The sequence below is a fragment of the Asterias amurensis genome, chromosome 12, assembly GCF_032118995.1.
Source record: "Asterias amurensis chromosome 12, ASM3211899v1".
NCBI classification, from domain to species: domain Eukaryota; kingdom Metazoa; phylum Echinodermata; class Asteroidea; order Forcipulatida; family Asteriidae; genus Asterias; species Asterias amurensis.
The window spans coordinates 496,561-602,792 of record NC_092659.1 but is presented as its reverse complement, the minus strand read 5'-3'; the positions used below and the strand labels follow the sequence as shown (position 1 = coordinate 602,792).

Sequence of the window (106,232 nt, the reverse complement as noted above, 5' to 3'; positions counted from 1 at the left end):
GCGTTCTGTGACAAACCCATACCCCCAGGTCATGCAATAACAGACCAACAAATTTAGCCAACTGATAAATGTTTCTATTGTCATCCTGTGCCAACGAAACCCCCACTAAAATTGCACATGGGAAATGCTACACCTTGCGGTCTTTCAGAGTGGCTCATTATCATGGATGGGAGGGGAAAGTGTTCAATGATACCCAAGTTTTATTGCGGCTGAGCAGGTGCCGGAAAAATCTCTACGGCTACGCTAGATCAATGGCTACCCGCTTAGGCGGACCAACAAAAGCCTCCTCCGGTACACTCTCCCTGCGGCTATGGGCCTCCACCGACCAACCGAACCCCGTTAATATTGTCCCATGCCTATTCTCTAGCTGATCGGCTGAAACATCAAAAACTTGATCAATCTCTTGGCGTTTAATTTTGGTGAAATCCAATCCGACTACAATTATTACATTTTCTCTGATTGAGTTGTGTGGGTTAGAGGGAGGTCAGTACGGAAATTATTGTTTTGTGAGACATATTAAGGGTTTAAGCTTTTTAGTTAATGGGCTTGCACGGGCAATATACGCTCCAGGAGACGTCTTGTAAGCAACGAAAGATGAGACGAAAACGGGTCCTCCGGATTCTTAGAAGAAAAAGATAAGAAACAAGGAGATTGTTTATGAGGAAAACTATCTTTATTGTGGTGCATCATGTCGATAAACCCTTATTGCAACAGTGAGTGGACAGTTGAGGCTTATTTGAGCCAACTATTCACTGCTCGTGAAGTTTTCATCGATGGCTCATCCTATCGATGCATCTTTTCTTCAAGTGAGTATTTCAAGTGACAAGGTGGATTAGAGAAATACTACAAGAATTCAATCAAGGCAGAGACGTCCTAGACTAGTAACGATTGAAGATAATTGAAGATAATAAATTTGATGGAGCTCGTTACCCCCTCTTCTCTTTTCAATCATCTAAGTTTTGGGAATGTTTTGATATCTTAAAGCCATTGGACCCTTTCGGTAAACAGTATTGTCCAAGGCCCATACTTTGTGTACCACAACTTCTATATCAAATAACAAACCTGTGAAAATTTAGGATCAATCGGTCATCGGAGTCGGGAGAAAACAACGGAAAAACCCACCCTTGTTTCCGCGCGTTTCGCCGTGTCATGACATGTGTTTAAAATAAATCCGTAAATTCTCGTTAACGAAAATTTATATTGTTTTGCTGTTTTCTCAAAAAGTAAAGCATTTCATGGAATAATATTTCAAGAGAAGTCTTTCACCATTGCCTTCTGTAAACCCTGTAAGTTATTTGTAAATCTGTGAATTTTTTTTTTTTCTGAACCGAAAGGGTCCAATGGCTTTAACAAGTTGTTTCTTTATATTGCGGTACACCATGTGTGTGTCAACTTGCAAGGTAGATGTTGCCGTCTTGCTTTATATTTGAATACCGCAGAGTATATTTTCGGACGGAATTAAAGTTGTTTCAATCTTGAATTGAAATCATAATGGGGGTGATAAGACAACATGAGTAGGTAGAGTTTGGAGATTTGCATGGTGTGAAAAATAAGAATTAACTATAAGCAATAAAAGTACACTTGTGGGTACAACTATGTAGCAATTCTCTTTTGTTTGAGTGTTGAGTCTTTTCAGAACAAACACTCCACATAAGATAGTTCATACGTGGTTTTACCGGTCCGTAAGTTTACTATTAATCTATATTTTATACTTTTGCTTTTAGTAATTACTTTCAAACTTGGACCGTCACGAATACTGTGCTTTACGATGAAACCAATGTTAACACGTGTTAAGTCTTTAAACACATAATTTATCTGTGGCAAAGGTAAAATCATTGATTGGTAAAAACTTCAGTAATTACAAAACTTACTCGGTGAGAAGCGCGGCAGCTGTTGATAGTAAACTACTATGAGAAAGGATTCCCTTCCAAGTATTGGATAATTTTGTTCATCCATAAACATTTGAATCTGATTTATGCATGAGTCGTTTCTCGGATGTGTTTGGGTTTGTGTTTGTTGCTAATGCTGCAACCAGAGATGCAGTTGATATTCCCTCGGTCACCTCCTCGACAATCTTGATTCAAATACCGTGAGTATTTTGCTGTTTTCTCAGCAAGATATTCACAGTTATCAGCTGAAACTTTCTAGACTTTTATTGTATCTTTCAATAAGGGAATCAATATGTGGTGAAGAGGTTTTCAACTAGTGGTTTAATCCCAACGAGGCCTGGTTCTTCGTCAAGGTAAATTATCAAGAACCAGGCCTCGGCGGGTTTAAACCACTAGCTGAAAATCTGTTCAACACACTTTGATTCCCATTCATAAATACCTTTTCGGTCAAAAAACATCAACACTTTTTGTCAAAAGGTAAATAAATGCAAAAAATATATTTATTGTTCAATGATTTCTTTCAACACAAAACCTCTCCAGCTATGAAATGGTAAGGCCCTCGGGTAAAAAACTCCTTATAAGGAGATTGCTGTGCGCGTCGCGCGTATCGCGTGATATTGCACAACTGCTCCAGGCGTTGCTCTCGACCAATAGGAATGAAGAAACTGTCTTATAAGAACAGGTGCAAGCTCGCGTGCCACGCCCATGTTTCAACACTTTTTACTGGTGTTATATCATCCGTTAAAACAACCGCTCGTGATGCCTTTTCAACCAATCAGAATGGTTAAAATGTCTTAGGTATTTATGAATGTTATTTTACCCATGAGTAAGTATAACGTTAAAAAAACAAAAACAATCTATGGCCCAACCTTTCTATACCGTATAACTTTGGTAATGCTTGGGGGAAAACTAAACGAGTTATGCCCTTCCTGTTTAGTTTTGATTCAGTTTTAGTCAGGGTTGGGGCAAATACCTTGTCGCGGATGGCATGCGTTTCATTATTACACTGTCCTAAGACAATCAAACAGATGAAAGTAATTATCGTGGCGTGTCGTGGTTGAGCGGTCATCGAGCACCGGACTCAAGCTCTGATGCTGATCAGCAGAGTGTGGGTTCGAATCCCGGTCATGGCACATGTATCCATGAGCAAGACACTTTACCATCACAATTTCTTTGTTATTCGGATTGGACTCCATTCCGTAGGTATCTTGTACTATATGGGTGGTAGTGTTTGTAAAAGAACCCAAAACACTTATTGTGAAATAGTAGTGTTTCTGGTTCCACATAGCAAGCACCCTTGTTCACAGGTTTCCTCAGGCTTGCGAGCTACAGTGAATAAGTTCACTTATGAGACATCCATTGTTTATTACCAGAAATAGGTATATAGCATGATAATGCAAAATAAATTGACGATACGCCAGTCCATGCTGATACCAAGCTGAACTTGTTAGGTAGACTTTCTTTACACACGCTACCGTGGATCGCTATCGTGTTCTTGTGATGACGTCATTCCAACTCTCTGAGTGTCCGTAAAACATAGGAAACTGAATCCACTCTAACTTCTGCTTCAGAGACAAACTAAAACAGCTTTCTACAAATGAAACAATATCCGAAAGCATTTGTCATAAAGCCTGATGAATCATCATTGCTCAATGCATTAAGCTGAATCTAACGCATTGTTTTCATTATTAAGTGCACACACGCCTTAAGAGCAAAAAATGTCGATTTTGTTGGTTCCCGCCAAAAAGTAGAAACGATTGCTTGAAGTGATGCTGACTAAACGTAGTTGTGTCCGCGTGTTGTAGATTCGTCACTGGTGTAAGGCGGGAAAATGCATCAACGGCCGGCTCCACAAACTAAATAATTATTGAATCCTGCATTCGATACCTCTATTTCCTCCGGGCCTTTTCCATTCCAACTTTGAATGAAAAGTAATTAAATTTTGGAACAATAATGACAACTGTTTTGCCTGCGGTCATGGCGTTTTTCTTTCTCCGTACCCGAGAGCGAAGTCGCCCGTGTTTAAGCAACTTTTTCCATATTTTGTTTTCGGCTGAGATGGGTGGGAGAGACAAATGTATTTCTGACACTGGGGTTTAATGATTATTTGCTGAAGGGAAGATGGTTTTTAAGACGGATTGGGAATTCGTTCGTGGAATATTGGTTTTAAGTAGCTTAATGATGACCTACATTGCATGATATCACGACTGGTTTACATTGACATGAAGAAGTGCTTCTGGGATCTCTTGTAGTTTATTTATTCCGTTTCTGGGCTCTGTATTCTTATAATGTCCGCCTTTCTTGAGGTACCAATGACAGTAGTACAAGTTAGTTTGATGTTGTCATTGGACATTCATATAAGTTTGTACATCGAATAGCAATGTTATTTTCGATGTTGGATATTGGACAATGACATATGTTACAAACCTATTTTAATGTTCAATTTACAAGATCAAACAAACTAATACTGGCAGGGGGTACCCAGTGTCGTTTTGTCTGCATAGACTTATTCAATACGGTTGGGATTCTACGAAATTAAAGTTGAGTTTTGCATGAAAATAGCAAACAAATGTAACTGACATTGGTACGATGGTTCATTGCTCTTTTAAATAAAAAGGCATTCGAGCAGAAAATGACGGTTAAAACTCCTCTTGTTGACAAACCCGTATATGTCTTATTTATTGATGAATTTTACCGTCTATAAAATTATTTTGTACGTTTGACCCTGTTTGGGCGGGATTTATTTGTTGTCTTATCTTCAAGTTTTGCCCGAATTTTTTTGACAGACTGTTACGGAACGTTTGGATTGTTGTCGTTGTTACGCGCCCTGTCCAAGCACACCAGGGGATAGCCAGACACGCTACCGTGATTGAGTAATAATGAACGGCGTAGCATCTTTACGATGCTCGGCACTCACTGACCGGGGCTTGTCGGTGTAATTCACCCGTTGGGGATTGGGGTGCTGATGTCATTGTGCCATCTTCGCTCCTACAAAAGGGCATGGACGAATTATTACTGTACTGCTATTTTAAACGTTTTTGTCTCTAAGTGAAACGTGAGACAAAAACTCATTTGGCTGAAGGTTCTTACGGAGATCGCACATTCTTATGGAAGAGCACATTTAGTGTATGTATCCAACGTAAAATTTCATCATGAAAAAAAAGAATCTTTAACCTTTTTTCAATCGTTGAGACCACCAACATCTCAGTTGGTAAAGCGCCGGTGTTGATTTGGAGGTCTTTGGTTCAAGTCTTTTATTGTTCAAACCCAAATGAGTTTTACTTTAGTTTCCCTTGTGGTTTGTTACCTGGTTTTCTCAAAACAGAATTTTAGAGGGAGTTATTTCCCAGAAAAAAAGTTATACATTGAACTTCACTCTGTCCCTTAATTGTTTTCTTCACTTTTTTAATAGTGACACAATTTCAGGAAAAAAATGCAGATGAAATTAATTATACCAGAGTCTGATGTTCCCTTCACCTTGGCTTTGGTCATTTCTTACTCAGGGGACTCGAGTCTACTTCTCGAACAAAACAAACTGGTTCAGTAACACAGTAAACTCTAGGGCTGTCCGTCTCTTCTATTACAAAACAGCCTTACTTGAAAATGAAATGTTGAGAAAAACAAGTGCAGAGATAAGCTGTTTTGCTATGACACGGGATGAACGTGTGAAAGAGAACGTGTGAAAGCGTACATAGTATGCCTCCGAAACTTTGAAGTTGAATGAACCCAGAAGTGATCTTATATATTTTTTTAAAATAAGAAACCAACATTTCCGAGTTGCACACTATTGCCATAGAAGGGCCGTGTTATCCCTTCATCTAACCCTCAGCCACTTTCTCGTTTCGTTTGAATACATCGAGATGAAAAAGATGTTGATGATGCCAGCCTATTGATGGGTCTATCGGGTTATCATCCCAGGTAGCTATTGACCCAGTGCATGGTGGAGATGGGTATCACTAGTCAATATACCTTCGGGCATAAGATCTCGTAATCATCTTCTTGGAAATGAAGGAGTGGTTACTCTGATGGAGCTCTATGGTAGCTTCATTCTCACCGTTCCGATCACTTTGCTTTGGTTTCAAGTGTCACGGGAGGAGGAACTTATTTTTGTTTATTTGAAAGTTTTGTTAACGGCCTGACGTTTCGACCTATAATATAAGCTGAATCTGTCTCGAAGAACACGAGACAACACGTCTTAGCCTTCGAGAAAGACTCCGCTTTAATTACAGGGTCGAAACGTCAGACTATTTTATTTTGTTTATGTAAACCATTCGTCATTTGGGTTGGTTAGCAGTTAGCAAAAATCATATTTTCTGAATTATTTTTTTCATGGAAGTTCAATTCACATTAATTTTGTAAAGATCAAGTAAGATGGCTCAGTTGGTAGAGCGTTGGCACGTTCATTTAGAGGTCACAGGTGCAAGTCCCGCTTTAGTTAAATTGTGGTTGTTCAAAACCCAAAATTTATTTGAAATGTACACATCATTTTGTTTTCAAATTCAATTGTTTCATATTAGTTCAAGTAATAAATCACATGGAAACAAAGATGTTGACAAAATAGGGAGACCGACAACTTTGGCTGTAGCTTAGCTGAACAGTGAACGGGCATGCTGAGTTTGTAAGTTGAAGTCCCACTCTATTCTGTAAAATGTTTGCCTTGCTCAAACCAAAATCATCAATATTTGGTTCATCCACTGCGGAGCAACTATTCTGAGAATTCTTGTAACATCCAGCAGTTCTCATACTTTTAAATAAATGTAGCCCACTTGAGATTACAGTCGGTAGAAGTTGAAATCATGAATTTTATAATCTATCAACAATACTAGTCTTACATCGTCATGTTTCAGGAGGATTTCTTTAAACAATGTAATATGACCAACATGGAGATGGAGTATTGACAGGGACAGACACGCAAAGTTCGTGGGGAAGATTTCGCTTGGCGCCCGGTCACTCAGTCAGTCTGTCACGCCTACATCAACAGGCTGCTCTCGGAGTATTGTATTATTCCGTTTTAGTATTTTGATTAATTTTGCTGATTTTAAGTCTTGTCTTTCACAAGTGGACAGAGAAAATTGTGTCAAAGATTCTGGTGACACATTGTAGTCAAAAGTATGTCTTTGCCGTAATTAATAATGTTTAGTGAAACAACAAAACGATGTCTACCATTGGGAAAACAACCGGTTAAAATGTCACCCAATCGTTCAAATCGAAACTTTATTACACGAAGAAATAATATGAAATCAACGATAATGTTATACTACTTAGAGGGGTTAGCAAAAGTTTACGAAATGTTTAGACTATGTCGACACTGACACAACGAACAATGGGCCTCTAGGCCTACTATAAACCACTCTTCTTAAAAAAAAAAAAATAGATTTTAACATGTTTTGTCAAGGCAAACAAATTCTTGGATTTTCAAAGCTTGAAGAGCTTTACTTTATTGATATTAGTACGACAATTCTTTGTTAAAGGGAAGGTACACGTTTGGTAATTACTCAAAACAAATATTAACTTAAAAACTGACTTGGTAACGAGCAATGGAGAGCTGTTGATAAGTATAAACCATTATGGGAAACGACTCCCTCTGAAGTAACATAGTTTTTGAGAAAGAGAAGTCTTTTATTTTTATCTGAAAGCACACAAATTCGTCCAACAAGGGTGTTTTGTTCTTTCATAATTTTTTCTTGCAACTTCGATGACCGATTGAGCCCACATTTTCATAGGCTTGTTATTTCATATGCTAATGATGGGATACACCAAGTGAGAACACTGGTCTTTGACAATAATTACGCAACGGAAACTTTGCACGGAAGTGACAAATTATTTTCGTTTTCACGAACTGACACAAAATGTACCATTTACTATCATTGTTTTGCACGGCGCTCACCAAACCCAATGACAAAAACGTTTTGTGTGTGGTGCGAGCACTAAAAAACGTGTAAAAAAGGCAGAGTTAGAATGTTTATCCCGTTGTAAATTTCCTTCAAAATTTAATTGGAAACATAAAGTTAATCATAAATCGTGTTATTTCTGGTAGGTTTTGTGTTATAAATAAAATCTGGGAGGAGGTTAGTTGGAAGAATGTCCTTTAAAACGTTCGCTGTTTCTGCAACCATGATGAATAAATTAATACACAAGTGTGATGGAACTATTTGTGTTGTACTACTGTTTATATTACAGGAATCCTATCTCGTAACAAAATGTATCTTGCTGAATTGTGCTGCCTTGGTACATCCCAAAGCCAAAACTATGTTCTTAAAACGGCTTAAGCACTGACAGAGTTTATATGAAAAATATTGATATTCGGTGTTCATGTTTATTGAATAGCGCCCTCTTGTGCTTGCCACGTACAAAAGCTTTATTTTACATACCGTAGAGTTGTTCAGTGGAAATCCTACCTACCTTATAAAGTCAGTTTATGGCTGAGCGTACTGTGTATTATTGGCCGGTTGATAAAGCGGCTACGGCTAGGCAGACTACGTCTCAAAGCATGGTTGATAAAGTGGCTATGGCTAGGTAGACTATGTCTCAAAGCATGGTTGATGAAGATGCTATAATGACTTGGCTTGATCACTGAATCCAGTCTGATATCTCCAGTTGGTTGCAGTTATACCCCAAAACACACAAATCAGTTATTATTATGCTTTATGCCTCAAGCGACCGTTATTCTTCAATCTTCTTCAAAATCCTCAAAGAAACTAAACCAAATCAGGTGTTGCATTTTATTTTCTTTGTGTGTGCATTTAAGCCATAAAAACTTAGCCTAAATCACAAACATTCAAAGTGATATTTGGAGCATTTTATTTCTGAATTATGTGTTCAAATGATTAGTTTCTTTTACAGAAGTATTAATTTAACAAAATCAGTTTAATTGCCAATATCGCTGAAAAATAATAATCATTATTATTTCTGAATTAAGAAAGCCAAGGACGTCTGATGAGTAAACTTAATCACTGTGGCTTGCAAGTCTGAGGAAACCTGTAAACAAGGGTGCTTGCTATGTGAACCAGAAACATTTGGGTTCAACCCTACCCACAATAAGTGTTTTTACGTGCACTGCCAATCCAAGTACATGGTTTAATGTCCCATCAGAAGAGCACATAAATAATGGTCATAGTGTCATGCCATGGACTTGAACCCACACCCTGCTAATCAGAAACACCATAGCTTGAGTCCGGTGCTCTAAAACTTAAAGTTGTTCCCTTGTAAGACATTCATAATATAGAGAAGATCCCCATCCAGGCAAGCTTCAATAAAGTTGTGGCTGCATGTTGTTTGGAATCCTAGTATGGGAAGACACCTGAATAACATCTATATGGGCGGCAAAACTCATACATGAAAACAACTCAGAACAATTATTTTGATTTTCTTCTCTCTTTTAATGTTTCATTTAATTTAATTAATATCAATCTCTAAAAACTTTCGATTCGTTCATATGTACATGAAATAAGCATGATACCGTTAGCTCAAATAACATTTATACATTGATAACTCTGAAAAGATTTACGTAAGGAATTAGTTCTTGCATCACATGAGGGAATAACCTCGCTAATGAGCTTAAACTTATTTTTTAAATAAATATTTACACATTATGTTTAGCGAGTTATTGGTGCATCCTGCGACAGTCATCTTGATGATGTCATTCACGAGGCCAGTTTATGTAACATAAAGAGTATGATCTAAAACTTTGAGAATAATCAGCTGAGGTTTGCGGTCTCACCATTATGTCAATCTTTGTTGAGTAGTGTTGGTTTTGAGAAGAAACTGATTGACAACTCAACGTTTAGATGAGTATGCTCTGATTATTTCTACTAAAGAAACTAAGAGCATACTGATCTAGTTAAGTGTTTGACCATCGGTTCTTCTCAGGACAACACTCTTTAAAGGGAAGGTACACTATTGGTAATTGTCAAATTAGTCTTCTTACTTGGTGTATCTCAACATATGCATAAAATAACAAACCTGTGAAAATTTGAGCTCAATTGGTCGTCGAAGTAGCGAGATCATAAAAAAAAAAAAAAAAAAAAAAAACTTGTCACACGAAGTTGTGTGCTTTTAGATGCTTGGTTTCGAGACCTCAATTTATAAATCTGAGGTCTAGAAATCAAGTTCGTGGAAATTACTTCTTTCTCGAACACTACGTTACTTCAGAGTGAGCCGTTTCTCACAATGTTTTATACTACCAACCTCTCCCCAGAAACCAGGTGTTTATATTATGGCAGTCACAGATTTGATAAATGTGGCAAACCAATTCGGTTCGTTACAGACTTTTTGCCTAACGTTAATATAAACTGTACTAATACTTTTTACTATTATACAAGATTGGCAAGAATACATTGTTGATTTGAGTCTGATAGCTTACTGATAATGAAGTTCATCTGTGAAATAATTCCCTCTGAAATTAAATCTTATTTTGTGAGTGAACTTTTAAAAATGTAACAGCCGATGTTGGTTGTCCAAAAAGGACAATTTTGTTTATTTGCTGAAAATTGTGCTTGGTTTAAAAAAAAACCACTACTTTCTCCAGATTCACACAACTGATTAAGCCCAACCAAATATGCACAGTTTGTTTTTCTCATTTTAATAAGGGAATAAATATGTGCTTGTACCAATCATGTACAAAACCTTTGACCATAAAATAAATAACTTAGTTTCCAACAATAAAATAAGAAATAAACATGTCCTTTGCACTTTTTCCCTTATTGCACCGCCACAGTTTAAAATAAAAAGGTTTTATAAAACTAGAAATGTTGTCGACAATATGCAAAACAATATTTACATAATCGTCTGGGTCGTGTTGACTTAAATTATACATTACACTTAATAACGTTTTATAACTTTATAACGTTTTATATACATGTGTAATGGAATTTAATATTGATAATTTCGGCAGATTGCATCTTGTCTATATATATTTATCATGAAATTTAAAATTGTTGATATCTCTTTGTTTTTTTATCAGGGGGTGATATTGCACGAAACATTAATCCTAATACTTTAACTTACCCTATATTGGTTCATTAGAAGATTGCACTCCTTAAACAAGCTTATAATTATATGAATAAGTTAACTGGGTACAAGATGATGTCAACTTGTATACCTTCTGATTCGTGATTAGGTATCTTGCTAAACAAGTTGCACAGTGCTTTTCAAAATTCGTAGAAATTTAGAGGAGCATATTGTGCCTCTATTTAATGTTATCTCTTGAAGAATTATTTAATAATAATTTTAACTAGGAATTTTACAATAATACAAAAACTTGCTCGTTCTCAAAAAAACAACAACAGTTAGTCTTCCGGTGTGTCACTAATCCTTAATCATGAAACCTGCTAAGCAGGCGTTTTCTGCTTAAGAAACAAACCTTAGCACTGTTTCTTCGTCATAATCCCTGCTTGCATAGTGAGCTAAGCGAAAGTTATGCCATACTTCAGTGACGCAACAATATTCGAATTTATTGTGAACGTGAACGCTGTCAAGCTTTCTTGGTGTGGTAATATTTTTTCCTGCTACAGATCACATAGATGTGCTTTACCGCTAAACAACTTTCTGACATAGGCCTTCTGATAAAAGTGATACAATTTGTCAATTTTCGCTCCTGTTTTCAGTTAATTTGACCCATACACGAATCGTTCAAATTATGTTACCAGGTCGCCGTTTGTCAAGTTCGTTCAAAATAGACCCATTGCGATGATCGTCATTTTTATTGAAACATGCACGTGTGAAAGGCTCTACCATTGGCTGACAGTTGTGCGCAACGTGTACACGCGTGCAGTTTTCCATTGTTTCTCATCCAAGATGGCGGTCAGTGACGTCATGAGCAATCCATCTATACTCTATCAAGAATCTTTTCGATCTGAACATTCCCAAGAGTCCGTCTGAAGAATAGTTCCTCTAGATCTTCCCCGCTGATTCGTTTAAGAGACGGCATGGTGAGGAGGAGTTTGCCGAAGCGTGCAGGACTCTCTGGGTGGACTACGTTCTCGTACTGAGCTAAGACGACTTGAGCTTGGTCTCGGAAGAACTCCACTTTGCTCTTCTCTCGAAGTGTCTTGGTGGTATCTGGAATGAGCAATGGATGAAGTAATTATTGAGACAAGTCTTAAAAGACTATTAATGGTATCTGAAACTATGGATCAAAATCACAATGATTAAGTTAAACGTAAGTCATAATGTGTTGAACGGTATCAGAAATTGCCAATAATTTGCCGTTAATTTGGATGAAGTAGTAGTTGCAACGAAACCTTATGCGCAATGCAAAAACTGGGTGTAAAAATTGACACCATGGGTGATGTCGCATATAAATACCCAGGAGAAAATACCTTTTGTTAAACTCCCTTTGATGTAAATATTTATTCTGTAATTATGTGTAGTCGTCACAGTAATTCGACCCCTTCGAAAGTTATCTGACTAACACAGCCACCCATTAGTTATTTTAAAACATTGAATTTAAGATCCATTGTGAGAAATTAGTCATTAATATATTAATAAGTTATTTCAGTCTTGCACATGTTACAATAAAAAAAGTGTCGACGTGAGGAAACAATTAATTGCCATTCATTCATTTTTATTTTTAAGAATATTTTCAAAGATGATTAGTCACTCGAATTTTTGTCAACAAGGCAACTATCGGAAATTGCTCATTCTTCAAATTAGAGGCTCAATATTCTCACAAGATAAGAAAACAAGGGACAGTAAAGTCATTTTAATTGAAGACGCAAAGACAGGGTCTGGAAAATCACAAAGTCAGCTACACAAACAGCGCCAAAAACAGCAAATCATAAAATAAAAAAATATAACAACAAATCTTTGTTTACTTAATTGGTGCCGGTGCTGTTTACAATAATCTTATAATTTCACAAATAATTGATAATTTCCAAAATTTAAAAAACGCAACTGTTTTGATCATTACTCGCTTTTCTTTGACGTCAATTCATTCGTAAAAATTACACTACGTTCACAGTGGGTGATGTCTAGCTGCATAGTAGACTGGCGGCAGTCTTCAAGCTTATACTTTTCTATTTTTACCGAACGGTTGACTGACCAGTTGATCCGTAAATCATTAAAACTGTTCGAAGCTAACCACAACCTGTTTGTGTAGAGATAGCTTGCGTATCTCAGCTGCGTACCTCGTACTGGGCCATGTCTCAAGTCTGTGGTTCTGCCCTTCACCAAGAAGGAAGAAAAAAGCATGGATGTCTCTTCCCCAAAAGTTGCTACAGTTTCATTTAGGTACCGCCCAACCGCAGAGCGCCCATAGGCTTTCAGTAATTCAATTAAACAAGCCCGATTAACCGCATTTTTATTGCTTGAATATTTCTCCCATTTTTTCTTACAAAATCTGGAACGCTGGAAGCCTAAGGCGTGTTTAAACGCCAAGGAACTCAAATGAACTGCCACGCCTTGATAAACTGCCCCTTTGGTTCCTTCGGACAACCCACAGGGGTTCCGGCAGTGGAGAAAGATTTGCGGTGGGGTATGAAAAGAGTTAGAAAGTGACCGCAGGGTTCGGGTGTACCGTACGGCCTGGTGACCGCTTTATGTCCAGAGAGAGACTATTATTATTATTGAAACTATATTCAATAATATACACAAAGGGCTAGACTCTTTTCAAGAATTCTTAAAGGATGATAATATAAGAGATATACAGCAGTATCTTGTTTCGATTATTTCTTTGTATCAAGAGTTCATTTAAAGTCCTCCGAAAGATGAGTGTTGCCAATGGGAGTATTTTCTTTAAAGGCAGTGGACACTATGGAAATTACTAAAAATAAGTGTAAGCATGAAAAACTTACTTGGTTAAGAGCAATGGAGAGCTTTTGATAGTATAAAACATTGTAAGAAACGACTTTCTCTGAGTGTAAAGTAAAGTAGTTTTTGAGAAAGATATAATTTCTCACTCAATTAATAAAATACTTTAGGTCTGAAGCCTTTCTCGGGGATCTGAAGGGCGCACAAATTGTTCCAACAATGGTGTTTTTTCTTCCATTTTTCTCTAGCGACTTCAATGACCAATCGAGTCAACATTTTCACATATTTGTTATTTTATACATAATGTTGGGCTACACCAAGTGAGAATACTGGTCTTTGGCAATTACTAATAAAGTGTCCAGTACCTTTAAGGGGAACCAAGTGCCCTAATATTCTCAGTCTACCGATAGCCGTTTTTTTTAAACTAGACTTTGAGGCTTATTTGTAAAATCGGGGACTCTTGCTAAAATTTGTTATTACAACGCTTGTGGATGGAACACAAATTCGTCGACAAAGTCATTCAAAGTTTGTTGATCGTCAATTCAGTTTTGGTACATTAATTCGGAGGTCGTTGGTTCAAGTCCCTAACTTGTCTGCGGTAAATCCTAAAGTGTTGTTGAACTCAACATCTAAACCAACGCAAAGTCCTCAGTTAACCAAAGAAGTTAATCATATCAGAGTTTGTATCTCTCTCTTATAAGATGTCAAACTTTGGCGCAAGAATAACTTATGGATTTCACATGACCTTAAACATGCCTTGTTTGGTTTATGCGATGTGTGTATTACACCCCCACGGCGAGGTCCACGCCCCCTTTTACCAATCCTTCCCCTTGATGCTGATGTCCTTAAGGTAGTGTCTTATCATGCATATTTCAATCAAGGAATGTAGATATCATGAATATATTTGGGTTTTTTTTCTCAGGGTTTCTCTTTTCCCCAGCGGAGATCACTGCGATCACTTTGGTTGTAAGATTGGAAGAGACTAAAGAGCCTACAGGTGATGAGAATCTATCGACTTGTAGCTTTTTAAGTTGCATCCGGATGATGGGAAATGATGATGGAGTCTGTGTTCCACAGGGCACCGTTACGGGTCCTCTTATATTATTACGCGTCAACCGCATCACCTTCTCCCTGGGGTTGTCTCGGGAAGGCGTGTAATTACGAAACATCGAATACATGGCTTGGGTAGGGGGTAGAGCAATGTACGTCAACATTTAGGTTTTGGCAATGCGTGGACTTCTTGTGGTCGCTTTTAAGGCTATCTGTTGTGAAACAGAAACTACTCTTATGGTCGTACTTGGAACGTCATGAATTTCCACGAAGTCATTCTGAAGTTATATTTGGTTGGCAGTATTATGTTCTTTTGGAAACTCGTCTTGCTACTGCCGCGGAGTATATATAGGTCCACACTCTAAAGTTGTTTTGAAAAGGCACGTTCGAAAGAGAGAGCTAACACTTAAATTGTAACGTATATGGGTTTTTAAACAACTGTGGTTGGTTTTGTAGATGAAGGATTATTACGAGTTTTGGGCTTACGTTATTGAAAGATGTGCTCAATCTCATGGATTGACCTCAAAGTAATTGAAGTAAGGTTTAATTTTGATATTACACATTGGACATTCACATAGGTTTGTACAGCGAATGTCCTTTTAGCTGGAGATTTGACACTGCTATACAAACGTGAATGTCAAAATGTCATTTCGAAATAGAGAACATACGCTGTGAATGTCCAATGTCCAACGTCCAATATCCAAGCATCTTAACAGTCATTCCAAGGTATATCATTATAAAATTGGGTAATGGCTTTATTTTTAATTTAGTTCTACTGTAGATAATGGCTTTTGCCAGTGGGTTCCGATCGCGTACGACTAACGATTTCTTGTTTTAGGGTAGGGCCTAAGCTTGCTTATGTTGCTTCGCGAATCCAATGATAGGGTATAAGTTCTCGGAGCTATAAGGGTTTTATCGATGAGGGTTGGGGAAGGATTCCTTGAGATTATTTTAAGGGAATCGATTTGGTTTACTCTAAGGGAAGCGGAGAGTGATTTCATTTGTGGCGTCATTGTGTCTGCTATAATATAAGTCACTTTGGCTGCTGGCTTCTCACAGACTAGAAAGCTTGGTCGTTTACATAACACTGGTGCGATTACAGGAACTAGACTTACTCCCGTCATAACCTTAGTTAGGTTAGTAGGCCTACTATAACACAAAATATTTACGAAGCGCATTAAACAATGTACTGTACAAATTGATTAGGGAAAACAGAAACAAGACAAAGCGCACCAAAATTTTCCAATAATCCAGCCAATGGCAAAGAAAACACATTATCAAGTTGACGGCGAGTAAAAGCAGTAAACAATTTAAAAAACAAAAAACAAAAAACAACAACAACAATAAATAACTAGAATAAACAGATACGAAACTTTAAAGGCAGTGGATACTATTGGCAATTACTCCAAATAATAATTATTAGCTTAAACCCTTACTTGTTAGCTAGTAATGGGGAGCTGTTGATAGTATTAAACATTGTGAGAAACGGCTCCCTCTGAAGTAACGTAGTTTTCGAGAAAGAAGTAATTTTCCACGAAATTGATTTCGAGACCTTTTGAGGTCTCAAAATCAACAATCTGAAAGCAGACAACATCGTGTGACAAGAGTGTTTTTTCTTTCATTATTATGTCGCAACTTCAATGACCGATTGAGCTCAATTAATTTTCACAGGTTCGTTATTTTATGCATATGTTGAGATACACCAACTGTGAAGGCTAGTCTTTGACAATTACCAATAGTGTCCACGGTCTTTAAGCTAACTCTTTCTGAAGAGAATGTGTTAAACAATCTGAATGGATGTGTTATATTCACCTGGTTTGAAGAGTACGATGGCCTCCAGTGATGCAAACTCATAAGAGCTGAGATTGAGACTTCTTAATCTGACAGTGATTTCTTGGATGTCGTCAATGATTTCATTCCTTTGTCTTATTGAAACCTGGAAATGAGAGGGGGAAAAAATTTCATAAAATATCTGGCAAATGTGCAAATAGAAACAAAATACCTATTCGATTGTCTTGTTCCTCTTTGTCTTTTCTTCAAAGCTTCGTAGCAAAACAAAAAAACTATGTGAACCCTCTAAAAAAAGTAATTTGCTTTGTGCCGTAGTGATGTTTCTACTCTACACTCTTAAGACGTCTGGGTCGGAATTTACTAGGCTCTGGGTCCCGTTTGGGCCTGAACCAGCAGAAAGATCCAGATTATTTGTCAAAATTACCTAGTATTGGGTAAAATTGGTGCATAATCTGAGTTAAATCCCTGGTTTAAGTTTCCGGGTCAGACTGACTCCAAATGGGTCAGGTCTCCTGGGGTCCCGGAATCCAGATCATTTCTGACTGTAGAGTTTTTAGAGTGTAAGGATTTTAAGGTCATTCTTGCACACACATTCTTATAATATCGAGGATTGAAATACTAACCGAGGACTCGCTTGATGAACTTGACGAACCAGCTCCTGAACTCTCTGCCCTTAGATTCGAATGACTCAACAAAGCGCAGAAATCAACTCCAGGCCAGTACGCAGCATGAAGGAGAAACAGTTCATTCCAACACTCCTGTAAGACAGAGATCTGATCCCAAGTATCTAATGACTGAAATGGTTGAACTGAGCGAGAGGTTCGTACGGCATGGACGAGGATATGGGTGGCGATTTCTTCAATGGAGGTACTAGGTGAGGGCGTCGCTGGCAGGGCGAGGACAGTTGCAGCTCCTGGTGGACGGCTGGCCCACGGGAATGGGGGTCTCTCGGTGGAACGTTTGGCAAGCAAAGCTAAAAAGAAGGATAACATAGAAATAAAGGTGAAATAATAGAATACGAGCAGAGTATACTGTTCGAAACGTCGAGACCATACCTGCTCTTTTGAGCCAACACTCTCACAAAAGAGAAGTGTACATGGTTGTGCCCGCAACTTTATTCATTTATAGTTTCCTCCCATTTGTATCTACACCATGCAAAGATGCAAACGATACTTAATTTGAAAGATGTTGGTAGTTTTGGTTTGATGTTTAAGATGTTCGTTGATGAGATGTCTGCAGTTTTGGTTTGGAGGCTATACTTTTCGTTGTTTGGATGAAAATCATTCATTTTGATATTTCCCCAAGGGTTTGACACCTCTTGTTTATTATAATTGTTAATTATTCACTTACACCGATGTGTATTAGCGCTACATACTCAATACTTTACCGAGCTCTGTGATCACAGACATTATTACTCGGTGAGATTCGAACCAACGACCGAGCTCAGATTCAGTGACAAGCTTGTCTCTGACATGAAAACTGATAATTATGTTTTCAGACTCTCTAAGATTTTAAAATAATGAGATTGAACACCTACCTGCTCGGTCCTCCATTCTAAACCCTGCAAACTGTGACGGTAGTGTCGGTACGAGAAGCCGGTCTGCAGCCGCGTCAAACGGTAGAGTCGGCGAGAGATGAGGCGGCACACCGCCCGGAAACAACCCACTCCGGACCGCGACGACACGGAAAGCACTCCCCGGTCCACCGGCGTGTGCTGCGGCAGCAGCCACGGCGTGTTGCTCCCTCCATCCCGATGTCTTGCTAGTCCACGGCTGGAAGGGTCGGAATGAGGGTTTGGACTTTGCTGCTGCTGCTGCTAGAGCTCGGGCGTGGCTACTGCTGCCGGCACCCTGGCAGCAGAGATCACCATTCGCACCCGATACACCTGTCTTGTGCTGCTGTTGAGGTTTCTTCTTTCTTGGTCCACGTTCTTCCTGTACTGCTGTGGGAGAATTGTAAACAAATTACAATATTAAATACTATATCAACGAATATTATTATTACTGTGTTTACATCGGAATTTGTATCAATTTACAAATTTGAACAATGCGAGTAAAGTCCCTGAGGTATTGTGTGAAATTGATCAAACTGCACATGCGTGTAGCAATAAGTTAAACATTAAACCAGTTCGCGCTTTTTTATATAATTGTTCAGTTGAACCTTTTTAAAGTACGCATAGTGGACGTTTAATGAATACGAATTTACGTCAAGGAGAGTTGATGTTTCACATAAAAACTCTTTGTAGTTTTATTTAATTATATTTTGTACTGAAAAACACATGACATTATTTTGCAAACACTTGACTTTAATTTGAAGAAAGAAAAAAATCCCAAGTTTTTTAACTAATGTCAATGTTCAGACTTATTAAAATTAACATGAGGTAAGAAGGGTTAAACCAATAAAGACATCGCAATACGATTATTATACAATAATTAGAACATTAATCTACTAAATTTCAGACAATATAAACTCCCTTTTTGATTTAGTGTTTTTTCTCACTTCTATCTAAAATGTCCCTATACATGAGTCCCCATTTTTGATCTCACCCCTTGTTAGACGACCCCTTGCCAATTTCCGTTTATAAACACTGCTTTTTAATCTATTTCCGACTTCACTTGGGACGTGTTGACTTTAAACTTTGTTCTAATGTATTTTTCTGTTTGACTACAACTTGTTCAGGGTGAATTTCTGTTTGCTCGCGCGTGGATGATGATTTCGAAAGAGGGTTTTATCGGGTGTCTTGCAAACAGAGTGGTATTGATAGAACAATGCTGTCACACTCCGTGTATAGGTGTGCCATTACAAGGAAAACACAGCCGCCTTGCGAGCCATTACGTATCGTAATGAACTTTTCAATTTACTCCCGCGATTCGGCAAATAAAAAAGAGGGTGTGAGTGAATAAAAAAAAAGTGCCGAGCTGGCGATTGTCAACAGCTGCACAAAATCAACTTGTCTCTGTGGCACAGTGGCTTAAAGAGAATAGTTAACACACTGTACTTTATCAATGACTAGAGTCAGTTAAAATCCCTGATCGTGACAACGGCACGTTTCGTGGTCCAGCGGCGTGCACGGGTCGATCAGCGGTTGCTTGTCTCATTAGATGAAAACAGTAAGGTAAAACAAAAAATGAAGTGTGGAGGCGGGGGGTGGGGGGGGGGGCAGGATACCGTATGTGACGAACAGACAAAACACACATGGTAAATCTGTAATAGTTGACACACTGGCACCCTGTGTGCCTCGGTCCGCGTTGGCCCAGGCCGGTCTGACACAAGTATGCTAACAACCAGTGATCTTTGATCTTCTCATACTGTGTCGCCCTGGCCGTGGCACGCGCTCTGCAAACCCCAGTGCCCAGGCCTCAACACTACAGCGTTAGAACCCACAGAAACACTACACCAGTAATGCGCAAGCTGAATCAATCTCCACTGTGCGGCACGCGACAACGTTTAGATTCGCTTTCTGCTCGGGTAGCTGTTCATAATGCCGGCACTTGTGTGCGCGTGCCATGATTTTCCGGCACTAATCAGCGTGGTGAATAGACCCCTCGCGTGGCTAGTCGTTTACTCATAGCGCCAAGAGGAGAAAAAAAAACCGTAGTGTTCAAACCAACAAAGCATTTCCTTGACTGAAACGACTACTGGTTCCTAGACTATGTCTCAGTGTAAAAAGAGACACCCCTGGTTTTTCTCGTCTTACGGCGGTGTTTTATATAATACATCCAATTGTTGATTCCCTGTAAAGCTGGCACTTTTCCCCCGTGAGCGAGTGGGTCGCTACGGAAACATCTGACTGCTGACGCTGTTCGATTTAATTGGGTCTCTCTCAAGTTTCCTATTGATGCTGTTTTTACGTTAGAAGGGGTTTTTAGACTTAAGGTTTTAACCTGGTGACGTGTTTTAATCACAATAGAGCTCTGGTGATTGTATTGGCGCTTAGTGCAATTTAAAACACAGCGTTCAAGTGGGTCAAGTATTTTGCCACAAGAAGCATGTTTTCTGATTTTTTTTCTTTAAATGATTAGTTTGTGTTAAATGCTTTTTCGTTAAAAGAAAAACACATCTCAGATCGGAAACTAGAAAGTTATCCGTATAGGGTAAATTTGTTCTTTTGGCACACAAACTTGTAATGTAAAATTATCTCATAAGTATGAAACCAACGATAAAACAAACTAACATTCATACGAACAGCTTTTAAATATTGGGTTTTTTTTTTCGTTTTCGCCACAAGAAACCTGGTGTCAGATTTTGTTTCTCCAAATGAATAGTCTATCTTAAATGCTATCTAGTTTGAATTTTCAAATCAACCTAAATCTCAGATAGGAAGATGGACAAGTAATGTAAAGTTGTTTTTCAACATATAAACATTTACATCTAAAATATCAACGTGAAACAAATGTTGTAAGAACTATACATTCGTACAAACAGCTTCGCAATATTTTTGTTTTGATATGAATCCAAATTAAACAACAAGCTATGTCTCCATATGCTTCTGTTGTTACCATGTACCTAGTGCCAATTGTGTTCTTCCCATCTTGCCTTTCACCGGAACTAGCAAGTGTAGATTGGCTTAAAAATTGTGAAGGAAAGGAAAACCCATCGGTTCTAGGGTAAATCTGTTTTAAGGCGAGCCCACTCTACGAGCTCGGAGCATAACAGGTGCGATGTATCAATGTTAAGATTGGGTTTCCTAAGTGATAAACTGTGAAAGTTATCTAGAGCTTTGGTCGAGCAAAACAAACTAGACTCAGAAGGTTTTTTAATTACTCCTAAAGATTTTCAATTTTAAATTTGCTTGTTTATATTTCGTTTGATGTAATTATACCTGATTTATATTAACATTAGAAGTTAGAAGTTTTTTATACACAAATCAAATATGTTTAAGTATATTAACACAAAATCGTGCCACAGTATAATTTTGACTGAAACATTTTGTCATATGAGAAAATGTTTCTTCTTTGGTTAGGCCTATAACTCTAAACAGAGCAGAATAATTTGTTCAATTTTGAGCACTTTTGAGCACACAAGCAAATAAGGCACAGTGAACTGTTCAATCGAGCTCGTTGTTTTAACAAAAGTCAGACAAGTGATTATCAATTCACTTTTTGTTCTACAACAGTCTAAACATTTGTGACATTCCTCAAGGAAATGTGACTGTATTTGTAAACATAATCACATAAATATGTTGAGCAAAACATCAAATTGTTGTTGATGTTGTTGTTGTGTATTCTGACTTAAAGTATTAGAATATTCATGAACAAAGTCAACGACGATGAATCTGTTTGATTGCTTATAATTTGATAATTAATATTTGATTATTTTTAAAGAAAATTTGAAACACAGTCAAAGAAGTATCGTCGCAATTGCTGACGAAAACAAAAAGCACAACATTATTAAATGCCCTCTCACAACTATGAATGGCACTTTTCATTTGTGTTGGAATGATAGAGGTAGTATAAAATATTGATAGAGCTGACAAATAATTCACCGAGTCCACTTTTCATGTTTTGTTTCATCAACCATATTGACAAGTTGGGCTTAATCCAATATTTGAGTCGGGTGAAAATAGTGAAAACAACGTTTCAGCATGTAAACACATTGTCCTTTGGGTTGTGACAATCGAAATCAGCTGTTGCGTTTTTTTCGTTGTAACTATTTGTTTTCATATAATGTTCTTTTTTTCTTCATCCCTTTTTTTTTGAAGGGTGTTGTTTTTCTCTTCTTTATTTAAAAGATGGTCTCTATAAACAATGTTTCAAGAGTTTTCGATACAGTTCTCTCAAACATGACTTCAATTCACAAGGAATATGTCACACACAAAAGTTGTTCAAAAGCATGAACTTCACAATCAGACTTAAACTAAAAAATGTCGTTTTTATCATCATACCAAACGTTTTCAACGCTGCTTAACTCAAGCCCAATTTGTTTATAAAAATGTAAATTCTTACCATTTTTGTTCATGTTGACTCCGAAGCATTTCTTGAGCCTGCAGTATGGACACCAATTTCTCCGTGCTTTATCAACGAGACAGTTGCCTTTCCCAATACAGGTATACCGCATATTGCGTCGAATGCTCCGCTTAAAAAAACAGCTACAGCCGTCGCAACAGTAAACCCCGTAGTGTTTCCCGTAACTCTTATCGCCACATACTTTACACGGAACTGGGTTGGGTAAAGTACGACCTGTCAAGTTCAAGGAAAAAAAAACTGTCAGTGAAAAACAAAATTGGATAAGACACTGAAGCCTGAACTTATAGTTTAAGCAAAACACTATTCAAAGAGGTAAAAGAGATCACATGGTGTTACCGCAAACCTCTCTTACTTAAACCAAGCAGAGAACGGTTTGGGTGTGTTTTCCCAAAGAAACGTTAAACGAAATAAGGTATACACAATTGAAAGTGGAATGCGCTTTCACTTTTAGAAATTTGATGGTTGATTTTTGATTCATTTTGAATGTTGATGACTTTTGTTTGAGTTTTTATACTTGCGAAAAGCAACTTAGGTCTTTGCTATTTCAACTCCGGTACCTAAAACTACTGAACATAAGTTGGTGACAATATCGAATACGTGGTACCAACCTGCCTCCAATATAAAATATGATTTAGTGCCATTGTGTTTGCTTTTGTGATGTCACTTTTTTAGTTTTAAATGCTTTACGATGTAACTGTTTGTTCGTGTTTTTTTTTTGTTTTTTTTAACAAGTAAATTTCATGGACAAACAAAAATGGGGATGGTTTATAAATGGATTGATTGTGCTGAGGCAAATCAAGAGGCCTACTCATGTTGGTGTCTTGGCATCAATTATTGATGAAGTCAAGGATGAGATGAAACAACATCTATTTAACAGTATTGACTTTTACAAATAATTGTATCAGACGGTCCGAAGTTTTCAAATTTAATCAAGGTACTTTTATGTAAAATTCAGATTATTTCGTTGACAAAAAATAAAAAAAGGTTCAGCACTTCTCAAAACATACAAATCGCAATTTTTCCTGGAAAAAACTCAAATAATGTTGGTCGTAAAGTGAAGACAAGATGAGAGACAATGAAACGTTGGTGTTGCTATTAATTAAACGTCTGCGTTTCTATGAATAGATGAAGACACCATGGACTTATACTTTTGATTCCTTAAAGATCACACTTACCCATGACGGTTGACTCTCAAAGCGTCAGCAACAAACACAAACCAAGTGACTACGACGAATAGAATAGTGATGAGCGATGAATAGAGAGGTGAGACTACCGGGTAAGAGCGAGAAAGTATCCCCCTGAGATTAGCTAAGAATCCCTGCGCAATGTCGACGGCTCAGCTACGGTGCATCCCACTAGTTCGCCAAATGACTCCGGACATCAAATCACGCTAGCTTTCAAGACCGGTGTGACGCCGTGGAACCGTGGTGTGACGGGACCGTGGTGTGACTGGACCGGTATATGACGGGACCAGTATGACGGGTAGTGACTGACTGAAAGCCAAGATAACTGAAAGAATGAGCTGATTCATCGAAAAGAATGGGGGAGAGTAAAGCTGTCTGAAGCCAAACTTTCTCACTCCAGGGCTTTTTTGGGTGAGATGGTTGGATGCATCAGCCACCTGCACGCCATCCGGGACACAGTGGCTAGTGAGTAGGGCCCCGAGGGGAGGGTCGGTGGTTGATGGAACGGCTGCGCGGCCAGCGAAAATCGCAGCACTGTTTCGACCCACTGCTTGCTCTCTGATCTATCGCCTCGCGTAGCTTCAATAACGGGATAATTTTGTTTAATCAGTTGCCGATCGATGCCAAGTGCTTGCCAGAAACGTCGCTCAACTCGAGTCGTTTGAAGGGGGAGACAATTTTTCTTCCCCACACCGAAAAAAAGATCCCCCAATAATGAAAATGCAAAAATGCATAATTTTGTTGGATTATTGAATCAGTATTGTTGGGAAATGTAACCTGTCAAAATGTCACTGTTCTGTGACGAACGACTAAGGAATCGCTACGGAAGATGTTTAAAAGTCTGCTTTCCAAGCTAGTTTGTATATCAAGGCTACATTCAATGCAAAAGGCGTGGTATCAATCTAAGCTTAAGAGAAAAAAGTATAACCTTTTAGACTCAGCAAATTTCTGCCGCCTAAGACATTTTGGCGCGTTGTCCCCCGATTATGAACTTGGCGAGAGCACAACAAAATATCAGCATGGTAGTTTGACAGAACACGTATGGCTACTAATCGTCTACTTTATTGATTTCTACTTTCTAGATTTGTTTTTGATCATAAGAAGAGTGAGAGGGGGAAAACCTGAATGGATAGGTAGGCTAGCCTTACATTGTAACTGGTTTTTCTTTTGGGGGGTTCCCTGTGAGGGTCTCTCTTTATTGATGGAAGGAAGAAGGTATCCTCAGGCCGACAGATGATACTGCTGCGGTGGGAACATGCTCGTACCCTTAGGCTCCTCAGCTTTGCTTCTACCTCAGTCTACTCTTTGGACCATGCTCGTTCCAGCTCGCTATGGTTGGATAGAAAACTAGAAAAAGGTAGAGACAGAGGAAGGGGGTATAAGAAAGGAAAGTACCAGCTTACCTCGTCTCTCCGCCGGGCGTTCCAGAGCCTGGCCACATTTTTTTCCTTCACTTTTTTTTTCTTTTTACGTGCGGGTGACGCCACGGCTAGATCGACCCATTTGCACTTCAGCGGTGAGAGTATCAATTTCCAGCTCGTGCGATTAGGCGAAATTTACTTCAAACAATCGAGCAGACGACGATGTGCTACGGGGGAGGAGTAGGAGCTAGAGTTCTAGTCCTTCTATTTTTTCTCTTTTCTGTCTCTGTCTTTCTCTTTCTTGTTTTTTTCTCCTTCTGGTTGTTGAAGTGGTTAACCTCTCTCTGGTGGCAATAGATGCGTGTTTTTGGAGTGTGGACGTGTTGACTATGATCATCCTGATTCTCCGGCACTAGTCATATTATCACTTTATTCAAATACCACTGAATATCTATTTTAGTTGTTTATCACTTTATTTAAACACCACAAATTTTATATCCTTTTGATTATTTTGATTATAATTTTATTCAAATACCACTGAATATCTATTTTAGTTATCACTTTATTCAAATACCACAAATTTTATATCGTTTTGATTTGATTATCTTTTTTTTTAAATACCACAGAATATTCTTTTGAGTTGTTTATCATTTTATTCAAAAAGCACATTATATCCTGTTGATTTATACTTTGTTTAAATACCACATATCCTTTTGAGTTGTTTAAATACCACATAATAATATCCTATTTATTTGTTCGTCACTTTATTTGAAACCCCCATATTATACTTTTTTATTTGTTTGTCAATTTGTGTTATATTGATTGATACTGTCACAAGTTAGATTACTCTAGTTTCTTCTTTACCTGTGTGTCTTTCCCTTTGGTGGACAAGTTCTACTCTATCTGAGGTGTGAGAATGAAATGCATGATAATCCAAAGATTACAAAATGTTATCGTACGGTATGTACGATATGTGTTTATTCTTTGGTAATTACTCACACAATTAATGGGCTAAAAATTGACTTGGTAAGAACAGGTGTTTATAATATACATGTTGAGACACAATTTCTTCAAAATAATGAGATTTTGAGAGAGGGATTCAAAATCATTTTAATCTGAGAAATGTTTCTGTGTGAAGCGTTTCTTAGATTGTGTAGCCCAGTTATGGATTATTTCTTCATATGTGAACATATAAACTGCTCCCCATTTTTCGTGATATCTCAACCACCTTTCGAATAGAAATTTTCACAGGTTTTTTTGTAGGTTTACGTTTCCTAAAAGTAATAAACCAATCGATCGGATCCAAAAACCAAAAGTGTACTTTGCCTTTATGAGCTAACGGTTGAGCTAAGTCAAAGAAGTACCTATAATGTCTCTTAAAAATGAAACTGGAATACCGTTTATAGACCATGTTTACAAAATGAGTGACCTTTGTACATTCCATGTATTTACCCGGTAGGCAAGATGCTACACTGTTCATACGGGAAGCTTAGCATAATTATGACATAATTTCCACAAACATTCAACAGTATTAAAAACTAACAGCTGAACAATTGTTTGAATGCTCCTCTGTTTTTATAAAAACAGTAGCTGAACCAGACAATGCAGTCTCCATAGAATGTAAGATTTTAAGTTGTTTACAAGTCATGCCTGCAGGAAGTCAGGTCTCTTTGGATTTTTTGCAACACAAATTCGAACATGTGATGTCAACAGTTATGTACATGGAGTAGTAGTTAAATTATGTTGAAGGAATCAAACCTCATCTTGAGTATGATAAAACATTGACACACAAGAAATTGTCACCAATGTGACAAACTACTTCAGGTATAAATTTTAAACTATGGTCGTGTCAGAACTAGCGGCTACCAGCTACGACTACGGCTAGATTTCCACGTCATTGTGTGTCGATGTATAAGACGTCCTTAGCAACACACTTAGCAACAGCCGTAGCCATAGCCCTAGCCGCCAATTCGGATACGGCCTACCACAGGCAGCTCTTTAAAAAAATAAAATACGGAGCTCTGGAAGTGCCATGTCATGTTGAGATTCTGAGATAATTGAGTGCAGAATGATATGGATGACGACATCATAATGTAAGATGGCGTCTTTCCGTTTTTTATCTTAAGGATCTCGACAGATTTCGACATCAAGTAAGTTAGATGTCGACTTCCACATCTTACCGTATGGTTATCTCGAGATAAACTACTTCATGTTGCCTTGTTCATGGTGTCATCATCCGACAGTAAACTATCTCATCAGGAGCTCAACAAGTTGGATAGCACTTCCAGAGATCTGTAATTTTGATCATTTGGTAATTGTCAAAGACAAAAATCAACAGTGACCAAGCAAGTATAATCTGTTAATGTAGATCATAAATTCTCCTTTATTTAGCAAAGCAGTAATTATCTCTTCATGTATAGTTAATACAATCTCCTGCAATCTCTCTAACAAAGCAAGGATTATCTTTCTATGTAGCTCAGAAAACCTCCTTTAACAAAGCAAGGATTATCTTTCTATGTAGATCATAAAACCTCCTTTCACAAAGCAATGATTTTATCTCTACGTTTCTCATACAATCCCCTTTATTTAACCAAGTAAGGATATTCTTCATCTTATAAAAACCCCTTTTTATTTCAGTTAATAGTTTCCTCACGAATTAGCTCTAAAAACCTCCTATATTTAACAAACTAAGGATGATCCCTTTATAGATCATAACATCTCTTTATGTAGCTCATAAAACATCCTTTGTTTTAACAAAGCAAGGATCATCTTTCTATTTAGCTCTTAAAACTTTATGTTATTCAACAAGTCAATGTTTATCTCTCAAAGTCAATCATAAAATGTCCTGTATTTAACAAAGCAAATGATTATTCTTGATAAATTTAGTATCAACGCGATCAAGGCATGAATCAGTCACAGGGAAGAGGTCAAACCATGGCTACTTTTTGGTTTTCTTGTTGTGTTTTCCCCGCTCTCCTCGATTCAATCACGTCCATGTATTGTCTGTCTTGTCTCCTAGCAATTAAGATGGGGGTATCGACCAGTGGCCCAAGGATACAAAGGTGTGTTGGTGAGGTCTGGGGGAAGTAGAATCACAAAGAACCTCATCTCAATTATCAAGAAAGAAAGAAAAAACTCAAAAACCTCAAAGATTTATCATATTTAGTGCCATAATAAAATGTTCAAATAAAGACTTATTGTGGGAGATTGTACAAATTTGATGAGAATTTTTCGATGTTGTTTGTTTGTTTCTTTGTTTGTTTGTTTCTTTCTTTCTTTCTTAATTATTTCTTTCTGGTGAGTGATACCACGAATTGTTTTCCATTGCCAGCGTTTGTTTCACTGTCTTGTCTTACAGCTCCAACTATATTGTGTTTTCAACATAATAACCCTCCTATTTTGTATAGAATATAAGAGACTTCACCGGTTTTGAAATAAAGATTTAATTGAAAGAAAGGCGTTGATTCTGTCTTTGTTTTTCCTTGGTGTCTAGTTTCTATGTTTGCTTATGTTGTTAAGGGTGTTTTGTTCGACCTAAATGTTATCTTGAACATCAGAGTTAAAGAACAAATTGAACACTCGAGTGAAACAAATAAAAATTGGCTGAACTTGTCAACAACAGCTAAATAATAAGTCCCGTTGAGAAAGCCCCGCAAGAAGCTCATTGTATGATGTCAATTATCCGCGATCTCGCCCAGCCTCAGCAGTGATTTTTCAGGCCCTCTGGCACCCTGACGTTCGCTTGCTTGTCTGATGCGCCAGTCATGCTCTATGCAAGATCACTCGTCAAAAAACACTTCTCGCTAAACCGTCAAATTGTTCTCAACGACGGTAGTTTTAGCGCATCCGAATGATGTCTTCACTTATATTTAATGACGTTTTGATTTTTGCTTTCGACAGTCAGGGACGGGTCACGTGGTACCATGGATCGATAGTGGTTTAGGTTTTAAATGGCAAATGAAATAAACACACTTTTTATGAAGCAGTCCTGTAGAGAAAACAAATTATTAATTTTGTGCAAAGTTATAATTTAGGCAGTAGTGTTGTAATCTAGTTAACGTCAATGTTTCTAGATATTTGGTCATTCGGCTCTAGAAATTATTGAATTTTGTTCCTAGATCGTCAGTCATTTGGTTTTAGTAGGTTGGACAGTTATTGGCCATCTGATTTCAGATCATGTTTAAATCAAGTAATTAAAGTTCGAAAATACCAGTTGGTACAAATTGTTTGAAAATATCTGAACAAAAATAAAGGCAAGATAAAAATATGTGATAAGCAGTTTGAGTTACAGACTGCGATAAGGATTTTATGTTGTTGCAAATAAAAGTGAATAATTTCAACAAATCTAGTTTAAGATCAACGTTTGAAGCTTTGCATGGTGGTGAATATTTATTTATAGTTTATTCTAAGATCAATTAGTTGCAGTAACGGAATTAAATGATGTCTGCAGAATAATTATAAGACAACAACTTCATAATATTGGACAACAAAATTGGGGCGGGGTGTGTTGCATTTTTTTTCAATTATAACTTTGGATTGTTAATGTTGGTACAAAAACTGCCAGCATATTAAGGGAGTGCAGTAGCTGCGTAACAATTTAAACAATTCAGTCAAGATCGGTATTTAATTTAGCGCCTAGGAGCATCAAGTCCTTCATTTACTTCAGAATTTTGTTTCTGAATCACACAATATTGGCTTGACCTCCGTACAGTAAAACCTTAGATTTCATCGACTCACTTCGAGTCACGTAAAGAGAGAAAGAAAGACCGAGAGATGGCGAGTTCACTCGCCGTCATGCTGTGGGGCAAAGGGTCTAAGATTTCCCCTCACCCCGTTTCCTTTCACAGCGATTTGTTCCTTCAGATTGAAACTTCTATTTCCGTAAGATCAGGTGCGCCCTCAGGGGACACACGTATCAAGATGTTGTCACGCTGGATAGCTTCATCCACGCATGCCCCCAACTTGAAAAAGAGGCTCCTGTGATTTGCTGCATTTTTAAAACGTGTAGATCGATCCATCTGAATTGTTTCTCCCCGGAATTGTTTTTTTTTCTTCTTCTTTCTTGATTTGGTTTCCACAGCTAACAGCTAATGGATTGGGCATCATTGATATACATCTTGTGTTTTGCAAGTCGCAAGACGCCGGCACTGCTTTTCCTTAAGTGGATTCGGGGTATTCATGAAATCAGCCAGGTTGACATGACGGATGACAAGTCTGAGACTCGAGCAATTCTGAAGGAGGTTCGGTAATATGCAGAGAATGACAGCCTACCGTCACGTGACATCTCCATCAATGTCAAGCCAGTTAAGAAGGCCTTTGATTATATTAAATCGCTTTCATTTCGGATACAGGGGCACAGTTTGTTAGAAATAGGGAGATGTGGAGAGAGTTAGAGAGAGAGAGGGAGGGAGGGCTGTGGTCCAGAATGAAAACTGCTTGAGATTTTAGTTTCACGATGAAGGGAAAGTTTAAGAGATGAAAACTAGCATGGATTATGATTAACTAGGTGTACGTTCAGCTGCTCTTGCTTCCATTGAAAGGAGCCCGTTCCACAGCGACCATTCTCGGCTCGCGAGCTATCGTCATTTATTTCCTGGCGCTTGTTTGTGACTCCTGACACGGTAGAGAGGCTAAGCTGTATAAACAACCCCTCGGCTTGAAGCTTCTTCCCGTCTTTTCCCCCCTCTCTTTCTCACCGAAAACACAGAGCCCCTGCGCCGTGATGCACTGCCTCCTTTTCTCCATACACCTTATACCCTACCCACTTGAGGATAGAGGATGGCTTCGTCTTGTGGGCCACTTCAGTGGAAATTCAAGCGGGGAATAGGCTCAAAAGCACAGCTATATAGAGACGGAATATTAACTCGCACGCGCGGAGACTTGGAGGGAAATGGTTAGCCTGTGTTACTCTCACACACCATTACCAGTATCCAATGCTGTATTTATAGGGGGTTTCACAAGCTAGGACGGGTGAACTTAAGAAGTCGCGAGCTTCTGAATCTGTCATCTGCCCGTGTCCTGACAAAATAAAACAAAATCGAGTGATTGCTGAGCTAGGAAGTGAATGGGCCAAAACAAGGCTGGGGTTTTTCTTAAATGGATTGTGGTTTTTGTTATGCATTCCGTGTAAAATGATCAGCACAAACAGTTGAAGAAACAGTTTTGGTTATTCTCTGATAATTATGACCGAGATAATAAAGGTAACCTCAGTTTTGATTCTATTATTTAATTTCTTTATTTTAATTAAATACAGGATTGGTAAAGCTGACAGCAATAGTCGCTGTTAGTGTTGATGTTTTTACCAACCAACTATTATACATGACATAACAAACCTGTAAAAATGTTGGCTTAATCCCATGGTATGAGTCAGGAGACAATACTGAAGACCATGCTGCACAATTTTCAGCTGCATAATTCGTGTTGTATAACAACCGAAATCAGATGTAGCGGTTTTTGAATTTGGTTTTCAGAAACAGTTGCAACACCCCACTGTTCACCGATTTGGTTTTATCTACGTGTATTGTAAACATGTCCAGGTATTATCTTGGTTAATTCCAGCTTATTGGTTTGCTCAATTAATTAAGTTTTATAATTAGGTTTCACCATTGACATCGACTTACAATTTTTTTTTACAGAAATGATGCGGGCAGAGTTTTGTTCTGCCCATCCTAACCACATCACTGTTGATTAACATCCCTCCAGAACACGTGGCATAGTACAGTTTAGGACACCGTGGCATATGAGCTGACCAGTGATGTTTGTAAGACAATGTGGTTAAACTAGGTCAGGCGGGCTGACAGCCGCCCTCACTTCAAGATTAAGCTTAAACAGCTTGACATAAGCCAACACTTAACTCAGAACAATGAGGGCACAATTGCCCATTCCACAGCTGAGGCCTACCTGCTGTTCCTTGCTCTATGGTTTGACCAACAACAGCACAAAGATCATTTTGACTTGATTTGCAATATTATGAGTATTGCTTTATACTGTCCCAATTTTGAGTAAACTTCGCCTTTCACCTTTCAACTCGGCTTTGAAGACAATAGTTCTTAAACTGCAAATCAAATGTTCAGTAGCACACTTCGCGAAATGAAACGTTTCCAAGCGATCCAGTTGACGACACTGGACACTTTCGGTAATTATCAAAGACCAGTCTTCTATTTTTTTTGGTGTGTCTCAACATCTGCATAAAATAACAAACCTGTGAAAATTTGAGCTCAATTGGTCGTCGAAGTTGCGAGATAATAATGAAAGAAAAACACCCTTGTCACACAAAGTTAAGTGCGTTTAGATGGTTGATTTCGAGACCTCAAGTTCTAAATCTGAGATCTTGAAACCAAATTCGTGGAAAATTACTTCTTAAAAAAAAAAAATAACTTTTACAGGGGGCCGTTTATCACAATGTTTTATACCATCAACCTCTCTCCATTCCTCGTCACCAAGTAAGGTTTAATGCTAATAATTATTTTTAGTAATTACCAATAGTGTCCACTGCCTTTAAGATGTTTTAAAAATTTAACATTAGTTTTGTTTCAATAATTATTTTGCATCCGTATACATGTATTAAATCCACATAAAACTATATGTCTACGTTGGACTTTGGTTAACGGTTCTGCCAGGTGCAAACATAACATTGATGACTGTTAACAGACTGTACCATTTTATTTTTAATAACAAATATCTTACCGTCATTAATCATCACAAAACATCAGCACTAAGTCCACCTTTTTGCATAATTGTTCTAATTATTTGAACCAATGCAAGTCTTATTTGCACTATTTCTGTTTTCTTGCAAGTTTTTCAATTCAACATTTCAGCATTTGCTCAAAATATGTTTTAATGCATGACGCCTAATCATCTAATTATTGGAGCCAAACATAATTTGCATAATTCTTGTTTTCTTATAAGATTTGTACAAATCAATATTTCAGCAATAGACTAAAATACAATCTAATGCATATATATTTACGAAGCCCAATCAATGTTAGTTCGTTTAAAACCTCAAAACGAGCTATACTCTGTTTTCCTTGTCATTCGTTTAAAGCGCAGCTGAAAGCTAAATATTATGTAAATTGTTCCCAAATCACTGCCGTTTTAAGATAATAAGAAGCTAATAAGGGAGCTGTGTATTTGAAAGATGGACGTAGCGTATACCCTCGGTGGCTGATCAAACAAAGTGTACACCTCAACACTGTGAGTGCAAAGTGACATTAGAAGAAGAAGCATCAGAAAGCTTGAGGTGTTAATGTGTTCTGCCATTTCCCCAGGGACCCCAGGTGGGTCTAGCTAAACAGACAAGTCCAATCCCTCACCATCGATCTCGTGTTCTACTTAGAAATCAATTAATCGGGCCAATCTCAAATTTATTTGAAGGGCACAAGGAAAGTTCCGAGGTAAATTAGGCGCGATGTATTTCTAGCTTCCCATGAAGAGATATGGCGTGGTGTTTGTCCAGCGATGTGTCAAGATATTCCTGAGCGCCTGAACGCTCAACTCGGCCGAGGATGCCGGTTGTATTGATCCAAGTATGGGGGTTTGTCCTTAAGGCAGAGAGGATGGAGTACAGGGAGTCCCTATGGGAGTTTACTGGAAATTCTGTAGTCTGGGGGTCAGACATTAGTCAAACAGTCATCCCGATGTGACTCTATACCGTACGGGGATAAAGAGTCAGATACTTGACATGGATGGTGCAAAGTTCTTATCAACTCGTCAATTGGTCGTTTGAGATGAAACACCCAAAAAGATCTTCGACTCCTGAGCAGTTTTCACAATGCAAGATGTAGGTTTAATTATAGCTAGGATTTGGCTCTTCAAGTCAGTGTGATCTTTGGAATCGTACATGGCTTCTTTAGTGCCATCACTATGCCTGTGCTGGCTCATTTTCCCTCTTACATCCATCTTCCATCTCTTCTGTGACTCCTGTAATCAGTTTCTCTTCAATCATTTCTTAATTCATAACTCATATCCGCCAGACGAAGAGTTTGGTATTATTTTTATTCCGGACTCTTTTTTTTCTGAGGGGAAGTCTTTCCGTTTAAGAATCTCTCTGAGACCATAGAGCAGTTACTCTATGCTGAGACTATCTATTGATCGGTTGTTGTCAAAATTACCACGTAGGTCATAACAACACCCAAAGATAGCAACTTCTTGTATTGAGTAAGATTTCTGCGAAACTAAACTTTGCTGTAAAGTCTGCAGATTCCCCGATGGAAGTTTTTTTCCGTACCCTCCCATTCATGTATGGTATCCTATAATCTTTCGCTAGTTATAGGCACATCTCCATTGTCACATTGTCCTTGTTTTTTTTCCTTCGCGCTACCAAGACGTCCAGCAACAAGTTTACTGTTTTGTAAAATTGCATTCCTTCTTTGCATACGAATTTGAGTTTATTTTGACAGCTCAAATTAACAGAAAATTATAGAACTTAAAGAGAACAAAATGTTTAATTTGTGTTGGGCCTAGGGCGGCTTCGGCAACCAAACCGTCCATAACACTTACATCGTTTGGTATTCTCTGTCAAAATGTACTTATAAAATCACGTGACCTCACTGGCCACCTCTAATAGGGCTCTCGGTCCATTTTACATGAAAAACGGTTTGAAAAACGGTTTGAAAAACCGTTTTCTCAATATTTTTTGTTGGTATACAAAGTTGGTTTGTTCGGAGTACAATAACAATAATGTATTTTTATCTTCTTCGTTTTTGGAGGTTTTGTTGAATTAGATAAATAAAAAATTATACCAATCGCTGTGTCAATGATAAGGAAAAGGTGCTGAAGCTTGTCGAGTGCAAGATCTGCAAAGAGTTATTTGATATTAATCCGTTGCTCATTTGGTGTATGTCTTTGTACTAAAAGGTGTGACAATGCAGATATGCATTTCGTCTGGCATGCCCTTTGCTACCTCTTCCTGCAAATTGTCTAAGATCCTCCCCGTATTTATTCGGTTTCAATCACTGGCCGTGGTTGCATCCTCCTCCCTGGCCATCAAAAGAAGAAGATGTCGATTAAAGTCAGCATCTATGGCACATGACAGCTCGATTTTAAAGTCACCTGGAAGTGGTATTTTTCAAAATAAAGCTTTTGTCACTAATATACGTGTTTTGATGAGTTGAATGTGAATAAACAGTTAACTAAGGTTTTAAAAAATCAGTTCTTATGTTATTTACAAATTTAAGAGTAGACCCCGACCCGAGAGGGCGCTGTTCGTGACGTCAATCGAGGCAGACTTTGCCTGTAATGCGTAGAGTAAACACAATTGCAAAGTACATGTACGGACCAAGTCGTGAGTTTGTACGTTTCAAAAAAAAAAAAATTGTTTTTTTCCGGCAATGCCGACCAGGTGTATTGCTGCTGAATGCAGAAAAACACTTTTTGAAATGTACCAACTCACGACTTGGACGTACATGTACTTTGCACGTGTGTTTACTATACGCATTGCAGGCAAGTCTGCCTTGAATGACGTCACAAAAGGGGTAGGCGGAGTCAGCCCCAAACAACTTTATATATTTTTTAAACATATAAATCGTGACAAACAATTACTAAAAAAATTGTTTTATTGTTCGTAAGCATATACTCTTATGTTTGAAAGAAAAAAAATTCTATTTCCAGGTGACTTTAAATGGCAAGCGGTTCTTACCTCAAATCACCAGGGCCCGATTTCATAGTGCTGCTAAGCATAAAAACTTGCTTAGCATGAAATTTCTTCCTGTTGATAAAAACCGGATTACCAACCAAATATCCATTTGTTGCCGTTGCTTGTTACTGGTATTCAGCTGTTGCTTGATTATCCTGAAAATCACGTGGAATTTTTTTTGATAATCCTGTTTTAATCAAGGAAGAAATGTCATGCTAAGCAATTGTTTGTGCTTAGCGGCTCTATGAAATCGGGCCCAGAACCTTTCAATGGATGTTCGCGATGCAGTATCCAATACTCATTACATAAACAGTATACAAACTCTACATAGCTAATACAGTCCTGTATGAAACACACACTAGAAAGCCGATAATCCATTAGAGAATGGATTGTTCTACACCAAGCACTATGGCTTGATCAGTTGTATACAAATGAGATAACCGATTCGTGAAGTTTGAGGTTTGAATTATCTTTACATATAAAGTGGCTAAGGAAAGATCTATCAGTGTTTTAAGGCAACATGAGACTCTTATTGCTCATAATTTATTTAAAAGGAGGGACCGGTTTACCTTGGTAATTATTCCAACAAAAATTATTGTAAAAACTTACTTAGTCAAGCGCACTCGAGAGCTGTTGATATTATAAACCATGGTTAGAAACGACACCATTTGAAGTAATGTAGTTTTAGAGCAAGAGGTAAATTTTCACCCAAGAGTTTGACTCCGAGAAAGGCTTCAGGCATGAATCCTATAAACCACGCATCTGAAAGGAAACAATTTTAAGCAACAAAGGGGTTTTCTGTGATTATTTTTGTGCTACTTCGATGACCAATTGAGCCAAAATGTTCACATGTTTGTTATTGCGTGCATGTTGCGAAGGGAGGATACTGGTCTTTGAAACTTACCAAACAGGATAGGCCCATACATCATTTTTTAAAAGCTTACTGATTATGAAGTTAATTATTAAATCATTTTTCTATGAATAAATTCCCCTTCTGAAAGTAAGTCAGGTTCGAGAAAACTGTATCTGATTTCGGCTGTCACAACCAAAATTGATGAAAAGTGTTTGCTTGCTGACTGTGTGCGTAGTTTTCACTATTTTCTCATGACGCACACAGTGGGTTCAGCACAAATTTGGTAACCTCCAGTCCTGTAAAACAGCTTGGTTTAATATTGTAGCATAGCTTATAAATTCAGTATTGTCAATGAAATGAAATTCTTGATAGTTCAAAAATAAAATTAAAAAGTGATGGCTGGATATTTGCCCCCTTATTTGGAGCCTGGTGGCAAATCAACGCATGCTTGACTAGTCTTGAATACCAGCCGTTGATCGGTATGATTAGTATCACCATGTACTTTGAAGGTGGCGCTATGTAAACAAACCGCAATTCCCTGCGGGCATAATTGGCGTAGATAGATTCCTCTAAAACGCTTCTTTTCTTAAAACAGCTTGAAATTAGATCATTTGCTTGGATTCATGGTCGAATGTGAAGTACATCATTGAACTATGACAGAGCTGTTTATCAGGGCGTGCTTACTTTCTTTGAACCAGATCCTAACTAACTTAAAGTTGTTAAGCAGAAAATACTGCTGAGCAAATTTCTATGCTAAGCAACAATGCGGGGGGATTGGTGGCACCAATCGTAAGTGTATGATGTTCTGGCTGGTAACCTTGTTTTGCTTAGAAAGATTTGTTTGTGATGAGCAAGTTTAATGCTTAAAGGCTGTTAAATTTGACAAGGGGGCACAATTTCATTGAGCTGCTTCGATGCTTTACAACGGATCACTTAACGATGTTCTGCTTTCAGAATAAAATGAGAAGAATTGTCAATAAAGTTAAACGAGACATTGTATTTTGGTTGGTCATTCATTGGACAGTCCTCTGGACATTCTGTGCGTACCGATTGTTTTTTTCGGCTGGAGGGCGTCGGTGCATTTTGTGAACCTGCTTCTCTTATAAAGACCTTTTAATAAGTCAATAGTCTTACTTCGTCACAGACAATCTTAAACCGTACTTTTAATCATCTTCGCAATAAGATGGTGTGAGCTGATAGTATCTTGAAAATGAGGTAGGCCAAAATGCAACTGCCACATTATTGCTCCATTTGTTTTTACTCATTAATCTTCGACTTGGAGAAGGTTTCTTCTTCTTTCTTCTTTTATTTTTACCTAATAGGCAATGGCTGCTTGATCCCTCATCCGGTCGGCATTAAATGGCAGTTTGTTCCGCTTCCTTAAACCACTCATTAAATTACCAAGCCCACAGAGGGGGCAATTTGGAAACCAGCTGCCCGCTAACTTGATCTTCACGTTAGACAAACCAAATTTAGCCCAAGCCTGTCTGTTTCCCTCTCGCCATAATGCCAAGGCTGTTACCGAGACAAACAATCGACTGGGGATTCACCGTGCATTTCATGCCTAATTACGGGGTGCTCATCCCGTCAATTTCATACCGATCAACCGGGGAGGCGAAGCTGTATAGCCCAGGCCTCGCGCGGCGCTTCCCAGGCGGAAGTAATGGCCCGTAATTCGATAAGCTCGTGCTTGAACGACGGTGGAAAAAACACCGGCGTTTATTTTATCTTTGATCATTTTTTTTTTATTGTGTGGTTTTTCCGTCTTTTTTTTGAGAAGCAGTTTGAAGGGTTGCAACAGTATTTCAATAATTGTGTAGAGGTGAACGGTAGGGGTGCCCCGCTCAAGGCTATGGGGCGAAGGATGGAACAGACTTTGTGCCGACTTTTGCTGCCCATTCCTACGTCAAGAAGCGAGAGTCAACTCAACTGACGTCGTCTTGAGAAGCAAGCTGACGTCTTGAGTTCTTAAACCAAGATGAAGTAAATGTTACTCAGCAAAGACACAAAGGGATGCCTTGCCTCCCAATCAATGGCAATGTGTTTGTTTGAAACTAGCGGAATAAGTGAGCTACACACCTTGAAGAACGGTTTTAATTGATTGTTTCGAAAGTCTCTGGAAAACTCTGTTTTGTAGTAAATTTAATTCTGATTGTGTATCAATCTTGGGCATGTCGTGGCAAAGAGGTTAAGAGCTCCGGATTCAAGCTCTTGTGTTTCTGATCAGAGTATGGGGTTCGAGTCCCGTCATGACATTCTTGAGCAAGATGCGTTACCGTAGTTGCTTTGTGGGATATTAAGCTAAAGATCGCGTGTACTTGGATCGGTTGTGCAAGTAAAAAAAAAAAAACAGCCAGAACACGTTTAGTACAATAGGGGTTAGCCCAAATGCTCGTGTTTCACTTCCAAACACTTGTTTTTTTACAGGTTTCAGGTTTGTGAACTAGAGTGATAGAGGCATCCTTGGTTTCAAGAAGCGGGATGAAAAGGACCTAAAACATTTCAGCAAGTTTTAACGGGAATCGTATTACTTTTTACACAGACACGAGTTCATAATAACTTTAAAGTCAAACTAGAATACTTGCATTTTTTGAAAGACAATGGGCTGTGAGAAGACTTTATAGCCTAATTACGTAGGAATTAATATGTTGTATAATTATGTTTATGAAAACAAGTAAATCATTATTGTAATCACATTCTATCCTTTTTTACAATGAAGTGTGGTCATAATTATAAGAAAACTACTTACTTATTTATGACAGTAAATTTATATAAGACATTGGATATTCACACATTCACGGTGTACAAGCCTATAGGTGAATGCCCAATGTCCAATATCGATATAGCAATGTAAACATTCACTGTACAAACCAAAGTGAATGTTCAATGACCAATATTTTAATAGAAAAGTAAACATTCATTACAAACCAATGTGAATGTCCAATGTCCATCAAACTAAGTTTACCGTTATTATTTATTAAACAAAAAGGAACACGTTGCCTTGGATCGGACGAGTTGGTCTTTGACAAGTGTTTGAAACCGTTTTTATGAAATGCATATAATTGTATTTAGAAAGATACTTTAAAAGTAGAACATAATGGTCCACACAAGTTTCACTCAAAGTTGCACGGTTTTCCTTTTATGTCGCAAACTAACACGGTCGGTCAGGAGTCTCCACAAAATGGCCGACCGTGTTTCTTCGCGACGTAAAAGGAAAACCTTGCAATTTCGAGGCATGTGTGTGTTGACCATAACATTCTACTTTTAAATTATCTATCTAACCATTGTATTTCATAATAAACGGTTTCAAACGCTTTTGAAAGATCAACTCACCCGATCCAAAGCAACGTGTTCCTCGATTCCCTTCCTTCTAACTTGCCGAAACATTGGTATCTTTCTTATTCAGCAAACAATGTCAAACTAGGTTACTTGTTGAAAATGTTGATCACAACTGAATCACCGATAAACGTTCACTCTAAACTTTTCCGGTTCAGAATTAACCCGGATCCAGGTCCCGTGTGCCTGACTCATTTCAGGGTCAGGGTGAAAGTCGGTCACAATAAGGCTCAAACTTACGCACACTTCGAGTTACCATCACACTTTAAACCACTTCATAAAAGGATTAGGCCACTCGGAGGACTCGAAATCCGGGTCCAATCTGGGAGTTTGTAGAGTTTTATTTGTGCATGATAAAGGTAAACCGGATCCCCAAGAACACAAAACAATTATTAATTATAAAAACAAACATGCATTCGCATAATTTTAAATAATACATTTAAAAACACAAACATTTAAAACGAGTTCTTGTATGATTGTCAAAGCTTTTTTTTTATCGGTATATCGAGAACAAAATTTAGCACAAACAGCAATAAAAGTCCATTAGTTTGTATTGGTCGCAATTACATAAACATGATCAGAGGTAGTATACATCTATTTTTGGAAACGACGCTGCGTAGCTTCGCTACGAAGTGTTCCAAACGTCCAATATTTATCAATATAGGACACCTGTACTACTTGGAGAACATATTTCTTAAAGTTTATCTACTTCGCAAAAATGAGGATGATGCCAGTCACACATTGTACAAACCGCGGCTCTTCACTAAATGCATGTAAGGGCGCAGGGAGATCTGTGGAAAGCCGTAACATAGTTGAAACATTGAAATTCGGTGACATCATTAATAAACCATAAAAGGCGCCCTCAATGTTCATATTCAGCAAGACAACTGGTCGGCCTCTTCGTCATCATCAGTGACCGACGGCAGCGAAGGTGATATGACGCTCACCCTTCTCTGACGCAAGGGCGCCCCCACTCGTGGTTTGATTGCTTTAGGTGCGATGAGAGTTTGTAGTGTGTCGATGGAGTGTCGACGAGGCTTTACTCTAGGTACGTTATTGTTGATGTTCTTCCTACCTACTAGGAGTAAAGTGACGTTCCCATCCGGGTCAGTTGTCTGCCACCTCTGGGGGCTGATCGGGGAGCAAGAGTGGGGCATCAGAGGGACCAAGTCACCAATGTCTAGAACTTTAAACTGTAAGAAGGCAGAGTTGAGTGGTCGACACGTACAGTCTTTAGGTGCTCGCTTCAGCGCAAACTGAACGTCTGTTTTATTGTCAGTAGAGTGAACCAGAAAGTAGCAGAAATCATCTTTTTGATATTCGACATCCCTACCGAGGAGCAGGCAGTAGAATCTGATCATATCATGCCAAGTGTCTCGGCTTGTGTACAGCATAAATCGCAAGTGTTCGTTGCCGTAGTGTACTTGACGCACACCCCATAGCGGCATTTCATGCTCAGTGGTGTAGAAATTTTGATTGTTTGGTTCACAGAGATAGACTTTAGTAGGAGTTGCTGCATGATGGTGGTACCTCCATGGTTTTCGAGTTAAGTGTTCTTGAGTCTCTTCAACTTTATTTTCTGTTGATTCCCCATCGTGGTTTAAAAATAACATCACAGAAAGAGCTGGGAATACATCCCTCTCAATCTCATTCAGATCCCCCTGAAATCCGTTTGGTTTGCTCCGCTCGGCAATGTTAAACAGTTTAAAAGACGGGTCAAACCATTTAATGAGAGGTTTAATGAGATTCTTGGTTTTGATGCTCCTTCCTGGGTCGGTGACGAAGTGAAGGGTCAGGGCGTAGGGATCTTTTAGAAGGTCCTCTTCGGTTGAAAACTCACCTGGAAGTTAGTAAACAGTAAACAACATAAACAAATCACATGTAAACAGTAAACAAGTTGAAAGTCTCATGGCAGTTAGTGAATAGTAAACATATTGAAAGTTACCTGCAAATGAGTTAACAGTAAACAAATTAAAAGTCACATGGAAATGCATTAAACAGTAAACATATTGAAAGTCACCTGGAAATAAGTAAACATTTACCAGCACATGTTGACTAGCTTTTTCCATATGTTAAAGAGGGTTTGTTTTGCTTGTAGTGTATTGTTTACATGTACATGTACTGCATGGGGCAATTGCTCCATGGTTCCATCTACCATGATTGATAAATTGACATACCAATGTTGTACAACAAATATATGCTGGTTGATTTTCGTTTACCTCCTCTAACCAAACAACTGACCGATGTTGATTGACACCCCCTCTAGGCCATGTGGAATGGTCCATCTTAGGACATCATGGCCAATGAGCTGACCAGTTTGTACGATTTGCTTGAGACAATGTAAATATTAAAATAGTATGTCATGTTGTACTAACAGCAGCCCTCGTTCACTGTAGTAATTAAATAACCCAGTCATTATGGGATGCAGGCCATACTCCTGCGGTGGACTGTTTACCCATACATCTACAGTCAATGATTTTACAGAGGCCATCACATAGAAGACGATTCAATTGTCATAGCTTTTGCCTCAATGCTTCTCAAAATGTTGCCTTAAATACTTTTGCCTGTATTGAATGAATATGGCTTCCCCTTGTGGGGAAGGCTTTGTATACATGGTGAAGATGTTTCAGAATTACTTACTGGAAGAGTTCAGTGAACTATTTGAGCCGTTTGATGACATCATTCCATTTGGAGGGGCTGGATCAATCGGCAGCCTGCAAAATACAGATAGAAGAAAAGCCAAAACTGGAATGAAAACAAATAACTGTAGAATTTGTCAAAACAGTTAGGACGTCAACATGTTCGCATTTTCCATGATAAGTTATGGCTTGAAATGCGCATGTAAAATTATGTGTTTTTCACTGGAGACGAAAACGACAAAACAATATTGATATTTGTTTTGCTTGCATCATTTCCTTGGTTGGTAACATACGTGTAGGAACCCGTTCTCCTTGCAAACCATGACATCAAGTATGGCACTCTAACTGGTATCCATCGCTTCCTCGTCCCAACACAACGGGTATCGTCCATGGCGACACACCAGCAATTTTATCATACTTGATATCCAAGAAAATCGAAAAAACACAATATTTTTGGCCAACACTTGGTTGAAGAACTGCTCTATTATGCGAAATGGTAATTGCGTACATTCCAAGCCTATATTGATTACAACGTTAGGTACACCTATCGCTTTTGGTATGCCGTATGCTATACTTAAAACCCTAGCTCTAATGGCTTCTATTGATTTTATGTGCATGGGCTCAGGCGAAATAGAAAACTCTGTAAATTGATTCAGTTGTTAATCCTGTTAGAGCTAATTATAGGTTCAGTGGCTTGCTTTGTAACCTATCTGCTACTAGTCTAAGATGGTGTCAGTAATGGTACGGACCATCTCTAACTTCTTACTAAAATGCATATCTTTTAAAGTAAAAATCACGACTTCAACTTGATTTGAGATGGTTGGTATATTTTAGAACACCGGTTTGCCCCCCCCCCCCCCTAAAGGGAATGTTTAGGTTAATACATAAATATCTAATATCGTTTGAACATGTGGGTATAATGTTAATCTAGTCCGCCGCGTACATCGACCCTGATACAGTGGGATTATTGCACCGAAAAAACGTCTTTTAGTCTGCCTGTACTTTCTCAACTTAACTTAAAAGTGGCTGTTCATCATATCGACCAGGGCCCAATTTCATAGAGCTGCTTAAGCACACAATTTTGCTTCAGCAAAAAAATCCTTGCTTAGTAAAATCAGTAGGATTTGAAACTTTGCATGGTGGAATAAGATATAGAAGAGTTTGCGGTAACACCATGTAATAACAAACTCTAAATGAGTTGGGGTGGTTCTGAAAAGAACCGTTGAATGTAATAACAATCTCTAAATGAGTTGGGGTGGTTCTGAAAAGAACCGTTGAATACAACGGTTCTTTTCTGAAAAGAACCGTTGAATACAACGGTTCTTTTCTAAAAAGAACCGTTGAATACAACGGTTCTTTTCAGAACCACCCCAACTCATTTAGAGATTGTTATGGAATACATGGTGTTACCGCAAACTCTTCTATATAGTAAAATCAGATTACCGGCAAAGACTCCACTCAAATGTTATGCTAAGAAACAACAGCTAAGTACCAGTCACAAGCAATTATGGCATGAATTATTGATTATAATAAGCGAGCTATTTTCGTGCTTAAGCATTTTTTTATATATATTTTTTGCTTAAGCAGCTCTATGTCATTGACCCCTGATAGCAATACAACCGATAATGGGTGGTACAACAGATTTTAATTGTGGGAAGAAAAACTCAACTTGGGGAAACCAATCGCGTGGGATCAGGTAGGGACTGACTATACCTAATCCAAATGCAATGTTCCGGGGCCCCTGGGTCCACAGAGATGAATGGCAGGGAAAGAAACCGCTGAGCAAACTTGATGCCCCATATCAACCTGAATCTGAGGTTTCTAAAGATCTATACATTCGATAAATACTTCGGGCTTTGCAATGAATTGCATTTTGATAAGCCATGGTTGTCAAGATCAACAGAAAACATCCCCTTAGTAACTCCCAAAGTCACCCATTACCCAATTGTTATTGTAACCCTGCATTCGAGCCATGATTTATGTTTGAATTAGCTCCATTTATTTGTTGCTTCTCCCATGGGATGAGGCATGCAGAGGTCTGTCCTGGTGGTTAACCTGAGAAAGTACGATTTAGTTGAAATTCATCAAAAGTTTTAATAATAAATACCAAAACAAGTTAGAATCGAAATGCATATAACAATTTGGTGTTAACATGGATTACGAGGACAAGTACGAGTACAATGGGAGTTGGTTCGATAATTAACCGAAACGGAATAATTTTGTATATTTATGCGAAATAAGTGGCTACAGAGCTATATATGCACCAATTACAATACATGACATCACAGGAGGGGATTCAATGCATAGTAACACAGCGTGTACTAAGTGACATTTATAGAAATCTCATTCAGGTGAAAATTATATAAATGACTATTGGTTAGGTTTCCGGAGCTGTGACAAAACCAAAAACCTGCAAAATTGAAATAGCTTTTTCGAGTCAATTCTGAATAATTATCAGCTAAAAGGTGTTAGTTTTATAGGCTATAGTAAAACATTACCAGTTGACATTCACGAGTGCTGCCTTGTGCCTAGCAGACACAGCTTTCCCTCGACGTAGTTTGGATCGTCTCGGCCCATTGGCACGACGGTTTCCATCTTTAGCCAACTGATATGGTAGAGGAGGAGTGTCGCTTCGTCCAGTAGAATCAGACATTGTGACTTGTAGACAAGACTACATCCAAGGAAAACGTACTGGGTTTACGATGCACTGTTCGCAGAATCTCTTCATTGTAGTCTCTTTAATAGTCTGATAACTAGCTGAATCCCTCTCAAGAAGCAAAAGCAAGCTTCAAGAAGCAAAAACAAGCTGATTGAATCGGATAATTATTTTGAGTTCGGGTTAGCTCAGTTGTTTCTGTCCATGCTGCCTTAATTTCACCTCTCTGGACCCCGGTTCGATTCCCGCACTGGGACTTGCATGTGGATTGCGTTTTTCAGTCCATGGCTGCTTGTGTTTTCTTATATTAGTTTTCCTCTCACGTCTAAAACTGAAATTTCATAATTTGTCTTCTTAACAAAAGTTGGTCAGTGGTGTTTCCATTAGGATGCTTTGCAGACTCTCAGCTTCAGATTCAGATGTTCCATATCTCGACTTTAAAGAGCGCGAACATCTGGTTACCTCAGACTGCTGGTTTTGTTGCAGCATTGAAGCATTATCAAAAATGATTCCGGTGATATTTCCCACGCTCACCAAAGCTCAATGGTGGTTTGGATATTGTCACCAATCCTCATTCTCTTCAGTACTTTGTGGTACGGCTCATTCTAAAATCGGCACAATATTCCCAATAGGGACTTCTCTTTATCCTGCAAATGTTGACACAAGTTTCCAATAGAAGCCACGGCAACCTTTCACCAATATTCACATCTTGGCTTCCATCGACAAATGGACATCAATTAGACCTCATTTCGAAACGTTTATACCAATAGAGACGTGCAACTTATATCCATTGAGGAGCTTGTTGCAGTAATCGACAGATGTAGAGACGTGCTATTAAGCCGAATCTCTCAATTTTTTGAATTTCATCACGACCATGTTCGTGATGACATCTTCAAGACGTTATAGCCACTTGAAAAACAGTCACAACATTATGTCATTTCTCCATTGTCACAATGACAAGAATCAACATTCCTTCGTGCGTACGATCCCGCATCACTTCTTATGCATGTTTATTCGTATAGAAAATCATCAATATATCGACTTCTCCATGGAGTGCCAGACAAAACTGAAAAACGCCAAGAAGGCAAATCCTCGGATAACCCTTTATGTTAGCTGTTAATCCCTCTCCAATCCCAGGATGTGATGAATAGTAATCCTACAAAGACGTTCAATAGACACTGTAAAAACAACGGTTTGATTGACGTGTCTTAGAGTGATATGATATAGTGGTAAAGGCGGTACTTCAAAGACGGACGACTTGGGAGGGAGTTCGATAAATCAGCCCTTACTGTCAGAGAAGGAGTCTGAGGTCATCATAAGAAGCAGTCGCCATTTTGGACTGGTTCCTTGAGTACCCAGTAACTGTAGGAGCACTGACTCTCGTATAACAAAGACAAGTAGCCAGGCGATTTGGACGTGCACCCTCGGTTTCACAATGTACAGTTGTAGGTATCTGAAAACTCTCCCTCTAGTCGACCGATCGGTCGGAATGATGTTTAGGCTTGCCCATCCCTGTCTATCTCTCATTAGGTTGAGAAGATCAGCTTGAAGCACCCTAATGTCCCTTATAGCAACTACATCTGTATTGCTTAGTTATCTATCTTCCTGTATTTCTTCTTCCATGTTTTGGTGACCAGGTGATAAGCTGAGAGACAGGTTCTTTGGTGTGTCTGTGTGCCCTGCTAGTCTCAGACGATGCTGTTTTCAGTGGATACTTTTTGTTCGTTGCAATACAGTCCAGTATTTGTCATAACAAGTGTTTACTCCAGTCAGTGGGATTTTGCAGAGGCTTATATGTAGCACCCATCCAGGAATTCAAAACAACTTGGAAGTAATGCGCTATTTGCTATAGTAACAGCTCAACCCTGTGCAACAACGCATGCCAGAAAACCAGTCCTTCATGCTGTTTTTAAAATGCATACGTGTGATTATAATGACGGTATAGAACTAGTTATAACAACCAATAGTATCATACTCTAGTTGCTGTCTCAAAACAAGAAGAGGTGACAAGTTATTTCTCCGTAAATTAGAGGTTTTTACGTAACTGTAAACTGCAATAGAAAATCAGAGTTTTTTTTTTACACAGAACCCTGATTCGTGTGTTGTTTTGGTCGTCGAGGTTGCAACTATTGATTTAATAAATTCATGATACTTTTACAATGAACCATTTGAATTGTACATGAAGACCCATGCATGCTCAGAAAAAGCACTGGTATTTTATCTCATTGATACATTCCAGTGTCATTTTGTTCCTCTCCGTCTTTTTTCCTTTTTTTCTTCTTTCTCGAATACTCCCCCTCGATTACATTGAGACGCAATAAGCGCAATGAAGTCTTTATTTTCTATTCAGATCTAAAACATCCTTGCTCTGTATTATCCACCTTTTGTCCATGGAAAAAACGTCAATTTGTCAAAGATTTACGCCGACTTCTTCACTAATCGTAGAGCAATCTTCTCATTTCAAAAACACCGACAACGAAAAGGTTTATCGAAGCGAGTACAACTGAAAGTGACTGCCGTTCAGCGCGGCGAGACCGCCCATTGGGCGTGATGCGAAGGCCTTCGGGGGTGATCACGCACGCCTGATACCGAACACAGGAAACGTTACTGTTGCAACTCGATTCAACTCGATATTTATTTCCATAAAGATTATTTCAAAATGTGCATACACGCATACTAGTTAACTAAACATGTATACAGAGCTTACAAGTATGAGATCACAATGAATCAGAAGTAGATGTGGAGGCATATTACCAAAAAGTTCACAATAATGCCTAATGTGAAACAAGATACTGGGCTTAAAGTTACATAACTTACAGGCATGGATGTAACAGGACAAACAAAACAAACGAGCTAAGACAGAACAAGAAAATCTCAACCCAACAACAATGCAAATTACTCATTGATTTGTTATGACAAAGATAGAAAACAGTGTTGCGGCAAAAATGCTTGGATTCGCCGCTTTTGACTGAATGGGTTATTGCTGGGTCTCTCATTCAAAAAGACTTGAAGTACATTTCTGATTCATTTGAAGTTATTTTGTTTGTTGTTCATTCCTTTCTTTTTCTGTGTGCTTTCTGCCTATTTCTCTCTGAGTATGTTGTCTGTATTCTTGCCACTTTACTGCTTCTGTATCACTAAACACTTATACCTATTGTGTGCGTTGTGTTGTGTTGTGCTGTCATTAGCCTTGGAGAAAGACTCGAATAATATGTTCAGGCCATAAACCCCCCCTTTTTTTTAGTCCATTTCAAATTTCATTACATTATAGTTAAATAAAAATTAGTATGGGGCCGACAGCGCTTTCATTTTAATATGTTTTAGCTTTAATTTTCGCAATTGAAATGAAATTGGAAGGTTAAATTAGTCCCTAATGTGTTAACTAGCATCACTCCAACATGCAACAGCCATCATCGGACCATCAACATTAATCTTGTCACAGTGCTCATGCGCCACCAACGGTAGGTTTGAATGACACACGTTGCAATCGCACGCAAAAAACACCATTATGGTGTCTATTCGCTCATTCTCATCTCATCTTTATGTAAATGAACCATCCATTCCAGTCTCTTGTTTTGAGCAAACTCTTGTGCCGATTCTATATCAACAAACCCCATCACCCCTCTTTAGTTCGGTCTGAGATCGACAACAAATGTTGCAAGTAGTAATGTTTACCCGGGGAGGATGCATTATTTACGGTAAGGTGAAGCGGACAATAGCTGGATATGTACCCAAGGATTTGAAGCGGGGGGAGAGGGCCAACCTAGGGTGGGTTCCTTTTACAAACCCCAAGGTGAACAGTTGTATAGAAAGAAACCCTAGATGTTTGAAACAGTTGCCTTGGACTGGGTGAGAATAAACTCAATGGAAGTTGCGTGACATACAGTAGGCGTCTCTTGCAACAGTGCATGTTACCCCCTCCCCCCCGATAGGTATCATTAAATCACAGCCTACAGAGTATCTTTCGACACATTTTCAAATCCGCGACTGCACACATACTCCTTTCTATCATGCTATTTTTCTGGTGGTGAACAAGCAACGCAAGGCTGGCCGGGGTGCGAGCGTTTTGCACTGCTGCCTTTCGCTCTGGAACGGTCTTATGAAAATACTATTTCGTCCTTCAAAATAGGGTCTCGAGACTTACCTGTTCTCAACTATAGTTAACAACCTTTTTCTTTCTCTCTTAAGTGCATTGCATTACTTTGGTAATTAGGCGCTAGTTAATTTCAGTATCATTTTTGCTTGTGTTTTATCACTGAATGAAGATGTGGGAGTTTCTGTTTCGCCAATAAGCGACTGAACTAAAACATGATGATGAAAACTGTTTGATAGTTTACAAAATGATATAGTGTAATGAGTTGTGACCAAGATGCCAGCAAACTCGTCACAATTAGCATCTCATAAGCTTTATTCAGTATTAATTGATAAATAAAGGACGGTTTTGCATCTGATGAAAGTGTGTATCTAATGTAGTAGTTGTTGCTACGAAAGCCCATGCAGTTTTTTTGTTAAATGTTTGTATAGTAGACATTAGTTATACCACTACCTTCATTGTTTCATTATTAACTTTCAGGAACAAAAGCACATTTTTAGAATTCAAAAGTGGAAAATGTATCGTGAATTATTGCCGCGTTTTAATCAAGAACAAGATTATACACAATGTCCGTTATAAGGTCACAATCCAATATCGTGTTCTTTTTTCATAATCCGCAAACCTCAGATCTCCAAAATCCCCCCTAATCCTACAGGGTCTTCCTAGCTACCCATCCCTGGATCAATGTCCCGAGGGTGCAAGGATTAATGTAATCCGGGGAGAAAGGAGATTAAGGTAATATAACGGTCGCTTTGTCCAGAATGTTGTTCGGTATGCTTGGGGATAATACTCATTTGCACTTAACTGGGTCTTTTTTTGGTTTGTGTGTGAAGAACCGACGTGCTCATAAAGTAGGAGTTGTTTATGTATACACCATTATTACTAGAATACTTCAATGGGGACCAAGCGGTCGGATATGATGTTCTGCAGTTAAAACTCTATGTTCACCTAAGTATAATACCAACCCATACACTCAAACTGAAGCGATTTTCATTTTTTTTTACAACAAATCGTCGCATAGTCACATTATCATTAAGTTGTTTAATCCGGTGAAACAATAATTGTTGGCAAAAATTAGCAACAAGCTTCATCAGCCTTTGATAAGATAAGTCAAAAGATGACTGGAATTGACAACCTGTCCCAATATATTTGCATCTCTTCAAGTAACACTGTCTACAAGTTTTGCTTCTAAAAATTGGTCCCTCCGATCTGCAGTGTCATAGGTTGCATAGTTCTGTGAATTTATTGTAGTTGAATACATGTATTTTTGTATAGATCTCCTTTGATTGATTAATGTCACACTATTTTGTTGTGATGCTGTGAAAAATTATGAACCTTGAACCTGACTATAAGGACTTGAATGTTTAAACGAGGTCATTGCGCATGACCAAGGACACATTGACTATTTGCAAAGATGGTGAAGTTACAAATTCACCACATCCTCAGACCACACAGCTCGATGGGTTTTCCTCCCACACTGCGTTTAAAATTGACTGAAAGCTTTTCTCTTTGTATGGGATGGTGACGACATTCACAAGCTCCTCAATAAAAGGGCAACAATGGGATGAAATAACAGATGTTTTGTTACCCTCTTTACCCTATAGCGGCCCCCAGTTTGTTATACAAATTAATCTCATGTATTGTGGTTAACGAGTTTGTCTTGTGGCTCACGAGTTCAAAATGGTCCTTATAGGTGCAATACAAAGGAAGGTACACTTGTTAACATTTTGAGCGAATGTACATTTTTAACTGTTTATCGATCTAAACTCATAGATAGACGTAGTAAATTAATTGGTCTGTGTGATTTAAAATGACATCGATTCGGTGTTATCCGAAACAAAGCTTTTCAGCTGCTCTGAAGTTTTTCCCCGCTGTCACCTTTTGTTAGTGGTGCTTAGCTAGGCAATTCTGGCAGTCGCAGTGATGTAACAACTCCAGAAGAGGGATCGGGGGCCCGGCAGCTCCCCTCTGGCACCGAGCCCCTGCCCCATGTTACCCCTCCTCAAATTAAATAACAAAATGCACCAATGCATGGATCGATATATTGATTAGCCCCCTTGCCCTTCTAGGAGTATCTGCCCCACTCTGCCCACCCACCCTGATACGCCCTCACTGATGGGTGTTCGTGTGCTTTAAATATAGAGGCTAACTTTCTATTTATATTTTGCAAATTAACAGTGGTTATACATTGTAAACAAGGGGTTGGTTCAAAATGGCCTCCGTCTACGCGGCAAAGTAGCCTGACTCGAAAAGGTTTCTTGTAAGATCCATTCTGGGTAAGTTGAGGGCGTTTTCCAAAGGCATACTATGTATGGATGTGGATTGTGTCCTACATCGGCATCTTTTGACACCTTCATTCCGGTTTTTTTTTTCAAAAAGTTATTTTAATAAGTCTGTTTTGCCTTGAAGAAGCCGCGCAGCGAGTTTCCGCATGACTCATTCATACATCAGCCCAAAATCCTCCTTCTAAAAGTTCCTTCATCTTGGATTATAAAGAGCTACAGCTATATTCATGAGCCCCTGGTTCAATCCTCACTACATCTTATTATTGTTATTGGTTATTAAAGTGTAAAAGAAGCTTCATGTAGATGTAAGGGAAGCTATATATGGCTTCACGGCTTACAACTTGTATGAGGGGAAATAATGCCATCAGAAGTCCCCAGGATTTTCTGGTAGAGTGAGCTGGGTTTACTTTGAGCCTTGGTAACTTGTTAAGATTCGGCATGTAGTATTCCTTTCTTCAATTGTTGGTAATTATGTTTTGGAATGGGAAAGTAAACAGTTCCCTGTGTAGATGGTTTAAGCAACCATACTTGTGTTGTAAGCCTTGTTGAGGCAAATGAACTGTAATAATGGAAGTCGGTTTTTGTTCGGTTAAGTCTTTTCAACTCTAACAAACTTTCGAAGGGATAATTTGCTGTTGTAGTTGTAGAGGCACATGCTTTGAAGAGATAGACAATTGACCACATAAAAACTACCTTTTCGAGTGTTTCATCAGTTACATTGCAGGCACGTGTATAAGCTATATAGTTATATTTAATGTTCTTGTTTGGTTTGAAGAAAGAACGTAAATTCCAACATCGACAGTGTTTTTCACCTCCAATGCTCTTCACGTATGTCTCAAAATGCATCTTCTCGCCTTTTTATTCCAACCACTTGATTGTACAAACCAGTCTGTTACAAATTAAAAGTACAAATTATGGCCAAAAAAGCTTTGGTAATTACTCAAAAGTATAATTAGAACTGTTTAAAATAAATATCGATTGCAACACAGAATTCATCTTAAATAGTTCAGGCCCCTTGGACCCCAAATCCAGGTCAATTCTGACCCAGGAGTTTCTAGGGTTGTGCTGCTCTATAAAAAAAGCCGCCATGCATTAACCTACGACAATCGCTCCCTTAATATCTTATTCTAACATAACATCAATAGTTGGTTCGGGATTCGGGTCATTATTATCGTGCCACAGTCTTGATATTATTCTATTCCTAAAAATGTACTCACATTGTATGAACTATTTGCTCTTCTCTGCCTGTATTTGGGTAATGCTTTCCCTGGCAACATCATCAAGATACAAGAGGACTCTTCGTAAACCCTCATCTTCTGGCAGATTCAATAACAAGACGCAGTGATTACCTCTCATGTATGAGCCCAAGTGTTTGTACTCCCTTCTTGTACGGATACATTGTCAGGTTTGAACAAAAACAGAACCTTCTGGTGTCTCGTGTGGCCCTTCTTAGCAAACACAGGTGTGAAGACATCGACTTTCTTCACGAAGTGGTAAAATAATAAATGTAGTTGGCCTGAGAGAGCATCCGTCAGTCAGCTACAATCCCGTAGAGGGACTCATGCCTTGACTCAAGCCTTGCTCTGGATACTGTCACAATAATTCATTTTCTCATGTCGTGAAACCGTGTCAGTGTAAGTCGCTAAAGTTACAGTTGCTTTAAGACGCCTCCTGCACTCTGTGCTCTTTTAATGCAACTTCGGAGATGGATATTCAACTCACTTTGTTACACTTTGGCGACATTCAATAGTTCCTTTCACATCAATAAAGGTGCGGACACTATTCCAGCTCATCACCAGACCGTCATTTCAACATAGCACCGTTAGACCAACACCGTTATATACACACAGATAATGTCAATAATATTCAGCGAGTAAAAGTACGGTTTACTCTAAGATAGCAAATCGATATTTTGGCCGTCCCTCGCTAATTGCTCCTGGTGTACACATATGAATGGAATGATGTAGTAATGGGTTATAGGTGACAAACCCACAGCCTTCAGTTTAATGAAAACCAATAAGAGAAGATATTGTGGTTTTGTGCTTACCTGTTTGATGAAGGCCGGGGTGTCTTGTGTAAGAGGCGGTCCCTGCGCATCCTCCCTGTTGGATCTTAAGAAACGCCTGCCACTTCAAGTAGTTCTGACAAGAAGAACCATCATCGAAGAAACAATGATCTTATCATTCATCAGTTTCTACTACTCATTCTCTTGTAAATGTAACGTAGAAGCTTCTTCTCGTTTTCGTCACTGTAACAAAAACCCACGACCCCGTGGACACGGCTGGACTTTCTTCTCTCACACACCGCATTATGACATCATGACGAAACAACCCCCACAACTCCCTGAGTGGGATGGTGTTTGCAACCATAACATTGGTCCTTTGTCGTGTTGTGTTTGTTTTCTACCTCAATGAATAAGCCCACCGTGCTCTACTCTGTGAGCACTGACGACTTGGCTTCGGCATTAGATGGTTACATTGCAGTACTAATTTACATTATTTAACTAAGTGTACCTTTTCATTAAAGCAATAGTTTGTTTTTGGTCTTCGGGGTTGCCAGCATACCCCCCCCCCCCCCCCATTCACTCTCTTAGACCAGTGTCCTTCTTTCGATTAAAAACATCAGGATTGTTTTTTTTTGTTATCAACCATACATGAATTAACAAACCTATGAACGTAGGCTTAATACAAGAGACGATACCTTTCGTTTTTTAACCATTCGATTGTTTTAACACTGTTATTGATACATAACACTAGCTTGTGAAAAATGCACCTCTCAGTGGTAGCGGTTTTTGAGATAATTTTTATTATTGGCGAAAATCCACAGCGGTTTTGTCTACAGGAAGAATAAGAAAGTCCTGAGCGGTTGTGTCCCACCAGCAGGAAAAATAACCCGCTATTTGGATCCCTGATGATAAACGTTTCTGATAGTAACGTTTCTCAGATTCAACTTTTTTGGGAAAAACTGAAATCATTTATCGTAACCACATTTCTTCGATGTTAATGATTCTCAAAATGGAAGCTACTGGGTAGACTAGTGAAAAAACCACGGGATGCAAAATGTTCATTGTTTAAACACATATCCTTATGGTTTTAATCAGCTGATTTGTCAGATAGGCCTACAGTTTTCTCTCACGAACTGGACTTCATTCCAAAAGGATTTTAATTATCGAAAAATGGTTGAGGCAGGCCTGTGAACTTCATATCAGTAAGCTAGACTAAATCAAACAGTGGAGTTTTTATTCTTGCCATAATCACAGAGTCATAATAAAAGCTTTCTGTTTCTCATCGGAGAGTCGATCAGGGCAGAGCTTGGGCCCGGTGAGTAGGCCGCGGCCGCTCGGCCACGACAAGCCACAAACTGATGACATTAATTTTGCTTTGAGGACACGACGCCCCCAGTTGTGATAAAAACGCCAGAGAACCGCGTGGGCCGTATCAAGAAAAATAACTCAAAATCACAAACAATTCTCAAACAACAGTAAGTCTGATTTCATTTAATGTGACCATAATAAAAGAATTGTCATTATGAAAACATTTTTGGAAAAAAAACAAAACAATTATGTCATGCTATTTGGATGAGTTTTGTTCTTCGTGATTTTGATCAACGCAAGGGCACACAATTGTGCATCAGTTTTCGAATGTCAGGACATGAACAATAAGCAAGAAGAAGATGATGATCATAAAAGACGTAAAAGTGATTGAAACGGCTTATTGTAGTGATCAAACAAAAGGAAATAGTTACACCCGATTAACGAATCCTCATGTTAGGTCAAAAAATCATACCACAATCGGCTCATCGAAGAGCGTATCACAGAATTGAACTCGATGAGCGTGTATTTATGTTGTAGCGCCCTCTGCTGATGTTATTTTGACAACTATTCCTCATGTTTTAAACTTTAAAACGTACAGTTCATGTTCAATATAACTACAAAAATCACTCAAATTTACTTCAGTTTTTGTCATTAAAATGAGATTGCTCGTCTTTTTATTGAGATAATTGAATATATTTGGGTCATTTAAGTTAATTTTAACGCAATTATCACTTTTGTTATGTTGTAACGAAGTGCGACGTGAAAATAATAAAAACATGCAGACGATACTTTTCAAACAATATGGCGGCGCCCAACAGCTACAGGTTTGAGGTAAGCTTTACGCTCTTCGTTGGACGATTTACAGAACTTGCCCTGGAATAGCAATAGCATTGTGTTGATAATTCGAAATAATATATTGTATGTATTTAATCCAACCATGTGATGTTATTTGTATTGCTCCAAATCAAATATTGAAACTTGAAAGTGATGAAGAAAGTCAAAAGTGCGCGCGTGATTCAATCAAATCAAACAACAAGAAGATAAAGATTTCATGGAATTACATGAAAAAGGATGGCATATTTTGCATTGCTTGGCTCCATTCAACATTGCATTCCAAGCAAAGGGATCCATTGTTTGTTTTGTGTTTTTAATTTTATAGAAGCTGTTGTCATGGTTATACTTTTTTGTTTTGCCCCAGGCAATTTGTTGTGTTGTGTCTGTATCTGACAAACAAACACCATGTCGTGTACAAGGGAAGTACAACATAACAATAACATTTTTATTTCATATAATATTCTAATTGGTATTGCTCATGGACTTGGAAACATTATTTAAGTGGGAAAGTTTTTCGCATGGCGCCACCACTTTTTCATTCGAAATAAAATAATATAATATCTAATTTACCTGATTGATATATCCCTTTTTGTAAAAATTAGTGAAAAAGTGGTGGCGCCATACGGAAATGTATCCTTAAGTGAACCAAATGGATGTCCGTGGTCGAGGCGAGCCACACAAACATAGGTCTCATAATAACTAAATACACCAACATGATCCCGAAAAAGAAAACAGAAATTTGATTTTAGATACTGCACGTTTACGTTGGTTTACTTGGCAGGATCCACAAGTTTGGACAGAAAGCTCAGGGTGGTAGATTGGTGCTCGCAAGCAGTAGAAGTACAAGTGCCTCCAGGCTAACAAAAAGGGCCTGAAGAAAAAAGGTGCTTTGCGTATTTATATTAAATTGAACGATGGCAGGACAACTGTAGACTAGACCCCGGTTGCATTGGCCGCCATGATTGATGAAAACGTGTTCGTGTGAAAGTCTATCATTGACATTGTCTGCAGTTTGTCTGAGAGTGAGAGCTGTGCGCAGTGTGATACGCTGGCACTTTTTCATTGTTCATACTCAAAGATGGCGCGCGAGTGGAACTTTCACAACAGTCTTACAGGTTAGCAAATACATTGCACAGTATACATAGACTGAAACTGAATGATCCCAGGCAAGGGCTGCTTCCAAGGAAATACATTACTCTGGTCAGTGGACCACTGCCGTGTTTCTGTTACTGAGTGTTAGATGAATGATATGATAATGTTTCTCATCAGCACTGGCATGTGATTTTGGCCCTGCACCAGGGTTACCACTATTTTAAAAGGGAGAACACGATCCTTGGTTCCCCTTCTGCTTTTGATCTTGGTTGCCAAGTTGCCTCGACCATCTCAAGGTTAAGGTTGAGACATGCACAGTGTTTTCAGCTGATTTTTTGCTCTGTTGTGTTACAAATAACATTTAAAATATTCTTATTTCAAACCTCACCATACAGGAATCCCGTGCTTCCTTCACTCCATCTGACAGATGTAACTAAGGTGTGCGTCATGTAGCTTGATCAGAAGGTGTAATCTTCAGATACAACTCAGTTTCAAACACCCATACAGTCATGTCTGTTACACCAAAGAAATGTGCGATACGAGTCGACCCACCAACCCTGATCCTTACCTACACCGATGACTCTACAGGTAAGGTTCGTCAACGCTCAATGCCATTACGGAACTTTACCAAACGCTCTGGAGTTGATCGCTTTGTAAATGAGCTCAAAACTAACCCTCGCCACAAGAAGTATCTTGAAAATGTCAGTGCCGCTCAGATCGCAAAACTACTCAAGATTATCAAAGAGCGACAGTCGGGACTCAGCATGGAAGCGTCGGTGGATAAAGTGAAGAAGGAGCTATCTGTTGATCCTGAGGAAGACCTCAATAAGTTAGACGATGATGCGCTGGAGCAGAAGAAACACATCATGGATAAGACGTTTGAGAAGAATCGTAAGAAGCCTGGTGACAAGGATTTTCAGTATGATATTGATGTTGATTTTGGGGATGGAGGAATTGAGTGTTCTGGATGGGACTCTGGAGAAGAGTCAGATCCAAGTTTCTAAATTTTTAGTTTTTATTCAGGATTGGTTGAGCTGACAAAGTAGTAGTTCATAGGTTGTATGATCAACTTAAGTCATGAAATGACAAACCTGTGAAAACTTTGCAGGTTTTTTATTAGGTTTCAGATACTGTATACATGAGTATGACGTTATTTCACAAAAACGTTTTATAAGGAAAAATGTCCTTGAAAAAATGGTCCTAATATGGAATTCGTTATCAGTAAGCTTTCAGACTGAAGTTTAAAGACACTGGACACTATTGGTAATTGTCAAAGACCATTCTTCTCACTTGGTGTATCTCAACATGTGCATATATAACAAACCTGTGATAATTTGAGCTCAATCAGGCGTCGAAGTTGCGAGAAAATAATGAAAAAAAACCACCCTTGTCACACGAAGTTTAGATGCTTGATTTCGAGACCTCAAATTCTAAATCTGAGGTCTCAAAATCAAATTCGTGGAAAATTACTTCTTTCTCGAAAACTATGTCACTTCAGAGGGAGCCGTTTCTCACAATGTTTTATACCATCAACCTCTCCCCATTAGTCGTCGCCAAGTAAGGTTTTATGCTAATAATTATTTAGAGTAATTACCAATAGCGTCCACTGCCAATAATGTTTTGTTTATCCTGACCAATCCTGAATTTACTCAAATGTTTCATTTGTTTTAAAGGGAACTGTCAATACCTAATCCATATTAAAGCCTGTTTGATTTTGCTGAATGAGCGAAAGCCACCGAGCGAAAGTACATGTACTAGGGGGCATACAATGGCAGTGCTCCTTTTTCCTTTCAACAATGGCTTTCTGCCAATCAGCAAAATTAACCAGGCGGAGTGGCGCTTAGGTCTATAGCAGGTCTGTGGAAGAATTATAAAGTAACCAAGTCCATCTCTGTGCACACATGTTGGCTGGATATCACAGTATATCAGTTATGGCACATGTTGGGATGTGACGTGAAGTACGCACTCTCTTGCAGTAACTGGAATAGAGTTCATAGTTCCATGTACAGCCACAGACCAGCTACAATCATGACTACAGTCATCCTTAAATGGGGGACTTTTGGGATGCTTGGTGGCAGCAGACTTACCAGTTAAAATCCATTGTTCTCGGTCATATGCGCATGCTCAAAACTACGTTAACAATGGAAATTTACCTGGTAAGTCTGCTGCCACCTACATGTAGCGTTCCGAAGTCTCCCATTGGGCTTTAATTGAAGCCAAATAAATTAACTTATTCTGCAAATTGGACTTTTTCGTTGTAACCAGTTATACATGTAATTACAAACCTGAAATGGCTGTGAATTTTGGCTTTGCACTCGGGTGTAAAATACTTTGATTCAATTTGTACGTGTGTGTTCTAGTTTATTATGAATAATTATTTTGAAATGCCTTTTCAAAAGTTTCTACGCATTAGAAATTTGAAATGTTTCATGATTTCCTTTATGAAAGAGTTCAATTTGTTCCAACTTACACCTTGAACTAAGATGCACATTGTAGGGTGGTTTTTGGTTTTGTAGTGATGACTAGCAAAGCGAGCAGGAAAGATTGTACAATGAAACTTACTAATTGAAAATTTTTTAAGGAGTTAAGAGTTGTCTTGTCGAGGTCTCACAAAAGTTGCATCAAGACACCAACTCTCAGAAAACACAGAAACGATTCATGCATACTGATTTTCAGATTCAAATTGTTTTGGTGAAAATTTATCCAAAGCTTTTAAAGAGAATTCCTTCTCAAAAATAGTTTTTACAACACAACAATGCACATGTTCACCTGAAATGCTTGTCAGTTGTCACCAAACAAGTTCTTGTGTTTATTAATGGTTTTAAAATAATGTAATGTTTTGGATTATTCACAAATATACGACCTTACCATGGAACTCCTTGATATATGAAAAAGCTATTTACATGTGTATAGTTGTACTATCTTTTAAAACAGTGCTTCCTTGTTTTAAAGTTAATGAAATTGCAAAAAATAATGAGCTTTGCAAATAAGATCTGCACAATAACAATGTATGCAGGCATTTGTTACAAATCGTACATGAACATATTTTTGGGGCTGGTAAATTGTAGCAAGCATAATTTTGTCTGTGCTTACCAACTTTTCATGCTTAAGCATCTCTTTGAAATTGGGTCCATGAGTCATGGACCCAATTTCAAAGATGTAAGACTTGATAAAACAAATGATGACGATTCAAACTTACTAGATTTTATGTTAAAGTTCCCCAGGTTTGCGATTGTTAATATTTTTGTTAGAACCTAAGACCCTTTTAATTCTCGTGTCATTATCTCAAAAATGTTACTTATAATATTTACCCCCCCCCCACAAAAAAGGAACACAATGCATTAAAAGTAATATTTTTTACAGTTTATTACAAATAACATGTCTTTTGTATATTATTGAGAAAACCAGAAACTGTTGCATAATTTTAATAATTTAATTTAAAAAAATTCCAATTTCAACAAAAATGCAAGGCTGTCTTTTGCATTTTTTCCCTATGGTGTGATCATTTGGTTTGGAGAGGTAAGCCTTGCAGTTTTATTGAAAATGGGCAAAACATTTATAAAATCAAAAGTTTTGTTGGAAATAGGTAACAAATTTACAAAATCACTAGGGGCTAAGCCTTGCAATTTTGTTGAAAATATGCCAAAAATTGATAAAATCACAAGGGGTAAGCCTTGCAATTTTGTTGAAAATAGGCCAAAAATTGATAAAATCACAAGGGCTAAGCCTTGCAGTTTTGTTGAAAATAGGCCAAAAATTGATAAAATCACAAGGGGTAAGCCTTGCAGTTTTGTTGAAAATATGCCAAAAATTGATAAAATCACAAGGGGTAAGCCTTGCAATTTTGTTGAAAATAGGCCAAAAATTGATAAAATCACAAGGGCTAAGCCTTGCAGTTTTGTTGAAAATAGGCCAAAAATTGATAAAATCACAAGGGGTAAGCCTTGCAATTTTGTTGAAAATAGGCCAAAAATTGATAAAATCACAAGGGCTAAGCCTTGCAGTTTTGTTGAAAATAGGCCAAAAATTGATAAAATCACAAGGGGTAAGCCTTGCAGTTTTGTTGAAAATAGACCAAAAAATGATAAAATCGCAAGGGGTAAGCCTTGCAGTTTTGTTGAAAATAGGCCAAAAATTGATAAAATCACAAGGGGTAAGCCTTGCAATTGTGTTGAAAATAGGCCAAAAATTGATATAATCACAAGGGCTAAGCCTTGCAGTTTTGTTGAAAATAGGCCAAAAATTGATAAAATCACAAGGGGTAAGCCTTGCAATTTTGTTGAAAATAGGCCAAAAATTGATAAAATCACAAGGGCTAAGCCTTGCAGTTTTGTTGAAAATAGGCCAAAAATTGATAAAATCACAAGGGGTAAGCCTTGCAATTTTGTTGAAAATAGGCCAAAAATTGATAAAATCACAAGGGCTAAGCCTTGCAGTTTTGTTGAAAATAGGCCAAAAATTGATAAAATCACAAGGGGTAAGCCTTGCAGTTTTGTTGAAAATAGACCAAAAAATGATAAAATCACAAGGGGTAAGCCTTGCAGTTTTGTTGAAAATAGGCCAAAAATTGATAAAATCACAAGGGCTAAGCCTTGCAGTTTTGTTGAAAATATGCCAAAAATTGATAAAATCACAAGGGGTAAGCCTTGCAATTGTGTTGAAAATAGGCCAAAAATTGATATAATCACAAGGGCTAAGCCTTGCAGTTTTGTTGAAAATAGGCCAAAAATTGATAAAATCACAAGGGGTTAGCCTTGCAGTTTTGTTGAAAATAGACCAAAAAATGATAAAATCACAAGGGGTAAGCCTTGCAGTTTTGTTGAAAATAGGCCAAAAATTGATAAAATCACAAGGGGTAAGCCTTGCAGTTTTGTTGAAAATAGACCAAAAATTGATAAAATCACAAGGGGTAAGCCTTGGAGTTTTGTTGAAAATAGACCAAAAAATTGATAAATCCACAAGGGCTAAGCCTTAGAGTTTTGTTGAAAATAGGCCAAAAATTGATAAAATCACAAGGGCTAAGCCTTGCAGTTTTGTTGAAAATAGGCCAAAAATTGATAAAATCACAAGGGGTAAGCCTTGGAGTTTTGTTGAAAATAGGCCAAAAATTGATAAAATCACAAGGGGTAAGCCTTGGAGTTTTGTTGAAAATAGGCCAAAAATTGATAAAATCACAAGGGCTAAGCCTTGGAGTTTTGTTGAAAATAGGCAAAAAATTGATAAAATCACAAGGGGTAAGCCTTGCATTTTTGTTGAAACTAGGCCAAAAATTGATAAAATCACAAGGGGTAAGCCTTGCAATTTTGTTGAAAATAGGCCAAAAATTGATAAAATCACAAGGGGTAAGCCTTGCAATTTTGTTGAATATAGGCCAAAAATTGATAAAATCACAAGGGGTAAGCCTTGCATTTTTGTTGAAAATAGGCCAAAAATTGATAAAATCACAAGGGGTAAGCCTTGCAGTTTTGTTGAATATAGGCCAAAAATTGATAAAATCACAAGACGTAACCCTTGCATTTTTGTTGAAAATAGGCCAAAAATTGATAAAATCACAAGGGGTAAGCCTTGCAGTTTTGTTGAAAATAGGCCAAAAATTGATAAAATCACAAGGGGTTAGTTAGCCTTGCAGTTTTGTTGAAAATAGAAAAAAAAATGATAAAATCACAAGGGCTAAGCCTTGCAGTTTTGTTGAAAATAGGCCAAAAGTTGATAAAATCTCAAGGGCTAAGTCTTGCAGTTTTGTTGAAAATAGGCAAAAAATTGATAAAATAACAAGGGGTAAGCCTTGCAGTTTTGTTGAAAATAGGTAAAAAATTTATAAAATCACAAGGGGTAAGCCTTGGAGTTTTGTTGAAAATAGGCCAAAAATTGATAAAATCACAAGGGGTAAGCCTTGCAGTTTTGTTGAAAATAGGCCAAAAATTGATAAAATCACAAGGGGTAAGCCTTGCAATTTTGTTGAATATAGGCCAAAAATTGATAAAATCACAAGGGGTAAGCCTTGCATTTTTGTTGAAAATAGGCCAAAAATTGATAAAATCACAAGGGGTAAGCCTTGCAGTTTTGTTGAAAATAGGCCAAAAATTGATAAAATCACAAGGGGTTAGTTAGCCTTGCAGTTTTGTTGAAAATAGAAAAAAAAAATTGATAAAATCACAAGGGCTAAGCCTTGCAGTTTTGTTGAAAATAGGCCAAAAGTTGATAAAATCACAAGGGCTAAGTCTTGCAGTTTTGTTGAAAATAGGCAAAAAATTGATAAAATAACAAGGGGTAAGCCTTGCAGTTTTGTTGAAAATAGGTCAAAAATTTATAAAATCACAAGGGGTAAGCCTTGGAGTTTTGTTGAAATTTTGCCAAAAATTGATAAAAACACAAGGGGTAAGCCTTGCATTTTTGTGGAAAATAGGCCAAAAATTGATAAAATCACAAGGGGTAAGCTTTGGAGTTTTGTTGAAAATAGGCCAAAAATTGATAAAATCACAAGGGGTAAGCCTTGCAATTTTGTTGAAAATAGGCCAAAAATTGATAAAATCACAAGGGGTAAGCCTTGCAATTTTGTTGAATATAGGCCAAAAATTGATAAAATCACAAGGGGTAAGCCTTGCATTTTTGTTGAAAATAGGCCAAAAATTGATAAAATCACAAGGGGTAAGCCTTGCAGTTTTGTTGAAAATAGGCCAAAAATTGATAAAATCACAAGGGGTTAGTTAGCCTTGCAGTTTTGTTGAAAATAGAAAAAAAAATGATAAAATCACAAGGGCTAAGCCTTGCAGTTTTGTTGAAAATAGGCCAAAAGTTGATAAAATCACAAGGGGTGAGCCTTGCAGTTTTGTTGAAAATAGGCCAAAAATTGATAAAATCACAAGGGGTAAGCCTTGCATTTTTGTTGAAAATAGGCCAAAAATTGATAAAATCACAAGGGGTAAGCCTTGCATTTTTGTTGAAAATAGGCCAAAAATTGATAAAATCACAAGGGGTAAGCCTTGCAGTTTTGTTGAAAATAGGCCAAAAATTGATAAAACCCTAATCCTTGCAATTTTGTTGCATATAGGCCAAAAATTGATAAAATCACAAGGGGTAAGCCTTGCATTTTTGTTGAAAATAGGCCAAAAATTGATAAAATCACAAGGGGTGAGCCTTGCAGTTTTGTTGAAAATAGGCCAAAAATTGATAAAAGTATTATTTTTGTACAGATTTGTTACAAATAAAAAGCTTTTTGTACAATACTGTATTCACAAAAGCGGAAACCTTAAAAAATAACTAAACCACACCTCTCAAAATAAGATTGAAGCAATTGTAAGGGGTAAGCCTTGTATCTTTGACCAAAAGAAAAATCTCTACTAACTAGAGTCAAAAGAAAAGTCATCTCTAGCATCTAGTCTATTATTCATGGAATCCCCACTATCTCCTACTCTGGATAAAGGTACAGGCTCTACCCCACTCTCACCCTTTATTCTATCGCTTCGGTCTCTCACGGAAACCAAGCCTTGGAAGTCACTCTTCTTAAACGCAATGAGACAGTGAAGGTTTCCACCAACCCGCTTCGTCTTCCTCGTTTGAACTCCTAAATGAAGCTTGCGAATGTTCAGACACTGTGGACTTTTGCAGTTTAAATCCAAGGAAATGTCATCCCATCTGTTAAGTCAAGACAACAATAAAGAATACATGTGTAAGCGGGAAAAGCTCAGTTCATACTTCCTGCGAACGCAAATTTGAGCAGTGCTCAACTGACAAGACTGAGGTGAATTGTTTGCAGCAAAAACAGAGTTGTGACGTAAATATGCGCTTTGCATTACAAGGAAGTATGAATCATAAATTTAATTGCGGTTATATAAGGTGATAATTTTGCATCGGGGATGTACATGTAGGATATCATTTGTTATTGCCCTTAAAGCAATGAGTATAAAGCACTCTACTTTCTCGAGTTCTATGACAACAAAAAATCTATTTACAAATCACTCGGGTGGGATTCTTACCCAAAACTTTTGTATTGCTAGAGCAGATGTCTTGCCACTATACCACCAAGCTAGTATAGGTGGTCTGTGGTGGCTAGGTGGCTAGAGGCAGTTTGAATTCTATGCAGTTGCTTTTTCTTTATTGCCGCAGCATTTTCATCAAGAATGGTTTGGCTAAGTGACAGAAGGTACCGAGCGCATCTCGGGCATTCATGAATTCTTTCGATGAGCCCTTCCTACCTGAAACAGTGAATCCCTGGCTGTTTACGACTTGGGTCTCCAACAAGGATCCAACTGTCTACCTCGTTGTCAGTAAGAGGACACCTGGGATGTAGGAATGGAAGTGCACGGACAATGTTAAAGGAACACGTTGCCTTGGATCGGTCGAGTTGGTCTTTGAAAAGCGTTTGTAACCGTTTTTTATAAAATGCATATGGGTAGAAAGATGTTGTAAAAGTAGAATACAATGATCCACACAAACATGCCTCGAAATTGCGTGGTTTTCCTTTTACCTTGTCGACTAACACGTCGGCCACTTATGGGGGTCAAAATTTTGACTCCCATAAATGGCCGACCATGTTAGTTCGCACAGTAGAAGGAAAACCACGCAATTTCGAGGCAAACTTGTGTGGATCATTGTATTCTACTTTTAAAACATCTTTCCAACCATATTATGCATTTTATAAAAAACGGTTACAAACGCTTTTGTTTTGACCAACTCGTCCGATCCAAGGCAACGTGTTCCTTTAACTAACATAGCGACGGAGCCACAACCATGATTAGGAGAGAGGCATATAAGGGTAGGGTTTGAGTGTAAGGGTAGTTCATGAGCGTAAAGCTTGGTTCATGAGTAGGGGTTGATTTGGAGACTAAAGTTGGGCGAGGACAGGAAGGGAATGGGCGTGGGGTTAAAGGATGGGTGCAAGGGTAGATTTTGGTGCGAGGATACGGTCAACTACCAGAGGATTTGACCGGTGCGGGGTTGGTGATGGGTGCAATAGTAGGGAGTTTTTAGTGTGACTGTGAGGGAGGGGGCGGGTGTAAGGAATTGGTGTGACTTTGGGAGCCAATTGACGTTGTTTTCCAGAATTTCTTACATGGTGTTAGTGTTGAGTGGTATTGAGACGGAGCACTGCCTATTGTAGTGAGACTGGGGTAGGGTGAAAGGTTGGATGTGAGGGTACGGGTTTTAGGAGGGGGTTAACAAGATGGGTGTGAGGGCAGCAGACTTGGTATGAGTTCAATTTTATAGGCACAGTGCGATAAACATCAGTTTTTTGTTTTAAACAGCAACCACCATAACCAGCCTGCTCCCTTCTGGTGAGGCAAGTCAGCATCAGTGCTCTGGGACTTCACAAAAACCTCTGGAGAACATTTCATTCACATTTCAACACTTTTGGTTCACAACCCACCTGTAGGCATCCTCGGCTTTCTTTGGAACGTCTTCAAACCCCACAGGACAGAAATAATGATTCCAGCAATGGTAGATGAATGTCAACCCTGGATCTTGAAGTCCACTCTTGAGAATCTTCAAGGCTTCTTCAGACGTTCTGCCTAGGGTACGACATTTACCTACCGGCTTGTACATGTAGTAGGACTTGCCTCTGGTTCCGTAATGGTTGTTGAGCTTTTTAAACCATCTGGAAAGAAAACGTTCTGATATTTTAAAAAGAGGTACTGTAACAATACAAGAAACAAGCCTGGAACTTAATCTTTGAGAGGGCAAGGGACTTTATTTTCCAAGGGGCATTTCCATTGAAAGTTTAAAGGCAGGATTGGTAATTGTCAAAGACTAGCCTTCACAGTTGGTGTATCTCAATATATGCAAAAAATAACAAACCTGTGAAAATTTTAGCTCAATCGGTCATCGAACTTGCGAGATCATAATGAAAGGAAAAAACACCCTTGTCACACGAAGTTGTGTGTGTTTAGATGGTTGATTTCGAGACCTCAAGTTCTAAATCTGAGGTCTCGAAATCAAATTCGTGGAAAATTACTTCTTTCTCGAAAACTATGGCACTTCAGAGGGAGCCGTTTTTCACAATGTTTTATATCATCAACCTCTCCCCATTACTCGTCACCAAGAAAGGTTTTATGCTAATAATTATTTTGAGTAATTACCAATAGTGTCCACTGCCTTTAAGAAAAACTTTTGAAGGGACACCAAGGCCAAGACCGAGGCAACAGAAATCTGTGGCCTCTGTGTAATTCAAGGTCTGAAGGAAAGTCGCTTTTACCAGAAATTAAAACTGATTTTTGTTTTTAGTTCCCTTCTCAGCAAAATCAAAGTTGATCCATGGGGTAAACATCTCAGATGGAAACTTTTTCACTAACCTCATTAAAGTACCATTGCCCGTAAATGGGCCAAAACGAATTTCACCGAATGGAGGTTTAAACCCTAACACTGTCAGAGCTTCCTCTTGTGTGATTGGACGATGACTTCCAGCTCCAAGCGTTGAGAATAAATAATTCCAGCAAGACACTAGAGAGGATAGGCCACAGGATTTGCTGTATTGAGGTCTTGACATGCAAAACCTATGGAGTAAGAGAAGATTGATTTATAATATTGTGCAACTTTTGAGCCTAATTTCTTTAAGGCTGCTTAAAGGTAGGGTCATAGATCTGGTAAATACTCTGAAAGTAAATGCCCATTAAACTTACTTGGTGAGAAGAATTGTTGGGATCAAATTAACTGGTTTGAGCTTTCAACTCAAATCAACTGTCAACAGAGGCACGTTGCCACCTACTCCTGGGTCTGAAACAGGGTTATCCTCTTTACAGTCTGTTACATGTAGGATGTAGGCATGGGTATCATCCACTAGGAGCCTGGCTTGAAGAGCAGAATACAATACCTTTTCAACCTTTTAAGAAGCTTCAGTGCCTTTTTTAAGGATACAAGTGTCATGACGGGAAATCAAACCCACACTCTGCTGCTGACAACACCAGCGCTTTGGTCTGGTGAACTAGACCACTCGGCTTCGACACTCTACAATGTTGATACAAACTTACCATCTTCTTTGGTCTAAAACTTTCCTCTCTGCAAGTGATGTTGTTGTTGCCGATACCTTGGGTGGAATATACAGGTCCTCAGTTTTACTTCCAGCTTGGGACGATGCTTCATTCTTCTGCAGCTTCTTAAAGACTCTTGCTAAAAAAAAATAACCAATAAAATTGCTGTCACTGTCAGCATTTTATTTCTAGTAATAAGCTAAACTTATTGGGTAAACTTCTTCATAATATAAGGTTGAACAAAACAAAAATTGGTTTGAGCAGGATTTGATCTGCATCCTCAAATTAAAAAGCTCATTACCAATGGTACAGTGTGCAGTTGCCTGTACGCGCAAACACCATGGTCTTGAAACCAAGCCTACAAACTTTGTCTACGCATGCAACCAAGATGTTAGCAAGCCAAATTGTTGAAAAGAATACACTCAATGTTATCCAAACCTTTTCTTCTTGTAAAATCTTTTGGTGCTGCTAAATCAGACAGATCTATCTCCCAGACTATTTGTGACTTCTCTTTGCTGGAGGTAGTACTCGTCGACAATGACTGTTCTACCGAAGGTTTAGGCGGCACATTCTCCACATCACTCTCACTTTCTGTTGATTCTGTTTCAGTGTTTCTTAAAGAGTCTCTTCTTAACGACACTTCTAAAATTGAAGAATCTGTTTTGAGTGTCCCTAGGTTGAGTCTGGGCGGTAATATTGAGGAAGAAGTTAGTAAGCTGTTGATGGTTGATGATTCTGCGTCATTTTCCTCCGCAGACAACCGTTTCACCTGAAGATCTTTTAGTACTTGTCTTGGTGATGTTGATCCTAAAAATCAAAGGTGAGATAAAACAAGATGGTGTAAGATTTATTTAATGGGTAGCCCCAGTGCATGAATCCAGCTCTTTACCCGAGTAGATGGAAGCATCTGATTACAAAAAAGGCCCAGCAAGGATTATTTTTCAAAACTGTTGGAGCATCTGGACCCAAACTTTGGAAGCTTGGCCAAAGCACACTGAACTGAAACGAGGTCCAGATAGTGTTTTTACTCGGTGTTTATCTTTGGTTAGACAAGTACAGACTTTGAACCTCACTCTTGAAGGGAAACAGAAAATGCTGCCCGGGTAAGAGGCACTCTATTTATAAGCAAAATTTAAATGTTTATTTGAGCATAGCAAAGGGCACCGCAGCAAAAGGACTTGGCACCATAGCAATTGCTGTTGGTGCTGTGCGTGCCGTGTGCTAATTCAAAGCCAATCTGCAGCAGAGCGCATTGGTTGGGCGGCTCTACGTCCCCCATCAAGAGAATGATGATGATAATGATGATGCCTGTACCTGAAACTGGTTCTCTTGATTCTGCCTGCGTATCCAGCTCAGATGCTCCGATTCTGTCAGTCTTAGAGTCTGTAGAGTCCCTAATAGATTCTTCATTGTAAAGTACAGCAATCTCGTTGAGGTCTATCGGGCCATCATATCTTACGTCTTCATTGTCCTCGTTGTCGAAAAGATACAAAGACTTGAAATTTCCCATTGTTACGTAACACACCAGGGTAACCAGATGGTGGACCTGTGTAAATGGAAGAAGAAGAACTTAAGAAGAGCATTTGCAAGAACAACAAGAATTATTTCAGATTTGGAGACTGACCGTTTGAGATCTACTATAAATAAGTAGATGTAGTGTAGTACATGTAGTAGTACTAGTAGTAATTAAGAAGAATAAGACTGCCATCCCATCACCATATTCCTCAACTCAAGCCTCATCATATGGGATGGTCCACTCGTCCAAGGAGGTACTCCTAAAACTACGAGGCAATGTGAAATTAATCATTTGTCTTGTGTCATCGAACAACATCAACTGATCAATTCATTATAAAACATGATCAAAACAAGTCAAAAACACATTAATTTAAAAAAATTTGCTCAGGCTCAACCTCCATCATGTGGCATGGTCAATAAGATCAGATTAGCCTACACTTTTTTATATTTCAACAAAAAACACCAACGTGAGGACGTTGGTAAAACGCGGAACGATTGCGGAACGACGGAATGGCGGAACGCTTTTATATACGATGTAACAGATTGTATTGCACGTATGTACATATGTACATACATACGTACGTGTATCCATGAAGCATGGAGGTAGCTAGATGGCAAGACGACTGTAGAATTTGCTGCATATATTCCAGTGTATAGAAAGTCTTTGGAATGATACTTTGTACTTACCAGTGCGTTCTTTCATTGGACAACTTGGCATTTCAAGATTATTTTTTAGAAAGGTTCTTCGTGCATGATGACATTATGCATTAACATGGAGCACTGCTGAAGTCCATGGCTGAACTACAACGAGTGTACAACTGTGTGTAATTTGTATGCATGACCCACACACGCATACTGTGTATGTACATAGGCTTCATCCCCCTATTATGGCTGATGATGGTGCATTGCGCGAACGAAATATAAAGGGGGGGGGGCATGATAAATGAGCAAAAACACCATCAAGGACGGGGTGCTCCACCAATTCCAATATACCAAAATATTCTTTAAGGACTCCTCTTTCATACTAGCTATCCAAAATAGTGGAGCACCCCGTCAATGAGGTCGAAAAAATTAGTTCTTTTGGCGGAACGTTTTTAAGCCACCATTAACACGTACAGTGCATTGCGCGAACTGAAACAAAAAAAGGGGGTACATCGACGGACAAAAACACCATCAAGGATGGGGTGCTCCACCAATTCCAATACACCAAAATATTCTTTGAGGACTCCTCTTTCATACTAGCTATCCAAAATAGTGGAGCACCCCGTCAATGAGGTCGAAAAAATTAGTTCTTTTGGCGGAACGTTTTTAATACACCAAAACACGTACAGTGCATAGCGCGAACTGAAACAAAATAAGGGGGGCACATGGATGAGCAAAAACACCATCAAGGACGGGGTGCTCCACCAATTCCAATATACCAAAATATTCTTTAAGGACTCCTCTTTCATACTAGCTATCCAAAATAGTGGAGCACCCCGTCAATGAGGTCGAAAAAATTAGTTCTTTTGGCGGAACGTTTTTAATACACCATTAACACGTACAGTGCATAGCGCGAACTGAAACAAAATAAGGGGGGCACATGGATGAGCAAAAACACCATCAAGGACGGGGTGCTCCACCAATTCCAATATACCAAAATATTCTTTAAGGACTCCTCTTTCATACTAGCTATCCAAAATAGTGGAGCACCCCGTCAATGAGGTCGAAAAAATTAGTTCTTTTGGCGGAACGTTTTAATGCCACCATTAACACGTACAGTGCATAGCGCGAACTAAAAATAAGGGGGGTACATCGACGGGCAAAAACACCATCAAGGACGGGGTGCTCCACCAAGTCCAATATACCAAAATATTCTTTAAGGACTCCTCTTTCATACTAGCTATCCAAAATAGTGGAGCACCCCGTCAATGAGGTCGAAAAAATTAGTTCTTTTGGCGGACATTTTTAATGCCACCATTAACACGTACAGTGCATAGCGCGAACTGAAACAAAATAAGGGGGGTACATCGACGGGCAAAAACACCATCAAGGACGGGGTGCTCCACCAATTCCAATACACCAAAATATTCTTTGAGGACTCCTCTTTCATACTAGCTATCCAAAATAGTGGAGCACCCCGTCAATGAGGTCGAAAAAATTAGTTCTTTTGGCGGAACGTTTTTAATACACCAAAACACGTACAGTGCATAGCGCGAACTGAAACAAAATAAGGGGGGCACATGGATGAGCAAAAACACCATCAAGGACGGGGTGCTCCACCAATTCCAATATACCAAAATATTCTTTAAGGACTCCTCTTTCATACTAGCTATCCAAAATAGTGGAGCACCCCGTCAATGAGGTCGAAAAAATTAGTTCTTTTGGCGGAACGTTTTAATGCCACCATTAACACGTACAGTGCATAGCGCGAACTAAAAATAAGGGGGGTACATCGACGGGCAAAAACACCATCAAGGACGGGGTGCTCCACCAAGTCCAATATACCAAAATATTCTTTAAGGACTCCTCTTTCATACTAGCTATCCAAAATAGTGGAGCACCCCGTCAATGAGGTCGAAAAAATTAGTTCTTTTGGCGGACATTTTTAATGCCACCATTAACACGTACAGTGCATAGCGCGAACTGAAACAAAATAAGGGGGGTACATCGACGGGCAAAAACACCATCAAGGACGGGGTGCTCCACCAATTCCAATACACCAAAATATTCTTTGAGGACTCCTCTTTCATACTAGCTATCCAAAATAGTGGAGCACCCCGTCAATGAGGTCGAAAAAATTAGTTCTTTTGGCGGAACGTTTTTAATACACCAAAACACGTACAGTGCATAGCGCGAACTGAAACAAAATAAGGGGGGCACATGGATGAGCAAAAACACCATCAAGGACGGGGTGCTCCACCAATTCCAATATACCAAAATATTCTTTAAGGACTCCTCTTTCATACTAGCTATCCAAAATAGTGGAGCACCCCGTCAATGAGGTCGAAAAAATTAGTTCTTTTGGCGGAACGTTTTTAATACACCATTAACACGTACAGTGCATAGCGCGAACTGAAACAAAATAAGGGGGGTACATGGATGAGCAAAAACACCATCAAGGACGGGGTGCTCCACCAATTCCAATATACCAAAATATTCTTTGAGGACTCCTTTCTCATACTAGCTATCTAAAATAGTGGAGCACCCCGTCAATGAGGTTGAAAAAATAAGTTTTTTTGGTGGAACGTTTTTCAGCCACCATTATTAGCACGGAATGCATTGCGCGAAATTAAACAAAATAAGGGGGTATGGATGAGCAAAAAAAAAAAAAACACTTGTAAAAACACTATCGTGGCCGTTGCTCCACTACGAACTTTTTGTTCCAGTGGTTAATTGCCGTTGACCAGGTGTCATTTTGCAGAGTTGTAATTACTGTTGAAGTAGCTAGAACGAATTTTACTATTGCCTTTATTGATTTTGCTAAATTGAATGTACTGTACAACTTCAGTTTATTGAAATTTAAAGGGTGGACACTATTAGTAATTACTCAAAATAATTATCAGCATGAAACCTCACTTGGTAACGAGTAATGGGGAGAGGTTGATAGTTTCAAACATTGGGAGAAACGGCTCCCTCTGAAGTGAAGTAGTTTTCGAGAAAGAAGTAATTTTCCACGAATTTGATTTCGGGACCTCAAGTTTAGAATTTTTAAAATCTCCCGAAATCAAGTTAGCATCTGAAAGGACACAACTTCGTGTGACAAGGGTGTTTTTTCTCTTTCATAGTATCTCGCAATTCCGACGATCAATCGAGCTCAAATTTTCACAGGTTTATTATTTTATGGATATGCTGAGATACACCAAGTGAGAAGACTGGTCTTTGACAATAACCAATAGTGTCCAGTGTCTTTATAAGTGGTTTAAAGTGTACTGTATGATTTTATTCTTTGAAGGAGAAAGTCAGAACAAACCTGATTTGTGACTTTGCTCTTCTTGTGAGTTGTTGCACTTGTTCTTTCACAGTAACCCATTGACGTGTATATTTGATAACCTTGTACCTAAATTCATTCCAACTGTTGTGATATTGAAATATTATAATAATAGTAACCATCACTGAGAGAAGCGTTTCAAAATTAATTGCTGTCCATTGCGTTTTATTTTATAGCAAACTTGTTTACAACAACCTAGGTAAAAACCTGCGACAGACATGTACTCATTTACACAAGTATGTTAATCCTATCTTGAGACACGATTGTTATTGCTGTCATGCTATAGTGGTATACAACAAAAGCCAATGATTATGTCAGTACAAAAACCTTTGGATCTACATAAAGTGTGCCAAACATTGTGTTAACTGCCACCCGGCGTCAGCAATACAGAGCCAACTCAACGCAAGAGTGTTGAACGACTAAACACTGCGGTCTCAACGAAAGCTAGCTACACCAATGTTGCTCGCCAATGGTGTATCTTTTAATAATTATAGATTGAAAGGCACGAAAAGAATTATATACAATGTTATACTTTTATTTTAATAGAAAAAACGCCTACTGGATGCGGGAGACGCACATGTTTCTCGCTGGTGTAAGCATTCCTTTGTTGCAACAACGGCTATACTATAGCACTGCGGATAAAGAGTTTGATTTATAGATCGAACTCAGGGAGTGATTTTTACCCAACTAACGGGTTCAGAAAAAACTTCTTTCGACCCCATTGACGGGTTGCTCCACTATTTTGGATAGCTAGTATGAAAGAGGAGTCCTTAAAGAATATTTTGGTATATTGGAATTGGTGGAGCACCCCGTCCTTGATGGTGTTTTTGCTCATCCATGTACCCCCCTTATTTTGTTTCAGTTCGCGCTATGCACTGTACGTGTTAATGGTGTATTAAAAACGTTCCGCCAAAAGAACTAATTTTTTCGACCTCATTGACGGGGTGCTCCACTATTTTGGATAGCTAGTATGAAAGAGGAGTCCTTAAAGAATATTTTGGTATATTGGAATTGGTGGAGCACCCCGTCCTTGATGGTGTTTTTGCCCGTCGATGTACCCCCCTTATTTTTAGTTCGCGCTATGCACTGTACGTGTTAATGGTGGCATTAAAACGTTCCGCCAAAAGAACTAATTTTTTCGACCTCATTGACGGGGTGCTCCACTATTTTGGATAGCTAGTATGAAAGAGGAGTCCTTAAAGAATATTTTGGTATATTGGAATTGGTGGAGCACCCCGTCCTTGATGGTGTTTTTGCTCATCCATGTGCCCCCTTATTTTGTTTCAGTTCGCGCTATGCACTGTACGTGTTAATGGTGGCATTAAAACGTTCCGCCAAAAGAACTAATTTTTTCGACCTCATTGACGGGGTGCTCCACTATTTTGGATAGCTAGTATGAAAGAGGAGTCCTCAAAGAATATTTTGGTATATTGGAATTGGTGGAGCACCCCGTCTATGATGGTGTTTTTGCCCGTCGATGTACCCCCCTTATTTTGTTTCAGTTCGCGCTATGCACTGTACGTGTTAATGGTGGCATTAAAAATGTCCGCCAAAAGAACTAATTTTTTCGACCTCATTGACGGGGTGCTCCACTATTTTGGATAGCTAGTATGAAAGAGGAGTCCTTAAAGAATATTTTGGTATATTGGAATTGGTGGAGCACCCCGTCCTTGATGGTGTTTTTGCCCGTCGATGTACCCCCCTTATTTTTAGTTCGCGCTATGCACTGTACGTGTTAATGGTGGCATTAAAACGTTCCGCCAAAAGAACTAATTTTTTCGACCTCATTGACGGGGTGCTCCACTATTTTGGATAGCTAGTATGAAAGAGGAGTCCTTAAAGAATATTTTGGTATATTGGAATTGGTGGAGCACCCCGTCCTTGATGGTGTTTTTGCTCATCCATGTGCCCCCTTATTTTGTTTCAGTTCGCGCTATGCACTGTACGTGTTAATGGTGGCATTAAAACGTTCCGCCAAAAGAACTAATTTTTTCGACCTCATTGACGGGGTGCTCCACTATTTTGGATAGCTAGTATGAAAGAGGAGTCCTCAAAGAATATTTTGGTATATTGGAATTGGTGGAGCACCCCGTCTATGATGGTGTTTTTGCCCGTCGATGTACCCCCCTTATTTTGTTTCAGTTCGCGCTATGCACTGTACGTGTTAATGGTGGCATTAAAAATGTCCGCCAAAAGAACTAATTTTTTCGACCTCATTGACGGGGTGCTCCACTATTTTGGATAGCTAGTATGAAAGAGGAGTCCTTAAAGAATATTTTGGTATATTGGAATTGGTGGAGCACCCCGTCCTTGATGGTATTTTTGCCCGTCGATGTACCCCCCTTATTTTTAGTTCGCGCTATGCACTGTACGTGTTAATGGTGGCATTAAAACGTTCCGCCAAAAGAACTAATTTTTTCGACCTCATTGACGGGGTGCTCCACTATTTTGGATAGCTAGTATGAAAGAGGAGTCCTTAAAGAATATTTTGGTATATTGGAATTGGTGGAGCACCCCGTCCTTGATGGTGTTTTTGCTCATCCATGTGCCCCCTTATTTTGTTTCAGTTCGCGCTATGCACTGTACGTGTTAATGGTGGCATTAAAACGTTCCGCCAAAAGAACTAATTTTTTCGACCTCATTGACGGGGTGCTCCACTATTTTGGATAGCTAGTATGAAAGAGGAGTCCTCAAAGAATATTTTGGTATATTGGAATTGGTGGAGCACCCCGTCTATGATGGTGTTTTTGCCCGTCGATGTACCCCCCTTATTTTGTTTCAGTTCGCGCTATGCACTGTACGTGTTAATGGTGGCATTAAAAATGTCCGCCAAAAGAACTAATTTTTTCGACCTCATTGACGGGGTGCTCCACTATTTTGGATAGCTAGTATGAAAGAGGAGTCCTTAAAGAATATTTTGGTATATTGGAATTGGTGGAGCACCCCGTCCTTGATGGTATTTTTGCCCGTCGATGTACCCCCCTTATTTTGTTTCAGTTCGCGCTATGCACTGTACGTGTTAATGGTGGCATTAAAACGTTCCGCCAAAAGAACTAATTTTTTCGACCTCATTGACGAGGTGCTCCACTATTTTGGATAGCTAGTATGAAAGAGGAGTCCTTAAAGAATATTTTGGTATATTGGACTTGGTGGAGCACCCCGTCCTTGATGGTGTTTTTGCCCGTCGATGTACCCCCCTTATTTTTAGTTCGCGCTATGCACTGTACGTGTTAATGGTGGCATTAAAACGTTCCGCCAAAAGAACTAATTTTTTCGACCTCATTGACGGGGTGCTCCACTATTTTGGATAGCTAGTATGAAAGAGGAGTCCTTAAAGAATATTTTGGTATATTGGAATTGGTGGAGCACCCCGTCCTTGATGGTGTTTTTGCTCATTTATCATGCCCCCCCTTTATATTTCGTTCGCGCAATGCACCATCATCAGCCATAATAGGGGGATGAAGCCTATGTACATACACAGTATGCGTGTGTGGGTCATGCATACAAATTACACACAGTTGTACACTCGTTGTAGTTCAGCCATGGACTTCAGCAGTGCTCCATGTTAATGCATAATGTCATCATGCACGAAGAACCTTTCTAAAAAATAATCTTGAAATGCCAAGTTGTCCAATGAAAGAACGCACTGGTAAGTACAAAGTATCATTCCAAAGACTTTCTATACACTGGAATATATGCAGCAAATTCTACAGTCGTCTTGCCATCTAGCTACCTCCATATTTCTACCTCCATGCTTCATGGATACACGTACGTATGTATGTACATATGTACATACGTGCAATACAATCTGTTACATCGTATATAAAAGCGTTCCGCCATTCCGTCGTTCCGCAATCGTTCCGCGTTTTACCAACGTCCCCAACGTGAAACGTCACTTACTTTGTGAGTGAAGCTTGACTATTCTGGAACTAAAGATTAAGAATCTACATCTAATAGATGATCTATTGCCTATGTAGGTTCTCACAATTGATGAGCCTGTTCAGCATGTAGATGACCTAAGAATGTATAGTATTGGGTTGTGTACATAAACAATATGAATAGGCTCACCTGTCACCTGCCTGGCCAGTGTTATTGTTGTTCATAAAAAAATCACTTTATGCATTCAAATGGCATTTTTGTTTACCGTTGCGCACTTCAAGCCTGCCCTCTCGTGGCGTATTTGAGTTTGCAACATGACCAATTGAAGTAAGCTACCGAATTAAAAACAAAACGGTCACTGGTGGAGCACCGCCCCCCCCCCCCCCCCTCCTCCCGCCCCCATTTGCCAATAATATAATAGTCAGATTGTAAAGATACAGAATGTCATAAGGAATCTAGATAACAATGATTTTGTTATGTTGCTCTTTTGCATCATTAAACATCAACCTTTATTTCACATTCCACCCCATTCTGAGCAGCCCCGCCCCCAAGGACTATGACACGAGTTGGCGCTGCCCAATTACAGACTCACATTATGCACTCGTCCCCATGATTCGGTCTTATGCAAAATGATATGTACGTACTTCATGTATCTGGGGACGAGCGAACCCCCTAAAATGCAATAACATCTCATTATGTCATTTGACATTTTGACACAAGATCAAGATGAATGATGAAAGCGCACAAACGACACCTCCTACAAATGAAAAGTAAAGAGGAGCATCGTTTGTGTACTTTGTTTCCTCAATAGGCTAGATCACAGAGCTCTATGGTGAGTAAGGTAAACAACAATCATAAGTTAAGATCGTTGTGTTTGTCACAAAAAAATAAAAGAGTGCTGAAGCCATCCAGATTCCTAGGACATTATTGATTGGGGTCGATATAAACTGGATATAAATTACAGGAGATTTTTATGCCTTTGAAAAAAATCAGAAAAACTGTGTTTATTTATAACGAACAAGAACAACCACTCCTCATTCCTGATGTAAGATCTGAGCCAAGTGAAAACTTATTTCTCATTGTATATGATATAACTCACCCCAACTGTTCAATGTCCAGACAAAAAGTCATTATGAAACTTTGAAAGGGGTGATGGGTCTAGACTCTAGTCTAGCTAGTCATCATTATGTAAATAGTTTCATAACTGCTACAGTGCTGGGTTACATAAAAATTAAAAACAACTATCTGAATATGTAAGTTATAACTTATAAATAAGAGCATGGCACTGCCAGCTTGTAAACTTGACACAGAAATTAGCCCTGTACTGTAGGTAGGTGGTTTGTGCCACTGGCACTGCTGCAACAATGGAGGAGTCCCACCTGGGCTAACACGGGTATCTGTTTTCATTGTCGGATTGTAGTTTAGATTTAATAGGTTACAAATTGGGACAGACTGACTGATATTGTTCCATGGAGTACACCATTAATTTGGCAACTTTTGGTATCAAAGGCAAGTTATTGACTTAGCTTTATATAGTACCTTATTGGACACCTTATTTTCTTCATCAACGGAAACATCTGATTGTATTGTATTCCTTGTTCACTCACTATGCACTATGAGTATGACCGATCCTATCTTCCCTTGAACTTAAAATTTAGGGTCATACGTACCTAGTCTCTGGAGTTTCATCCCACATGTAAATAACTGAAATTTCTTCATTGTCTTTTCACATTGTCCAGATACTGCACAGGCTTTGACAAGAATGCAATGTTGACAACAATTATTGAAACAAATCATTTCAGTAATTATACATTATTTGTTATTATTTCTCCAGTGCAGATTTCATTCAGTGACGTCACTGTCCGAGTAAAACACAACAAGTAGCCCATTTTCTGAGCATGATGAAGTCTAAAAAGCACACCATCCCAGTAGAGCCTCCAGATGGTGGTTGGGGTTGGATCGTCGCAATCGGCAGTAACCTTATGTTGCAATGTGTCCTTATCACTCGCAGTATTGGAGTCTTCTTTATTGAATGGAAACAGTCCTTTGGTGCCTCAGCAGCCGAGGTCGGAGCAGTTGGAAGTGTTCATATGGCTTCCTTTCTCTTTATTGGTAGGAGAGCTAATTTTCTTTAAATGTTTAACTTTGATACCAATTTCAAAACAAGAATGTGAACAAATATCAAGCATGGAGGCCATGGCCTCCCTTACCCTGGTTAGGCTTCGGTTCTCTTCCAAAACTTTCCCTGACTTTAAGATTTTCCAACGGAAGTGCCCTTTGTAAAATGAAAAAGGCTGCAAACCCTCTCAAAGATGAAAATCCGGGCCTGCAATATACCAGTCCTTGAACATCGCTCTTGAAGGGGCACAGCAGTTTCCCTCTTGTAAGGGACACTTCTGTAATTAAAGAAAACGTTATTTTGTATTGGGACTTTGCAAAGGGCACCACAGCAAAAACAAACGCACTACAGTATACGTTTGGAACGGTAAACATCGGGGTAAAAATGAGAGTTTACAATTAGTGGCATATAAATATTAGATGCATTGTAGGGATAAATATAATATATTTCAATTTCTACCCTTCGGTGTAAGGGTAAAATTCAAATTAATTTAATTGCAAAAAAGTTCAGAACGATGGTCATGAATGTTTTGTGAGTTTATTATGAAGTATATTATGATGACAAATTTACCATTGATTTTGAATGATTTTTTACACCAGGTCCTTTTGGAGGGTATCTCTGTCGACGTTTTGGAAGTCGTCGATTAGCTTTATTAAGTGGAGTGATTGCATTTACCGGTATGATACTCGCTTCTCAATCAAAGACACTCGTTCAACTCATGTTGTCCTTTGGATTTTTAACAGGTATGTTTTCCATAATTCAAAATAAGATTGTTTAATGGCGATAGGTACATTTCATCTAATAAATCTGAAAACACTGCTTAAAAAAATTAGCGCATTTTACAAAAATATATCAATGTGCTATACAGTAGTGTCATGGTATATTGGGTCAATAACATTCCAATAATCTTTCTCAGCTCGCTTGGGAGTATGCAGCCCCAATCTGCCATTGCACTCGGAAGGCTTTTTCAAACACAATATCAACCTCTTCCCTCACAGATACCAATTTATACCCCTGGGTGAAGTGTCTTGCTCAAGGACACAAGTGTCATGAGCAGAATTCACACCCACACTCTGATGACGTAATTACCAGAATTTGAGTTTGATGCTCTAAACCACTCCGCCATGACAACCTATTAATGCTGGCTATGTATGTTGTCATATTATACAAAAAGCATACAGCTGTTATTATTCATAAATTATTGTTTCTGTTTGATTCACCTGTGTACAGGTATTGGATGTGGATTTGGATACATCAGCGCCCAAAATATCATCAGTAAATATTTTAAGAAACGTTTTGCCATCGCTAACGGTATAAGCAGCGCTGGTTTAGGTTTTGCGATTATGGTGTTCCCAGTACTTGCACGTTTCCTTATTGATTTATATGACTGGGAAGGAGCTATACTTGTATTCGCTGGAATTGTAGCACATATAGTTGCCATGGGAATGCTCTTCAGACCGTTGCGTAGAACTTCAGTAAAGAAAGCGACCAATCATGTTGAAAGCTCTGAAGAGCAGACTGCGGGGTTACAAACTCCTGAAGAAGATGTTAGCTCTCTTCAGGATGAAGTGATATCCACGTCTAATGATGAAGTGGATGCAAATGGCAGTAACGGACACTCACACACGAAAGATTATACACAACTTTCAACTTGTGCTTCAAGGGGAGATGGACAAGATGAAGATGATGCAAAGCCTTGCCGAGAAACTCTTGAGTCTCATCGAACCTCAAACAACTACCAACCAGTGGCTCAGGACCCATCAAATGATTCCTTACAACGAAAACTAAAGCAAAGACGACCGACTAATGCATCTATTTATGTGAAGAAATCATTCCGACAGTTCATTAGAGGATCAGGAATCCATCTCATCAAAACTCATCATTGTTTCAACTTGATCTGCCTTGTTCAACTCACGAATGGGATGGGGTACTCCTCCGTAATGACTCACATTGTTGCTTATGCCGTTTATGCTGGAGTCCCGGAGCTAGACGCAGCAATTCTGTTATCAATCATAGGAGTTGGAAGTTTAATCGGTCGACTTATCTCCGGACCCATCATTGATTTCAAGATTATCTCTGCTGTTAAGTTTTACCCGATGGTTGTTTTCATCGCGGGCTTGTCGGTCGTGATTTGTCCGCTTGTTCAATCGTTTGCTGGACTTGTTGCAATTGGTGCAATCTTAGGCATCTCTACTGGCATCTACAAGGCTCTGAACACTGTCCTGATTAGACTGTTTCTGGGAGCAGATCTTTTGTCACTTGGAATTGGACTTTTCATGCCATATATGGGCATCGGTTCTATCGTTGGACCAATATTTGTAGGTAAGTTTCAAGCACAGTAGGGGTTGGAAGATATCCAATTGGTCATTGAAAGCTACTTTTACAATTTTAATTTTAATTGAAGTCTCTACAACAACAGAATCAAAGATGTTTTACTTGACACTTGCTAGATGTTTCTTAGATAAACATTGCACATTTGAAACATTATGCACAACAAAATAATGACAAGCGGAACTGGTGGGAATTTTCTCAGTTGAAACAACTTTGCCTCTGATTGTAATGGTTGGGATGATTCCCTGTCTGTATTTCAAAGCATACATGTAGGTCTTGTTTCCACACAACTCAATATTATTATGGGTGCGTTGTCGTGGCTGAGCGGTTAAACACCGGACTCAAGCTCTGCTGTTTCTGATCAGCAGAGTGTTGGTTCGAAACCCAGTTTTGACGTTTGTGCCCTTGAGCAAGATACTTATTAACCATAATCGCTTTTTCCTTCAGATGGGACATTATGCCATAGGTCCCATGAAAAGCCATTTTCATTTTGCACTTTCATTGGAAAATCTTAATGTCTATGAGAAACATTTAAAAGGGAACCAATGCCAAGACCAGGGGCTCAGAGGCTGTGGATTCGGTTGCCTTCCTGCATCTCCAGGCATGAACTAGTCCTCCATGTTTTAAACTAGCATTTTGCGAGGACATTGCCTTACAATTGTCGTTTATTGTTTATTATTTCCACTTCAACATTCACTTGTTATTTTCCTCTGTAGGTTGGCTTTATGACATCAATGGAAAGTATAACTTTGCACTCCATGTTTCTGGAAGTATCACGATGATAGGTGCCTTCTCTTTCTTACTCTTGCCCTACTTGAAGAAGATTGAACAGAGAGCAGCCAAGAAAGCGTTGACTTTTGACAAAGATCTTGAAGATGTTGATGTCCAGATAGGAAGTACCATTTCAATACCAGATATTTAAAGAAACCAATATTTAATCATAGGAATCCCACCCGAGTAATATGTCTGTGATTTTAATCACAGAGCTCAAGAAAGTACTGAGTATACAGTGCTAACAAACATCGGTGTGTGATGAGTAAAATCCAAAATGAATGATATTTAATAAGTCACTGTTGTCCAGTGGTTAGACTGCATGACTCGCAATCACAATGTTGTGGGTTCGAATCCTACAATGTAACCATTGCTGGCATAGCGACTAGAATTTAAGTATTGTTGTCTATTTCCAATGGTTGTGGGTTTGAATCCTACCAAGTTAGGTGATGATTTCACAATGACTAGAATAAGTATTGTCTTCCAGTTACTTAGCAACAATTAATGATATATGCAATTCAAACTGATAGACTTAAAACCAATGTTTGTATGAGAGGGATTGGCTGTTGCCAGCTTGGTGTTTATATCCCCTTAGCTGGAGCTTTACTGAGCTCCCTTGAATGAAGATCATCAAATAAAGAAATGGTTAAATTTGGAAATATGGTAAATATTTAAAAAGCTTCATTTTATAAGTTCTAACGTTTTTAATCACTAAGTAGACTGACTGCATTGATCTTATGTTAACATCATTTGCCTTTTGTGTACAAAGTATTTCAATCAACTCTTATGAAACATAGTTCCAAAGAAATGAAAACCTTTGTCATGCAATTAGCTAAACTGTTAGTAATGATTAATGTCTACCAACAAACACACAAGTCTGATGTTTTGATTACAAGCGAATCAGCTTATTGGTGCTTGGAGTGGCATATCTAATGGTTGGGGGGGGGGGGGGGCATGGGGCTCCCCAACCTTTGGCTCAGGCGGCTTGAGGTTCCAGGGGTTCTTAGGGGGCCCATGGGACCTTAGGGTACCAGGGGCCCATTTCACAAAGCAATAAAATTCATCGCAAGACAAAATGTCTGTATTACCATAGTGGTTTCAGTATTTAATGTTGGATAACAGAAGGTTTGAATCGGAATTCTCTTAAATGCTGCTATTTCAATGTGTATCAAATGCTGCAAATTGTACCCGTGTAAAATAATGTATAAATGAGACGCCAAAGTATTTGTAACGTTGGTATTTGATTATTTTATGTATTATTTCTATGAATTAATTTTGGTTGTGAAGCATGAGGATTCTCAGCAAACTAAACCAAAAACACAATGGAGAGAAGATAAAGATCGAAGTTTCAGATTTGGGAGGAAAAACTTCGAGAATTATTATAGGGAAAACCCACGCAAGTAAGGACCGCAAACCTATATAGCGGTCCTACTAAAAGCTGACAACAAGTCCAGAGCGAATAACGGCAAATAAACCAAAGACTTGTTAATAGCTTTGTAATATAAAAAAAACAGATGTCAGAGCAAAACTTCACGAAAAGTCTGAATTTTGAACCAGTAATGAGCTGTCAGACGCCATATTGGCTTAAAAACCGTGTTTCGATCAGTCCATTAAGAATATTTTTCTGTTGTATATTAATTTTATTGACGAAAGGGTTGTTATTTCCTTTGTTTTTTGTCAATATTTGTTTTATTTAATTACGATATTTGCAGTAAACGTATTGGACTTTGAAGAAATTTAACCATAACTTTGGAAGTATCCATTTTTTTCTAGACTGGGGCGAAGAAGATGAGTTACAGTGTTTAAAGGAACACGTTGCCTTGGATCGGTCGAGTTGGTCTTTGAAAAGCGTGTTATAAAATTGATATGGTTAGAAAGATGTTGTAAAAGTATAATACAATGATCCACACAAAATTAGTATGCCTCGAAATGTCGTGGTTTTCGTTTTACCTCGTCGACTAACACGGTCGGCCATTTATGGGAGTCAAATGGCCGACCGTGTTAATTCGCGACGTAAAATAAAAACCGTGCAATTTTGAGTGATACTTGTGTGGATCATTATATTCTACTTTTAAAACATCTTTCCAACCATATCCATTTCATAACAAATGGTTTCAAACGCTTTTTTATAGACCAACTCGTCCGATCCAAGGCAACGTGTTCCTTTAAGATTTGGGATTGAACAAAGACGAATTTACTAGAGTGGGACTTGAACCAACAACCAACATTAGAAGATTAAACCAATAGAATGGTTCTGAAACCAAAGATGTCCTTAATTAATTCAAACACGCGTTTTGAATGACAACTGGGGAGGTTAGCTGTAAACCACGTGTTGGGTCGCGAGTCAGCATACAAAATCAACTGAAGTCTTTCTGACTGTTTTTTCTTGATTATGCATGAAGCATGTTGCATGTCTGAACCATGCCTGAAGTCTAATTATATTGGCCTATATCAAGAAACATGGATTCATGGTAACCCCCTCCACATGGTTTGTTCATTATCCACAGTGGAATTGAGTAAATATTTGGATAAAGATCAGGCGAACAAAATTAACCCCGTTGATCAACAGTTGTTGGACTTTACACCCAAAAGTGTTTACACAGGCGCGCCAATGTACGCCAATCGGGTAGGGTTTACCTTTGTAGGGTTTCACCATGCAACGACATGTGGTGCACAAAATAATAAACGTTGTTTCTGATTATGGATTGATAACATTATGAGCGGACATCGTTATGCTATGATCTGCTGAATTTGAATTGTTTGGAGGTACCGTAAAAAGGTGTGTTCTTTAATGGAAGTTAGTGAACATGTAACTCCATGTTGTGACCTGCACAGGGAGATACACAAGATCTTGTGACCTTTAAATAGAGATACCGGATGTTGTGACCTGTGAATGAGCAAACGCTGAACTTGGAAATGATCGGGTTCTTGGCCAAGATGGAGGATCAAGTTGAGGCTGTGACGTCATTATCTCGGAAATCACGATTTGTGATCTTAGTGTTGCTGTGTATTTGCGTCTCTGTGCTGTACATCAACTATACAGAATCAAAGAAGCCTACTGTAAGTTGAACTGGTATCATCGCAGTGTAGTATGGGGCGCCGTTTGTCCATTAATTGTTTGACACTTTGAAGGCATGTTTTTACCATGGTTTACAGCAATTAGATGTAAACCATAGAAACTGTTGCCAAATCCTGTTATGGTTTACATACCAGTTAAGGATTTGTTGTGTAAAAGTTTTTGGTTTACAAACCATGAATATACAAGAAACATTTACAAATCGTGGTTCATAAACCATGAAAATTTACGCATCTTAAAAACATGGTTTATAAACCATAAAAAATGAAGCATCAAATTCATGGTTTACAAATAATGGTTTATAAACCATGAAAATTGAGACATCTAAAAAACATGGTTTATAAACCATGAAAATTGAAGCATAAAAATCGTGGTTTACAAATCAGATGAACTCAATTTATAAAACTTAAAAAAAAAAAAATTAACTAACACAGACAAAACCTGGATTGAACATTATCAATAATAGTAAACTTTCGGGGACAACCATGTGTAAATCTCTTTTGTGAAAAGAGCCGGTGTAGTCTCGACGTTTCGAACATTGCTGTGCTAGTCTCCAAGAGAAAGGATGCATGGACATGTTAGTACACTAAAACATCACGAAAACAATGAGAAACATTGACCCTCTTATTATTTTTGGGAAAAAGGTTTTACTTTTTTTTCAGGCAAAACAGTATAGTCTAAGAGTCACCGATGACATCACCATTGCATCCCCGAGAGGCTCAATGTTTATTGGCGAGAGTTTCGATTTTTAGATTGAACAAAATCGGATAAAGCAATGATTAATATAGGTTAGGGGATGGCCTCCCTTTAATGCAAAACAAACTTACATTGTGTTGCAGCGATTCATGGAGTGTAAACATTGAAACATTTTTTTACTGGAATAATTATTTGAACGATGTTATTATTCACCCATAGTTACTTGTTTTTGTTGTCATAGGTTCGATCACTTGATGATTTAAAACGACTATGGAATATCGGCCAACACCGTCACGATGACGTCATCGACCAAACTCACAAAAGCCCACCCACAATCACTTCTGCAAAAAGTTCGTCTTACAGGTAAAGCAAACCAAGTTTTGTTATTTAAACTCTTGAGTGAAAGGCATAGTCTTTACGCCAATGGTTGGAAGAGCCAAATATGTAATCCTGACACCATCGATAGATGTAAATTAAAAAAACATGGGTATCATGTGCATCATTTCCCGACAATTTTGACATCTAAATGACTTCTTGACAAGTCCAATTATTGTCTGGAATTAGTTGAGCCCTTTAACCACCGCTGATTTATATATGTCTCTAAATATCCAAGTTCTTAACTACTCATCATCCAAAATGTTTTTTTGGACAACTCCAACAAAATAAATAAATAAATAAATCTGGGACCGACCCCTCTCTCGTCAGATAATAATAATGTGGATATTTTGTTGCCATAACTGTCATAAAAACGTAGGGATTATGTTTTTCTCTCACCTTAGGAAGTTAATTTCTCTCAATTGTGTCTCTCCGTAGGATCTTAGACTCAAGTGGTCTAGTGTTTCAGAAAGGATCCACTTTACGGCTTGTAATAGAGGCTAGAGATTTGGCGGGAACTAGAACAACACGAGGTGGTGACATGTGGTTCGCTACCGTCAACTCATTAAACCCAAAAGCTAGTACGTCAGGCAATGTGGTGGATAACGGTGACGGGACGTATCTGGTGCAATTCTACGCAGGCTGGGTGGGCGTGGCCAAGATTGATATCATCTTGGCACATCCAAAAGAGGCGTGTGACTTTGTGGAAGAAAGGGTGTGGCCGGCAGAGGATCGCCAGGTGTGGTCGGGTGTATTTAGGGTCCAAGACGGGAAGAAATTAAAAACGACAAAGACAACTTGTTTGCTGCAACGAAATGGAACTAAGTGGGACAACACATGTGAATACTGGTACCCGGCAGAGATGGGAGACACCACGCTGGTGTGCGGGAAACCAGAGGATAAGAACACGTGGTCATGTGATGATTTGTACTCTTTAGGAGTCATGAAGGCAAGAGTTGATTTGACTGCATCTGAACTCATTCAAGGGAAGGAGTATTTATTTGAAAAGTAAGTACAAAAGAAGCGACTACTGTTGTTAAGCCATGGTCACATGCATGCATCATCGACTATTGGTTGCACATCTGTAATAAAAAACAATTTCTTCTGAGTAGCATCACGGTATTTGGTTTGCGGAGTTCTTGAAAATAAACATATTCTACTCAGCAAGATGGTGTTATATATTGATACCTCACCGTGCAATGCCTCAAATCCCGTATGAATAACATACATCTCTTTATTGCATCATAGTAAACACTATTGGAGTGTTTAGAGACAAAATTACCCAAACCTACAGTCTCCTGGAAAATGTCCACCACTACCTGAGATTGAGAAAGGCTTGGACCAAAGTCATACCGATGGAAATCGTTGGAGGTCGTTGATTCAAATCCCACTCTAGTCAATTTGTCTTCGTCCAACCGCAAATCAAAACTCATATCACAGATTTATTTTCTACTTTCTTCTGTCTAGAGCGAATGTGATGCAGATTGTTGAGCAGGGGCCAAAACACATCAAAATCGACGGTAGGTTAAACAATAATCAAATCATATCCCAAACGTAGGTTATTATGTCTCTCAGTACAAATTGGGCGACGTCACAGACCAAGGTTTTTGATCTTAAAAAACCTGTGAATGCAGTTGCAGTAGCTCCTGGAGAAGGTGGCACTTGACAGCACAAATCGTTCTGTGTATCCCTCACTTTAAAATGGCCGCCCGAGGCCGTGTGATGTGAGGCGATCTTTCATTATAATTTTGTTTATATTTTTGTTTGCAGGAACACAAGATGTCCGTTCAGTTTCTCTTCCCCCATGTCAGCCTGATCTACCTGATCAAACATCCGAAGGGTTTTGGTTCAAAGATAAGTGGCATTCTTTAAGATGCCGCAACACCCCTTGGCACAACCCGACCGTTGATCACATCGCCCAGTGCTTCAAAGGGAAAAGCGTCTTCTTTCTCGGTGACACCACAGCTCGGCAACTATTTGAAGCTTTCCATGAAGCCATCGGTTTAAAGTTCCTTCTCCGCAGTGACGATGCCCACTACCGATTTATACGTCATCATTCTTCTTTAAACCTATCCGTTGTGTACCAAGCTCGGCCTTTATTAACGACCTCATCTCAAGTTCCCATTGGAGAAACACGTTTTGAAACGGATATTTTAAACAACCTAAAAGATCAAAAATGCAATAGTGTAATTTTGCTGAGCCCTTCGTCACATACCTTCTTAGATCGTATGAACTTTCTCGAGATGGTGAAATTTCTCAAGGGGGCGATAACCGACCTCCTTGCAAGATGCCCCAAGACACCGATAGCTGTAAGAGGGCCTCACCCTGGAGTACACGGTACATTTACATCATCAGTATACGGTAATAACATTATCTTACGAGATATCAGAGACATCTTGAAGGAAACATTACAGGGGACTGGTGTTTTCTTTCTGGATAGTTGGGACATTAATGTGGCTTACCCAAGTCCCAATCATGTTGTCTTGCCTGTAGATGTCGCCAAGCAGGAGGTTGCTTTGTTCATGTCTTATGTTTGTAAGGACTTCTCATAACAAGGATGAAATTGTGAACAGCACTTTGTTAGAAGCACTTCTTAGGATAAAGAATGTGATGCAGATTTGTTTTGTTTTATTACGCATACAACAGCATATTTAGCGCTAATAACAGGATGCAAGAAGAACTGTCATTATAACCATTTTTATTTTCTGTGAAATATTTCCCTCTGAAATTATTTTTGTTTTAAGAACACTGAATCTGACAAACAAAAGGCTGGTTTCGGTCGTTACAACCCAAATGAATGAAAAGATGTTTTACATGCTGAAAATCCTGCGAGTTTTGTTTTACTATTCTACTGACTCACACAACAGACTAAGCCAAACAATGTTCACAGAATGGTTAATTAATGACACAAAACATGAGCACTGTCTTTTTTTGCAAGCCTCCTCAATCATAACACCTTTAGGAATAAAATAAGTATATCGAACAAATAGTGACTAAAACCATGTAGACACTGTGTCAATAAAAATGGAGGTTCTATGTGGGCTGGGGTGGTGGTCATTTTGGGGTCTTTGATACCCCGGTTGACTTAGATATTCAATATTGTTTTTAATTAACTGTGCAAGGCAAAATACTTTACAAGTTCCTATAAATCTTCTGGTTAATGATAATTTTTACTTATCTGAAATCGTAACCAATTCACCCCAGTAAAACAATTACTAACAGTAAAAAGACAAATAAATTAGGTATATATAATAACATACGCATGAGTGTTGTCTGCATTAAGAATGGCGTCAAATTCGTGTTTTCATTGTATTTGTTTTTGGATTTAAATGTGCCTTGGAAAAAAGAGTAATGATCAATAAATATACAAAAAACAACTACAAAGAGGTACAAAATGAGTGCCATTTTTATTAAGAAGTTTCCAATTAATGTATTATTGTTGTATTCATAAAGCAGTACAGAAACATTTTGAGTCATTTTCGGGAAGATGATGTTCGTTATAGGGCCACTCACACGAGGCAATTTACATGCAATTATGTCCTCTGTGCAATACTATCCGGAGGACATTATTGCATATGCAATAATGTCCGCCGGACGGTATTGCATATGCAATCGTGTCCGCCCGAACGCTGCTGCATAATGCAATTTTGTCTGCCCGGACACATTTGCATATGCAGTTGTGTCCGCCCCCGTGCAAAACCGTCATTGCAGTAAATCTGCAATCATGAAATACGTGAATATTCATGATGCTTATACGCAGGTTCAGTGCATTCACGCGGCGGTTGGAAACGCGCGCACATACATGTACATGTCCACCGGACGGTTTTTGCATAGCCCCGGTCACGATTGCATATGCAAAAGTGTCCGGAGCGGACAGTATTGCATGGCGGACACAATTGCATCTGACACCGGTTCCACGCAATCAGTGCAAGAAGAGTCCATTCACATTTAGGTGTTTTCTTAGAGGTTAATAAGACACTGTTTGAAAAATGACTCATGTGCTACTAAAGTGGTCATGAAGCATGAACTGCAGTTGCTGCAGCTGATGCCTCCAAGTTGCCTGTCAAATTTGCGTCGTGTGACGAGGCCTTGCCTGCAAAAGCTGTAATAATTCGGAATATGACTATAATATAGAGCTGTATTAAAAAAAGGTAGTAGGATAGCTTTACAAAATTCCGGTAGCATGGAATTTCTGAGCACTCAACATTATGGACAAAACACCTGACGCCAAAGTCTAGACATGCAAATCCACAAACACCGACACAAGTTCAGATTTTAAGTTTGACCTTTTGTCCATATTTATCGTTGACAACAATTTGAACTGTTCATTTTTTATCAGACTTAATGTTATAAGCCTCATGTTTACAACGTCACGATGCCAGCTACAGGTTGAACTTTGAACACAAAGCAAACATAAATCATTATTCGTACGGCAGTTGACTGACGATAGTGTAGAGCCATAGGATAACAACTGGGATAAAACGGGGTCTCGTGTACAAATACGTAAAGCGTCTGCTCGTCATGTATAGCTATGCAATACTAGGCTAAGATTCAAGAATGCGAGTACACCTTCGATTGAATAGTTAATAATGTTTGATGGCAGCCATTTAAACGTCTTTGTGTCCGACGTATGATCTTGGCATAGAATCATCAGTTGTTGTCATCTTGGAATGGACGTGCGCATGAAGGTGGTGGAGTCCCTGATGTTATGACTTTTGAGCAACTCACTTCCAGTTACTTCCGGTTGTCCAGTTCATCTTCAAAACTATCCTCCAACAAGCAACCAGTTATTGTATGAATTTTCTTGATGACACAACATCATTCAACATCACTGAAGCCAGATGAACATGATGGTACATTCAGGCCTCGGACATCTGTAGGTTTGGATACACCTATATACAAGATTCTTCTAGTGCCTCTTGAAACATAAATATTCTCCTCAGTGTCTTTGTCTCAAGATGAGGGTCACATCAACTATTAATGTGACGATTAAGGATGCGGTTGTAGGTCTTCTACTCCTCACAACAACAACTGTGTGCTTAATCACTTTATGGGTATGTATTCTATTGTATTGTTTCATTATAAATGTAACCAACCAAATTACATGAATTATGGTGACACCAGACCAGGGGCCGACAGCGACATCCTTATTTTCCGAAACCAAGTTTTAACAGCCCTGTTGCACTTAGCCCTAATCCTAACCTTAACCCATTATGGTAACCCTGCGTCTTGATCACAGGGAGAATTATTGGGAAACTCGGAACTGATAATGGTGTCGAAAATGGAGCAGTCACCCCATTGATTATACCAGATCCAAATAATCTAATAAATACTTGCTGCGAAATTAAAAGTAGAAAAGAGCAAAAGCTTCACACGTTGAATCAAATTATTAACAACTGAATGAATGGAATTCTACATGTTCAATTATTTTCACAGATGATGTTTCATGAGTCGGCAAGGTACATAGAACAGCCGTTTGGTGCCAAGGTAAGCTCACACCAAACAGTTTGGGTGCCATGTTTTCTCAATAAGCCAAAGCCCAAACCCAAAGCCCCAGCCCAAGCTCATAGCCCAACCTTTCGTTTCGAAAAGGTCCGTAGAAAGAAGCTACACCACTTTATGAGGGTGTTACCAGGGCCAAAATTTAAGCAGAAAAAGTCTGCTTAACGACTTTCTGCTAAGCTGAAAGCAGGATACCAGTCCAAAGATGGCACACGTAAAAGTTTAGCTGGTAACACGATTCTGGTGGGCATGTGCTGCTGTTTGTGGCCCAGGGGCCAATTTCATAGAGCTGCTTAAACAAAAAATTCGCTTAAGCACGAAAATAGCTCGTTTATCTTACACATAAGTAGGATTTGAAACTTTGCATGGTGGAGATAAGATATAGAAGAGTTTGCGGTAACACCATGTAATAACAATCTCTAAATGAGTTGGGGTGGTTCTGAAAAGAACCGTTGGGTTAACTCGACGTTTCGATCAGTATGCTCTGATCGTCTTCTGGAGAATGCTGGACTCTGATGCTGCATGCTGCTTAAGTACTAGGCGGTGGATCAGCGGTGATGCATGATATCTTACACATGTTACTGGCCAAAATTTCATGCCATGTACATTGCTTGTGATTGGTATTTAGCTGTTGTTTACTTAGCATAACAATTGAGTGGAGTTTTGGCCTGTAAATTAATTTTACTAAGGCAAGGATTTTTTTGCTCAAGCAAAAGTTTGTGCTTAAGCAGCTCTATGAAATTGGGCCCAGGTTGAAGTTATCTGTTTGTGTTTCATCCACGCACGCAATTAGAGCACGGAGCTACAGAGATTGAGGCAGTCCTAATATAAATCTGCGAGTATACATTTAACTAAACAAAATAATATAAATGCCACCTTTTGACAGCCTCCGAATGTTATCAAGATAGCGGTTAGCAGAGGTTTTGAAGTACTACCAGTAGATGTTTGTGTGTTATAAGAAAGTCATTTGAGTTTCTCTTAACTTTCTTAATTATAGGCGTCTCATCGGCAGAGCGGCCTTAGTTCCTTGAAGAACATTACGAAGCAAGTGGAGATAAAACAAAAGGTATAAGCATTAAGTCTTTTTTTATACATACGTTGATGGTGTGACAGGGAGATTCTGTTCCCAAGGGATGTTTTCCGCCCCACCCCCACCTCCCACCCCGCGGCGAATTGTAGTCATTTCGTTTCGTCTGATGGCACCCTCTTTGGAATCAACTGCGTTAACCGGTATGGGTTACCGTTTTGCCGCTCAAAAATGTTAATTTTTTTTCAAATTGATGCAATAAGAGATGGATGGAACGGTTCTAACTTATCAGAAGGTTTCGTGCGTCTTTGTTGACACTCACGCGTAGCCGAGGTGGTATTTATTATTGTATGCTTGGTATAGTAAACAAATGATTTCCCTATCCATACAAAATACGAACACCCCTTGGAACTGCCCCCCACCCCACCCACCCCCCCCCCCCCTCTGGTATGATATGCAACTGGAAAAACAAAACAATGATATAACTTATGACTCATTTAGGGATATATACATGGGCTTATGACAAGTGTAATGTTTTTGACTGTTGTGGTTTTCAGGTTTTTGTAACTCAAAGTTTACCATTATGTTTTGTTGCTTGTTTTTGTTCTTTTACATTACTCAGAGTAAGCATCGGATAATTGATCCACCTGTTAATATCACTAACAAGTTGAAGAATGAAGGACCACTTCAGTCGGAAAACAAGGTATGTTTAGGGTCATGGTAGTAAAACGATCAATTGAACCATCTCAAATCGACTTAATAAACATGAGAAAAAAACAGGGCTTCATAAATGGAATTTGAGGCATTGCATGGTGGGGGTATCAGTGTATATTTGGTTTGCGGTTACACCATTTGTTTTTCTATACTTGCGTGGTAGATTACATTAATTTCAGAACTTGTTTTGCTTTTTCTACTTGCTAAGATTGTTGTCGTTTTTGTGCAGGAATTTGATTTTGACAAAAGAAACAAAGACACACCACGATATATGCATGAGGAGGAGTATGCATTACGATTTGTGAGCAAATTAACAAGTTACGCCAAAAGCAGTTACAGGTAACAAAACAAACTGTCTGTCATTACAATGTTTCACCCCAAACATCAGTTTGTGATATCAGTTTAAGAAGACACTCTTAATAATGTTGTGACTTTCTTTAGAGATTGTGTTTAGGGAAAGCTCTAGAGAAAGATGTATCTTGATCAAAAAGAAACTTTAAAGAAAATGGGGATGTATCTTAGAAAAGGTTGTCTTAGAGGAAGTTTTATCTTTACTAAACAAGAATGTTGTGAAAAAAATCTTATTTAAATTGAAGGTTGTCTCGAGAAAGCTGTATCTTTTAAAGCGAAAGGTTGTATCTTACAGAAAGTGGGCATTGTGTATATGAGTGCTGTTTTTACTAACTGGAGGAGTTGTATATTACTGATAAGGTTGTGTTTTGTATTGCAGAATTGAAGGGAATTTGAGTAGCTTGAATCTTGGTGATGACTTGCACGTGACTATCCAGGCTAGAGATAGTATGGGAAGGGATCGCGAGGAAGGAGGTGACTTCTGGTTTGTTACCTTAGCAACCAAATACAATCACTCTGGAGCAGCAGGCCAGGTCATAGACTACGACAATGGAACCTACACTGTGTACTTTAAGATCGGATGGCCAGGTGTCTTGGATCTTGACGTCACTCTGGTTCACCCTAGCCAAGTCGCTACGGTACTGACTAATATTATCTGGAAGGAGCGTGACCGCGTGGAGTGGACAGCGCAGTTTGAGTCCCCCGCTTCTCTCGTGACCAATCACAAGTGTGTGTTTAGACGTCAATACGTGCCGCTTGTTAGAGAGTGCACTGTGGCTTACCCAAAGGCAATGGGGCAGACGTTACTGGTCTGTGATCAACCGGCTGGTGGGGCGGCCTGTGACGGACTGAGCTCCATGTACATTAACAGGACTGTCACTGAACAGAGAGTTCAACACATTACACGCAACTACTTTAATGTCTTCGCAGGGTCAGTACTAAATCTATTCTGATTTTAACAGACATGTCAAATTGGTCATACAGTGTCGTACCCGGATAGAAAGGATGCTCAGCCCCTAAAGAAAAAAAAACGTAATCAAAATGAAGAAAAACGGTGACTAACAATACATCGTGTCCTTGACAGTGCTTGTCTGGTTACGCCCCCGTTTTCAGTTCAATTCAATTCTAAGCAACGTTTATTTCCACACATCATCATCAACATGTACAGAAAATAATATCAATGTGACCAGAATAATCCTATTATGTTTATTTTTCAGGGACCATTTCAAAAGACGACTTCTAAAAGGTCAAAGAAAACTTTTAGTGAAAGGTAAATTTTTAAACATTTTAAAGTTATAAATGCATGGAAAACTGATAATAATTATGGTATATTATGTTAAATAATTTTGGGCGAAAGAAAAATGTACCTATGAGGGCATTGAACTTATGGACCTCCGGACCAACTGAGCAATCTGTCTGTTGTCAAAGGAACTCGACAATTTCCATAAACACCTTACTGGCACCAGCCACTCTCCCTCGAATTCAGAGAATCAAGAAATTGAGTTTCTATAACAGACGACAATACTTTTTTTTTGTCATTGTAAAATAAGCGGCTTGCTTGGTAGAGTTCGAGCCCACGACGCTGTGATCGGATATTGGACAGTAGACGCTCATGTACTAGGTTCTTATACCGAATGTTTACTTTTTATTTTGATATTAAGAGTATAGACATATACTCTTTGATATTAAAGTGTTTTGCTTTTTGTTTGCCTCTAAGATTCTCCGTACAATCATGAGAAGCTGATGGAGATCCACCAACATCTTCCTGCCTGTCAACCAGATCTTCCAAAACCACCTCTTAGTCTTGGCTACTGGCGGTCTGACGTATGGTACTCTCTGGCCTTCAGGACTAAGACGGTCTGGGCAAAACCAAACGAAACTGGTGAATGTTTAAGAGGAAAAGATTTATACTTTCTTGGTGATTCAACAATTCGACAGTGGCTGGAAGTCCTGTCAGATATGATGGGTGTTCCTTTCAAGAGACAAAACCCAGGGGAAAAGGACAATATTTACCGGAGTTTCGACTCCTTCAACACTTCAATGACCTACCGATCACATCCTTTATTTATAACTTCTAAGATAGAAGGAAAACTCACCCAAAAATTAGCCTTTGAGATTGATGTTTTAGACAGTTTGCAAAGTACAGACTGTAACTATGTCGTAGTGATCAGCTCGTGGGTGCATTTTACCCAATGGACCCGTGATAGTTACGTCGAACGAGTTGGTCTCCTACGCGATGCCGTCTTAAAGTTAACATCGAGGTGCCCGGACGTTAAAATCATTGTGACGGGTCCACATCCACGTGAGCAACCCAGTAAAGAATCACGAATCTATAATAATGACTTAATTGCTCAGCGACTTGGAGATATTCTTGAGAATGCTTTCAGTCAGATAGGGGTTTTGTATCTGGATGTTTGGGACTTAAACCTTGCCTATCCGTCCAGTAACAACATTAACATGCCAAGGGCTGTAGTGCAAGGAGAACTTAGTATGTTTTTATCGTATGTCTGTGGGGGGGGGGGGGGGGGGCAAATCAGACAAAACATAAGTAATGTCGGGCTTGTAAACTATTGATTTAGAGACTTTAAGGCATCCTTGGTTTCATCACCATTGCAAAAGAATGGGTGGACAAAAACATGCTTGGTTAATACAACAGTTTAAACATTTTAAAAAGTTAAAACTTTGAACGGCGTCAACCGTCTTCATTGCTGCACAGAATACAATACTTTAAACAAATTTTTAGAAATTAATAGACACCAACTTGAAAGCACCACTCAGCATAAGTGCATTTAAACACAAGGGATTTCCTATATACACGATCACTTTCGATAACGAAAAAACACAAGTATGCTCGCTGTGTATTGCTAATTTAAAAGCTGGTCAAAGTAGCCACTTTTCCGTTCTATTCACATGGGACGCGTTGCGAAGTGCTTTCTGTGCAAGAAAGAAGCTCTTTTCCCTGTCGGGGTCTTAAGAAAGTTTAATCTCTGTGCGGTGTAAAGGATCTTATTTTGTTAGATAAAAGAATGTAAATACCCGTAAAAGCAATTCAGATGATGCTAAATGCTATTCACAAAGAAATGTACGCTCTGCTACAAACCTTTTAGCATAAGATGTAACATTAGTTATAGCTTTGCAACAAAAATGGGAAGAAGGGACACATAGTATGTATAAGGTCACCTGTAATTTTCCATTATCTGTTTTGGTATAGCCTGCTAAAAACCTTTTAGTATAAAATGTTACATTTTAGCCTGGCATCAAAAATATGTTATAAGGAACACATGGTTTGTTTATGGCCATTGTAATTAACCATTATATGACTGTTTGAATAGCCTGCTGAAAACCCTTTAGCACAAGATGTTTCAATGAAACCAACATGATTGTTCTTTATTCGCGATGCAATTTTAACATCTATTAAACAAAAAGATGGTTATAAGAAACACATGGTTTGTATAAGGCCACTATTCTGTAACTTGTCCACAGTGGGCCCCTATAAGTCAGCTTTAAACCTTTTAGCATTATATGTAACATTGTTTCTTTGACGGAGCTATTCACATTCCAACAGATGGACCTGTTACAAATACTCCACGGACAACTCGGGGCAACCAAAGACTCCCCTGTCGCAAAAGGACAGGTTAGTTTTACAGAACCAGTGATATCATTGGATACAACGTAGGAGTGCATGCACATCCATATGATGATTTTTTATGTAAACTTGTAGGCCCAACGTATAATTAATTTCGACTGTGAAATTAAAGCGTGATCGACGGTACATCCGTCCGCGTGACCGACAGAATATCGACGCAGGCTCAAGGCCACTTTCTGGCGTAAATAACGGACCCCGAAGTGTGACGTCAGATTTTTACAACCATACATGATCTGTCCTCTATGGAACACAATATCAAGAAGACTGTCTGAGGTTGGGTGAAAGACCTCTTACGGATTCTGAAGCTTGTTTTTGCCATTGGATTTTCACCAGACAAGCTAAGATGGATGAGTTTTTTCTTACAATTCTGAAAACTATAATTGGAACTATTGGTATATTAGGAAATGGTCTTGTCTGTGTGGTTATCGCTAAAGTACCGGCTATGAGAACACTGACCAACGCCATTATCTTCAACCAGGCTGTAATTGACTTCCTTGCTTCACTGTTCCTTGTTCTCCTCGGCAACATCAAACCTCAGTTACCACAGAATGACTCTTTTGGTGCTGTTCTGCATTGCGCCGTGTGGGATTCATCTATCCTAGTATGGATGTTTTTCACGGCCTCAACCTTCAACCTCGTTCTTCTCACTTTAGAGAGGTATGTTGCGATCATGTACCCATTTCAATATGTGACATACTTTGGTAGAAAGCAAGTCACCATCATGCTGTTTGGAGTTTGGGTTTTGGCTACTGGCTACAAAGCACGTATCATTGGTTACAAGCGAGTCGTTAATGGTGAATGTGAACGTATCACTCTATCAGATGATGTGTATGTTGTCGATGGTATCTTTACATTCCTCATCGAATACTTCATCCCTCTTGTCATTATGACATTTTGCTATGTACGTATTGCAATGTACTTGAAGAGGAAAGCTACCACCGTTCAACCTGGTCTAGAACCAAACAACCAAGACGTAAACAGCATGAGTGGTTCTTTAATTCGCGCCCGACGTAACACACTTAAGACACTCTTCATTGTCTTCGTCACCTACACCATCTGCTGGACACCAAATCAACTTGCGTTTTTTATGTACAACTTCGGTCTTTACCTGGACTTGCAAGGAGATTTCTACTTCATTTCAGTGGTGTTAATCCAGTTGAACTCGTGTATAAATCCCATCATCTACTCGTTCAAATATAAAAAGTTCCAGAGAGGCGTACGGGTCTTGTTTAGACCATGTTTGCCAAGAAGACTGCTTGCAAGAACAACAGTTGAGGATAGCATCTCGGTAGTAACATTTCGGACACGGAGGGAAGAAGAACCAACAGCCAGTCAGTAAAGTACGGATCAGTTAACTCACTCGAGATTGATCGCTTTTAGTGACGATTTCTGGCCCAAGTATATCGCTTACACAGGCAGTGGACATTCAAGACTTGGTGTGTCCGAACATATGCATACAAAACAAACCTGTGAACATTTTGGCTCAATTGGTCATCGAGGTTGCAAGAAAATAATGAAAGTGAAAAAACTATTGTGGCTCAAATCAAGGGTTGTGTGCGTTCAGATGCATGGTAAAGGCTTCAGACCTAAAGCCTTTCTCAGATTCAAACTAGTGAGAAATAAACTCCTTCTTGGTTCAGAAAGTCAAAGTTGTTTCTCACAAGGTTTTATATTAGTAAGGGCTATCCATTCGTCATTATACCAAGTAAGTTTGCATGCTATATGTATTTTCAGTAGATACCAAACGCATCCAGTGCCTTTTAAACTTACAGGCATTGGACGCGTTTGGTTTTATTTTCATGTGGTCTTACTAACACATGTCCCAAAGTTGTAATAACTTGGCCAAGTCTATATAAAAGAGCACCGTCCTCGGGATCTGGTGTTTCTGATCAGCTGAGTTTGGGTTCGATTCCCGGTCATGGCACCTGCGTCCTTAAGTGAAACTGATGGAAGGGTATAACTCATGCGGTGTTTCTGGGTCATTAAGCACCCTTGTTGACAGGTTTCCCCGGTCAGGAACCTCAAACCCACATACTCCTCCGGGATAATTGTTCTGGCTTCTTGTACGTTCAGTACTAATCCTAGTAAAGGGAATTTTCTGCTTAATTCCCCATCCTATATAATAAGGAGAAAACAATTATTGTAAAATGTATCTTGCTAAAGAACACCAATTCAATAACCGGGACTTGAACCCACACTCGGCTATTCAAAAACACCTGAGCTCGAGTCCATTGCTCTTTGTATAGCTAAGACACGGCAATCGTACACAGACACTATAGTACATAATTCAGTATAATATCATTGTACAAATAAATATAACAAGTTACTAAAAGTGCCCTGATGTTTCTAGCATACCGTGAGAGATGGTGAACTTAATCAAGCTTAATTGAGGGTGTTTTGTTAACAAATTCAATATTATCAATCAGCGGCAAGCGGACATTGTGTATATGGTCACATGTCGCCGACATTTGACAGACCAGTGTTAGTTGAATAAGTTTTGCATAGAAAGAGAAGAGATAATACAACACATGAGGGAAAAAAACTTCACTCAAATAAAATTAACTTTTTATTTTCATTTTTATTTAATTTGTGCCAACAGTCAAAATAAAAAAATTACACAATATAGCCGGTATAGCGTGCGATGGTTCGTCAAAGTCCAAATTAAATATTGTACCATTCGGATTGTTCTCCCTTTCCATTGAAGTTAACAAAAACATCCAAACAAAACCAACAACAGACCGGAACTGAAGTTTATATGAGTTCGTATAGCTCTAGACAATTTTAAATGTGTAAGAGCAGCACGTGGCATATACGGTGATGTTCGAATTGCGTATAAAAGTAACCGAATCAGACGAGTCAAATACTTAAAACTGAAGTTCTCGCCGGTCTTGCTATCTTTGCTCCGACTCCCGTTGGATGAAAACTTACAAGTATAGTGTCTAGAAGTGTTTCTTCCCTTCGCTAACCACGAGGTGTGGTTTCTTTCTGTTTCTTTCGTAAACCACGCTTAAAACTGTGCTTACTTAACTGTACCTGTTCAGCTGTAACATTGCTCAAGATTATAAATATGACATGATTTTCTGCAAACAACAAAAGCGCAAGAGAATTATTGAATGATTGATGCCGGGGAGAGTTTGTGCCATTTTGCATCTTGCCTGTTAATGTTATAGTAGTTTGAGTTTCTATACGGAAAAAGATTAAGAATAACCCGCAGGTGTTCAATCAACATACACTCTACATGCATTGAAGGGTCCGGCATTTTGGATTCCACAAAACTGGCTGTCGAAAACAGTTTGAAACTGCAAGTATTGTTTTCACGATGGAGGCATCAACCACTTATATTGACGTCATCAAGGCAGTTATTGGTGTCTTTGGAGTATTGGGTAATGGTCTTGTCTGTGTGGTCATCGCTAAAGTACCGACAATGAGGACACTGACTAACGCAATCATCTTCAATCAAGCGGCACTGGACTTTCTTGCCTCTCTACTCATCATTCTTAGGGCTTTCAAAGGAGAACCGAACGAGGACAGTTCTCTACTTCTTAAGACAATCCGTTGTTTCTTGTGGGATCCTCCTTTGTTGGTCTTTATATTATTCGTCGGCTCTACGTTCAATCTAGTTGTGCTGACTCTGGAAAGATACATCGCTATCATGTACCCATTCAAGTATATGGTTTATTTCGGCAAGACACAAGTCGCCCTGATGATGGTTGCCGTTTGGGTGATCGCAATTGGAAGTGAAGGTCGTTTTGTTATACTTCATGAGATGATTGACGGACATTGTGCATTTACAAACATATCAAGTGCAGCTTTCATAGCGCATGGTACGGTTACACTAATAATCGAGTATTTAATTCCTTTGATTATAATGTCCTTCTGTTACATCCACATTGCTGGACACTTGAAGAAAACTGCAGCCAGCGTCATTCCGGGTCCGTCTACGAGTCAGAACGAAAACAGCATGAGTGGTTCTCTAATACGCGCCCGACGTAACACCTTAAAGACACTCTTCATTGTGTTTGTCACCTTCGTCATATGCTGGACACCAAATCAAATATTTTTCTTTCTATATCATTTGGGATTGCCGCTTAACCTCGATGGTTTGTTTAATATCAGCACAGAGATATTGGTTCAACTGAATTGTTGTTCTAATCCTGTCATTTACGCGTTCAAATATAAGCAGTTTCAGAAAGGTTTGCGGGTCTTGCTGAAGCCATGCTGCCCGAGACTGGCCGTAAGATCGGACGAAAACACGGTATCGTCAATCGTGACTAAGAGTACAATGCCGGTAAGAAAACCCTCCGTTCTTTAGCTGGGTTTTCATCGCATCAAGTTGGCTCATTGGCTCCCCCCTTTCACTGTGAACCAAGTTCTTCTCATTTCTCCTACCCTAGTATTCTCCTCTTCGCTTCGTTGAAACTTATTCTACACTGTTTTGTTTTGAGTGTCATTTGACCGCACTTGTTTTTATTTCTCTTCCTTTTGTAGACAAATCTTAAGATGAGATAACTGCGAGAATTGCTTTTTAAATAAAATCTTGACGTAAGTAAAACTTTAAATTTAATCAGCGGCTCGACAAAAGTATCGGCTCATAATAGTTAATCACATTTTGATGTTATATAAATTTGTTATCCACAAACGTTAACACAATGATCTCAAATTTGATTTTGAGGAGCAGGAATACACAGGTCAGAACATAATGGACATTAAGCGAAATATCAAACAAAATCAAGACAATTATTTGAAATAAATTGCCCTTCCAATAACCACATCAAATCCTTGAAGAATGAACCACCATGCAACTTTCTCCTGACAAGAATCCAGATTAGAGTCAAAATTGGCAATTAAATATTTTCTATTATCCATAATCCTTTCAAATGAAAATAAAGATATAGATGTTTATTGAAGATCAATGGGGATCAACATACAATTATAAATCAATCAATGTGCCTTGCCGCTCCGGTCACTGCCTCGTGCAGTTCTATCAAACATTTTGTTCTCCCTTTCCTCGTTTTGTTCAATCTGTATAAATATAGCCCTCGGAGTAAGCGATTTGCATTAAGCGAGAAACGCATTTGCCATCAAACCACCGCGGCCAAACTCGAATCGTGTCATAGGTATCGAAATCTACAACGAGGCATCACGGATCGAACGACCACGGTGCGATTTCAGCCAAACAAACTCTATCGGCACCACTATAATACGTGTAGATTTACAAACAGTATACCTGACGTTATACAGTTCGTCATCATTGCTGTACAATATGGATCTTTCATTGTTTCTTGACATCTCCAAAACTCTATTCGGAGCCCTGGGGATTTTAGGAAACGGTCTTGTCTGTGTGGTCATCGCTAAGGTGCCAGCAATGAGAACACAGACCAACGCAATCATCTGTAACCAGGGCATCATTGACTTCATCTCCTGCGTCTTGGTGATCGTGAAGTCTTATTTAGGAACACCGGGGAGTGATAACGAATTCTTGTTCACTATTCATTGTCATCTTTTGTTAAGCGGAGCATTTATCTGGATCTTCTTCGTAGCTTCAACACTCAATCTAGTGTTGCTGACTCTTGAAAGATACGTCGCCATTATGTATCCTTTCAAATATGTGGTTTATTTTGGTAAAAGGCAAGTCGCCGTTATGTTGGTGGCTGTATGGATGATCGCTACGGGATTTGAGCTTCGTTTGGTATCCCATGTTCAAGTGATCAATGCTGATTGTGGATATCCGAACACAACAAGAACTGTGTTTATTATTGACGGCACCATAACATTTCTGTTTGAATACTTAATTCCTTTGATAATAATGACTTCATGTTACGTACATATTGCTGGTCACTTGAAGAAAACTGCGTCCAATGTTCATCCCGGACAGCCAAACAACCAAGACGTAAACAGTATGAGTGGTTCTCTAATTCGAGCCCGACGTAACACACTCAAGACCCTCTTCATTGTCTTCGTCACCTACATCATCTGCTGGACACCAAATCAAATTATTTACTTAATTTATCATTTTGGAATGCCGTTAGATTTTCAAGGAGCATTATATGTGAGCACGGAGTTTTTGGTTCAGCTGAATACGTGTGTTAATCCTGTCATTTACGCGTTCAAATATAAACAGTTCCAGAAAGGTGTGCGATCTTTGCTGAAACCATGCTGCCCGAGACTGGCCGTAAGATCGGGCGAAAACACAGTATCGTCAATCGCGACTAACGTGGCATAAACTTTATCTCAGTTTGTTATATTATGAAGACGTTCTCCTGAAGACAACGAGTATAAAACTGTTCGAAACGTCGAGACCACCCCGGCTAATTTAAGAGCCAATCTCCCACAAAAGAGATATACACATAGTTGTACCCGCAAGTTTACTATTCATTTTTAGTTTCTTCCTATCACTATCTACAGAGTATTAAATATTGGCTGGTATTGACCTCATCGCATCGGGTTTGCTCAGTGGTTTCTTTCCCTGCCTTTCAACCACATGGACCCCGTTCATATCCAACCTCAGACCATAGCATTACACGTGGATTTGGGGGTATAGACTGCGTGGATGTCAGTATGCATGATGAAATGTAAGCACAACATTATCGGTTCAACTTAATACTTGTGTTTACTTTGATACTTTGTGATGGAACAAACCCCTTTCCAGAAGCTAGCCCCACGTTTAGACACACACTGACAAAACAGCGTTGTACAGTTCCGTAGTTTCAAGATAGAACAATTATGAGGTTTGTGGGTAAATGTGTCTGTATACGCCCGAAGCAAACAATGCACTCATAATAAAGTCCGCCATATTTCAACAAGGGTATAAGCTGACTAACCTGCCGATTTGTTGATAATAAATGGAATACAATGTACAGCGCATTTCCCAATAACCATCTCAATGCACTTGGTCCCCTGGTCATTTGGCCAATAACATCCCTTTAATCTCTATTAGCTCCTTGGGGAGGGTACAGCCTTGACAATCATAAATGGTAGAATGATAGCATAATAGTATAATGCACTTGCACTTTCAATTAACTCTTTTGCATCAACGTTGTTTTCATTAATGTTTAGTATCCGATGAACTCGAACCGGATAAGAATTTCCATTAAGCTATTTTCTGTTGATAACATAATTAACGACTGCAGCTAAATTTGCTCTTCACGGCCGAATTTCGGATGTTGTCGTGTCGTTACAATCCGTACGATGCAAACAAATTGATCTGAATGGCACGTGACCATTGATTTAGTTTGTACAAAATGGCGATGAAACTCCCAATTCTAAAGTAGTATAAGTCAAACCTGAGAAATGCATCAGTTGCGACTTGACGACAAATAATTAGCCCAACGGCAAACGAATCGATTTCAAATATTAAATGAGTAAAAAATAGTTTGTAGATTGCATCAGAAATGTCCACATTGCACTACAGATAAGCATAATGGGCAGGACACTGGAGTCAATGTTATCGTACGTATACACTATATACATGTAGTGTTAATGTTGTATACAACTTTGACAGTCCGTCAAGTTTTGTTTAGATGTTTACTAGTCAATATCTATTTATTTTAAGTCTCACATAATGTAACATGTTGAATTATAAACAATAACATGGAGCCGATATCACACCAAATTATTATAGATAAAAGAAAACAAGAGAATAAAATACATATAGAAATAGTTCAGGCTTGATATTTTGGTCCTTGAAACAAAAGTAAGAAAAAGTTTGTAAACATGGTTGACCTACGAGTGTCGTTTAAAGACACTGGACACTATTGGTAATTGTCAAAGACCAGTCATTCTTACTGGGTGTATCTCTGTCTCCACATATGTATACAACAACAAACCTGTGAACATTTAAGCTCAATTGGTCGTCGAAGTTGACAGATAACTATGAAAGAAAAAACACCCTTGTCACACGAAGTTGTGTGCCTACAGATGCTCGATTTCGAGACCTCAAATTCGTGGAAAATTACTTCTTTCTCGAAAACTACGTCACTTCAGAGGGAGCCGTTTCTCACAATGTTTTCTATTAACCTATCCCATACTCGTTACCGAGTAAGTTTTTATGCAAATAGCTATTTTGAGTAATTACCAATAGTGTCCACTGCCTTTAAGGTTTTTAATAGACTTATCACATCTTTGAACTTTTTTTCTCTAAAGGCAAAACAATCAGACTAAGGAAGAACATCGTGCCTGGAAAATAACATAAGCATCTACATATATTACATCTATTTATAGGCATACAACATGCATTAACCTTTACAAAGTAACATTTCAAAGACACTAAAGTTTCGTTTCAATGGCATTCCACATTTTTATTGAAACTCGCACCTTTTTTTCACAAATCTGATCACCAAAGATTCATTTGAAGTTATTTTGGCAGTAGAGAAACAATAGTATTGTATATTTGGTTTGCGGTAACACCATGTGTGTATCTACTTGACAGGTTAGAGTTTGTTCTTATAGAACTTGTCTTGCTTTATTCTTCTGCCGCGGAGTAGATTTATCGGATGTTCGGGAGACTTCTCAGTTCTGAAAAGAACTGTCCTACTTTTAACTATTACCAGGGCGGATGGTATAGAAAATAGACT

General features: G+C 38.8%; 10 protein-coding genes across 17 annotated transcripts; 7 read left to right on the top strand and 3 right to left on the bottom strand.

Annotated features, from left to right (window-relative positions):
• Positions 1-11,715: 11,715 nt before the first annotated feature.
• On the bottom strand, positions 11,716-23,752 carry LOC139945610 (nuclear receptor subfamily 2 group E member 1-like). The gene is made up of 6 exons (XM_071943023.1): positions 23,620-23,752; positions 22,424-22,657; positions 18,016-18,420; positions 17,102-17,451; positions 16,500-16,623; positions 11,716-11,948 (listed from the first exon to the last, which is right to left on the bottom strand). The coding sequence occupies exons 1-6, from the start codon at positions 23,621-23,623 to the stop codon at positions 11,716-11,718; spliced, it is 1,350 nt and encodes a 449-aa protein (XP_071799124.1). The 5' UTR covers positions 23,624-23,752.
• Positions 23,753-38,872: 15,120 nt separating this feature from the next.
• LOC139945124 (protein FAM124A-like) lies at positions 38,873-53,814 on the bottom strand. 4 transcript variants are annotated; one of them, XM_071942396.1, is made up of 4 exons: positions 53,532-53,578; positions 52,702-52,800; positions 42,452-42,525; positions 38,873-41,651 (listed from the first exon to the last, which is right to left on the bottom strand). In XM_071942396.1, coding segments are annotated over exons 2-4 (1,041 nt in total). In that variant the 5' UTR covers positions 52,704-52,800; positions 53,532-53,578; the 3' UTR covers positions 38,873-40,686. The 4 variants fall into 4 exon arrangements, with proteins under 4 accessions (XP_071798497.1, XP_071798495.1, XP_071798496.1 ...); XM_071942394.1 differs by lacking the exon at positions 52,702-52,800 and having other exon boundaries at positions 53,532-53,814; XM_071942395.1 differs by lacking the exon at positions 53,532-53,578 and having other exon boundaries at positions 52,702-53,266.
• A 1,688-nt stretch (positions 53,815-55,502) lies between these two features.
• On the top strand, positions 55,503-60,053 carry LOC139945121 (centrosomal protein of 19 kDa-like). Its single transcript, XM_071942390.1, has 2 exons — positions 55,503-55,628; positions 57,119-60,053. The coding sequence occupies exon 2, from the start codon at positions 57,233-57,235 to the stop codon at positions 57,725-57,727; it is 495 nt and encodes a 164-aa protein (XP_071798491.1). The 5' UTR covers positions 55,503-55,628; positions 57,119-57,232; the 3' UTR covers positions 57,728-60,053.
• A 3,702-nt stretch (positions 60,054-63,755) lies between these two features.
• On the bottom strand, positions 63,756-77,346 carry LOC139945119 (basic immunoglobulin-like variable motif-containing protein). Of its 2 annotated transcripts, none has more exons than XM_071942388.1 (8): positions 77,241-77,346; positions 69,002-69,233; positions 68,126-68,494; positions 67,688-67,826; positions 67,013-67,213; positions 66,091-66,318; positions 64,919-65,002; positions 63,756-64,358 (listed from the first exon to the last, which is right to left on the bottom strand). In XM_071942388.1, the coding sequence occupies exons 2-8, from the start codon at positions 69,195-69,197 to the stop codon at positions 64,064-64,066; spliced, it is 1,512 nt and encodes a 503-aa protein (XP_071798489.1). In that variant the 5' UTR covers positions 69,198-69,233; positions 77,241-77,346; the 3' UTR covers positions 63,756-64,063. The 2 variants fall into 2 exon arrangements, with proteins under 2 accessions (XP_071798489.1, XP_071798490.1); XM_071942389.1 differs by lacking the exon at positions 77,241-77,346 and adding an exon at positions 77,073-77,230.
• Positions 77,347-77,758: 412 nt separating this feature from the next.
• On the top strand, positions 77,759-83,204 carry LOC139944998 (monocarboxylate transporter 12-like). Of its 4 annotated transcripts, none has more exons than XM_071942219.1 (5): positions 77,759-77,883; positions 78,891-79,163; positions 79,770-79,913; positions 80,401-81,492; positions 82,218-83,204. In XM_071942219.1, exons 2-5 carry the CDS (start codon positions 78,950-78,952, stop codon positions 82,421-82,423), a joined length of 1,656 nt encoding a protein of 551 aa, XP_071798320.1. In that variant the 5' UTR covers positions 77,759-77,883; positions 78,891-78,949; the 3' UTR covers positions 82,424-83,204. The 4 variants fall into 4 exon arrangements, with proteins under 4 accessions (XP_071798320.1, XP_071798321.1, XP_071798322.1 ...); XM_071942220.1 differs by having other exon boundaries at positions 78,886-79,163; XM_071942221.1 differs by having other exon boundaries at positions 77,759-77,892.
• Positions 83,205-84,945: 1,741 nt separating this feature from the next.
• LOC139945064 (NXPE family member 3-like) lies at positions 84,946-89,797 on the top strand. The gene is made up of 5 exons (XM_071942321.1): positions 84,946-85,332; positions 86,286-86,407; positions 86,858-87,427; positions 87,887-87,939; positions 88,190-89,797. Exons 1-5 carry the CDS (start codon positions 85,189-85,191, stop codon positions 88,969-88,971), a joined length of 1,671 nt encoding a protein of 556 aa, XP_071798422.1. The 5' UTR covers positions 84,946-85,188; the 3' UTR covers positions 88,972-89,797.
• A 1,002-nt stretch (positions 89,798-90,799) lies between these two features.
• On the top strand, positions 90,800-97,453 carry LOC139945542 (NXPE family member 4-like). Its single transcript, XM_071942930.1, has 8 exons — positions 90,800-91,473; positions 91,856-91,906; positions 92,919-92,987; positions 93,571-93,651; positions 93,892-94,001; positions 94,393-94,944; positions 95,231-95,283; positions 95,731-97,453. The coding sequence occupies exons 1-8, from the start codon at positions 91,378-91,380 to the stop codon at positions 96,585-96,587; spliced, it is 1,869 nt and encodes a 622-aa protein (XP_071799031.1). The 5' UTR covers positions 90,800-91,377; the 3' UTR covers positions 96,588-97,453.
• Positions 97,454-97,999: 546 nt separating this feature from the next.
• On the top strand, positions 98,000-99,684 carry LOC139945256 (histamine H2 receptor-like). The gene has a single exon (XM_071942575.1). The coding sequence runs from the start codon at positions 98,003-98,005 to the stop codon at positions 98,996-98,998; it is 996 nt and encodes a 331-aa protein (XP_071798676.1). The 5' UTR covers positions 98,000-98,002; the 3' UTR covers positions 98,999-99,684.
• Positions 99,685-100,978: 1,294 nt separating this feature from the next.
• Positions 100,979-101,971, top strand: LOC139945342 (galanin receptor 2b-like). Its single transcript, XM_071942693.1, has one exon. It carries the CDS (start codon positions 100,979-100,981, stop codon positions 101,969-101,971), a length of 993 nt encoding a protein of 330 aa, XP_071798794.1.
• Positions 101,972-102,922: 951 nt separating this feature from the next.
• LOC139945341 (galanin receptor type 2-like) lies at positions 102,923-103,882 on the top strand. Its single transcript, XM_071942691.1, has one exon. The coding sequence runs from the start codon at positions 102,923-102,925 to the stop codon at positions 103,880-103,882; it is 960 nt and encodes a 319-aa protein (XP_071798792.1).
• Positions 103,883-106,232: the final 2,350 nt, after the last annotated feature.

Excerpts from the sequence above, each read along its gene's own strand:
- LOC139945610 (XM_071943023.1), bottom strand. Across the intron at positions 18,421-22,423 it reads AGTCAACATGAACAAAAATG|CAGTACAGGAAGAACGTGGA; the intron begins GTAAGAATTTAC and ends ATTCTCCCACAG. Across the intron at positions 17,452-18,015 it reads TAGAATGGAGGACCGAGCAG|CTTTGCTTGCCAAACGTTCC; the intron begins GTAGGTGTTCAA and ends CCTTCTTTTTAG.
- LOC139945124 (XM_071942393.1), bottom strand. The coding sequence starts at position 45,103 with ATGTCTGATTCTACTGGACGAAGCGACACTCCTCCTCTACCATATCAG. Across the intron at positions 42,526-44,948 it reads GCACTCGTGAATGTCAACTG|GCTGCCGATTGATCCAGCCC; the intron begins GTAATGTTTTAC and ends TGTATTTTGCAG. Across the intron at positions 41,652-42,451 it reads TAGTTCACTGAACTCTTCCA|GTGAGTTTTCAACCGAAGAG; the intron begins GTAAGTAATTCT and ends ACTAACTTCCAG.
- LOC139945121 (XM_071942390.1), top strand. The coding sequence starts at position 57,233 with ATGTCTGTTACACCAAAGAAATGTGCGATACGAGTCGACCCACCAACC.
- LOC139945119 (XM_071942388.1), bottom strand. The coding sequence starts at position 69,197 with ATGGGAAATTTCAAGTCTTTGTATCTTTTCGACAACGAGGACAATGAA. Across the intron at positions 68,495-69,001 it reads ATCAAGAGAACCAGTTTCAG|GATCAACATCACCAAGACAA; the intron begins GTACAGGCATCA and ends TTTGATTTTTAG. Across the intron at positions 64,359-64,918 it reads CCAGGGATTCACTGTTTCAG|ATGGGATGACATTTCCTTGG; the intron begins GTAGGAAGGGCT and ends TTGACTTAACAG.
- LOC139944998 (XM_071942219.1), top strand. The coding sequence starts at position 78,950 with ATGATGAAGTCTAAAAAGCACACCATCCCAGTAGAGCCTCCAGATGGT. Across the intron at positions 79,164-79,769 it reads GGCTTCCTTTCTCTTTATTG|GTCCTTTTGGAGGGTATCTC; the intron begins GTAGGAGAGCTA and ends TTTTTACACCAG. Across the intron at positions 81,493-82,217 it reads CGTTGGACCAATATTTGTAG|GTTGGCTTTATGACATCAAT; the intron begins GTAAGTTTCAAG and ends TTTCCTCTGTAG.
- LOC139945064 (XM_071942321.1), top strand. The coding sequence starts at position 85,189 with ATGATCGGGTTCTTGGCCAAGATGGAGGATCAAGTTGAGGCTGTGACG. Across the intron at positions 86,408-86,857 it reads GCAAAAAGTTCGTCTTACAG|GATCTTAGACTCAAGTGGTC; the intron begins GTAAAGCAAACC and ends GTCTCTCCGTAG. Across the intron at positions 87,428-87,886 it reads AAGGAGTATTTATTTGAAAA|AGCGAATGTGATGCAGATTG; the intron begins GTAAGTACAAAA and ends TCTTCTGTCTAG.
- LOC139945542 (XM_071942930.1), top strand. The coding sequence starts at position 91,378 with ATGAGGGTCACATCAACTATTAATGTGACGATTAAGGATGCGGTTGTA. Across the intron at positions 92,988-93,570 it reads AAGTGGAGATAAAACAAAAG|AGTAAGCATCGGATAATTGA; the intron begins GTATAAGCATTA and ends TACATTACTCAG. Across the intron at positions 95,284-95,730 it reads AAGAAAACTTTTAGTGAAAG|ATTCTCCGTACAATCATGAG; the intron begins GTAAATTTTTAA and ends TTTGCCTCTAAG.
- LOC139945256 (XM_071942575.1), top strand. The coding sequence starts at position 98,003 with ATGGATGAGTTTTTTCTTACAATTCTGAAAACTATAATTGGAACTATT.
- LOC139945342 (XM_071942693.1), top strand. The coding sequence starts at position 100,979 with ATGGAGGCATCAACCACTTATATTGACGTCATCAAGGCAGTTATTGGT.
- LOC139945341 (XM_071942691.1), top strand. The coding sequence starts at position 102,923 with ATGGATCTTTCATTGTTTCTTGACATCTCCAAAACTCTATTCGGAGCC.